The 144179-nt window shown below is 34.2% G+C and overlaps 9 protein-coding genes across 9 annotated transcripts; 4 read left to right on the top strand and 5 right to left on the bottom strand.

The window, feature by feature from the left end:
• Window positions 1-2920: 2920 nt before the first annotated feature.
• Window positions 2921-6753, bottom strand: LOC137924726 (UDP-glycosyltransferase UGT5-like). The gene is made up of 4 exons (XM_068768144.1): window positions 5923-6753; window positions 5614-5836; window positions 4983-5202; window positions 2921-3465 (listed from the first exon to the last, which is right to left on the bottom strand). The coding sequence occupies exons 1-4, from the start codon at window positions 6751-6753 to the stop codon at window positions 3189-3191; spliced, it is 1551 nt and encodes a 516-aa protein (XP_068624245.1). The 3' UTR covers window positions 2921-3188.
• Window positions 6754-9427: 2674 nt separating this feature from the next.
• LOC137924502 (UDP-glycosyltransferase UGT5-like) lies at window positions 9428-12549 on the bottom strand. Its single transcript, XM_068767887.1, has 5 exons — window positions 11719-12549; window positions 11428-11650; window positions 10442-10661; window positions 9933-10119; window positions 9428-9475 (listed from the first exon to the last, which is right to left on the bottom strand). Exons 1-5 carry the CDS (start codon window positions 12547-12549, stop codon window positions 9428-9430), a joined length of 1509 nt encoding a protein of 502 aa, XP_068623988.1.
• Window positions 12550-19158: 6609 nt separating this feature from the next.
• On the top strand, window positions 19159-22013 carry LOC137924501 (vitellin-degrading protease-like). Its single transcript, XM_068767886.1, has 4 exons — window positions 19159-19336; window positions 19852-20001; window positions 20972-21128; window positions 21934-22013. The coding sequence occupies exons 1-4, from the start codon at window positions 19196-19198 to the stop codon at window positions 22011-22013; spliced, it is 528 nt and encodes a 175-aa protein (XP_068623987.1). The 5' UTR covers window positions 19159-19195.
• Window positions 22014-25155: 3142 nt separating this feature from the next.
• LOC137924500 (uncharacterized) lies at window positions 25156-39019 on the top strand. Its single transcript, XM_068767884.1, has 10 exons — window positions 25156-25204; window positions 25581-25752; window positions 26415-26667; window positions 27798-27947; window positions 28696-28871; window positions 29790-29824; window positions 35655-35826; window positions 35903-36155; window positions 37903-38052; window positions 38635-39019. The coding sequence occupies exons 1-10, from the start codon at window positions 25162-25164 to the stop codon at window positions 38842-38844; spliced, it is 1614 nt and encodes a 537-aa protein (XP_068623985.1). The 5' UTR covers window positions 25156-25161; the 3' UTR covers window positions 38845-39019.
• Window positions 39020-67543: 28524 nt separating this feature from the next.
• LOC137924499 (UDP-glycosyltransferase UGT5-like) lies at window positions 67544-80346 on the top strand. The gene is made up of 7 exons (XM_068767883.1): window positions 67544-68467; window positions 68601-68823; window positions 69402-69621; window positions 70543-70747; window positions 73288-73391; window positions 78487-78817; window positions 79609-80346. The coding sequence occupies exons 1-7, from the start codon at window positions 67652-67654 to the stop codon at window positions 80344-80346; spliced, it is 2637 nt and encodes an 878-aa protein (XP_068623984.1). The 5' UTR covers window positions 67544-67651.
• A 597-nt stretch (window positions 80347-80943) lies between these two features.
• Window positions 80944-85939, bottom strand: LOC137924615 (UDP-glycosyltransferase UGT5-like). The gene is made up of 4 exons (XM_068768031.1): window positions 85033-85939; window positions 84248-84470; window positions 82702-82921; window positions 80944-81447 (listed from the first exon to the last, which is right to left on the bottom strand). The coding sequence occupies exons 1-4, from the start codon at window positions 85864-85866 to the stop codon at window positions 81153-81155; spliced, it is 1572 nt and encodes a 523-aa protein (XP_068624132.1). The 5' UTR covers window positions 85867-85939; the 3' UTR covers window positions 80944-81152.
• A 14670-nt stretch (window positions 85940-100609) lies between these two features.
• On the top strand, window positions 100610-102089 carry LOC137924498 (uncharacterized). Its single transcript, XM_068767882.1, has 4 exons — window positions 100610-100918; window positions 101004-101279; window positions 101419-101762; window positions 101870-102089. The coding sequence occupies exons 1-4, from the start codon at window positions 100610-100612 to the stop codon at window positions 102087-102089; spliced, it is 1149 nt and encodes a 382-aa protein (XP_068623983.1).
• A 16430-nt stretch (window positions 102090-118519) lies between these two features.
• On the bottom strand, window positions 118520-122759 carry LOC137924496 (UDP-glucosyltransferase 2-like). The gene is made up of 4 exons (XM_068767881.1): window positions 121862-122759; window positions 120496-120718; window positions 119854-120073; window positions 118520-118808 (listed from the first exon to the last, which is right to left on the bottom strand). Exons 1-4 carry the CDS (start codon window positions 122702-122704, stop codon window positions 118520-118522), a joined length of 1575 nt encoding a protein of 524 aa, XP_068623982.1. The 5' UTR covers window positions 122705-122759.
• Window positions 122760-124247: 1488 nt separating this feature from the next.
• On the bottom strand, window positions 124248-137753 carry LOC137924495 (UDP-glucosyltransferase 2-like). The gene is made up of 5 exons (XM_068767880.1): window positions 136923-137753; window positions 136095-136317; window positions 135785-136004; window positions 134905-135090; window positions 124248-124269 (listed from the first exon to the last, which is right to left on the bottom strand). The coding sequence occupies exons 1-5, from the start codon at window positions 137751-137753 to the stop codon at window positions 124248-124250; spliced, it is 1482 nt and encodes a 493-aa protein (XP_068623981.1).
• Between the last annotated feature and the right edge of the window lie 6426 nt (window positions 137754-144179).

Here is a 144179-nt window from a genome sequence, read left to right as displayed (position 1 = left end):
GTGTTGAGTGATTTGGCGGTGGCAGTTGTGTGACTCGCATTGTTTGCCGCATACACATATACCGCATACATATATCCCGAATACCGGAATCACGACGATTTTTGTCCGGTAATAAAAACCGATATTTATGTAAAAATACCGGTATTTCGTTATTACATTCGTTGATTAAAATTGAATTTATGTGCATTTAAAATCCAATTTAAAATTATATTAATTAATTACAAGAATTTTTTTAAGATAAACAAATAATTTCATTATATTAAAATCTATATCAGGCACATTTATTACACAAACGGAGCCGAGTATGGCACCGTTAAGAAGCGGCGGTGTCGGCACTATAAAGCGATTGTTTATTGGTTGCCTCTACTGCTCAATAAATAAGTCTCGTTTATACAAATACATAAAGTATTTAACACAAAATATATTAAATAGTTTAGATTAGATTGTATCATTTTTTTATTTTATTCATTGATTGTTTTGAAATCAGCTGTAGTGTTTACAAGTAAAAATTGAACGATTGATTGTTTATTTTTTAAGAGCATACTTTAATAAACAAAACGCAAAATATTAATATTATTTCACAAATACTTTCAATTAGTTATATTTTTTGCTTATTTAATTAGATAATGTATTGTTTCTGAAGATGTTAATGCTGTTAGCCCTAAGGCTTTTACAGCTTCATCGGTACTGAGTTCACGGAGCGGAGAGGTCCGTGAACTAGATTTAAAAACTAAAGCTAGTGGGGCGCCTACCAGTTGCACGGGAATGCTCGCACGTTGTTATGGCTCTTCGCGGTAGAGCTTTGACGGGGTGTGCTGCTGGAGTGTGCTTGCGGCTTGGAACGGTACCGTGGACCACAGGCGGGCCGAAGGGCTCACTAAAAACGGGTGTTGTGGCGTGGTAGGTGATGTTTTGTTCTGTTGTGTAGAACGCGACGACCTGTGTGAAGTATTGAAGGTGCAGTTGGTTGCTGATGTTGCTGAGTGGTTTGCGCTTGCAGTGTTGTGAGTGTCTGCAGGGGGTGCGATGGGGTGAGTGTTCTGTGGGAACCCTATGATGGGTGTGAGGAGAACGTCTTTAGAACGTCTCTTGGTCTTTACTGAGGTGCAGGAGGAATAGCGTAGGAGGTACTAGCTATTAGGGGATTGGGATGTGCGGAGGCCGACTCAAAGTAAGTTTTTGCGCAAGCCAGAAAGAACTCTTGGACCGTGGGGAGTTTGAGGTCGCTATGGAGGTCTGCGTTGCGCTGGAACCAATCCGCCCCCGTTGCTATCGGGGTGAAGCGGTTTTGGAACGTCTGTACAGCGTTAATATTGATGAGTGCGACGTGCGCGAATTAAACGCTCGCTTAAGAGAAAACTGGTCTTATGCAAGCCTTGTACAATTGCAGCTTGTACCTAAGTGATAGTTTGCTAGAGGAGAAAATGAGAGGGTAAAGCCTACTGAGGACGTGAGAGGCTTTATTCCTGACTTGACGAATATGTTGGTTGAATGTCAGTTTGGAGTCGGAGGTGACCCCGAGGTATTTGACCGAGTTCTTCCAAGGGATGGGTCGGTAGAAGAGGGTGAGGGTGCCCCGGTCGGCGAGACGCTTCCGCTTGCGTGTCCGGGAATCTGGAGCCGACGCAAGGGAGGCCTCTTAGCGGCACGAAATTTCGCGGCGAAAGAGAGGATAGAAACGCGGTCAGGGAGGCTAAGCCCTCTGTGAAGTCTGCGAGCTGCGGGGGGCTCGGTTGGTTTGGTTTTGGGGCAGCCTTAGATGGGAGCGCTGGAGGCGCTACCGCGGGCTGAGGAAGAGCCGCTGCCTGTGCGGGGTAGAGGGGTTTGGCCCTCGCGGAGGCGGAAAAGGGGGAAAAGGGCGGGGTGGTGGCCTCGGGCCTTTGACGTGGGCGGCCAGATGGCTTTGTATAGCGTGTGCGCCGCGAAGAGGGCCTATCGGCCGTCGCTTGGGCGCTTTAGCGCAACCCCGATAGTTGACGGAGTGGCCTGCCGTTTCGCAGAGGACGTATGCTGGAGGGCCCTCTGTGTCGGGAGTTCTAAAACAATCTTGGGTGCCATGGTCACCCGAGCATTTGACGCACCTAGGATGTACGTAACAGTTGCAGGCAGAGTGTCCTTAAAGTTTGCAGCGATGGCACTGCCCGATTAAGCCCTTCTTGTGACGAGCTTCGAATGAGGTGCCTGAGAGGGCGCAAATCTTCTTAATGTCAAAGGTTTTTTAATTCCAATATTCAATATTGGACAATGTCAAAATCTGCGCTATCAGGTACAACAGGATCGTGTTGAGATTTCACAAGTCGTACTACACTGTACACTGTACTACACTGTAGTATAAATTAACTTGAGATGGAGTTGTCGTGTATTGAAAGGACTTGGGATAATAAAAGTTAATCGTTTAGTAATGAAACATTATCAAATCACATATATTATACAATGTTCATGGTTGCTTAGAATTTAAGCATTGTAAAACAAAATTAAACAAATTATAACAGACATACATTTTGCATTAAAAAAATAACTACACTATAATATAAACGGCATGAGAAATATAACAAAAAACCGGTTCTTAAACACGTTTCTATAGGTAAACATAAATAATTTATCATTTGGAAATGAAACAGCGATCTTTTGGGCTTAGTTTAAGTATTAAAACTAGAACAAAGTGTTATGAGATGTTATATCAAATAAAACATTATTTAAGCCGCAGAACGTCCAATACTAGACAAAGACACATATATTTATAATGGCCCCGGTTTTTTGGTCCCGTTTCTGGGAACTATCGTAACTACTCTGTTACGGGTGGACTTGCTCTTCTTTTATCCATCTCCAAATCTTTCACTAGTTCTTTCTTTCATCTAAATATCACCTCATTCCTGATTAGATTTTCTTAATAAATCCCAGGTATAACACTCTTGTTGAGCTAGTGTAAGTTCGTCAATGGGACGCAAAGTGAAAGATATAAAATTCATGTAGGTTATTTCATAATTTATTCCTAAGTAAAAGCTAAAAGTTGACTGTATTATATTACTATGGTTCGTATAAAACTATTTACAGTTTATTAATTTCAAGTAACATTAATTTATTATATTCGAATAACAAATATTACTTTTATCCATCATAGCGAATGGTATACATGTGTTGATAGAGTTCTTCGGCATTAGATCAGGTACAAGTATAATAACATTTAATTAAGCTAATTTCGTTTTAAAAGTAAATTGCACACTGTTTAAGATCTTTTTCACAGCAATAAAAAGAATAGCAGACGTTAATACTAATACAGTAATCACAGTAAACACGAGTTCTAATTCTAAATATTCCGCCCAGGAGATGCCGGCGCCGGGCGAACGAAGATGTGAGGCTCCGCCGTGACGTAAGACGTACTCCGTCCACCACACAGCGCGATCCAGTGGGCTCTGTGGCTGATCGTGCATCACGTTGCGTAGCTTTATTATATTATCACGATAGCTGTAACAAATGTATAAAATTTGCATTACATTAAACATTGCGTATGACCTGTGGTTTTAGTTTCTCCCTCATTATTTTTTATTTATGAACGTAAGGAGGGGAGGGTTCATCGCTGGTACGAAACATATTGCTGGCCATTACTTTTGTTTTTAATCGTACTCACACGAATACAAATTGGAACGCCGATTTGGATTCTGGGGCCGTCAGTAATGTGATTGGTAAAATACACGCACGGGCGATAGCTCACTACCGCCCCCTATTCATGATACTTGTCGCCTTTAAAAAGGTTCTGTCGACTGCCCGTGTGATAATTCACCTCCTTTTATTAAGAATTCAAAAACCTTATATATAATTATTACCATTTTCTGGTTGAACCATTTCAATAAGCGTTACTGAACCTGCTTCGTTTCAGTAATACTTAATAAAATTTGTAATTGAAAAATAAAAAGTAATGCACAGAAACCTTTTTAGAACAAAAATAATTATAAAACAATAAATCAAGAAATTTTATTCCGTATTCTACCTTTAAGTCATAAACGTACTACACAATGTGTACTATGTGCTAGAAGCTTTATAGTATATATAACTGAAATAATTAGCCAAAAATACTTAACGCACACACTCCATATGCACAAATATTATAGAACACTATATTTCGTTTAGTTTTTTTTAGTCCATTTTTAGATTTTTAATTTCAATTGATACTTCATATTTTAAGTAATTAATTTATAAGTGTTTGATTTTTTTTATATTTGAATTTCTCAGCTTTGAAAAACCCCGGAATATATAATAAAATAGTCCTCTCCTGATATCTCTAAACCCAATCCTAAAAATACATTTAAAAACCAAGTACTGTCTCTAGAGGTTTGTTATCAATAATAAATTATTTACGATCGTGTCTCATAATGTATGTTAACAAAATATTTCTTCAATCATCAACAAAAGCGATATATAGTCCCTCAATTTCGTAATAGGTGGCGCTAGATGTATTTTACATAACGGAATGATTTGTACGCTACCCCGGTTATATGACCATTATTTCATAGATAAAAAGCCTATCAAGAAGTTGGAAGAAAAAACAAGCAGATTAAACTATAATACCACCGGCTATATGTATATATATATACATATCTATATATATATATATAAATATACATGCTTCGTACTTTATCTATCTTCTCACATTTCTTTTGCTTTTAAAAATTATGAGTAATTCTATTTTCATGTCGCAACTAAAGATTTACGATCTGTCTTTTCATGTTCTCCTTACTTCATGTAAGTTATAATGTAACTAATAGTGCAACACAGACTTTAACGTTAAACGTTTCTAACGGAGATGAATGTGTACTAGGAGCTCCATCTTTTCTGAGGTATCAACAATACCACAAAAGAAACATTATGAAACTCTTTTACGGTACTATTAATTTTTTTGGTAAAATTTTATCTTTTGCACCAATAAGACTCACTAAAAAAGTAAATATGTTCATAAAACGACAGATGAGACATTCATATCTTACCTCTTGTTGTTAATTATTGTTTTAATTGCATCTTCAAATATATCCTCGGTCAGATTTTCAATATCAAGTCTAATACCAATTTTAAGATGGACATATTTTTCGACATTATACCACTGATCACCTAACATGGGTATACCAATTAGCGGTACGGCAGCTGTGATAGCTTCATCTGTCGATTGCAGACCTCCTTGAGTAATAAATAATTTAATATTAGGATGTCCTGAAATAATAAAAAGATAATAGTTTAATATTAACAGCCTTTCTATTTTTGCTTCTTTAAAAATATCGTTATCTAATCTTTTTTGCAATTTGAGAAAATGCCTACTGCCGTTGATAAACATAAATCTCCTATAAGTTTAAAATATAGAATAATATATATATATATATATATATATATATATATATAGAATAGAGATCAAGTAATAAAACATAAATCTAATTAATATATTTGAAATATGTAATTGCTAATAATATACCAATATACTAGATATAAAATTATATAATTACAAAAAAAATAACCAAGCAATATTTGTGTAGACATGAGGATGACGCCTTTTGAAATTTTGAAAATTGGTGCATGTTTGTTTACAAACGTATATTATGACTTGTTAATTATGGACTATTTACTTACTTAACAGATCAGACTGCGGCAACCACTTAGAGATTTTTATATTCTTCGATCGTCCGGGCAGTTCATCGTCATCCCATTTCCACAAAACATCATAGGGTAGTTTTGAAAAAACTTTGGTAAATATTAGCAATTTTTCTATAGGAACATTGGACGTCTTAACATTTGTGCCAAGACTAAAGTAAATAACTCCATTTTTAGAAGTATCTAGGTACGATTTGAGATCCTAAAATTATTAATATTATCGTTAAAAATAAATATTATTGAAAAACATTTAAAATAAAATATTCAATATTTATTAATTGAGAGTACCTCGGGAAGTTCTTTTTGTGGCTTTTGATGAACTCCACCCATGTAAATAACACCAGGTGGCACTGGGCGATTGTGATCCCATATAGGATGGAAATTTACAAACAGCATATGTACATTTTTATATAATTCTTTAATGGGTGGAACATCTGCACCAAATATTGTCTTCATATATTCATTTTCATATGATTCTGTTCTTTCTAACATTCTTCGTAATTCAAATTCTTTCTTCAATTCAATTATTTTTTCCCACATTGTCAAATTATATAATTTTTGTTTTACTACATTCGGATATAAAATAGGATGTTCTGGTATTCCCATATGTTCAAAATTATTCAAAGTTGCACCCAAAGAACTAATTTGAATAACTGGTGCTTTAAATATATGTGAAAATCCTAGGGCTGGTCTAGAGCAAGATTCGGTCAGCAATAAATCGAAATAATCGTTTCTATACGAAAGTACATTTTGTACTTCTTTCGTTTTTACTTCCTCTGTGAAAATTGTCGTCATTTCTTTCATAATTATTTCAATTTGTGCTAACGTACCTCTTAACTCTGGGTTTATTTGCTGCAACATTCTATTCCATTTTGAATATGAAAGGTCGTGAACATCGATTTCCGTATAATTCTCGGGAGTTGAACCTTTAGGGAACACTGGGTCGGTTGTGATAACGACGACTTCATGACCCCGTCTTGCTAGCTCCAGGGTTAAAGGTCGAAAGACAACTTGGTGACTTATGGAAGGCGTCGGAAACACACACAAAATCCGCGCCGACTCTACAAATATACTTATAGTACATAATAAAACAAAAACCACTAAATCCGTCGTTACCATTTTATGTCCGTTAAGCTACTGATTGCTTTACGCTTCGCTTTATGTTTTTATAATATCATTGTATGGTGATATGATAAACGAACTTTTTATAACGTTAAGCATTAAAACAAGAAAAGTTTTGTGCCTGTCATCGTGATCGTTATTTTTTTTTTTTGTAAAGTTCTCTAAACTTTTTGTAGTCACATCAGCTAATAATAAAATTTCCATACAGACAAATAATGAAATGTTTCTTGCCAAGTTTAAATAACTGTAAATTTTCGATGAATTTAATATGCTTTTGCAGATTTAAATGCAAAACTTTTGCAAAATTAAAATGCTTATAGAAATCAAAATAGAACTGACATTTATATAATTACGAAAGCAAACATAAAAAAGAGAGTACTTTAACATAACTATTTTCTGTAGTTTACTAGCCTTTTAAAATCACGCGTGAAATGATATTACAAAATATGACGGAACTATGTTCAAAGTTTATTTAACTTTTTAAATAATACTTATCGTATAACACCGTTTTTTATCTTTTCTACAACGTTATAGATAAAGAGGTAAATATCTATGAAACTGAAACATTTAAATCGTGTAATTAATGCGTACTGGCAGAATAACACCAAAAAAATGATCAACTATTTTTTTTTAATCTGTTGCAATATTATATAATTATAAAAAATAATATATTATATAATTCATAACGTTATCTTTTAATATTGTCTCTATGTCGCGTATTGAAAATACCACATACATATTCTTCAATTTTATATGTATATGTTGTTAAAAGTTGCATCGTAATGTTCACGGAATTCTGTAAATAAACTTTAATTAAAAAAAAATATTTAAGAAAAACCTTAATTGTAAGGAAGAATAATTATATTATGTCGACAGTGTGTTAATATGAATATTTTTTATTGTCTTGGACTAATATACTTAGACCTCATTCGCGTCTTCATTGGTAGAGTAGTTAGGTAGAGTGTTATAGATGCTTATCTTAAACGTCTTAACAATAACTTTATAAATGGTTAAGAACCATTTATTAGACCTACGATTGTTTATCTGTTAATTAATTTCTTTTTCTTCCTCTGTTTCTTTATTCTTTTTGAGGCAAGTGCGATCCGAAAAAGTTTGATGTTTTCATTTTGTATCGTATTATATTTATGACATGTATTTTTAATATGTATTATAACTTATTTATAATAAATATATACGTTTTATTTAAATGATTGCCTTGGGTGATATGACATTGTACTCTTTTGTTTATATTAAAGAGTTGGCATCTGATTAAAAGACGTTTGTAACACTTTAACAATTTATTTAACACACGAACAAATTTTTATTAGCGCTTGAGTGCGAGCAAAAAAGACGTGCATTCGTCGTGGAACTCTGGGGCGCAATGTGTTCTGCGACCGAGTGAAAGCGGGCAATAGAACAAAGGCGCAAAAGAAACAAAAGTAACAAAAGGTCTGCGCCCGCGTCACCGGTGCGTGCATGTGCTCGCTGCACTAATTCGGCACACTAAGTTCGCCCGTCGGCTACGCTCGCCCACAAAATCTTACACCTATTAATTATTCAGACATCACATCAGCGTATATATGACTCCCACAATATTAAGACACTATTTAAAGGTATCCTAGCGTGTACGATAAAGAATATAAAAAAATAAATACCTAACCTTTGTTACCCACTTAGATAGAGCGACGTTATATTCTTTTACTCCTATGAATTGAGGAAAGCTCTTGGGTAGTTTAGGTGAACGATCCATACAGTGCCTGGAACCCGAAAAATGGTCATAATCGGGGTTGTACCTCAACACAGTTTTTTTTTTTTTTAATTTTAGTTCCAATTATGAAAACGAAAACTGAACATCAGTTGAACATTATTATCATGATATGGAGCGATAGGCGTCCACTGCAAGACATAGGCCTCCCCAAAGATGATCGGTCTAGCCCGCAATCGCTCATTATACATATTATATAATATAATTGAATAAACAATGCAAGTTTTCATGATCTTGTAGAACTACTAGTAACATGATTAATTATAGTTAATAAAATGATGTTATATAATAATAAAATATAAAATAAATAAATGTATGCCTGTCATAGTTTAAAGCAGCCTTCAAATTTCAACAAAAAACACGATAGGTTATTGCCAGTCAATTCGAAACCTTGACTGTGGAGTTTTTTCGTTCTAAAATATAACACAAAATTACGGATGATTATAGTCAAATAAGTTCCTAAAATAGTTTTTTTATACAATTTCAAATGAGAGGACAATTATGTGAAATAGTAAAGTATTTCATGTACTGTTTCTGGTTATCAAAGATTTATTCGTAAGTTTGTATTACGGATTAATTTCTTGAACAAACATTATTTAAAATTATGACATATCAAATTCATAACTACGAATCTAGGTTATCATTCGATTATATCACTGAACTAATTAACCATCACCATTATCATCATAATTTAAGACAAGACGTCCACTGCTTGATATAGGCCTCCACCATAAATTACTGGAAGGATTGGTTGGAAACGGTCTACAACCAGTGCCTTCCAACAATTATTTATTAATGGTTGATAATTTTGTTAATCTGTTTTTAACTTTTGAATTCCTTTTACTGAATAGCTTTTATCAGCTTCCTGATTTACTTATGGGTAATTTTAATATTAGATGAAATGGTCTAAATTATGTTTAATTCATTCACGATCATTGAACTATTCAACGCTATCTTCTTTTTAATTTAACTTATCAGATACACAAAAAAAACCGCACGTAATAAATAGGTATTATCTTTTAATTGAAGAAATTAGAAGTTCCTTAATTGTTCCGAATGGAATTATGTGGATATGTGAGTAGTTTTTGTATGTTAGTGTGTTGTTATATGTTGAATGAGCACCATGCTCATATCGTAGTAATGTTACTGCCTATATGTACTATATAATATAGTAATAATCAAATTAAATAATATTTAGGCGTTGAAAACACACATTTCATAGTTCACGCTGTTAATAGAAAAGTTTATAATTTTTAAGATTTTTACAACGATATAAAGAGATACGAGGGAATAGGTCAGGTACAAGTATAATAACATTTAATTAAGCTAATTTCGTTTTAAAAATAAATTGCACACTGTTTAAGATCTTTTTCATAGCAATAAAAAAAATAACAGACGTTAATACCAATACAGTAATCACAGTAAACACGAGTTCTAATTCTAAATATTCCGCCCAGGAGATGCTGGCGCTGGGCGAACGAAGATGTGAGGCTCCACCGTGACGTAAGACGTACTCCGTCCACCACACAGCGCGATCCAATGGGCTCTGCGGCTGATCGTGCATCACGTTGCGTAGCTTTATTATATTATCACGATAGCTGTAACAAATTAACAGTAAGCATCAAAAATATAGTCCAATTTAATCAAAACAAAAACAGCCTAATATGCATTTCTTCAATTTCTATCAGCTATCATAAATGAATAAACTATGTTGTTTTTAGAATTTTAATTGAGGGAAAAATATGTGTCGTCTTTCTTTGAAAGACGCGAGATGCAAGTCATTGGCAACTGGTCCTATTGAAAAACTATGGGGTAACCATGGTAGTCCCGCGGTTGTAGTCATTATGATGATGATGTAATATAGTCCTTAAAGTGAATTTAATTTCATGGTTACGGAATCTATATGTGTATTTGTTATACCTCTTGTCATTAAGAACAGTCTTTATGGCGTCTCTAAATGTATCCTCCGAAAGTAATTCAATATCAAGTCTAAGACCAATTTTGAGTTGACGATATTTATCAGCATTATACCATTGGTCAACAAACATTGGTATTCCAATTAACGGTACTCCAGCCGTTATAGCCTCGTCTGTAGACTGTAGACCTCCTTGAGTAATAAATAATTTTATTTTAGGATGTCCTGAAATTAAAAAGACAAATACGTATAAAGCAAGTGAAAAGGGAAATCCCTATTCAACGATGCACGTCTTATGGCTGAAATGATTTTGACAAAAGTAAATCATTAATTTTAAAATTTGAGACAACACGTCAGATAAAATTATATATATATATATAAGATGTCACCCTTGTCACCTTCTCGCGTTATGGTTTACCATAAAGAAATATCCTTTCATCAAGCCACAAGTTGAGAATGACATTTATAAAGTTTTTAATAAAAAAAATACACATAGACTAATAGTCATAATGATTCATGATAAATTTCGAAATTTATCATGAATCATTATGATTATTGAAACTTTGCGTACTTGACAGTTTGTAATGAACTTCGCACGCTTGACAATTGTTTTAAAATACCTGCTTTTGATAGTTCGACATTAAAAACCTTCGATTAGTATTCATCGACCATAAAAATAATTGATTAATTTTACATTACATTAATACGTAAAGTGATCAGTCTGAAATAATTTACATTTTTTTACTTTAGGAATGCGACAGGTCATTAATTTCTACCAACACAAAGTCCTTCGAGCCAGTTACATGCGCCGTCAGTCGTGCATATATATGGACCAGATATCTGTCAAAACAACGTTTAAATAAGAACTCTAGTAATCTTAATTAAAAGCTGAAAATAATCAATATAACTTTAAAATTAAATCAATATCAACTTTGTACTGGTTATTTCAAATATGGATCACTATAAGATCTTTAAAATGTTTATCACTTACTTAACAGATCGGACTGTGGCAGCCACTTTGAAATTTTAATGTTTTCCGAACGTCCGGGCAGTTCATCGTCATCCCATTTTAATAAAATATCGTAGGGAAGTTGTGAAAACACTTTCGTAATTATTTGTAATTTTTCTAAAGGAACATTAGATGTTTTTACATTTGTACCTAAGCTAAAGTAAATGACTCCGTTTCTTGAAGAATCTAGGTATGATTTAAGATCCTAAAAATCACGTTATAAGAATTAAAAATAGAATATATAATAGTGAAATTATTAATAAACGAGGGTACCTTAGGAAGTTCTTTTTCTGGATTTTGATGTAGTCCGCCCAAATAAATAACTCCAGGCGGCACGGGGCGGTTATTGTCCCAAATAGGATGAACGTTTAAAAATAACATTTGTACGTTTTTATAAAGTTGTTTAAGCGACGGAATATCTGGACCAAATATTTCCTTCAAAACTTTATCATCATATGATTCAGTACTTTTTAGAATCATCTGTTGTTTGAACTCTTCCTTCAGTTCTGTTAGTTTTTCCCAGATTGTTAAATTATATACCCTCTTCCTTATTGCACTTGGGTACAATAGAGGATGCGACGATGCTCCCATAGTAGCTTGATTATTCATTCCTGAACCCAATGAACTTATTTGAATGACAGGTACATTAAAAACATTTGATAATCCCAGAGCAGGCCTTGAGCAAGATTCAGCTAGCAATAAATCAAAATAATCTCTATTGTATGATAATATATTCTGTACATGTTTTGTTTTTATTTGGTCCTCTAATATAGAAGTTAATTCGTTGTATAATATTTCTAGTATATCTGCTTTCCCTCTTAATTCTTTGTCTATATTTGCTAGTCTCTTGTTCCATCTTGAATATGATACGTCGTGAACATCAATTTCTGTATAATTTTTCAGAGTATGTCCTTTAGGGTACAGTGGATCAGTTTTTATCACTGTGACTTCATGACCTCGTTTAGTCAGCTCTAATGTCAAAGGGCGAAATAAAACTTGGTGACTAATCGACGGCGTGGGAAAGACACATAAAATTCGCGCTGATTCTATAGACGAAATCACTATACATGTTAAAAAAATCACTGTAGATTTCGTCTCTATCATTTTATGTCCGATAACGTACTGAGCGGGGTACCATTTAATTTCGTGTTTTATAATAATCGTCGACAGTAATTAAAAAAAATACTTACAAACTTAAAGTAATCATCGGAAAATGCTTGATATTGCTTCCAAACGGTCCTATTGGTAATTATTTGCAAAGGCTTATGCTCAACAGTGGTCATCTTTTGTCTGAAATGATGATGATGATGAAATACAAGATAAGACATAAGACGACAAAAAGTACGTAAATATATGTGTATTCTAATCTAAGACAATAATATAAATCATCTATATATATCAGGGATGAACAACCGGCGGCCCTAGAGACAAGTAAATTTTAATTTATTTTTGTATTTTTTTTAAAAAAATGCTAGAATCAAGGCTTTAAAAATAATAAAAGTGTCTAATTAGTTGTAAATCGGTTGATTACGAACACAAATTACGTTTAGAACATGGTTTGAACCTTGAATATATACTTTTTTTTTTCATGGCCCACTGTTTTTGAAACTGCGGCTCTCCGACCAAAAAAGGTTGCTCACCCCTGATCTAACATATATCTTGCACCGACATGGGATCAGCCCATATACGCCCACGGTTAAACATAGGCCTGCCCGAGTGATTGGGGGATATGGCATAACCGCCACGTTTGGCAGGTGGTTTGGCGATCGCAGTATGATACTACACAGAGGAGGCTATTGACCATTTTGGAAACTTGAGTTGAAATCGCAAGTCTCAGTCCTTTACCTCTCGGCTATCATTGCTATCTTACATGCGTTGTTTAAAAAAATCTTCCATTTTTTGCTTAACTCTCTATGCTTCATTTTATAAATTCAGAAGTAGTGAAACTTTACCCACCTTTTTAAAATAGCTTAGCTGATTCCAGCCCCCTTTCAGCTATCTACTAAGTTTAACCCACTTACTTGTTCTTAAAGAACATTTTGTAATGGCGAACTTTATGTCTTTTATGAATTTTCTCCAAGTATTATCCTCTACATTGCTCTCTGGATGACGTTGATCCTTCTGATGAGGCCCATTGTAAGCGAACACGTCTCGATTTCGTATACTACCACTGGCAACACATTATTTAAACACCTCCGTTTTCAAACATTGCGGTATTTTGGACTAGAAGATGTTTCAGAACTTCTCGAATGCTGCCGATTTGGATTCGGCATGTGGTCTCTTTCTGGAATTTAGACTTACCTATCTTGATGGTTTGTATTATGTATATAAATTCGTCCACAATTTCGTACCTAATACCTCCAACAACGTTGCTCGAAGCTTCGCTGTAAGCCAATGTCTTGATTTCTCAAACACAAAGCCTATTCGAAAGAATAAATATTTGTTTCATTTTAAGTCCACTTAATTCACAAATATATAGGCCAATGTATAATCTATTTTATTTATTAGCCATTATCTATTTAATTTATAAGTAACCCTATTAACTGGATACTATTATCTTTTTTATTCAAAATATTTGACTGCGTATATTAAAAATATTCACCTTGCCCTCAATTACATTATCTGTAACAGTGTCGATTTCACAATAGTAGTTTAACGGTTACTTGTGGCTATAAAGTTTAAATACTCGATATATTGTAGCATGATCAATTACTCGTCAAGCTGTGATCGGAAATTTGGAAAGGTAATTGAATTAGACCACTCTATTACAAATTTTCGAGATCATATCAGAAATAAAAATATTATGAAAATAATGTTCTCTGACATAGCTCGCGTAATTTCATGTCAGAATCGAAAGATTCTCGAGTAATGATCACGAAACGATTGACGCGGCGTAGGTGAGCTCCCAATAGGCAGACCGAAGACAGGGTCGCGAACGTCGTTGGATACGAGCAGCGCAACATCGATCATCGATGTTGCGCTGCTCGATCTTTAGCAGCGGTAGCTCGGTCTTTAGCAGTCAGCGATCTTTAGTAGACCTTTGCGTTGCAGTAGGCTTCCATCAGCTTACATGATGATGCGGACAAATGCGTACAAATTATGATATTCCGTTTAGAACTACTCAAGTAAAGCATGAAATTGAACAATACTTTCAAAATATGTATCTTTATAAATATTCACTGTAATTAAAAGAAAATCACGGAATACATTAACCTAAAAGTACGAGAGGTAATTTTTTTTAATTTACGGGGGTTTGTCTCTGCTTGACTTACAAGATTTCAGTATGACATTGATTTATGGGAAAGTCTATACAGCACAAGTGTCATTGGTTTATTATACAAAAATCGAGTTATTAAACTGAATACAATAACTGTTTTATGTCCTCACTAGGACACTTGTATGTTATATTATATAATGTTTCATATACCCTGAAATTGTATCTATAGGCAACTAAGTACGGTGTTACAATAAACACTCATCTAATGTCTCTTAATTATCATGTAACATATGTAAATAGTTCATTTCGAAGTCTTTGTATGTGGTGGATTTTTAATTGATAACAAACTCTATTATTGAATAAAGGACTTGATACTGTGTTGGTTGGGGTCGCTTCTTAGATCGGAAGGCGTTTGGAACCCTTGTTGCATTTTAGCTTTGAGGATGCTATTATATTTATTATATTATTGTAAAACGGCGAAATAATCTAAGGAATAATATAAGTTTATTTAAAATGGTTTACAATATTGTAGATCGTTCACGGAAGCAGAAATGCATTAAAAATATATAATAACATCGATACGCTGTACATTGATCCCAGCCAATGTAAACATTGCGATAAGTTCAACGTTAAAAATAATATTATAATCTCGCAATGATAAATAATAGTAACACTAGAAGTATCCGAATAACAAAACCGTTTACAATCAGTCTCTTCAACTTGTACAGTAAGTTTATTAAAATTAAATATTTCCGCTATTTGACCATAATTTAAATTTCAATGTCAATTGCTAAAAGGTCGTGACTTAGGGATAAACATTCCAAAATTTACAAAACATTACGGATTAAAAAAATTGCCGAATAATGTTTATTTAAAATCTATGTTTGTATACAAACACTTCCGTACACGATTGATTCTAAATTAATGTTAAACTTAAAAAGTTTTTTAAAAGTAGAATCATGATAGAACAAAAAGAGTTTTTATAGTTTTAATAATGGCTTACTAACTACAAGCAGTGAATGACATAAACTCTTAATAAAATAATTACTCGTGTACAATATTTAACAACTTGACCCCGTTTATGTTATCGATATCGTATTATATTAATAACGGAACTAGTTGGATCCATTTCATATTTACTTATTGTAATTCATTGAGATCAATTATATCTATTTACAGTTTGAATTCGGTAATATTAAAATCTTAGAACATCGCGGCCAAGTTCTAGCAATTTGAGGGACACTAAAAATGATGTTTGACTATGCATTATATAAAGTCAAATGATGCAAGTCAAAGTTCAACCCCCTCAAAAACCCTTTACTACGAAAGCTAAACGCAAAATAAGTGAAAGCCAAAACCAAGATGCATTTTTGGGGCCTCTGCGCTTTGTTACTCTATGGCGTACCAGCTCAACGAACTCAAAACTTGGCAGCCTTCCAATCAGGTAATAAAATATGTAACAGCTGGAGCCGAGATTCCCTAGAAAGTTTTAAGTTCTTACTAGTAAGGTTATTGACCTTCTACTAAAAAAGTTTGTCCGAAATAGGTAATTAACTGACTGCTGACAGAATCAGGAATACTTATATTATCAGCTTGCCTTTGAGTGTAGTCTTCTACGTGTAAGAATATCTTAATAACAAAGCGCTGGATATAAGCTACTTCCAACTCGTCCTATAGGAAAATTCATAGTAATGTCTTATGTTTAGCACTGAACATCGTACAGCTGATACTGCAAGGCAACTCAATCATAATTAATTTTGATGAAAGTCTGCATTATATTGGCACTTTTAAGATAACTTTCATCTTTCGTTCGTTTCCTATTCACATATTCAGAGTTCATCTCTTGATGATTGGGATAAATTTAAGCTTATTTCAAAACTCTGAAGGTAGATCTATGTACTTCTCCATTTCTTCGTTTCGACCTAAATTGTTTCATATTTCCTATACAAAGTTACTCAATACTAAGTTAAGCAATTCTATTCAAAGTTTTCGCATCAGTATCTTTTCTGGGCAAGAAGGATTTCAAAAACTATGATTTTAATTTGACTAAGTTAACACTGCGCCTATTACTCGACAAATTTTCGTTTTTCATACTTTTGTTTAATTTAACTATAGTAGTATCTAAACCGCTGTACTGTGCCATAGGTAAGCGCGGCGAGGTGAAGTCGAGCTAGAAAAAAAATGTGCAGTACGGTTGCGAATGTTGACGACGGACGGAGGGAACGGAGCAGCCAACACTGACCCCGTCTCTTTACTTGGCACGAAAGCACGGTAAAGCGGTTTCAGTAACACTATAAATGCTTGTCGATGATGTTGCAGGAGCATCATTACGTCATCGTCAGCGGCGCAACGAAAAGAGGAATTCCATGGAAATAAAATTGTACATTCAGAACGGTATAAATACTACGTTACTACCTCTAGGCCTACCGGCCCTAGGAAGGATCCAATATTGGTGATCCCGACGTGATTTGAATACGCAACCTTCTGATCTGGAATCAAAATGGTCAGAAACACATTCCACAACAGTAAGAAAGCATGGACAGATCATCAACCAGTTCCATGAACTCAATTCCGATAAAGTTATAAAAGCCCCCGGGCGAACAGCAAAAACAACTTCAGAAACTATATACAAGAAGCATGAGCATATGACATAGTATTTTTTAAAACACCCATAAATAAACTTCACATATACATATTAAGAAATAAATAAATATTAGTTGAGTATATGGTAACACAATTTTAACATGAGTTTAAATTTAAATTGTAAAACGCTTAAATGTATAATGTAAACGTTGACCGCTATATCAAAGTTTTTAAAAAGACCTACCACTAACGGTTTGTTAATAATTAAATATCCTTTTATTTGTCTTAAATAAATAAATCACATTTTGATTTACATGGTAAATCTTCGCGTAAACGCCGTTGGTACGTTTTTCCCGTCGACAGATATGTTTGTTTGTCCGATTACTGTGTAAAGGTCAATTAGATTGAATACAAATAAATGAATCTAGTTCAATATTTTTATCTGTCACTGCTACTAAATTGGTGCGAAGGTCGACAGTAAACAGTCCATAACATACTTACCTAGTAATTTGTAGGTAAAATTTTCATTATAAATTATAGTTTACATGAACATACTTCACCAAAACGTTGGAACTTATCATAATGTACAAATTAATTATTTTCACTGCTTTTAGTTTTGCAGGTAAGAAACGAGTATTATTATTAAAAAAAAAGTATTTTTTTTTCACAGATTTGAAAATTTTTTACTAGAACTATACTTAAAAGTAATAAAAATATATTTTTATAGCATCAATACCAATAACCAAAGAAAAAGACGATGTGAGAATCGTAGGCGGTGAAAATATAGATATCACCGAAGCTCCATACCAAGTGTCCATTTTATACGCAGGTAGACACTCTTGCGGGGGTTCTATCATCGCAGACGATCTCATATTGACTGCAGCACACTGCATCACATCGTAAGTAATACTAAACGTGTCAGTATCTAGATCAGAACCAATATTTTTTTTCTATTGCAGTCTTTTTGAGTTAGTCCCACAAACGTATTATATTTATAAAAGAACTCACGGATACAACTTGCAGAAAACATACGATCTTTGCAATTTTTGGAGGGCAGTGAAGTGTGGAGTTCCATTTAAAGAGTTCGTTTCAATTTCTAGATGAGGAAAAAACCACTCAGGCTTGTATTCATGTTCTCAGAGTTGGCACAGTGATTAAAAAGAAATCAAAACAAATATGATTTGAATAGTATGTAATAAAGAGCGCTTGTAATAACATTAATAATAAGAGAAAGGGGAAAATTGTTTGACACTAGAAGTCAAGAGTAGTAGTAAGTAGCTAAAAAAATTAATTAGTAAAGGGGCAATCTTAAATGTTACCTTTTCACGTGGTTCTGTAGATAGAGTTCTGTAGAGGAAAGGACCAACTTTAAATAATTGTTTTAACCCATAAATGAACACTGCACATATTTTTTTTTCGAAAAATAGTCTTATTTTGTAGTTACCTTGTTTTTTATGTCTAAATTAGTATTGACTCCGTTTAGATCAATTACGTTTAGGTCGTGTGATTGCAGGTTTTTCTTATAGTCCGATAACGGAGGTTCTTTTGGTCATAAATTATGACAATTTAATTTTTTTTAGTAATACTATGTTTTTGTCACCTTCATAGTTTTTTGTGACTTGTAGGATTTCCTACTTTGCTTAAAAATATCTATGTACAAATTTCTAGAGACTGTAGCGAGTTTACTGTTGCATTTTTCGTTTTCTCAGTGAGTTTAACTTTAAAACTCGTCCTTCAAAGCTAATTTAACTTTATGCTGTTAAGGCTTTTTACAATTTTTAGAATCACCCTAGTAAGCTTAAAAATAAAAACAAATTTTCTTCTGTCAACAGTTTCAGCTATAATCCGAGTGATTATTTAATTCGAGTAGGCTCTTCGTCGAGTTATACGGGAGGATCACTGTACCGAGTAGAGAAAATAAAAGTTCATCCTAAATATTCGTATTTGACTATGGATTATGACATAGCTCTAATGCAGCTCTCAAGTCGCCTTCAATTTGATGAAAGAATTGCTCCCATCGAATTGTTCAGACAGGGTGAAGAAATTCTGGATGGTGAGCTTACAACGATCACAGGATGGGGAAACATTGAAGTAAGTTTTTTTTTTATATTAATGAAATTTTCATCATATCTCATATGTTAATCTTTTTTGAAATATTAGGTTGGCGAAAAAGATTTTTGTACTATCTAAGTAAATATTTGTAGAATAATGGTTTTGCTACCAATAAGGTAATGTTTATAAATTCTCCCAAATGATTTTAAGAAATAAAATATGGCATAATGACAGTTTACCAAATTCAAAGCACAGACAAACTTTAACCTATATTGCTATATTTTAACCTAAAATAGGTTAAAATCTAGCAATCAATTCAGGATTCTTTACGTAGTACTAAGTTAAATTGTTAGTCTCAAAATTTCTACAGCAAGAGGATTTTGAATACATGTTTAGCCATACATAAATAATCAATTTAAAAAATAACTTTTATTAGTACTTTTATTGCATTTACTGAACTTATAAATATTGTATTAGTTTATTTTGAAAACCAACATTTTTATAATACGCGCGCTTTTTATTCATGGCTAATTTTTTTTTTGTTTTGTATTTAGGAAGGCGGTGATCCTCCAACGACACTGCAGATGGTTCAGCTGCCTATTGTTAATACGAATGTGTGTAAAGAAGCTTACGATAAACAATACTCCATAACGTCAAAAATGCTATGCGCTGGTTTACCGGAGGGAGGAAAAGATTCTTGCCAAGTATGTTTTATTTGTTTTACATTTTCCAAATTTTGAATAATACAGATGAATTGATAAGTATATTTGACTTACGTTTTACACGTCGGGCCTCTTTAGCATGCTTACGGTAGCTCTACGGGCCATAGAGAGATATACACTCAGGAATTCTTTACAAAATCAAGTCGGGTATATATAATTATATATTTTATTTAATTATATATGTTATATAATTATATATGTTATATAATTATACAAAAAATCACTTTTTTATAGTATAACAGCTTACAATAAAATTGTTACCAAAAAAACACGAAGAACGCAAAAAAGTTCACCGTCCTAGTGGTCAAACTCAACGCATTGTTTAGTAGTTCTACCGCCATCTTTTATTGATTTATAGCATTGTGTATTTGTGTATAAACACACATTACAATAATACAATTTTAGAATAGATTTGAGAAACGGTGACTCGTTATTGTTCAAATGATTACAACAGATCCAAAACAGTAATTTTTTGTCACGCTTTGTCACCTCTACCGTTTAGTGGCAGAGACTGCACACTACTTACAGGGTTAATAAATTTTCAGTTTGATTTTTCTTTGAATTATTACTTATTCTAAAAAATACTTGTATCTACGCTTATTCTTTAACATTATTATCTTAGTCTTTCCAAATCTACTCTAATTTCTCATTATTATATTCTTATGTCAACCTATCCTTATTTTTACACGTTTGCGGAAAGCCTTACGGATTTTATGTCTACTTTACTTTATAGTACTAAATCTGTCTTTATGCAATACTATTTATTTATTCCATTATTAATTTATTTCGATTGTGTGTACGTATCATCTATAGCCAAAATAGATAGCATTTGCCACAATGTTATATCTATTTTTGTTGACTACTTTCTTACTCATTTTAAAAAATATATATGCAACAGAATTGGTTCACAAGGTATTAAAACACTTTAATCAAATTAAATTTTTGTCCTAAGGGTGACAGCGGAGGTCCACTAGCTTATCAAGGAAGGCTGGCTGGTATAGTTTCGTGGGGAATTGGTTGTGCTAGAGAAGGATATCCCGGCGTCTACACGAAAATATCAGCGCTCAGAAGATGGATTGATTTTTACAGCTATTATTTAAGAAGTTATAGTAAGAATGTATAATGTATCAGCGGACTATGTATAATTTATTTTACTCAATTATTTTAAAAAATAGATATTAATTATTTAATTTACCAAATCATATTGTTATTGAATAAAATAAAGTCTCTATTTTAAAATTATACTTTTATTTCTTGGTCGTTCCCTTTGATGAGATTAAAATACTTTTGCACATTTCAAAATATTGGATTTAACAACGTAAACGAAATTTGACTATCGACAAAAAACTTGTTACCAGTTTACATGTTTAGTGAAAATATTTGGTAGATAGTTATTTATCAGTAAGCAAAACAAAGGTTAGCTTGCACACAGTATGTCAATATCATCTTTTTAAAATTGTATTTTACCTCACAGTACCTACCAGGGGCGGTAAACTCAAAAGCTTAACTTTAGGTAGCCCGAAAAAAAATAACTTATACAGAAACAATTTTTTATTGAGTATTACAATGTGATAAATATACACAAGTTAAGTTTTGTTTTAGAAATTAAACTGATGTCAAGTTTCTTTTTTTCTATTTTATTTATCATATTTTGGGAGACATCTGACTGGCCAAAAGTTTTATTTTATAGTATGGTATCTATAATATTCATATATATTTAGGTTTCGTTTCTAATTCCCGTCTATTTTATTTTTACTTCGCGTCGGATATGTTGACTGGGTCGCGTTAATGTTCATATCGGGCCGCATGCGGCCTGTGGGACACGGTTCTGACAGCCTGTGCACAGAACAATAACAAACAATTTAACATGTAATAAAGAGAACAAAAGTTGTTGATGTTAATAATATATTTCAGGGGTAGTCAACCTGCGGCTCGCGAGCCATTTGCAGCTCTTTGAAGGAAATTTGTCGCTGTTGGCACATAAATGTACATGAGTTATCTTCTAATTTTTGTGGTTTAAATAAATATTATCGTAAAATTCAAATACCAATCAATATTACTAACCAGTACCTGAAAAAATATTGAGAAGCTGTCACTAATTATTCACCAAAATTTAAAGAATTACCAACAAAAGTGTATTATGAAAGTGCTTTATTTTCGAAATTTAATTTTAAACATATATTTTTTACTATTTTAAATATAAATAGTTTCTTTAAAAATAAATATCTTCGTGTATACCTTTTAACTTCGTATACTTTTAATTGCGGCTCGCGAAAAATTAGAAAATTTTACAAATGGCTCAAACTATCAAAGAGTTTGGCGACCCCTGGTATATTTAGTTGGCGAATAAATATTTTTATATATTATTTATATGGTTAGTACGGAATATTAGTTAATTTTTAATTCTTATTCGAGTTGACTGGATTTATACATCGAATATTGAGTTGTAACCTTTTGAACCCCCTGCCTAGTTTTTTTTATTGTTAAAAAAAAAACAATCATAAAATTAATCGCTTAACACTATCTGTTCAGAATTTATTAAGCTTCGCATTTTACATTAAAATTAACATCGGTGGTTTAATTTTTTTCCTTTTAGTACATATCACATAAGTAGTGTTAAACTCTTTCTATTTATATAATCAAAAGTCAAAATTAATCATAAGAGGATTTACGGCAACAATCAAATGAAATAAAAGCTTCTACCAGACAGGGTTTTAACCACATTTGTATCTTTGAATAAATCAATGAATATTAGACAACACAAATTTATCTATACGTATATTTTACCTAGATTGTTGATTTGAAATTTACGTATCGAGTTTCGAGTTTGTAAGTAGTTTTTACTCATTTTATTATATTAAATTGTAATATCAATGATAAAATCTTTTTTAAAACTGGCAGATAAAACTTGTTCACTGTTACTCTTAAAACTACAATATCTTTTCTCGGTATAACTTGTAATTATGTACGAAACTGTTAATTTATGTAGGCAAATGAAATATTTATGTTATTATAGTTTACATACATGAAACAATATACATTCTGATTAATTTACATAGGAAAATTGATAGCGAAAATTACGCATGTCTTAGATTAAATAGAGCAGAAGTAAAATTCCACACAGTACTATTTCCCCGCATATGTGCGGACTATTTATTTAACACGTTGAACGCCATGTGTCCGACAGCATACTGTCCCCTGGGGCCACACCATTAAATAAATCGAAAATCGTCAAAAAATCGCTAAGGTGTTTTTTTGCAAATATTGTCAGTAAAACCCTTAAAAATAATGGGCGACTTACGGAAACAGCGATTTACCCATTATTTTTCTGCGAGGCCGCGCGGGTCACATGCCTAAAGAAAAACAGTCGAAACACTGTACGTTGGCTCCCTAGAGGCTTCTGAAGTGATCGAAGGCATGCGGACACATGGTGTCCGACGCCGCCTCTTGGACCCAACATGATGGCAGTCACATGGTGTCCGTCGCGGCCCACTGAACTAAACTTGGTTTTTAGTCTGGCGTTCAACGTGTTAAGTGGCTGAGTGAAAAGAATACAATTTAAAGGACTACAAAACTAAGACGTTTGGTGTGAACACAGCAAGACCGAGAGGCCTATGCTTTACATTGAGCCTCAATCTGCTCCCATGAATGGACACTCATACACATATATCTATTTTCATTACTTTCTCATTTCATTTTTTTTGTCATACTATGTTCATATTAAAGAGTCAGAACTATCGCCCTTGCACTACGGCAAGGGATTTAAAATCAATGGTACAGCTCTCAACTAATGTACATGTATGTAATATGAAAAAAAAAACAAAAAATATATTTTTTTTAAAAGTGTTCGGTATGCTGTATTGCATTTTAAATGTAGTTACAGAGGTCAAAACTTAAATCTATTAGTGTGATAATGAAACCAAGATATAACTTTCAAGTTGTTTGTTCCTTAAGAAAAATTGCCTACAAAAATTAAGAGGGTAAGGAGCGTAAAGATAAACATGAATACTTCTTTCTTTAGTCAGACTACTATTCTATAAAATAGGAATACTCTAGCATCAGTTCGGCTATATATACGAAAAAGTTAAAAAAAATGTGTTCCTCGTGCAGAACAATGCGAACTTATCCAAACATACTACCGAGTTAACTACGGCAGGTGTATATTTAATTAGTGATTCTATTTCCGATATTGTACCATTCAACTTTAATTTCTTCCAAAAATAAAAGCTATAGTGTCAAATACGATTAAAAGATGCCGAAAAAATGTGGCGGCGTTCGTAAACGCCATTGAAAAGATTCGCAACGACGAGTGGATCACTGCTTCACACAATGATTGAAAAGCATATAACATTCATTTCTAGGGGACTATTTCCTAAAACAATAAATTATTTGTCGGATACTTAATTAAGTTCTTATTTCAAAAGCTTTCAGTCTCTTTCGTATACATACAGTAAAGTAGATAAAAAAGATTTAAATGGTGAATGTATAGATCATTTGCTGCCAATAAATGCAAGGTATGTCTTATCCAAAGATCAATGTGTCGTTAAATAATGTTTAACGTAATTGTAATATATTAAAAATGAGCACTTCCAAAATTCAGATTATTACGTATTAAAAACATAATGAAATTATATTTTACTATCTTTCCCTGCAAATTGCACTGCCAAAAGTTATTGGCTTGACGAGTACAATAGAAAAAAAACAAATTACTTTATAAAATTTCAGAATGACCACTTTATAAAGGGTTATTGGAGATACAGTATCATGATAGCTTTAAAGCTTTTTCTTTGACAAATTAGTTTCCTTACTTTAAACCTTTTAAAGCGTACACAGCTATATGTCATATGAAACTTACGTTCATATGTGTATGTTTCGGCTGGTGTGTTTGCCCGACGCTATCAGTGTCATGGAAAATTATATCATAACAAAACACACGTGTTAGATTGTTATCAAATGCTCTGTTAAGACTGACGACAAACATTATCTCATAATCTCATATTTATCTGTCATTGTAACTTAATTTGTGTGAAGGTTCAAAATTATCACCGATAATTACATTTGACCTAATATTGTCTGTACCTCTCGAGTATAAATATTGTTTCTACAATGGAGATGTTATCCAGTTCCATAACATAAACCACCATGTACAGCCTCTTTTTTATATTAATAATTTTCGGTGTGGCGAGTGAGTTCCTTTTTTGTATATTTTAATTTTACTTCTTCTATAACCTTATATGTATTATTTCGCATTTCAAGAGTTGTGACTGTTATAATTACAGTCCCAATTGTAATTTGTGGCAATTATAATAAGGGATATAACTAGCGGTAAACGTCTTTCGGCTGAAATGTGATGTCGTTTATATAAATTGCATAATCTAATTGAAATATGGACTACTGAACTACGATGCAGCAAGTGTAGTTTATGATAAATTTCTTTCTTGCGGCAGTCGTATTTCCCACTTGTTGTAATCTACATATATGGGAAATAAAGTTCTTTTCATAAATTTTTATTGAGATTTGTAAAATTAATAAATTGAAAGATTATATTTTTTGTTTGAAAGCATCGCTGCCAACGAATAAACTAACAGAAGATATCAGAATAGTAGGCGGCGAAGATATTGACATAACCCTCGCTCCGTACCAAGTGTCTCTTCAGCGACGCGGACGCCATACCTGCGGCGGTGCTATTATTTCAAACGATCTCATATTGACAGCTGCTCATTGCGTTTCTGGGTAATTATTTTTTGTTACTATAACGCCAGTTAGGCTTAAATTATTTAAATTTAATCGATCTTATATTCATGTAACTTTTGTCGGTAACGTTTGATTGCAAATACGGTTTATCTTAAAGTTCACTTACATTACATATCAAAATCATTTAGAATTCTTTAATGTGTTGATTCGTGCACGTTCATTTTGATAGAAACTAGAATAAATTGAGTTTTCTGACAACAACATCTTTAAATTCAAATTACGTGGGTTCCAAACCCACTCTGAGACTCAGATTCAGATTGGATATTTTTTGATCACGAATATCCTTAATTGACTAGCTATATCAATTCATTGTAAAGATTGAATTTTTACGAATTTATGTTTATTAAAATTTCCAATACATAATAACTAAGAGACTTGGCACAGAAGTGGATTGTATTATATTTACAACACCGTGTTAAATAACCATACGCAATTGTCAACAAATGGAGTAAAATGTGTTAATATTTATTGGTCGATAACATTTGCAGTTTTATCGAATTTTGGTTGCTGAGCATTCCAATGGCTTAGTTTAGACCTCTTTATAGATTCTAAATTTAAATTTCTACATGGAACTTTGGCTTGACTTAATTATATTGTTATATATATAAGTAAAAGATCTAATTAAATTTGTATTATTTTAGTTCATCTGAACGCGAGTTCTCAGTTCGCGTGGGCTCTTCGTCTAGTTACAGTGGTGGTGAAGTGATTCAGGCTGGAGATCTAATATGGCATCGTAATTTCACGTACTCAAAGATGGACAGCGACGTCGCTCTGATTTGGCTGTCTAGACCTTTAGAGTTTAGCGAAAGTATTGCCCCAATTGATATGTTTCAACCGAATGAAGAAATTCCCGACGGTGATATAACTATGGTGACTGGATGGGGAAATCTTCGGGTAATTATTTTTTTTATACAAGTCTTGTGATTAGAAACTTCAAATTACAACAGGCTGTGTTAGTTGGTAGAGACATGCAATCGTAGATAACGGGTTTACTTTCGGAGATATAGTCTCATATATACTTCAGACTTTGTGAATTAATTATATATGATTACCACTGCTCACAAACAAGTTTCCAGAGAATCCTCTGCGTACCATAATACACAGCAATCGGTAAACCGCCCGCCAAGCTTGGCAATTATAATGCAATTCCCTATGCCTATACCCTATGTCCCTATGTCTATGCCTTACAGTGGGCTTCTATGGGCTGAAACGAAGACAAAGACCGCATAAGTTGAATCACCCGGTAAATTCAAAAACATTCGAAATATTTAAAAAAAAAAATTGTTGCTAATACCATTCTTGCAATCGACAAAACATCAATGAAGGATTATTCCTACATTTTATATACATATATATATATAAATATATATATATATATATATATATATATATATATATATATATATATATATTTAAATATCTCTTGAAATTTCTTGGAAATGTTGTCATAAATACCCTGTCAGTAACGCTGTATCAAGTCTACAATGTTGACTCTGTTTAGCTCGCCTCGCGCTTCCCGCACTTCTTTTCGCTGGTGTAATTTAATAAAATCATTCTTGGTAATTTTAACATGAATTGGAAAATACGTATTTTTTGCCATTGTTTTTTTTTTGTTTTTCAAACTTACTATGAATGTGTTTCTGGTTAATTTTTATAAGTTTAATAGCTATAATTTGAAAACATGTATTTTCAATGCATAAAATCCGTTATTGTTTTATAACCTGTTGGCAAATAAAATATTCCTAAAAAATTTCAAGCTCAGATATATACACTCGTGAAAATCTCTTATGTAAATGAATATGAACGAAAACAAAATATACGGCCTTAGATTTACGGTTTGGTTTAACTTATATAGTTTGAGAAAAAATTATAATCTTTAAAGTTCTTTTTTTATTTAGATATTAAATTTAGTCCTATTGTTTTTTTATTAAAAAATCCACTTACTTCTGTAAACTTAATAGCATATATGACACTCGGTTTATATACACTATTGTCCTAGTTAATTAATGCATTGTTCATCACAGGAAAACGGTGGATTCCCATCCACACTGCAAATGGTGTTAGTACCGACGGTGAACTCTGCCGAATGTGATAGAGCGTACTCTCCTTCGTATACCGTCACTTCTACAATGCTCTGTGCTGGTGTACCTCAGGGAGGCAAGGACGCTTGTCAGGTAACTTTTTATTTACATTTAAGGAATTTTGTATTACATGTATATTATAACGAACATAAATTTAACGCGTGCAATGAGTAACGTTTACTCTATTTCATAACGCAAGCTATATTTATTATTGTATTTACACACACAAAATACGATGAAAATAAAAGTGATATAAAACAAAACCTCTTAGCAAAGGTATTCCTTATACCATTTGAATTTTTTTCCAATAGGTTTAACATTGGAAAATTAGATACTTTCATGTAATATATGTAATCTAAGTGTGCAATAAGTTATGTTAAGTATTACCTATCCGCCGTATAATTCGAAAACTGAATGAATGCCCTACGAAACCACCTAGTGGCTGGAATTTTTAGAAAAATTCTTTACTCTTGACACGACAAAAATAATATTCCTTCCAACTATCGGTCCATAATATGTATGTATAGTATATAAATGTTTACATATACCAAATATATATAAAATTAGTATACATACTATGAATTAATCAATGTAATATGTAAAATAAAGTTTATAGTTACAATGCCTTCGAAGGCTTTTTAATAAGACCTAATTACAAGCATTTCGTTTGGAAAATTGTAGCAAAATCTAGAATCGAATGGCGCTTATTGTAAAAATGTTCTTAAAAGACAGAGGCAATTAGCAAAAGTGCTCAAAACTCTATTGTGTATAAAAGAAAGTATTTTCATTTGTAATTACGGTATTTTTTTTTTCAAACGGATTTTAATATTTTCTTTCACAGGGCGATAGTGGCGGTCCATTGGTGCACAACGGCAGGCTTGCAGGAATAGTTTCTTGGGGTCTAGGCTGCGCGCGTCCTAGGTATCCAGGCGTCTATGCTAAAGTCTCAGCATTAAGGAATTGGATCGACCAAGGCAGTGCGACGTTGAGACAAAAGCATTTATTCAGACCAGCAATGTAAAATATTTTGTATTACACTTATGTGATATTGTACTTCGAATTTTATGTTAAATTATTTCAAAATTTATTTTGTTTCACAGTAATTAAAAATTGTATTTAAATTGATTATTTTATTTCTATTTTTTATTCCCATAACTATTGAGAGTTATATTGAATGGTTGCTTATAGGTATAAAACCTTAAAAGGGGTGAATGTACATAAATCATTTGTTTGCAAAAAATTTATACCTATTTCAAATACGCCCGCGGCTATAAAATGATCACGGTGAAAAAGGTTCCATGAATTTATTTTTTCTATGCTTATAACTTCTGGTAGTGCAAAATCTGCAGGGACAGGCAGTGAACAATAATTATTTAAACTTGCTGCATTATTATTACGTTATTTATTAAGAAGTTGAATATAACGTTCATTCTATTTTTACAGCTTTTACACATAAGCAATCACTTTGTATAAATGCATGAAACAGAAAATTTTGCATTTAAAAACGTTCAGCTCAGTTTAAAGTAACTAATCTTAATTTGAAATTGTTTTTTTTTTTTAATTAATTAAGCGACTTTAAATTCAGAACCTAAACATTTCCTACTAACTTGTTTAAGTAATAATTGGTGTAGTTTTCTATTTTTGCTTAATTATTGGAAAAGTTATAATTAATTTTATGATAAAAGTAATTAGTAAAATTGATAGAACAGACAGTATAATAAAAAAGACAGTTAAGTTTCCCGTATAAACGTAAAGCTTTTTATAAGTATTTTTTTGTCATTGACAAATGCACGTTACCATTTACACTATTAATACTGGCACCTAGCATATGACAGCTTTGGAATATATGGAATTATTACGTCATAATCCCGATGTTACTCCATACGACTTTATTTTATACCCAAAATTAAAAAAAATCGTGGAATGTGATTTTAGGATACCAAAGAAGCTGTGGCTGGGTCTAAAATGCCGTGAAAAAGCTCAATGCTTCTCATAATGGATAAATAAACAAAAAATATTAAATCGTTCGTTAGTTGATACTTGTTTAATTTAATTATTTTTTAATACAAGAGTGATATAAGTATTGACTGCAGTAGTAAAATTAATCAGACGTATAACCAGTAGCGTATTGGTAATCACTACATTTTTTTATTCATTAAATAAGGTTTAATACATATTATAAATATAATAAAATTATAAATAAAAACATCTAACTGACTTCAATCAGTTTTAGTTCGATCGCACTTACCTCAGAAAGAAACAGAAGAAGAAAAAGAAATGAATTAAGAGATAGATAATTATAGGTCTAGTAAATGGTTTTTAACCATTTTCTTAAAAATAAGTAGTGAACTAGCACGTCTTATATTCAGCGGTAAATCATTCCACAATCGAACGGCCTGTGTGATTAAAGATTTGGACATAAACGTATAACATAAACGTATAAAAAACATTCTACTTTTTAGCAGATAAACGCTCACTACAAGAAATATGCAAAGATAGCCACGATAACCGGTCCTGTGCTGTCCGTCTCCAGCGACTTCCGCGCCCTCAACTATATCGCCAGTCCACCTATATCATTCACTACATCAAGATTAAAGAAGTGCCCTTATTAAACGGTTTTATTTAGTTCGACCCGTACGGAATTTATTTGTTTATTTATTTGGTTCAAAATTAGAAATTGTAATTTAAGCACCTTCCCGTTGTCAGATTGATCTGAAATTTGGTGCACACACTTAATTTAGATGACAATACAATATAATAAAATCAATAACATTATAAATCTAAGATGACCGCCGATACAAAATGGCGGATTACATATTTTACCTTAACCCCCTCAATATGGGTATCAAATGAAAGGGCTACACTAGTAAAACACGATGATTATGTCAAAATTTAAAATTGAAGATGGAAGCCGTTCCAATATAGCGGACTAGGTACATATTTTTCCACAACCACCACAATATGGGTAACAAAAAACTGTTTAACTTAAAATTTTTGTAAATGTAATTTTTTGTACGTTACTAACAATATATATGCATAGGTCCTGAAATAACTGACGATGATGTGCAATTTAAATTTAATTGAATAGCCAGAATTTTTTATTAATATTGCTAAACGTTTTTAACTAAATATGTGTTTTTATTTAATTTCGATACGTTTGTTAATTATTTTTCTCCTTCATTTCTTTTTTTACGCTAATTACACCTTATTCTAAAGTAGTATGTTCTAATTTAAAAAAAAAGATGTTAAAATAATGCTTGTAAAAATTCTTGTTATAGTGTAAAGGATTTATTAAGTGATGATAAATCTTGGGAACTAATAGCTTCGCCAATTATATTTTATTTTTTATTAATGATATTTTAAAAGTGACTACAAAAAATTTAAGTTTGTTTCAAGCTCTTATCAGATCATGGCGTGCTTAGAAACCACTTACATATCTGTAAGTTGTAATATCAAATGGGCTCTTCTGGAGTTTTAATCAGGACGTACTGACTACTAAATGTAAATAGTATAAATAAGTAAATAAAATCTAGAAATAAATTCTATCTCAAATATCGCAAATTTAAAACGCGTGTTGTAGTTTTTTTTCGTTCACTTATTTAGACATATTTGTTTTTCATTTTTTGCATACATTTGATGCTAGAACACTTTTTAAATAAAATTTTAGTATTCTAACATTTACTTTTTCATCTATATCGCTGCTCAGACTTCGTCGTGTATGTAATTGTAACCTTATTTACATATACGAGTTGACTTTATAGTTGATATTTTAATATAAATTGTTATAGACTGGAAAAAACTGGAGGCATTATTTTTCCGTTTGCACTTACCGAGTTACGTAACTAATTTATATTTATGTTTTATGAAATAAATAAAATTTCAATAAAAAATAAATGATTCATTTTTGTATTCGTAGGTACATAACCCTTTAGTGTTATTTTGTATCTATTATAAATAAATAGTTTATTAAATCAAAGTTATGTTTTAACATAATTTAGATATTCAATTTAAAAAAAATTATGTTAATGAATCTCGGTTACCTATCTTTCGAAGACTCCATGATAATGTAATAAATTTATTTGAATAATTTCTTATTTAATATTAGGTAGTGATTTATATATGACGTTATCTACAGGTCATTAAGATGATTTAACAGAAATAGACGATAAAAAATATAGGAATGAAATTGAAATTACAATAACAGCCAGTTTTAATTTAATTAATAAAGAATGTGTACGCTTATTTTGTAATATAAAAATCAGTCCGCTTGTCCGAGTGGCGATCAAACAAAGTTACAAAAAAAGACATCAAATTCAAAGTCAGGGGAAGTCACCGGATACGGGCAGGGCAACTGAGGAGCATTTTAGCAATCTTTGGGAGTGATATTGCTATGCATTATAATAATCATGTATCTAACATGTTTATGATTCATTATAAGAGCAACCTATCTTATGCAGTAAAATAAATAAAGGATGATCATTTTCGTGTATAATCCCGACTAATATATATGGCATAGGCAAACGGTCTTCTGCAAGGATTCATCCTAAGACCGTTATAATCGACCACCGAACATCGGTCACAATTAGATCTTGCGCGGTTAATTCCCCTTGGGGTGGAAATGTAATCTGCAATGCAGATAATATACCATCTCTAAGTGCACCTAGTTTTGCAGACAACATAAACCCCAGTAAAAAAGGTACTTTAATAAAATTAACGATAAGAATTCAAATGGGGATTTTCGAATTACATTAATAAACCTGTTAACTCACACTTTTATAAGATATAATTTTTAATATTTAAACAACCGATATGGATTGTTTGATAAAATTTTCGTATTGTATAGGTCACGGGCAGGACCTTGATTTTAATATGTGTGATTTATAATTTTTGATAAAATGAAATCATACGAAATTGCTAAAAAAAAACTTCGTTATTATTGTTTTTTGTTTTTTTCTGTATATTGTAATGGTGAAAATTATCATCTCATTATCAGACCTAGAACATCCACTGCTAAACAAAGGCATCCCTCATAGATTTCCAATATAACCGTTTGAATGGGTCCTCCCGACCTCCAGTGTATATCGACAACCTCAAGAAGACATCAATTCACTTTATAGGCGGACTTTCTATGCTACAATTGCCTATCCATGATCTTCACTCTAAAATCTTGAGGCTTCAGCGGCTACCTCTTCTTCACGCTTTGTGGACTGTCCATTATCATATCTTCTTGCCAGTTTAGTGAGCATTACTTCGTCTATAGATCTTGTCCCTGATTTGATCTTGAATAGAAATTCCAAGGGTAGCCTTCACCATGGCTCGCTGAACATCTGTAAGATTGCCAATGAGATCCAGAGAGCGAGATATCATTATTTAATGACATAAGTCATCACTGGTAACACATTTTCATCTTAGGCACTGAGGTATTTTTTATTGTTTTTTTTTTGTTACATAATTATTCTTTTATTAATTGTAAACTCTGTTACCACTGACATGGAAACCCGGTGTCATGAAAAAATAAATGAATCTTTTATTCAACATCTATCAATCTTAAACATATTTTATGTTCCATTTTTAACTTTTTTATTTCTACATTTGTAAAATTGATTTACTATGTCTTGCTTATTTTCATTTGAAAATATATTTATAAATTTAATATACTTCCTATTATTTTATATATTCCTGAATACAATCCAGTTATAGGTTTTTGTTTTTTTTTCTAAAATTTTCTGCTTTGTTTGCACCAGGTATATACGATAAGGAACCCAGGCAGGGTTTATTAATACAAGAGCCTTTTTAGGTCTACTAAAAACTCTTCTAATGCAAATTGTTTGGTTATTTTTTTGATTTATTTTAGAGTAGCCGTAAACCTCTTAAGTTTTCCCATTATTAAATAGAGAGAAAGGGCCGGTTTCTATTTTATCTCAGCGAAAAAAAAAATAACACTACATGATTTTTTTTTTCTTTTTTGCAATATCTTTAATTGAAATAAAAATAAATAATTGAAAATGCCGTTAGTTAAAATACAGTTCTGTGTTTTACAAAAAATACAAAACACAACTTTTAGTCTCAAAAAGACAAGTGCGAAATGTATAAATAATACAAGATAACTTACGACAAAAATGTACTATTCAATTGCCAAAAATTATTTTTAAAGTAAACGTAACATATCGGCCCTATTTTTTAAAAAATTACTCTTTAAAAAGTTGAATCGCTGCTTTGTAAACGCCAGCAAATGAACTTCTGGATTATCGATATTTATTTTTATTATTTATTTACTTATACATAACATCGAGGCAAAAAAAATGAAAAACTGTCAACGTCATTATTTTCCGAGCATTCAAAATGATGGAAATTGATCACTGGGTGGACCGCCGACATAATTAAGGTAATTTGAAGTCGCTGAATGCTGGTAGAGCAAGAGTCGTCGTGGCGATATTTGGAGGTGGCTTTTGCCTTGCATTAAACTTTTAAGACTGATATAATGATGCCAATGATACAATATCATTATAATATTTGTGATATTGCTTGCAATAGTGTTTAGATGAACGCCTCTTCCATCTTTTTTTATGTCGCTCTGTTGCAACCTTCGTCGATACAGTTTTTCCACGCTATGTAGATTATGTCATCTGCCTTACGTCTATTGGTTGTAGTTGGTTTGATAAATACAAGACATAAAATTCACACCATGACATCTTTTTAGTTATAGGAGATTAGATACTGAACACTTCTCATTAATGTATTATACAAAATCAAATTGATTCACATTTGTTAGTAAATATGTACATATCAGTACAATGCACGTATATTTAATACACGAGTTGTAAACAATTACTTGCCCATTGAGAGATAATACCCACTAGAGACAGTACCAGACCTGATAAGTCTTATCAAATATTACTGCATACTTTTTTCTTATCTAACACTTAAGACTAAATAATAATAAACATTATCATTAAATCTTAACATTATCTGTCATTAAGACTGAATTGGTGTGAAGGTTGCTTTTTATCACTGTTGTACAATGATTGTTGACCGAAAGTTTTTTTTGGTCTTTAAGTATAAATGGTTTCATGAGTGGAAACCTAGGTTAGTACGATAAATACTACACCATGGTTAAATTTTTTTTGTTGCTTCCGATTTTTGGTGTAGTTGGTAATGTATTTAACTTGATTTATAATTTTAATATTTTATAAAACTACTGTTCTATGAAATGTTTGCTTATTCATGATGTATTCACATCCTTTTTTTAAAATATATCAGTTGTACTTTAAGGTAATGACTGCATAGATTCTATTCTTCAAATCAGTTCATCATCGATATCATTGTAGCCACTTTTTCCACTGTACGATATAGGTCTCTGCTACAGATTTTCAATAGAACTAGTTAGCGGCCCATATCCAGCGACTTTCGATGATCTTAAAGAGGTCGTCTCCCTTCTTAGAAGATAGATGTCCTATGCTGCGCATGTCGATCCGTCATTTCCACTCACCATAAAGCTTCTGTTCTGTTTTCTATGGGCTTGTCTACTATTACTCACTAATCCATTGGTCTTCCTTTGTCCACGAATCTCCTCAGTCCGAGCATAGCTATCCCCATGGCACGTTTACATACGGTTAACTTTTCAATGCAGCTTGAAGTGCTTACAAGTTACATGACCTTACAATCCAATAAATGTAACAAGAACTTAAGTAAAATTTTTGGAAATTTGTTTAGTTGTGAAAAGCTGAATCTTGAAATTCAACTTATCCATTATCATCTGCAATAATAAATGTTTATCAATATTTTTTTCTTTTATTACAGCATCACTACCGACACCTAAAAGTATAGAAGATGCAAGAATCGTTGGCGGTGAAGACATCGATATAACTGAGGCTCCTTATCAGATTTCTTTACTTAAACACGGTAGACATTCGTGTGGCGGTTCAATTATTGCCAATGACATAATTCTAACAGCTGCACATTGTGTTATCAAGTAAGTTGGAACAATATTTATTGTAATAATTTTAAATATTCCTCGAGGAAATTGTTTCAAAGATAATTTATTTCAGCTCAGATGCAAAGGATTATACAGTACGTGTTGGATCATCATCGAATCTAAATGGCGGCGAAATTTATTCCGTTGATAATTTGCTATGGCATCCGAAGTTTACTTATACAAAAATGGACAGCGATATAGCTTTACTCCATCTAGCAAAACCTTTACAGTTTAACTATTCTGTGGCAGCTATTGAATTGATGGATCGAGATGAAGAAATTCCGGATGGAGATATCACTATGGTGTCCGGATGGGGTAACTTGAGGGTAATTTTAATTATTTAATAATGACAGATGAACGACAGCTTGAAGATGAATGACAACTTGCTCACTAAGAGTAATTTTTTTATTATTTTAAGTATATTCACCAAATGAGAGAGATCTTTTAAATAAGGTAAATTGTTAATGCATTTAGCTTTTATTTTATAATTTATGTCCGTATTTATTATTCAATTATTTTTATTTGTCTGTTGAAAGCAACGGGAGCTTGTGCATTTATTCCTATTTTATTTATTTTTTCCTAGACTGCTTATTATCAATTACTATTTATACATTACTATTATCTGCTCCTATTTATCTTTTCGCTACTTACATATTATTTTTGTTATTGTCTATTCTATTCTTCATATCTAATTTTTTTTGATAATTCTATTATATACAAGTTGTATGTTTTCAATTGTCGCAAAAATTATAGTGTCTATAATAAACTGTCACTAGTTATTTTTCATAACCATACTGTTCATTAATAATGTATTTAGTCATTATTTAGGTCTTGTCAAAATATAAAACACTGCTCTGTACGTGAAGCCAAAACTATAAATTGTGAAATGGTTATTATTTCTATCATATGATGAGACTGAAAATAATTTTAAATCTGTAAAATAATAGTTGGGTTTGTTTCCAGATTTTCCACCCAGAATTAAATATTTATTGCCTTTTTCAAAGCTTAAATTCAGTACTAAGTGTAATTTTTCTTTTTTTCGAATGTGCAATCTAATCCATGAATGTTACTGCTACTGCTCCTGCGGTATAGGCTTAGTATGGGGAGCAACAGAATTCACATGTCACACTTACATTATTATAACTGTACTTCAATTTTATAATGTAATGTGGTATTTAACTACTATATATATATATATATATATATATATATATATAAGCTAATTGGTTGATAATTATCATTATTTCAGCAGTAAAACTTCTAGTGCTGGACGTATGTCTTTTCCATAGATCTTCAACAGGACCGATTCAAAGGATCTACATCTAGCGTTTCCCGATAATCTTTACTAAGTCAATTTTCCGCCTCTTGCGTTTCTACGCTGCTCTTGCCGACCCGAGGCCTTAGCTCCAAAACCTAAGGGCCTCAGAGGTCATATCTTCTGCACGCTATGTGGCCTGCTCATTGCCACCTATATTATATATATACTTAATTTTTTTATATACTTAATTTTACCTGGTAGAGAACTCCTTAATACATTACTCTCCATAGCTCATGTATCCCAGTACACTGATATTTTACCACTGTAAAAATAACCGACGGCGGCTGCAGGACTGACACCAAATAACAGTGATATTATAACAATAATTCGATTTATGAAGTTCTTTTTCTTTCTTCGAGATTTGATGATATTCAATACTTAATATTGAAAGTTAATTAAATGAATGTTTTTGGGGTAAAATGACATGTAACCTGTTTTCCGTAACCATTATCACTTGGTTATGTGTTGGTCGACCAAAATACAGTCGAAAAAATATGTTTGGATGTTACGATTAAGATTATAAATTATTGTACCAAAGATTTTCTTTTACACTTTTTCATCTTAAAATTATATTTTATTAAAATGTAATGTGAATTATGTATATATATATATATATATATATATATATATATATATATATATATATATTGAATATCGGCACAAATATGATATTAATGGTAAATTTAATTTGTCCAATTTCGGTGCATTTGAGTGTAAAGAGTCCTAATCCTTTAATTGTAATTTGCTTTTCAAAGGAAGGAGGAGGGTACCCAACAACTTTGCAAATGGTTTTAGTGCCGATAGTAAGTCATGACGAATGCGCTAAATCATACGCGTCGTTGTACACTATTACATCGACCATGTTATGCGCAGGAGTTCCCGAAGGTGGCAAAGATGCTTGTCAGGTTAGTATATACTGCGATCAATACCAAAATTAATCTTAATTCAACTTTGAATATTTTGTCGTCTTGTTAAGAACATTGGAAGACGCTACAAGCAAGCCGCCGTCTAACTATGAACGTCTTGCAGCTAAAATGATAATGATGAAGATTTTGTAGTGCTTAAAGTATTATAAGCTGTATCTATCTTATTTCTTTTATTCTACTTTTTCTTACTACTCTATGTATACAAGGTAATTGGTAGTAAGTGCATTAATAGCTTAAAAAGGGTGAATAATTAGCTGCGTTTGCTAGTCTGTTGGCTCCACCCACAAAATTCATGGACGACCTTGTTTAGTCATCGGAACACGCTGAATGTTAGCCGCTTCACGAAGGATGCAAGTCTTTTTTGGAAGTCTATCCGTGAGGCCCATTTCCAATAGTGGACGTCTTACGTCTGAAATGATGATGATGATGAATAATCATAGTTAATAATGAATAAGGTTTTTTTTCTAGAGAAATAATAAGTGATAAGAATAAATAACTTACGCCGATCGTTGTCTTTTGTATTTTTTAATCGAGGTCAATCAAAGTTAAATGTGTCTCCAGGGTGACAGCGGAGGACCATTGGTTCACAATGGAAGATTGGCCGGCGTGGTATCTTGGGGTCTCGGCTGCGCTCGACCTAACTATCCCGGTGTGTACGCTAAAGTCGCAGCTCTCAGGAGATGGATAGACCGTGGAATCACACGGTTACGACGAAAACACACGCTGCCGTTTCCATTATCAATTTTAGATCAGTTGTTTGGTTTGTTTTAAAAAATGTCGGCAGTCTTAACTACAACTTGTAATATACTTTTCTTGTACTGTTCTGTGTAATAGCTTTTTATTGTATAAATAAATGAGAGAAAATAAATAAGAAAAAAAGGTTGAATAATTAATATATATAGAACCGTATGAGCTTACAAACTATATATTTTACGAGGAAAATGAAATGACAATAAATTTTAACCAATTAAAAATGCATTGAAATGGTTTTATTTAATTAAATTTTATTCTTGGTAATAAAAAAAAATTGTTTAAAGCATCAATTGATGTCTTAAATTTGTTTCTATATTAGTTTGTGTCCAAAAATAGACAAAATAAACGTTTGTGACGGTAGATGGAGTTAGTGAACAATTTTTTTTCTAAAATAGTATTTTTAAATACTTTTAAATGATAATCAAATTACACTAAATAATAAGGACAACACTAATATAGTAAACAAATGTAGATATAAAAACAATAAATAGCTTGGCGTTTGGACACGTATAGTCTTGTGAGTTATTTGTGCGCTTTCTCTGACGCGTTTGAAACCATCGTATCTATATTTTGAAGGATGCCATTACAGAGGAGTTCAACATGCTTCTAGTTTCTCTCAAATCACCATGATTTATATAAGTGATCACTGTAAATGGTTCTTTGTGGATAATAACATGAATGAATAAATAAATAAACATTTGAATAATCCTTGCTGTAGTGCTTTGGCTTTACGTAGCTAAAGTCACTTTGGCATGAAGCGTCTTAGTTTGTTTGGAATATGTTCAGTTACGATACGACGATATAGAATGTTACATAGTATATTCTTCCTAATTGAGTTAAATCTAAAATTTATTCTTTTCGGTATCGTATACATAAATAATTTTAAATGTATTTTTAATATTTAATTGTGTTAGTTTAATTTTTGACATTGTGATTATTAACATACAAATGTTATGAAGTAATGAGATAAGTAATTGGTTCGCTGTGGGTGCCGCCTCTTACAAGACAATGTCAATCTAGATGCGACTACAACAAGATAAGCTCTGTACAAAATACTTCGCAGCCATTCGAAAACGCAATGGTTGCCAACCTACAATTACATTAGGTAGAAAGGTTGATAAAGTTTCTTCTACTATTTGTCCTAGCGCAAACGCTTTTTGAAGTGATTTTGATACGAGCAAGTCAACCTTCAAGTCTCTCTAGCACCCTTAAGTTGGAATACTTAACGGGTATCGAGTGATAGCCCTAACGAATATCCACTTTCGTCGGACTCTTGATCCAAATCACTTTATGGAGCATGCGGCTAACTGATCAGCGGCTTTTAAATACGATAATAAACTGGAATTCCGAGGCGAGTCCGTGCCCGAACCCCAAGGTAGACCTTGAGCTTTTTTTATCTTGTAAAAGAGATACACAGAAGTTCAGATAAATTAATAAATAAATTGGATCTGTTTAAGAAGGCTGATGATGTGATGCGTTTTCGAATAGCCTAATTCTCTTGGGAATTTATTGGTCATGTATACATTTAAAATTCTCTGTGTTGTTGTCATAAAAGATAGCCGTACTATCTTCCACCGGCCGGGAACGTCAAAGCTCTTCAGGTCATTTACTTCGGACCAACTGTAGTGATTTATCACGAAACGGTACGAACATTATATAAACAACAATGTAAATTTGTCACATGTGAACTATAAAACGCGCAAAGTTCAAGGCAAAATGACAAATGTGCGAGGTCAACAGCAAAGTAACAAATGCTCAATTTTAACAGTTGTCATATTTTCCTAATTTTTTTATGTTTCTGGGAATTTTTAATTTTTTTTCCATGAAAACCTTTTGCAGTATTTTGGGAAACATATTTTTCGATATTTATTTAAGAAAATGTTACTTAGGCATCAAAATTTAAAACCCTATACAAAAAATAGAGACAGACACATGAAAAATGATATTGTTATTTCTTATTCTTATAAAAATAGTAAATATAGATGTTTAAATATATAAATTTGTCATAAAGTTCATCGTTATACGACGATGTATAAAAAGTTTTTAAATAAATAAATATAGGAAATAAATATATACTCGTAGCGCTAAAAGTTAACAAATATTTCAGGAGCTGAGTGTACCAAAATATAATAGAGTTCCACAAGAATTTCAACGGAGTTCCTCGAGAATATGACAACTAAGAAATTCCACCTGTAAAGGAAGTTGAGGGAATTTTTATTAAAAAAATGCATATTTTCCACAGTACGAAAGCTTATAAAGGTATATTAATAATAAACTAAAGAATATATTTTTTAACTTAAATTCACAAAAGATAACGGGGCATAACGAATATAATACTGTCAAAACCTGTATAAAATGACAGTCAGTTTCTCATGGTTGAACCTCTTCAAATAAAATTATTTCATGTTTTGACTTCTGCCGCTGCTACCCATCTTCTTGAAACACTTTTGTGATCAGTGGTTATCCTATATAAGAAATATATATAAGACTGTCTCTGGAATCGAACCCATGATCTATCACGTCTTATTCCGCTACCGCTGGGCTACCACTACTCTACGAACCTATACGGCCTTTTGTTATTACAGCTCTTAGACCACTAGAAACTAGTAGATACGACTTGTAAAAATGAGAAACAAGAATCCCAAATTAAAAAAAAAAGTTAGTAAGAGTAATAGTTGTTATTTAATTAAATCAACACCATGTTTTATCTTGAATAGGAAACGCTGTGAGTAAAAACAATCTGTATAATTTTTCGATATCTGTTCTTTTAGGAACTGAAGGTGGGTTATAATGACGATGACGCCATGACCTCATCTTACTAGTTCCAGTGTTAAAAGTCGAAAAACCAATTGATGACTGTTCGAACGATCGGAAAGTGTACACGTATTAATAAATATACTTTTATTTTTGTCTTTGTTATTATTCTTAATATCTTATATAATATGAATAGTTTAAGATTTACATTAACACATACGTTGTTATTCATAAGAAGAGAATAAAAGGGACTGTTTTATCGACGTTTTTTATTATACTTGATTAAGTCATAAAGAAGTCGAAAAGCATAAAGAACTGAAAAAATTGAAGTTATTTATACAATTTTCAATAAGTCAAATGTAAAAAGGTGTTTGTTTTTCGAGAAAGTACCATCCTGTTTATTATATGGAGGGTAATAACAACATCAAAAATCCATATTCGACCACAGCATCTGAATTCAAATTATCATTCGAATTTGAATTCTAACAAGGAAAAATAAGATTAAGTAATACATATGTAGTATGTACACTTATGTGAGTGACGTATAGGTTTGCAGTTGTCCCAGTGAGAACGGTGTGGTCTGTTCTAGTTGCGATTTGTGCTATTTTTGGTTATCGGGGTTACAAACTCTGGCAAGCTCTGGCAAGAGAACCTGTCTCGATTTCAACGGTTCCAGGAATGTATAATGATTCAAAGTCCTCAGAGAGATTGCTTTATTGTTGGCAACACCTATAAACATCGTATTTCGCTATCTATACATCTGCGCTTATTTACATAAACATTTCGAGGAATAATATCACTTCTGATTTTTTTGGCAATAGAAATTTCTGAAGCAATAATTGTTGGTAAAAGGTAATTTTAAACAAATAGATTTTGTTTAAAATTACCTTTTCACACTTGTTAATTATTACGAGAAACAAGGAATAAACATGGAGTTAAATTTTAATATTTCTATTGTATTTTACTGAACCCTAATAATTTAGCTGGCCATAATACACAGTGGGGCCATGAAGACAACAAATTTATTAACGCTTTATAATATTTGTACAGATATTTTTGTACTAGTAACATTTAAATAAAATGTTACTATGTGTGTTTTATATGTGTAATGTTTATGACCATAGGCAAGCTTACAATTCCACAATGAACTAAGAAAAGGGCTATTTTTTAGATTATTTCTACAAAATCGTATTAAGAATAATGAGATCTGCAGAAGAACGACAATAAGCAACGTAGCGGATTGGCTACGTTGAAGTTGACGTAAGTCGTACGACGTAAGTCGAAGTTAAAGTGGTAGTCTACTTAGTGCGCAGGACAGATGATCTCTCAGGCTTTGGGTTCTGTAGTAAAGACCACGGACTAGCTAACTCATGGTAGTACTATGCTAGATAACCTTGGTAAGCGTGTTGAACAACGCTAACACAAGCCTCTTCCAATTAGTTGTTTAAAAAATCTGTAGTGGATGAACAAGTCGTACAACGAAAGCAGAAATAATGATTTATGATATGTTTTTTTAAGAAATGATAGTCTAGTCTTAAAAAAGATTTTTTCATAACAGGCATTTTAATAATAAGTTGTGATTATTTGAAAATATGATAGAAATAGTTATTAAACAAGTATTATAAGAGGGATCAATAAAGAAATGTCCATGACGTGACCAAATCAGAGATAAATAACTATTTCTTATTCCTATGATAATCAAAAATAGTTCTTTAGAAAATTAGTAATACATAATCGTTTTATGATATTTTTTCGTATGGCCCTCGTTTCTAGGAGCCTATCGTAGTTCCTAAAAATTGTACCTATCTTGGGTACACGAGGACTATATTTACACAATCATTTTTTTATAGATTTTATCATTTGCGTTCTTATCTTTTTTCATTCTGTCATTTATTCATTCATCTTTTATTCTACACATATTCTTCCATACCTTTCATTGTTTCCTAATCCTTTAAATAATGACTTCGCTTTCATCGTCTTCCCACAAGAGTACAGCAGGTTTACATTTTGTTCTGCTTTACATTTGTTTCTAATTTAATTTTTGCTTTCCGACTTTCTTTTTTTTTACATTATACTACACTTTTATTTTTTTTTTGTCTACTTGTTCCTTTTAATACTGTTTCCTATGACCCTACTGAAGTATGTTAGAAAGTTCCCACGACTCTCCTCGTTGTCTTTTTCGTTTCTTTTCCTCGTTGTCTCCTCATAGATGATGTGATGTTCCTTTCTTCGACCCCTTGCTGCTACCAAAACTGGTAATCCATTCTTAGCGAACCAAATACAGAACAGCCTGTGATCAGTTGTGTCACGGCGGTATCGCCTGGTCACATGTAGAGTACATGTGACCTACCTTATGGAGGTACTAAGTGAATCCCCTGGACGCCGTAAACATCTGAACCAGAATCGTGTCTAGCTCTAGCCGGCGAACCACGCGCTAGGCAGAGATGGCGTTCGAGAAAAACATCTTTCTCACCTATGAAACGTCAACCAATGATATAAAATACATCAAAGTTATTAAAATTTTAATTTTACAAATACAATATACTGTTTTAACTGATATTTCGTGGCCAAAGACAATAGATTAGTTTACTTCGTTGCCATCGCAGTAATCTTTATTAACGGCTTGCACTGAAAATTACCTCTGCCACAATTTCATTTCACGTATTATGAGAAAATATTTTTCAAACTCATAATACTTATTGTTTCCGACACTTTACGTTAAAGAGGTTAAAACTTTAACAAATTTAGCCAGTCACCTTATAAGGCTAGAAACTACTACAAGCATTCATTTAAACTTGATGATTACGCATGAACAATAGAAAAACCATTATTTGGCTCACACTTACTAAACAAGACTTGAAGAGAATTAAGTTTGTTTCTCTTCGAGATGGTATAGAGAATAAGGAGATCATCTAATTAGATACGGTAAGAGGAATGTATAACCAGGAAAATTATGGTAATCTTTGAACTAAAACGTACACCAAAACGTCTTCAAGCCTTAATGTGAACCGTAAGGAAATATAACATTAGAGCGAGGATCTCCAACCCGTGATGATTGGAGACAAGACGAGAGGAAAAAAGTTAATTAGAAAGACAAATCCTAAATCATTTATTCTCATAACATATAAAATTGATTACTACAGAGCAACTAAAATGGCTATTAACACACTGGTTGCTAAGACATTTATGATGACCCAGTGCGGTTGAGATCTTTGAGGGCAAGGTTCCCTGTATTGAAAATGAATGATGTTTGGCTTCGAAATGTCGTTTTTGAATAACACGTTTTACTTAGGTAAATATTTGTTTGAGATTTAGCCGGTTTAAACTTAATTTGAATACATGAATTCAGCTTATCATAGTTATTTTAACTTTAAGTTATGCGGAAGGATTGTAATAAAGAGTTATAAATATACGTTCCTAATGCTTTCAATAAATCAAGCGTGAATCTATCAAACCAGTTTAAAGTACAAATTTTAAGCAACGAGTGATAAATTTACCTGGACTTTAATTCGCTGAAGCTAAGGTAAGGTTAGGTTTAGGTAAGCTAAGGTTAACCTATTACGTAATGGCTAATATTATATATTGTTTTTGTTAATATATTTTTTCTTGTTTTCGATCCGCCCTATAAGAAATATTAGAATGCTTATGTTACTTAGCAGCACTTTCGCTTTGGTATTTCGATGTCAAATAGTTTAATAACCTCCACAGACAATTTAAATCAATGATGATATTCAGGCTATTTTAACCACTTATATGTAATAATATAACATAAGTCTGGACATACGTTGGACAAAATAGAAGAACAGAATTTTAGTATCATTATACTGCCACTCTACATATATTTATTTACATGTATATGGGAGAAAAATGGTTATCGGGCAACATTAGAATAGAAGGATGTAAGGACATTGACAGGGATGTCACCTGAACTGTAAAATTTTCGATGTGCGACGAATGTACGAATGTTTTTGTTTAACTAAAGTTCTTGATTTAAATCAAATGCTTTCACCCCTTCATCCCTACATGTATATATATGTATCTATGTGTTCCGCGAAGCAATTAAGAATGTATACCATGCGTATAAATAAACAAGATTTACATGAATTAATGAGACGAACATATTGTAAATTGAAGAGTGTAAAGTCATGCTGCTACGTTCATTTGTGTTCAATGGTACTCCCTACACTTTTGTACGTGGAATTTAGATTAGCAAAGCGTTTATCCGATAATAATGAATACAGCCTGCTCATTCTTTTTTTACAGCCGATAGACACACACCACAAGGCATATACACAAAGATAAACACGATGGCCAGTCATGTGCTACCCGGGTACATCGATTTCTCGCGATCTTAACTATATTGTCGTTCCATGTAATGGGAAACTATCGACGCCGCATCTACTGGCTCATTATATCCAAATATGGCGATTCGATAAGTCAGGCGATCACTTGATGGTAAGGAATACACCCTGCTTATCATAAAGTAATGAACAGATAAGCAATACATCCTTTTCATAATGTAGTTCATAGATAAGCAAAGGGTTCAGATAATGGCAAGCACTTTTATTACAATGTGGTAATTAAATAAGGAAATAATTCTCTAAGCATGCAAGCAAGCAGTTGAGCAGAACATATCAGATATCATCATATATGATATGTTCTGCTCAATATGGTGATAACTATAACAAGAGGTGATAAAAACGTTTCGCTGATAGTGACTTGTACACGAAGAACCAAAGCTTTCAAGGCCGATTAAATATGCTCTCTGTTGTTGACACGTGTAAGAAATATGCATAGCTAGAAACTTTCTGCTATTGACCTTTATTTTATATAGAATTGTGGTTAATAATGAAACAGTTATAATTGTAAAATCCAAATGCGCTTCTTATTCTGTATAATTTACACAAAAAAAAAACATTACCTAAACACAGTATTAGTAACATTTTTGTCTTGTTACATAGCTTGTTACTAGACTGGAAAAGTTGAAAAAAAGAATTCAAAAGGCCAAATTCGCAAACGGTTTAGACATTTTAGGACCTGGATTCACTGATTAGTGCTACAATAAATAAAACATTTAAGACAGTTGTGTTAAAGAGAAAGAAGGGGCCGCGATCACAGATCACAGCTGTGAGAGAAACGAACGAAAAGAAGGAGAGAATATAGCAAAAAAAGGCAAATAGTTAATATATTTAATTTTTTTTTTATTTTAATTTAACATCGAACGTTTAATTTTTAATGAGAAAGCAAGAAAAATCCATCGCCTTTCCATCAAGGTAATTGGTCTGATTCCATCCAAGTCGGTTCTACAGAATGTCCCATTTTCTTGTCGTTGGAACTATCGAGGTCGCCTCCCCATCCGGAGTCGGCTCAATTGTCCGCATCTCAGCTCGCTTGCCATTGTTTTTCCTTCCATTTCACATAATGAATAATGCAAGAGTGAACAAGTAAAGAAAAAAAATATCGTTTATAATATACATTGTTGGATTATTTTACGAAATGAACAATAAACAATTCGTTTATTGCACAATCTTGGAAGTAATATTATTACCGTAACCTTAAATTTTCTCGTCAAGTAATTAATAAGTAATTATTAATCATAATAACTAATAAAAAAGTTGTTATTGAGTAGTGACAAAAAAAGTATTTTCCGAACATAATTCATCGTCAATAAATCCATAATAATATATTGGGAATACAGGAGTGTAGCCTATGCCCACCTATGGACGTATTGCTACTAAAATGAAGATGAATATAATATTGTACAATCTTTCACTCTCGCGCCGTATTTTCACATTTATTCTTCATCCTTCATCCTTCGCCACACTTTCCGCAATTTTACATTATACTTTTATATATTGAATAATTGTTTTTTATTAATTTTTTTAATAAATTTTCTATTGTTTAAATTTATTTTTATACAATACAAGCTTAAGTACGTAGAGTTTAAATCTTTCCTTATTATCACAATTGTTTTCGTCTGTATTTCTTTTATTTGACCTATGTTTTGTTCCATTTTGTTACATCTTCCGCTACTAAAAGTGGAGAAAAATGTGATGGTACCCATCGTTTCCCATGAGAGATGCTATATTGCCGTGGAGCCTTAAGGTTTTAAAGCAGACCCTGAAATCTGAAGGTAACACAACTCTTTTTTAAATAGTCCATTTGGACATATTTAGGGGAGACCTAGATCCAGCAGTGAAGTTAAGATGGTGATCAATTGCCACCTCCTCCGTTTGACCGCTCGTATACCTCAGACGGTGACTGGCACTTTCACGCACGCATATATAATATGTAACATCATCTTATCATTCATATTCTTGCAATTGACAAATTGAAAATAAAAATTATTAATTTTTTGCATACCTTTCAGCATTATAGTTGTCAGTTTAAGAATAAGAAATCACTTGTTTTTTTATAGTAATTATAACCATATAAAATTTTGTATATAAAAAGCTTCTCATACAACCACGATAGATTTTTAATTAGAACTCTTATCTTATTTTAGTAAAGTAGTTACTGTTTTTATTTTATTATTTGTGTATACCAATTTAAGCGTGCTTTGCTTTTGCATAAATGCGTAATACACCGTAATGAACAAAAGATGACGGTACACCGTCAGTTCTGTAGCGCATATAACCCCACTGGCGTAGTGCCAAATACTTCACTACTACGTGAAGTCTAAAATACACAGTAATAGCAGATCAAAATATCACCAAACGCTTAACATGTTGTTATACTAAAATTGATAGCGTAGTCTTTCACAGTTGAATTTAAATCAATACTCCCTATTGTACAGTTCAGAAACCGCATAATAACGAAGAGAAAAGAGTACAACGGGTGGTCTTATCACTCATGCACATTTCTTCTTGACAACCATAGCACCCTGCGACTATGGTTGTCGGTCTACCTAGTTGGCTTACCCACGCCGCGTCTACCAGCACGTGGTCGCCACTCGAGAACCTTTCTGCCTCAATTGCCGTCAGTTGTAGCAAACCATTAGAATCTCTTCGAGCCATGTCGGTGAACTTGGTTCTTCTGAGGATCTCCTTATTTCTGGTTCGATCATGATATGCATCGCAGGACCGTTCATCGTGATGATCTTCAAGGATGGCCTGGCAGTAGGCGTCAATTAGCTATTATAAAAATCATGGTATAGAAATAAAAAAGGAAGCTGTTAGTTAACGTGTATGCAACAGACGATGCATATATTTCGAAGGTAACATATATATTGAAACAGTGGTTTTAAAATGGACATGTAGCTGCCATATTTGAACGTTTACAGTTATAAGTGAAGATTGAGCAATCCAGATTAACAGACAACGAACTTCGAGTACCGCCTAAAGGCGGCTAAGGTTTTGGAGTACATTAGTTTTCACCTGATATATCAGCAAATCCAACAATCAACTTACATAAACCTTCAGATTAGGTGAAGTTCCCGTAATAATACAGTAATCACTTTAATTTACCTGAGTAGATGTACTAAAATTGAAATTGTGCAATAAAACGTTTAAGTCATTCGGACAATTTCCTCAATGCATCTTACTTAATGGCCAATTTGTTTTAACAGGGCGCGATATTAATTGCGCCGCCGAACAAATTTTAAGCCTAACAGGTCGTTAAAACGAATAACTTTACAAACCCGAGCGCTTGTTTAACTTAGCGCTGATACTACAGTTTACGTTTCACGTTGAACTAGATTTGCCATCGGTTATGTGTTCAAATTAAAATACATGCAAGTGAAACGTTCTTTTTTATTTTATTTATGGGAAAAAGAATTATAAGGGAAAAAAGAGCGGTTACTTCTAACTACACTCAGCAAAAATTCACTGACATTTCTATACTATCTAGCTGCAGGGATTTTTTCCATTTTTTTTTGGACATATTGCGTTACCTTGTTGGCATTTATAGATTCGGCGGGCTCGGGTGGACATAGCATTGAAGACGCTGAGCCAGAACATCTATCTTTAAGATTCTTCTAATCACAATTTTTTCAAAAAGCAAACCGACGTAGTTTTGCGGAATAGCAAATGGAAATGGCGGCGGGAAGGACATACAGCGTTGAGATCGAATTGCCCAGGTGAATCGTCAAAGACTTCGGACTCGAGCCGCCTAAAGCCGATCTTTTTGAAAATCTATAAGCGAGCCTCGTTTATGTTTAGGGTAGAAAACCTACGACGTAAATCATGCTGATGATGGTGCTGATCTAGGAAGTACGTTAAGAAGTAGCGCTGAAGGGCAAATATTACAAAGGTTACCTTTGAAGACATAAACGCTCATAAAATCGGAAGCTAGTATAAACTGTTAAGATTTTATAAAAGCCTCTTGGCTTGTCAAGAGTAAACATCAGTTGATTTCTGGAACGGACTTCCAAACAGCATTAAAAGCGTTTGGAAGTCCGTTTCAGAAATAAGGTGAGATATGGTGAAGTCTGGTTGGTGAAAGGGAACGCTAATGCATTGGAAAGAGACCTCTATAAGCCTACTTTAGGGTTCGTCAGACCGTAAGATCCGGCCCGTCTCTACAACTCGATAGATCCAGCACCCGTACGGCGAAACCATGCAATGGTATCTATATTTAGGTTTCTACATATACAAACAGACGTCTTATCAATGGTACATACCGTCAATAGCTTGAAAGGAATTTATTATCCCTGAAATTTAATTGATCTGTGTTAAACTGTAGTCGTGGTTTCTTTATGGCCTCGTATTTGTAACCTTCCTGTTATGGGTGGACAGGAAACGATATTTTCTAAATTATTTATTCACATAATAATTTTTACTTGTTCGCTCTTCTTTCATTCGTGTTAATATCTTTTACTAGTCCTTTTTTTTTCGACAATTCTCTTTCATACCTTTCTATACTTTGTTACCTTTCGTACATCACCTATCATACTTCGCCATTCCTCCTGGACACTTATTTTACAATGTTTAGTGTATTTTTCTGCGCATTAAAAATTTGGTAACGGTACCAATTTCCTACGTTCTAATTTTTTGCTTTATGATGTTTTAATTATATCTATATCTGTTATTATACGTATAAAATCCGTGTCCATTTTTATCACTTTTATCACAGATTTTTTACTTTTTTATCCCCTTCCGGCAGATTTACGTTTGGGCCACTAAAAAAACGATTGATGACTGAGTTTAGTCTTGTATTGCTTTTAAATTAGTTATAATCCTAAACATAGGAAATTGTCACTAAAGTTTTATTTCGGTTCGCGAAATTATTCATTTATATGTGTGTGTGCTGTACATATATATATATATATATATACATATATGTATATATATATATATATATATATATATATACACGCACATCTTAAATAATCTTAAATACATATACACCGTATTAAGATTTATAAGTGGGTTAGTTATTATCAGAAAAAAATAATAATTTCGGCGCTAAATTAACGCTATTGTGACAAAAAGGGGTCAAAGGTCCTTCAGCAGAGGCGCGGGTATGTCATATAGAGATGGACAAGTACCCAGTGTATATAATATAATATAATATATAATGGATAGGATATAGAAACGAAACCTCTCTTTATTACCTCAGTCGTTTCCAAATACGAATGTTTGGAAGATTTAGAGTAGCTCTTCCTTCTTTTCTACTACCTCACTGTGTAGGAACGGACCCCGACAAGCCTTATTAAGAAGTTGCATATACACTCAACGAAAACAAAAACTTCGATAGCGCGATTCACGCCGGTTTTTCTCTTACTACCGCCGCTTTCGAAACAAAAAAATCAAACCGCATCATATCACACCGCGCTTTTTTTTTTCACTACCCGAACATTTAAATAATCGTCTTGGTCGTCTAAAATTGACGGGTTATACAAATGATTGTAACTAAATTTTAATTTAATTCATGAAATTCATAAAACACTTTTTACACATTAATTTTAAAACTAAAATCAGTTATGCTGATAACTGTGAATTGTCGATTTGTAATTTATTCACGCAGAATATTATAAACCTAAAAATAAATGTCATGTATTATTAAAACTAATCTTATTTTGTATTTAAATGTAGGAAGTTGTATACAAGAAGTAAATACTATTCAAAATCTTCCAAGTTATCGGCAACAGTAACACCTGTGTAGTTACTTAATGAACTTGATATGACTTGACATTGATGAGCTGTACATTACAGTACTGGTCTATCATAAACCACGATAGCACTACTGCTGCAGAAGCTTTGCCTCCTTTTTGTTCAGATGGCGTAAATCGTATTTTGTAAAAACAATTCAAACACAACTTGTTTGTCCGTTCATGACTAACTCTCATATATATATACCGTCCAATATACGCACCGGTGTATAGGTCATAACGTTACTTGATTGATAAGCCATTAGGTTCGGAGCAGATGTTTCATAAAGCGAAAGATGTTAATTAAAATTAATGTAATATTTCTACAATGAAAAATGTTTCCCTCAAATGCATCTTTTGACCTGGTAAAATTTTATAAAAATATATATAAATGATGTCCAAGAACATGTTACATTTTTTTTGTAAATGGGTATTTGCTGTCTTCCGATACAACCTTTCTAGAAGCATTTAAGATGGAGCACCGATGAACAAGTTTTATTGTGTTTTTTCTGTTGATGTTGCAGCATTTCCATTTCAATAAAATAAACACTAAAGGTCATTAAATTTTATTTATCTGACTGCTGGACAAGTTTTAGTTACAAATTCTATTTACGTAATAAATTTCGTCTTAAGGTTATATTATTTATAACTAAAAAAAATATATATTTATCAACCATTGTTTGATAACAGAGAGCTCAAAAAGGTATTTTCGATGTCTGAATTAAAATATTTTTATATTTATAGTTTCGATTAATAAACAATGTATCAATTTATAATAGTCAACATAAGCATCAATGTCGAAATAATTCAGGGGAAGTCACGTCTTCTCTAGCAAAATCAAATTCAACAACTCCATTCAATTGCAGCGGTTTACATCCACCCACAAGGTGTACATAAGAGCTCAGTAATGACGTCGAAAGACGCAGAACGCACACCACTTCTGGAGAATGTCAAGCATTGGATGTCCTTCTGTTGAAACGATGAATATGTATATATAAAAATTTAGGAAAATTATCTTGAAATCATTTATCGATTACCGATTGAATATCTTACATTTGCTATATAACGGTATGTCCTCCGCCGACAGCACTGTGGTGACGTGTAAAATGGCAGTCAACGGCCGGCGACACCACAATGGTGATTTCACGATTTTTTATTGAGGGTATGTAATTTGTGGATAAAAGACCATGTACCTACTTCTGAGCCAAACTTTAAAGTTGCTACTAAATCCAGTGCTGGCGACAAACGAATATTTTTTTATAAATCGTGCGGACCGCAGTGTTAAAAACTAACAACTGTCATTTCTTCAAAAGTTATCATTTTTTTTTTTCGGTAATCGTATTATTGACGAGGGCACTTGTGTATACAAAGCTACAGTAGAATACGAAATTAGCCGATTGTCGCTTTCCAAAGGATGTGCAATATTTATCGCCGGGTTCTGTATGTTATAGACATGTATTTTTCTTCTTTAAAGCATGTAAACTAGTGTTTGTTTTTACACGGGTGAAAAAAAAGTATATCGTAAATATTAGATATTTTTTTAATTCACTGTTTGATTTTTGTTGTCATGTAATGTTATTTAGATTACGAACACCATTATCTGTTTTATTTAAATTAGATATTTGCGTATCTGTTATATGACTATTGATTTCTTTTAACACACCAGCATATAATAAAGTGACTCAAAACATTAATATAAATAAATGTCCACTTTAAGACATATAAATTATATATGCGTGAAAATGAATTAAACTAGAAGCTGAAGTCGTTATTAATAAAAAGAACAAAACTTGATAAACTTAATCAAAGATACTATTAAAATTTTATACTAAATAAAAAGAGTTCGGCCATATGCAAAGTCGTGGACTGTATTTGATGAATTCATCATCGTCATATCAGCTGCAAAGCCACGTCCTTGCAATATTATTAGTCAAATATATTTAGCACCCTTTAAATATTTTTAACATCGATCAATATATTGCCCAATTTCTCGAGCTTGGATTAAGCGTAGTCTAATAAATCTAATGCCCTCCCACCAGTCTGCATAGGGCCGAACTCCGATTTAACGTACCAAAGTTGTTGTATATATTGCAAGCGAAAGAAAAACTTTGATAGCGTGATTCACGACGTTTTTTCTCTAGCTACCTCCACTTGTGTGACTGTCAAAATAATACCGCGCGAAATCACATTGCGAGTATTGTTAACCACCCGCACATTGTTTATTATATCATTTATATTCATTTTTATTTGACAACGTAGATATTAAAGCACAGTGTTGGAACAGTGTTGCATCATTTAATTGCGATACGCAAAGGTAACGTTTTACAAAACCGAACTTTGACGAATATTTTTTCTCACTGTTTTCGTACTGTCAAATCGATTTCTGAGTACTATTTATCCTGAATTAGTATTTTGGTATAAGGCGCCTCTCCAAGATCGCCGACAATAAGGTTTTGCTGTGTTTTCTCGAGGAATTAGGTTGGTTTTATTAAGATCGACCACGACGTAAGAGTGCATTGCTGTTTAATATCGAAAACCAGCCCGCTGACACAAGACAAAACTTGGTAGATAAGTGTAAAATGGCTAAATTATTTATGATTCACACTGTACAATTATATATAATATTTACAATTGTTTTCACAGCTTCTGTTCTTTACATTCTCTGATTGTTTTGTTGTTTATTCATGTCATAGTAAAATGGGTTCTATTCGAATAATTGTAAATTTTTATCATCCATACCAAATAATCACATATATGATATAAATATGTGATTATTTGGTATTAGTCAAATTATAACGTATTTAGCATTAAATATTTATTATTTATAAGTCTGCAAGTTTTTATAAAATTTTAAAGGATTTTTTTGTACCTAAGTAATTTAAACTTAGAAAGTAAATCACAACTGATTTAATTTTGAGTCACATTTTATCTGTTTATATTGATCTAGTAATAATTGAATTTGAAAGAAATATGTAAATTAAAAGTCTAACGCTCCGTACAAAAACTAATTGTTTGAAGACGCGCAAAAAACCTAATGAGAGATCACAATTCTGTTTCCTTTTTTCGCAAACGCTTTTTTCATGGCCCTCTCTATAATGTACTTTACATTCCTATCTAGGCGTTGACCGAAATTGGTTAGGATGAAATGGGTGTGATAATTCACCGCCTTCGTGACTGGATTTCTTATGTTTTTTAGTTTGATCTACATCCGGGTATTTCTTCCAATGTTAATATAATTATAGTTTTATATGCACTTACATTATGATATCAAGGATTAAAAATAATTTATTTCATCGTCTTTACTTTCACCTACTACGATCTAAAATGAAGCTAACTTTCTACTGATTTGTTGAAAAGAGAAATCTAGACCTAAATGAAAGTCTAGGGGTCTCACTTTTATCAAGCTAATTGACAGGAAATAATTTATTTAATACGCGATAATAAAAATAAAAATAATTTTCAGAGCTTTTTACTAAATCATCATCATTACATTAGCCGATAGATTTTGGAGGCATATGCCTTGCAGCCTACTGCAAAGATCGCCATCACGAGCGGTTTGCGCAGCATAATTAGGGTCCCTTGAGCCTACTAACTCCGTGGAGTACTCATCAAAGCGGTCTAAAGGCTTGCCCGCCGACTAATCCTGTAAAATAGTAGATTGTAGTGGCCCGAGCCGATGCTGCACCGGAAGTCCTTGGGCTTCGCTACTTTAAAACAGGTCTTAGGCTAAGCGCCCTTTGCGCCCTGCCACCTCAAACCTTCATGCCACTTGAGCCGCAGTGACATCCAGTCAAAAAAATGCGTAATAATTGTCAAAAATTTAAATTATTTTTGATACTATTTCCAACTATCTATACCATTGTAGCCAGAGTTATGAAACAAGTGTGTTCCTTTAAAAATTTTCTTTATATATTATATATTATAGATATATATATCTTTATATATTATACATTATATATTATAGATATATTATAGATTAAAACCAGCCTTGTACTTGCTTTAACATTTCGTCTATCTGTATTCGTTCGAAAAATTTACGAAAAAATCTAAGACTAAAGTGGTGAGGACTATTATGTAAATGGGAGGGAGACTGGTGAATACTATTATGTTAACCGAGAGACATATTGAAATTTTGGATATTATAGAAATAAAAATTATTGAAATACTGTTTTGTCTTAAAAATAAGTCTTCTAAGCCCTTGCTGTAAATAAATAAAACGACCAAATTTATGGTAATAATTCTATTGGCGTCCAGCAGAAGAAAGGCGCGTTTTTACTAGAGATATACAGTTGCGCTTAGCATGGCTTGGTAAAAGCCGCGACATTGAATTGTTACAAGCACATCCCTCGCTATATGTCTACGGACGTTTCTGGTAGAAACGCGGCAATACATGGTCAGAACTATATCGTTCAAGGAAAGATTTTTTCCCTCGGTTATAAATATAAAAAACGTTAAAGTGTTTGAGGAAATTATTTATTTATCTTTTTTTAATATTTGAGTTGGAAAACTTTTTTAACTCTTAGCCAGATGACGAGTTTATTTTTTCACTTTTAGCACTATAATAGCTAATAAAACTATGAGCTAAGTACTACGTGCTATACAAAGTTGGTCAAGGAATAACCAAATACGGTTCCTAAAAAAGTTGAAACTGAAGCACCTTTTTTCCGCAGATATACTCACTGTGAACGGATCGAGACTGAATCGCTGATTCTCTATTAAAGCTTCCAATTGCAGGGACAATACAACCGTTTTGTTTATAATTCGAATACACTCATGGTAAATGCAAAATCGGCGTACTATTTCTTATATATTTTACGATGCTTTTTAATATATATGTTCCCTATGTATTCGCTCATTTATTTATTCATGTTACTTCCCATATAAGATCATTTAATGTAACCACTTATTAAGGTATGAGAAGAATTTTAAAAGATCTCAAATTAATACAAACTACAATAAGGTTGAGTTCCCTTATGATAGCTTGCATGAATTTAAAATTACGAGAGTTTTAAAACCGCCCTTATCTTGAGAAATTCCTCTAACAAACTTAACACTTTAATAGAATATTTTATTATCACTTTAAAAATCCAACAATCTGTAATAGAATTTTTTTTAATTTTTTGTACAATACATGAAAATACGTAGTAATATCAATATACTCTTAAATACTAGCGAACGATATATGCACGTGTGTTAAGATATTTGTACACCAACGTTTATTATAAAAGAATATACCTAATAGAAAATACCTACGAACACCGACCGTAATCCCGGAAGTATTAAACGTCGCTTGTAAATGTTAAAAAAGCTTTCAATCATTGTAAATTGTACGATAATTTCAATGCACAATATAATAATAAATTGATAATATGGAAACAATACCTATGCTATTTTTTTCTAAAACGAAGTATTTTCACATTAAATTCACTTAATTTATTCAAGTTATTTAACTTATTATCACGAAAACAATTAAGCTAATTAGAAAACTGCCACTATAGCTTTTGCGGTTTTCTTATTGGCACCTATTGATATACAGGGGGATTGATTATAGGTGTAAAAGATTAAAGGTCTGAATGAAGAGCTCATTTGTAAGCAGGTCAATAACTTCTAGCAGTATAGCAGAGAAATTCAGAAAATACTTTTTAAATTTAAGAAATAGAATAAGAAATAGAATAATAGAGTAAGAAATAGGAAATTTAGAAAAATTTAATTTAATATGTAATAATCAAAATTTTAAATAGCCTTTTTTTATTATATAGAAATATTATCATTACATTGTTCACAATTTCTGAAACCATTGCTTTCTGGGTGGTGTTTCGTACATTAATTGACAACAAATAAGCTATAGATTCACTCCCTTAATGTTACACGAATATTCAATAACTTTGTATTTAATGAGCAAAATATAACGCTTCTTATTTTTCAATTAAATAGGAAGCCTACCGAATAAATTATTTTTTCACGACTTCCCTCAGAATCTGTTTTTGATCAATGTCTTTATTTTTCCAAGTAAAAGTTTTTAATTCAACGCTTATTTCCATAAGTTTTACAACAAAGAAAACCTCTTCAGAATAAGTAATAAGCTAAACGTACACATTAATGTTTAGATAGCACAAAAGTCTGTATCTGTATTTATAGTTGTTGAAACTATATATGTATTTGTTGGTAACAACCCTAATTTTTGTTTGATATTCCCTTTTTATTTGATAATATCACACAAATCTTTTTATGCACTTTTAAATCGTTAATTATTTATATCATTATGATATGGCCAACGTAGTCAGTTCTTGAGTAAGCTAACACCGACTCGGAATATTGATATAGAACCTCTACGGTTGCTCTATTTAAATTAAATATTACATTATAACATCAACTCTGCCAACTAACCAAGATCCACACACTTTGAATTAAAAGCTATTTAATAATAATTATTAATAATAAAAAAGCTTTATTTCATTTCACACAAATGATTTAAAAAATTGTATGTCAAGTAATTTTAAATAATAGTTGTTTAATTTTTATTAATGTTGTATGGACTCCCTCAGGGTAAAAGCCTCCTCCAAAGCTTTCCATTTTACTCAATTTCTGGCAACTTGGAACCACCCGTGACCTACCGTAGCCACGATCTCTTCAGCCCATCTGGCATTAGGTCTGCCTCTTGCTCTAGTATCTCCTGGTCATGTCCATTTTAAAACCCTTTGTGTCCACCTGTTATCAACGGACCTCGCCACGTGACCTGCCCAGCTCCATTTTCTTTGGAGGGAATAGGTAAGTGCATCTGTTATACACTTTTTTTTTTGCGTATGACTATATTCCTTATTTTTCCTTTAATCTCTCCATTCTTCTCGGAGTGGTTTGTATTTTGTTCGTAATCTTCAGGTCAAATATCCAGGTTTGGCATCCATAGATGGGGCATGGTAAAATCTCAGAGTCCATAACTATCTTCCTAAGTCATTGAATATTGTAACAAAATTTATTAAGTTTAAAACTAAGAAAATATGGTATTAGATATCTCGTGGGGCTTCTATATGCGTACAATCACACCCATGAAGCTCTGTTAACTTTTAGAACGCGGAATTACTAGCTTATTTCTTGTATTTATAATGTGTCTGTCACTTTTTGTATAAGTATTTTAACTTTGGTGTGTAAATAATATGTTATATATGTACTATAAAGTGTATTCATGTGCTAAGTATGACTGTGCCTCAATACTTCAAATATAAAAAGCAAAATCGTTCATTTCGTTGCCATCAGAAGTGTCTTGTGTGTGGTAGTGTAAAAGAACTTTTGGCCTTATGTATAGAGATACAATATAGAAGATATGTGCCTTGTATATGTGTTAACACCGATATTGTATTTAGCTCGTTTAATAATTTTTTCTTTGCATTTGAATCTATAATTGAATGATTTTGTTATTTAAGGAGCAGGACGGTGACAGTTATAACACTGTTAAAAATGGTATTGACGGCAAGGTGCAGTAGAAATATATATATATATATATATTGTATTTTAAAGTAATAAAAAAAGCTGTTAAACCACATTACTTGGGCTGTATATACAACATGCGGTGGTAGCAATATTAAGTCACACAAATTCAAGCGTGTATTACACGGATGAGATTCAAGATGTGATCGCAAGATTTATCGCTATGGCGAAATTGGCAATGACCACACAGATACTGGCGTAAAACCTAAGTATGGCAATAAGGAGTATGGATGAGGCAGTGGTCGCTTCAACCGTCATGTTAGATTCTGGACATTGTTAAGGAGTTGTAAAAAACCAACAAAACAATGATAATAATAATTAAATAATAATAATTTGTTTACACCAATTTAGATTAAAATAGTTTAAGATTTAAGTCAGGAAACTGTTTAAAAGACTAGAGTAATTTGGCTTAGTAAGCATTATGACTTGCAAAAACGTGAGCAAAAAAAAATACGGAAATATTTACAGTAATTGTAAAAACAAAAACACAGAAGCTTGAGGATTATAGATTCAAAAAAATTAAAAAAATAGCTACTTGTTTTACTAATAGTAAAATATAATAAATGATATATAAATATTAATCTGCAAATTTAATCGTTTTGTATTTTTCAAAAAAAACAACAACTTATTTTCTTCTCTATTTTTCGATATTTTTATCAAACAAAACTTGTTTTAAATCATTTCAGAAACGCTATCCTATTACAGATACATAGCTATTTCACGTTTCAATTTATATTGCCATTGGGGTTCTGGTGGAAATAGGCCACGAAAAGATGAAAATGATAATTCAAACGAATCGTGACCTGAGTTACAATGACGAGAATTTAATTGTAGCGAAATCGAGCCTTGATATAAAATGCTCTGTGAAGGTTTTCGGCGATTCCTTACTTAGTTTTAACCAAAAATCCTGAAAAGAAATTTTGAGTTCTTATGTGTTTTTTTCATATTTAAAATAATAAGTTTCTGACGAACGTTGTGGCATAATATATCTGTGTCGGCATATTTCTTCTTCCGTTTATATATTAAATCACAATAATTAAGTATATTAAATGGTTTACATAATAAACTTAATATGAAACGTAATAAAATCGTCTATTGCTGAACATAAATCTCTCACATAGATTTACTAACAATCCGATTGGATGTGGCCTGAATTCAAAGCCTTCCATAGACTATAACAAGTTCTAGGAAAGGTATCATAAACCTGGTATAATAGGTAATCTAGTGCTGAACCTATATACGTTGTATGTTTCTAATATTTTTATGCACAAAAACCAAATTGTGATATACTGTATTATTATTTATAAGAATAAAAACTTTAAATACATGAATGTATAACTCATTTGTAAGTTCAAAATTTAAAATATTTGACCGCTATTTTCAATCAGGATGATTGTAGCCAAATATAACTTAATATCGCCATAATCACTTGATAACCTTGAAATGTGTTATAATAAATAAAGTTAAGTTAAATTTTCTTTCTTATTTCTATTGTAGTAGTATACGGCAAGCCAATAATTTTTTGCCAGTAAAAATTCTACAGGATAGTAAACAATAATAAATTTAATATAAAGTACTCCGCATTTAAATTAATACCCCCACTAGGTGAACAACGACTAAATTAAGGTCGAGGGTTGCTGATACCAGTGACTTGCAGTGGGCGTCCAACGGCTGAGAAGAAAAATAAGAATCCAAATTTTGGAATCCGCTGTTTTAACTTATCATTACATTTTTTATTAATTCTGAAACCAGTAATTTTTATATTTGGCTTACCATACATTAATTGTCAGCTTACAGTATACCTTTAAAACTTAGGCGTAAAAGCTGAAGAGAACTCAAAGTTCAGTATATACATCCGAGCAGTTAAGTATTTTCATAGCAAGTATTAGCACATGATTATGTAAAGACCTCATTATGAATAATTTAAATCCGTGTGTCGAAAATTCTCTGCCGGCGAACGAATGATAAATCACGTAAGAAGCTTTTAGTAATTTCTATCCGATGAAAGCTTGAGCTAGGAACTAAATCAACTCAATCGAGTACTCTCTAAATAATTCTCTGTCCGTTTAACACTTTATTTGGATACTTATAACCTAATATACTTAAAAAAAGCTTTAAATATCACTATGAATAAAAAAGTAAAAAGTGTATAACTTTTTAGAATATTATTTGCAAAAAAAAAAACTAAAAGTAACATTTCAAAATAGTTACAACAGGATAAGTAATATTATTGTTTATAAAGCTATTAGATATATTTGGCTCGCCGGGATTGAAATGTCGCCTGGGTCTAAGATCGCTTAAGCAGGCATTTCATGGAGATACGAGGTGCGAGAGCCCCCACGAAGGTTCCTTAGTACTCCGACTCAAAATCCTCAGAGAGGAACGAACTTGAACTTGGTTGGTTCCTATTACCAGGCTAACATCACTACTACTTCGAAAAAGGTACGCGCTGAGAAAATTAATGGCAGAACTAACTTCAATAACTGTTGTAGGATTATCGTGGTTTATATACTTCTCAATCTTATTTGCCAACGAGGATGGCGTATTTTTGATTGGCTGCAATTTACTTTGTAACCTATCTACCTTATTGTGGTCATGGCCATATAGTCGCTAGATCATTAAAACTGAACGTACAACTTTAGTTGTTTGCCAGTGTTTAACAACCAGGCTATCTCTGCGACCCTAGAATCCACTTGGATAATCAGTTCTTCACTAGACCTTAAAACTATTGAGGAATATTTTATCTTACTGTTATCATCATTTCCCTAGAGATTTCTAATAGAATGTCCTATGGTCCGCCCAGCAGCCGTATGTTTTATGTGCTCCGTGGTATCCTCTCTACCACTACAACTTGTCATTTTGATGGGTTATGACAATTACATTCGTTAGTCTAAAAATCTCCACATTCTTGATTCGAACTCGTAAGGTAATCCCGTACATAGCCCCTTATATTCGGTAATATGTTTTAAATCTGACTGTAAGGATGTAAGAAAATAAAAAGGAAGTTAACTTTTTCCATCAAAACATGATGCGACTGCGGTATTGGACGAACAACCACAGTGTCCTCTCGAGCGAGCGGTGCGGTAGACAAAGCACGTCCTGTGGGAAGGCGGCACGAAACATTTGCGTTCTGCAGCAAATATTACGCGATCAGAATATTGAGAACTTGAACTATCTAGTCTTAACTATTTTGTTAACATTCGGCTATAAATTTATTTAATTTTCTAACAAATTTTGACGAGATCACGCAAATAATAGACGATATTTTTTTTTAAATCAAATACTCGTAAAAACGTCGTATTCGCTTGATGTTTAACTGAATTAACTTGAGTAATAAAAAGACAAAAACAGGTAAAAATATGAAGGTGCAAGGTCACAGCTATACGCCGTATATGCCCCCGCTTCGACATCAAGACATGTGCCTCACATCGAGCCTCGTGGGCCTTGATGAACAAAACGGTCATCACTTTCATACACATGATTCGGCGTCCGCGCCCGGGTACCCCGCGTTTAAGCGAGGGCGGTCCGGAGAGTCTCGTGTCACTCCCGACCACCGAGTAATCCTTGCTAAACTTACATTACACCTCACTTACTACACTATACACCTACACGGGTATAGTCCCTCCACGTGTTTCTTCGTTGTAACTGGGGTACAATCACCCGAGACAATGCGTATAAGGATTATGAATGAAAGAAAGAGAAAAAAGAAAAGGTTAACCTTTAACTATGGACGTCATTTTTTTGTCACACTACCATGGACGCGCGGTCTCTCGGACCGCTATGTTCTGAAGTCCAAATATTACGTAAATTTTAATTTTATTTGTACAGTTTTGTATTTACTGTATTTTAGATATATTGAAATTAAATAATTTCGACTCCTTTAAACAATCTTTCTTTATTTGTAAATAAAATAAAGCATACTAACAATTAAAGGTACTTTTTGGCATACATTTGCTAGAGATCAATTTTAGGACGAAAAACTTGAATGATTTAAACTTTTTAGAAAAAATAACAATCAAAGCTATAAATCTAGGGTATAATCTAATATAAAAAGGAATAAAAGTCTTCTCAAATTAAAATACAAAAATTTTGACATTGGTCCAATTTGTATAAAATTATAAGCAGTCCTTGCACAAGGGTTTGGAACACTGTAAACATATGACTTGTATACAACTTATACAAATGTAATTGGACTTTCTCTTTAGTTTTGGTGGACAAAGACGACATGTTTTTCCCTTTAATGAATCACTCTCCTAGCTGGGGGAGGTTCATCTAGGAGCATATCTGCCCCTAATAAAAATCGCCTCATTGTCATTTTCAATTCGTTTGAAATATTTGGTTTTATTGCTCGTCTTTGCATATGCGGAACGACTAAAGATCGTGCTATTTTTTTTAGGAATATTCCACTTTCTCTTTTTTGGCTCTGGTGCTCATTGTGTAGTACATGAGCATTTATACCACACAAGTCAAGAATGCGATATGAAATGAGCATAGGCCATCTCCTCGTTCAATATTCATTGACATTTTAAATGAAAATAACATAAAACATTCAAATTAAAAAAGTCACCGTTTATATTATTTACGCAGGAAACGTGGACGTGCGGTCTGACAGACCGCGGTTCAAGTATAAAGTAAAATAACTCAGCTAATTTGTGGCCGCCGACACAACTTCTCATCTCAACATACGTTTCAGCGCTAAAACTAAAGCTACTGAGAGCATTAAACGCGGGGAGCAAAGGGAAAGGGGTAAACAAAAAAATTACAAACTGCAAGCGGTCTGTGAGACCGCGCGTCCACAGTTAAAGGTTAAAATGAAAGAGGATGTATCAATAGAAATTATGAAAGATGATATGACAAGAAAAAATCGAAGCAGCAAAACGAGCGAAAATAAAATAATAACATTGGTTAAATACAAATCGTAGCTAAATAGAATCTCTGTCTCAAATACGATAGGGGGAATGAGAAGCCCCCGATAACAGGAGCCATTTAAAAAACGGGTCCTTTCTTCTGAGTGAGTGCGACTGTGAGTGGAGATTCCAATGAAATTTGAATGGTATTCTGTAAGAAATCATGGAAAGCGATAACTTTATATTATTTAATAGCCAGTTGTACTAAGTCCCTATTTCGTTAGGTCTGTTTTGACTTTGAACATTTACTTTAAATGTAAGATAAACTTTTATTAAATAGATTAACAGAAGTTTTAACCAAGATCGTGAAAAAAAAAAATTATGTTTGCATTTATAAGGATCATAATTTTAACGAAACGTGTAGTAAATAGCTTTTCTTTTCATTGTTTTCAAGTTCTTTTAACCTTCATTGATTCAGCTTATACTCAAGAATCATCAAGGTATCATAGACGTTTGAAAGATCTATTCGAAATTCTGAAACCGTATTTCTAACTGAAATCTAATTTGATCTTCTAACGTACTGTACATTTCTAATGAATTGCGAAGAACAATGATAAATGTCACGATTTTTTCTGTTCATTTAATTACAAAGAAGTTTCTTTTCTTTTATTTTTCTTAAAAATTCGTTTATTCTACTATCATTATTCTCAAGTTAAAATTACCTTAAGTTTTAGAAGTCACAATGGTATCTAACGACATTAGAGTCATTTGTACCGAGACAATTGTCCACATTTATTAGATATTTTTGTTTCAATTTTCATGCTATTATAACTAAAAAAGTATGTAATTATATTAATGTAGTGCACAACAATCCTTATTAATAACTTAAAATCTATAGAGAACATATTAAAAACAAACTATCGTTAAAATTACTAAACAATAAAAACAAAGTTATATTAAAACTACATGATTGGAGTTACAATAACGTATATTTTAAATACGTCATATACCTTGTACCTTTATGAACCGTGTAAAAAAATCCTTAGGTTTTTATTAACAAAATGGTGTTATACTAAGAATGATTATAGAACAATTTATATATGTATTATATATATTTATATATATGTACATATATATATATATATATATATATATATATATATATATATATATATATGTGTACATATTTATTCATTTAATTGATACTCAAACTATTGTTTAATAATTGATTTCATTGCATTACTTGGTTACGAAACCCAGCTCAACTGCTATATTCGAATAAATAAATGACTTAGGTCTTTCAGATCTTTTTAATGATCTTTATAAGGTTACAAATAGTGTCTGGTGTAGTGCTTTCGGCTTATTCTGAGCGCGGTGTGCTGTAGCATTTTCTTGTATTTTACATGGTACAGGCAACAACTTTAAAATTGTCAAATCAGCCTACACGCTTTCAGATGCGGTCTTCTTTTTTAAATTAAAAATATAAAAAATATCGAAACATACCATTATTTTCAATATAAAATACCAGAATAAATGAAGTTAAAACAGTTTATAAGAATTGTGATTAACCAATTTAAATCGGAGGTTTAATGCCCATCACTGCCCTTTTTGAGCAGATAAAGGAATTATATTCGAAAGCCAAAAGATATATCATCGACCTCCTTATCTCTAAAAAGACTATATGTCTCTCTCTGTAAGAAACTAATTAAAATATAATTGAATATAGATATTAAAAACACATTACAGTAATAGATGATTGACAATAATTATTAAGTAAATATATGTTTGAAACAACAAATTGTTTTTTAATGAAGTCTTTAGACTGTAAAATGATTACAAGAATTTCTCTTCTTGTTATTAAAAAATGCAATCACTTGCAATTTTATTACTATAATATCATTACGTTACTTATAATTCCATCATTGATTTTTGAATAGTTTGAAACATACATTAATCTAACATATATTTACCTGTTTTTACATTCATGTGGATAGTTTTAAATTATATACGCTATCTATTTTATAACGTAATTTATGATTATCATTATTATTATTATAGTCTCTTTATTTCCGTAATGAAAAGTATTTGAAACAAGTATTTCATATATTATTACGTAATATGTGAATACATTAAATTGATAAAATATTACTCTTTATGATCATAAAATTTGAATTAGAATCATAATAAATAATTTCAATGTAAATAAATATTAAATGATAAATAAATTAAAAAGAGTCAAAATCAAAATTCATTTTTATAAATCATAAATCATTATGGACCCCACAACGGGTAAAGGCTTCCACTATTTTGCTCCCCATCTGTCTGTCTTTTGATTTGGTGTTTTGATCAGCTTTTCTTTTTATTTATCTATCCATTCTTTCTTTAGTCTACCTGTTAATTTTTATTTGTTGATTCTTGCCAGGTAGTTACCCGTGGAGTTCGTTTAACCTTGTCCATGCGTGTAATATGACCCGCCCAATTTCAAAGTTGTTTTTGAGAGTATTCGAAATGGTATATTGTTTTTGTTGTTTTCCTTATTTCTGTATTTCTTTTCCGGCGTTGTCTTTGTTTGTTTAGTAGACTCCTTACCGTCGCTCTCTGGCACACTTGTATTTTATCTTTGGTGTAGTTACCGTGGCTATTTGTGGGACAAGGTAGTAAACATCAGTCCATTTTCATTGGAGTATAAGATCGCATTTGCATTTAAAATATAAATTTCGACAACGCAAGACTCAATATTATACAAGTACGCGTAATTTATGGTAAACTATGAAAAACTTTAAGACTGGATAAAAATTATGTCAATAAGAAATCTATATCTATATAACACAAAGAAGCACGATACACTTTAACATATAAACGCATCAAAAGCTAGTATATTTCCGTATACTAATCGTATGTTGACCGTTAATAATTCGTAAAATGCCCGTATATTTTGTACAGAAATGTGGCTATGCAGTCTTAATCATTATATACCGTAACATGCACGGCACTCCGTTTCTTTACGTGCTTGAGACGTTTCTATTACGGTAATGGTATCACACGTTGCAGTTAATGGTCTAGTGCAGGGGGCGCTAACTTACGGCCCGCGTGCAACATACTGCTCTTTGAAGAATTATAACAAAATTAATGTGATTAATCTTCTATATTCAAATATCATAAACTTATTTTGTACTTATATTTACAATATATGCTTTGATAAAAAATTAAGGTAATTGTTTCATTATAATTTGTATTTTATATTATTTTATTATATTATTAAGTGCGGTTCGCAAAAAAAAATTAAATTTTGAAAAATGGCTTAGACTGCCAAGGATCGTGGCAACTCTTAAACTCAACTTAGCATAAATATAACACATGATAATATAAATAATGTCTTGTTTAATCAAGAACAAACTTAAGAAGCATTATTATATGTAAATCCAAAAGTTCCTACGAAGAATCGTTAGCCATTAAAAACCAATTATAATAAATATAATGGAATAACTCATTAAAAGTAAAAAAATTGTTGTTTAATTGCAGTAGAACTTGTGACTTTGTGGACACATTACGTTGTTACAGATATTAAGATACTTTTAAAACGACGATAATCGTTTAATTTGTTAAAAACGTTACAGTTCAGTTAGAATTGAAGAAAAAAGCAAATATAATGTTGCTATTTTTAATATTTTTATTTAGCATTGGTACAACAAAATGTGCGAGAATACTGGCTGTTTTTCCAACTCCATCTATAAGTCACCAAGTTGTATTTCGTCCATTGACACAGGAACTGGCCAAGCGTGGACATGAAGTTACCATTATCACACCGGACCCCGCATTTCTTAAAGGCCAGACGCCGAAAAATATTAAAGAAATCGATATGCATGACATATCGTATTCAGTTTGGAACGAATTAAAGAAAAAAGCCCGTGACAAGGACCTTTATTTAATGACGCAATACAAAGTACTTGGTCAATTATTTCTTAATGTGTTCAGTGCCCAATTAAAGACAGCGGAGTTTCAGGAAATTTTATCTTTGGACAAGAAGTATTTTGATCTACTTCTCATAGAAGCTTGTGTTACTCCTACATTAGCCTTATCACATGTTTTCGACGCACCTGTTATACAAGTTAGTTCTCTGGGAAGTCTACTGAATGATCGTCATGCTCTAGGAATACCTTTGCATCCGTTCTTATATCCAACGGCTACTCGAAAAAGGTTATATAATCTGTCGATTATGGAAAAACTCGGAGCGCTTTTTGAAATATCTGTAACTGAGTACATCGTTGCTTCCATAAGGAGGAAAGAGAATGAAATGCTACGTGAACATTTTGGTCCAGATTTTCCAACTCTAGAGATTTTAACAAATAATATCGATATGTTATTACTTAATACCAATCACATATGGAGTGGAAATTATCCAGTACCACCGAATGTTGTTTTCATGGGAGGAATACACCAAAATCCAATAAAAGAATTACCTACGGTAAGATTGACTTTGTAAATATTTTTTTTTATATACTGTATATATATTTTTTTACATTATATTTTTTTACTGTATATATATTTTTTATATACTGTATATATCTATATTTTATTTATACCTTTCTATGTAACAGGATTTAAAATCTTGGTTGGATTCATCTAAAAACGGAGTTATTTATGTGAGCTTTGGTTCAAACTGGAACAGCGAAAGATTTTCACAAAAATCTAAACGAGTGTTTACTAATGTCTTCTCCAATTTACCCTACGATGTACTTTTAAAATGGGATAACGAAACTGAATTTAATGAACACAAAAACATCAGAAGTTTCAAATGGTTACCACAAGCGGATGTACTACGTGAGTTTTATTTATTTATTACATCTTACTTTATGTATAATAGATTTAAAAACTGGTTTGCTTTCTCGTATAGTTAAACGTCGAGACTTACAATTTAGCTTAAATGCATATAAATATTACCTACATATAAGATTTACATCGATATGTCTGTATATATAAATAGATGTGAATGAAACATATATTTTTATTTATGTTTCTGAAAAATTACTTCAACCAACTTTTTAAAAAGAACCTTGGGTGTATTTCGTATGGGAGGCACGAAGTTCAAGGATACATATTTTTACTGTGGAATAACGTTAAAAATAATATTTTTAATTTATCTATGCAATGATCATCATCAACCATAACCATCCACTGTTGAACATGCTCCTCCCCCATAGGTTTCCAATAAGAGAGGCTGGAAGCAGCAGCAGCAATTTTCGACTACTTTAACAAGATCATCTGTCTATTTTGAGGATAAACGTCTTACTCCACTTTTCGGCCAATAGTCTCCTCTCCAGAAATTAAGTCTTTGTGATCTGAACACTATGCTTACCCACAATCATTTGAACATACCAATAATTATTTTCAATTTACAGGCCATCCAAAAGTAAAACTATTTATTACACAAGCTGGTTTGCAATCGACAGATGAAGCGATTTCAGCTGGCATTCCTATGATCGGTATACCTTTCGTAGTGGACCAGTCATTCAATGCTGAGAAATATGAACACTTCAATATCGGTATAAAATTGGACATAACGACAATTACGGAAAATAATCTCAGAGAGTCTATAGATACAGTTATTGGTAATGAAAAGTAAGTTATTTAAATTTAAATTATATAATAAATAATAATATATTGCGGCTAGACAAGTATTATTGTATCTGTAAAATAATCAACCTGCTATATGAGGCGAAAACGATAAACTGGATTTTTAACGTAAGAAAACTTCTGTCGCCTTCATACATCATGAATAAGTAAATTTAAGTCCTCTTTCTAAATTTATTCGTCACCTCTAGTAGACATGGAAGGCTTCTATCCAGAGTAATCTCTAATGTAACGGACCGCTTTGTGGCTCCACGTGGTGACCTCGTAATTATTTCTTGTGAAAAAGTTTAGGCTATGCGTGGTCAACGGTCTGCCACCTCGAACCTCATGTAGCTATAATTGATACACTTTACATATGAAGATTGTAATCGTTATCTTAAGACGTGGAATCATCACCGTTATCACCAATTCAGTCGTAGAAAGTTCACTGCTGGAACTGGAACGGGCCTGCATCCATAATCCGACGACCTTAATTATATCGGCGAAGAAGTTTTATGTTTCATCAGTGACATGCAAAGCCTAATTCTTCAATCGACTACCTTCTCATCGTCTCTCACCGTGATTTTTTATTATTGATAATTGGACGTTTTACCTCGTTTGAGTATTAAATTTGTAAACACAACTTGCTTAACAGAAAAAAAAACATAAAATGAACATATATAATCTTTCCGAAAATCAAATTTATCCGATTATTAATTTGTATTAAATATAGTTACTAACGACACTGACTTAAACTTTTAAACTGAACTTTTAAAGCAAAGTTCCATGTCACTTGATTTCAATAATTTAAAGAGTTGTATTAACAATTTAATTTGAAATGTTCTAGTGACGAGATGTAAACATGTCTATATTCAATTTTAATATCTCTTTTAAGTAGCCTGGATTTAATTCAGGGAAAATATTTTGCAGGTACCGCAAGAATATTGCCAAATTACGAATGCTGATAAATGATCAACCGGTGTCGCCTCTGCAGAATGCAGTGTGGTGGACGGAATATGTGATTCGCCACGGAGGGGCCTCGCATTTGCGTTCCCCAGCTGCAAACATATCTTGGCTGGAATACTTCGAGATAGAATTATTAGCAGTTATTATGTCTATACTCTTATCATTAGTCGTAATATTAATTGTGACGTTAAAAGTCTTACTATCATTTATCAAAGGAATGTTCAAAAAGCCTAAAATAAAATCAAATTAAACGTTGTTGATAATGGATGGTATGTAAACGTGTTCAGTACATGAATTACTTTATTTCAGTCAAGTCATTTGCGTGTTGTTTTAATCTTTCAAACTAATTTTGCTATGTAGGCACAGCATTTGTTTATCTAAACATGCTAACTTAGTATCTTTATGTCTTATCGTGGTAGCAAACCGTTTCAGTAAGACTACTTTTTTGTATCTTGTAAAACTTTTTAGTAATTAGGAGGTTCGCAAAGTAATGTCGCTTTCTCATGTAAAACTCACACGACTACATTTTAAATAAGTTTTTATTTATAATCAACAATATATTCGCCTTCGTTATCAACAACCTTTTGTCATCTAGTATACAAATTTTCAATGCTGTAGTGGTACAAATCAATTGGTTTTTCTGTGAAATATGTCGACACAAACGACATTATCTTTTTTGCCTTCCTAATATATACCTTTGATTTTTTGCGTATTGTACAGTATTTTAACTATTTGTAAAAATTGCCTTTGAGTAGAGATTGCGTACCAGCGATCGCCCTGTAAGATTTATTGACAGACGATTGTGTTAATGGCCTCAGATGACATAGGATGCAAACTCCTTCAAACTGTTTTTTTTTTAATCTATAGGGAAGACGTATGTCCAGCAGTATTTTCCAACTGAAACAATAGAAGTTTTATTTTATAGAAACACGAATATATTTAGCAAAGACGTGCTAAAATATTCATTAAAGTCCTAATTAATTACTAAAAATTCCTAACTAAAGTAAATAGCTTACATTTCAAAAAATGTCTCTTGGAATTCTATTTGTATTTTTATTTTATTTTTTATTTGATTCCTTTGGACGAGAAACGTGCCAACCTCTGCTTTACTTTTATCTTTTCGTGTAAAAATATTTAAATTCATCCCAGCTCGCATATATTCTTCAAAGAATATTAAAGTCATGGTTTATATTACCGCAGCAAAGGGGTCAAGGTTTATATGACGTCACATCGTAAAATATATTTATCTTTTGTCTTACTTTTTATCTGTTCAGTCTCACACGGCGTGTTGTCTGAATGACTGTTTGTGTTATCTTTTTATTACTTTTCACATTAAGTATGCTATTATGTGATTCTAATGTTTTAAAACATACAGGGTGATTGATTATGTGTTAAAATTTTATAAAGGTACTTCTATTTCCAATCATCGTGTTCAACGTGATCACTCTGAAATGTTATAATAACATTTTTTTATACTTTTGTTATAGGAACGCGTCAGGTCAATAACATTTCTCCGTTCAAAAACGGCAGGGACAGATAATTAATTTTAAGATGCAGTAGTAACATAAGAAAGCTTTTTCATTTAAGCTATTTATTATCACTGAATTCAATAATTTTTGGGAAGGGTTTCATTTCAGACGATGGACGCCCACTGCAGGCATAGGCCTTTCCAAAAATCGCCAAGATGACCAGTCTTGCGTTGCCAGCATCCAGCGACTTCCTTCTACCTAAGTTATCGTCGGTCCACCTAGTGGGGGGGTGACCCACACCGCGTCTACCGGCTTGTGGGCGCCACTCAAGAACATTTAGGACCCAACAGCCTTTGGTTCCACGAGCAATGTGCCCCGCCCACTGTCACTTCAAGCGAGAAATTCTTCCAGCTAAGGATGTGATATTGATTCTTCTGTGGAGTGCCTCATTTTTGATTCGATCACGCAGCGAAGCACCGAGAATAGCCCTATCTATTGCTCTCTGACGTTCAGCCATTGTATAAGGTCCATCATAAGCGACCAGATCTTGGATCCGGAGCTTACCACCGGCAACACACACTGGTTAAAAACCATCTTTGTAACTTTGAGCCTTTTTATGAGGCCTATCGTAAATACATACATTATGTAGGGTTTACCATAGTATAGTTGATAGCAAATAAGTCATACATTTACATCTTAAATCTTTTACACATATAAGCAGTACTGTATGTATTACTGTACTTTTGTGTTTTTGATATTCTACAAAATTGTATGTATGTGCAAAAATAAATTATGGCATTAAATTGAAAATGCAGCTTTTTCTAAGTTTTACGAGTTTAGTAAAAGTTGTCAAAATTTTTGATAAATGTTTTACATAAATAAACAATAATCTAAATGTTGTTTTATTAATCGGTATATAATATTTTTAATCAATACCTCCACTAACAAAGGTTATAGAAAATACCTTAGGAAAACCGTACCCGCATATTATTACTAAAAATTCGAATGTTTTACGATATCAACCATGTTTACCAAAAACTGTCTCATTGGATTCTCAGTACTGGAGGTCATCTTACTAAAAAAAACAATTGAACGAATTAAACATCACTACGCGTTGATTAGCGCATCAAGTCAGCCAATAGACATCTGTTGCTAGATATGGCCTCTCCTAAAGATCACGATGATGGATCTTGCGCTGCCCGAATCCAGAGAATTTCCTCTATCTCCTCTATTCATTTAGAGCGGGGCTTACCCACGCCGCGTCTACCGACCCACGGCTGGCATACAAGAACCTTTCGATCCAACGACGTTGGGTTGTACTGATCAGTATTATTGTCTATTAGGGTATGTATGTTGATTAATCACCTCGATCGGTGCTTGCTTTAAAGTCCATCTATTTTTCTCAAAGTTTCTTGCCAGAGATGTAATTTGTCAGCTTTCTATAGTTTCACCGTTTAGTTGCCGAGTCCATCGCGTTGTCGGAGTCAGGCTGTGTTCAGTGCTCAGGGTTCATAGCATTTAAGGAGGTTTTATTGCAATGCAATAGCATTCCAATCAATGCTACTTTGAAAGGCCACTTCAGGAGAGATGATGAGGACTGACTTTTGACAGACCTGACTTCTTCAGTATGTTGCAGAAAGATTTCGCTAACATCGCGTTTCTAACTCAGTTTAGTCACAATTAAATAATAATATAACTATCAAATCGATGAATAAACCATTTTTTCTACTTATATGGGTGTCAAAAATGTTAATATTTACCATTACCATGATGCAGTGGTGGCCCAGCGACTGAGACTTTCGATCGTGGGTCGCGGGTTCGATTTAGAGGATACAACCCAGTATAATTCACACTTTGTGCATTAATTATATAGCATTACGAATGCTCACAAACTAGTTTCTAGAGAACGGGCAGCATCGTCTTCTCCCTACCATAATACCACACCGTGGAGACTTAGTCTTGTAGTAGGCATCTGTGTGATGAAAAAACTGCGATGAATACCGTTAAGGTACTAAAATTAATAGTACAAGTTTCACTATGCATTTTAATTACAATAAATTTAAAGTAAATCACACTGAAGTAAAATTGTATCGTATTTTCGTGTTATCAAATATAAAAATTATCTGACGTTTGTAGTTGGTACTGGCTGACCTGTCTTAGAAATCAATTATCATTTCGAACCTTAATGGGTTAATTATTAAATAAAAATTTATAACGAAAACAGAGTATTTATTGTAATACTTTTTGCTTTTGTAATGTTTCAGTAATTTTGATCCTTGTCCAACACTAGTGCAGTGACATTCAAATGGCCATACAAAAAACATGCATTATAAAAATTGGCTCCACAAACATTCAGTGACTGCTCTCTCATTTATTCATCGACCTTTCAAACCATACCTTACAAACCGTACCGGTAATATTAGTTTTTTTTTTTTCTTATCGTGTCCTAATAATAGGAATATTAAAAAGGAATTTAACAATGCTAATAACTTAAAATGCTTTATTATGTTATATAGTTTTATCTTAATAAAGTTATCCAAAAGATTTGAAATGAGTTTTTCTATTTTATTTTACCGCCTGTAAAATTTAATAGCAAATTTACATGTTCGCGCCTTTGCTGTATTGGAAGGAAAGACAATTTTATTAATATAAAAGTCACTCAATAACAATTATTCAAGCACTGTACAGGTAGTTTATTATCAGCAAAAGGATAACATTTAATACAAGACTTCTTTTAATGCGCTTCTTTGTTGACTCATTCCAAATACGGTCATGTTCTGTCCACTGCATATGTTGCAGTGCGCAGTCCTTTATAGTCCTGTGAAATTTAATTTAGACGAAGCTCCTAAGCAAAACTGGGAATAATTATAATATGTATAATTTGACTGATCGATTAAGAACAGCTCAAAAGTTCGTTAATTCTATATGATTTTCTACATATATTATTATATGTATTTAAGAGAATAAAAAGCATTGATAATTAGATAGCTTGCAGAAGAAAATTTGGCCTATTTTATTTAGCCCATGTTTTGCGATTAATAATTAAAAAACAAATAAACACAAATACAATCACTCACATGCAAGAATATGTGCTTGAGTTCCCATTAGTTTCGTCAGACCAAAACGACATAAAAAAATTTCCCACACTTACACCTTAGGAAACTAGGAGTAGCTGAAAACAAATTCTACACGACACTACCGTCCCGGCCAGCAGAAGGTGAGCCGCCTACTTTTGTGTTTGTAATATTATAAACAAAGAATTTTTTTTAATATTAGCGTATTATAAGGAAATAAATTTTATTTCCAGTTCTATGACTGACCAAGCTATAACAGCCTGTTAATACTATAAGCGCAAATATCTAAAATAAAAAACAACAGGGATAAAAATAAACATTTATCCCTTATTTTTATTTATAAATTAAATAAAAAACAATTACAATTACAATCAGTTTTAATCAGATATATTGTGTTTACAAAAATCTTTAGAATCAACGAACCAAGAGTATGATTCTGCACAAAATCAAACCCAAGAATATATAGTTAAGGCAAATAATCTCATTGAAGTAAGCAATTAAAACATTGAAAGATTTGAATAATTGAGAAATAAACATTTTTGAAGCTGTTCGCAACATCTACAGGGCGTTTTACAAAAAGATAAACAAGATTTAGAGACAACTTATACAACCTCTAGTACAATTACAATTACAATAACGGAATTAGTCCCATGACTAAATGTTACTATTTTATTTCAATTAAATAAGTGGCTTTGTCAATACATTACATTGTTACGAATATAAAGAAATCTTGAAAATAAAAAAAATTGCTGGCGTTTGATTGTGAAAAATACTATTTTTTTATATTTTAATTCGACATCGTTAAAGCGAAGAGTGCAAAAACATTGTCGCATTATATAATTTAACCCGCTCTGGACATTGTGTGTGAATATCAATGATAATTTAGCATTGTTAGATAAAAAATTAGTTTGAAAGAGATAAAAAAAACACGCAAATGATTTGACCGAAATAAAATAATTCATGCACTGATCACGTTTATTTACATCCATGTCACAATCAGTATTGCGGCTAACGATAATAATATAGACATGATAGCTGTTAGTAATTATTGCTGCCTATGCAGTATATTGTGACATTTAAATATTCAGCGGGATCGAGGTGCAAAGGCGCAGAAGGCGCCTAGCCCCAGACCTCTATTACAACGCTTTGGTGAACGCTCCATTTCTTCCACCAGGGGACCTCAGCCTAGTCTGTCGCTCGTCGATAATACCAACTCATCACATCACACAAGGGCCCCTGAGAACTTCAGCTTAGTCGATTGCTATTGCCTGGCTAATATCACTACTGCCACTTCGGAAATTTCATCGAAGAAATGTGATATACGGGCAGCAAGGCACCTCCGTCTGCTAATCGCATATATGTTTACATCTTGTCACTAAAATGTTTGAAATTAGATTTTTTTATGCAATGTTTATTAATAGGACGGGTGATTAGTTTTAAAGGTTTAAGTACAATGATGCCAACTGTTCATATGTCGTATGCAATTCGAACAATCGGTAAATCATTGGATCCAAATGACTGGGGACTTTTCTTTAATTTTCTGAACGCAAATCATCTAGTTAGTACTGTTTTGTACATTTACTGCTAATTAATGATCATATGATTCTTTAGGAAGGTTATACGGGCTCAATTGGTTTTTTTCTGTGTATAACTTATTTTTACAAATTTTAATGATTTGATCTTGTTGGCACAATAACGTTCAATTATTAGCAAATGTAAAATTGTGATCATAGGCAATGAGAAGTTAGTCTATTATTGCTATCAACTAACTTGCCTTAATATATTCCCTATATATATTGTTAGAGCTCAAGCCTCGAGTGTTTGTGGGCGAAAAGTATCAGGCTCACCTAGCGCCACTTGTTGAATGTAATATATCATATTAACAGATTTTTGGTCAAAGACTTTTCGATTTCCTCACGATATTATCTTTCACAGTCGTTATCATCAGATTACTGGAGTTCATTGAAGTTTTCTCGGAAAAATTACCCCAAAAATCTCAATACTGTGCATTCAACGTAGACGAGACGAGAAAACATTTCATATGAAATATTCACAATGTAAGCAACGATATTCCTTATACTAGGCGCCGTGTTAGTCTCACTTAAGATAACAAATACAAAAAAAAATTGTAGATTTAAACTGACGCCACGATCCGATTGTCATACAACACTAAACTTTTAACTTTTCGCCTTTGACACTGTATTATCCCACATTGCTTGGTTTACTGGATGTAAAGTCGCAAAAATATATTTAACAGACGTATCTTAAGGTTATAATTAAAACGGAAGTGGGATATAAACTCTTATTTATATACACATAGCACATAAAAATGAAAAAAATATATGTAAAAGTAAATATCACTACCCAATGCAAATATAAAAAAAAATCAATTAATAAGATGGCAAGCACTAACCTGATCTGCAAAGCACTTTAAAAGACATGAAACAAAAATTGAAGACAGCTCTTTAAGAATTAAGTAGAAATTACAAGTGTAATTAATAAAAATTCTCAATTTAAGAAAGAGCTTGTTGATTTAGGTAAAAAATATTTAGAAATTGTAGTAGAAAGTAAAGTATCTCAGTGTCATTGTAGGTTCATTCAACCAATGCTTGTGGAATGAATGAATTATATATCCTTTGTGTTCCAATATACTGAGTGAGTCGTTTTTCTGTACGCAATTATTTTAATATACAGGCAACCCTGGCAGTCCTGACAGATTGGGTTAGAGACTTGTCAACGTACGGTATTAATTACTGTGTGATCATAATAATTAAATTAATCTATTAAGTGATCGTTTCATTCCGGCGCCAATCCTATAAGATTAATTGGGACATTTAAAGATTCAAATGGAATGGATGCTTACACACAGTTATGGGCACTCTTAATAAGCCGTTACTCTGAGTCCTATGAAGAGAAAACAAAGCGCCTGATTGAGAAAAAAGAATTAGGAGACTGTAAACCTTCCGCCTTCCTTCGCCATCTACAATCGCTGGCTAAGGGCGCTGGAGAAACCGTTCCCTGCGCACACACATACACACAAGATGAGTAGACTACCCAACTATGTCAAAGGCGTTCTCCTAACTCAAAGGACGGCTACATTACGGGAACTGCGGATTCTTGCCGATTAACTACAAGATGTCTACAGACCTACGGCTTCTCAAGTACACTTCATCCAGTCCAATCCAGATTCTACACAATTTTTGACTAGAAAAATAAGTAGATGAAATCACCCATGCCGTGGCAAGTTTATCGACAGGCGGACGCTGCAATTGCAATCACTCCCAGTCGCGCAATAGAGCTGCATCTGCGTTTCCATTCTAGACCATGTGAGGGTGGATTGTGCTGGTTTTATGAACGCTTTGCAGAACGAGCCCAAAGATGTGCCACTCCCTGCAGTTGGAAACAGGGAAACAGCAAGGGCAGTCAGTAAAGCCAACTACTGACTGTAAACCAAACAGTCGCCGCCTCTTTGTACTCGACAAAAGCTCAAAGCAGAGATTTCTAATTGATACGGGCTCTGATATTTGCTGTTTTACCCCCAAGTACACCCAAGGTCGTCCGCAGTTGTCAACACTACACTTAAGTGCTGCTAATGGCACCAGCATAAAAACATGGAACCATACATCTAACACTAAGCTCAGGGTTGTGTCGCAACTACCACTGGAACTTTGTGATTTCCTTTCTCACTCATGGACGGTAAACGACTCATGGACAGTACCACTGGACTCGTGTCAAGTAGGGCAGTGTAAAGAACTGATCAAACTAGTGTTAAGGTCAACACTAACTTTAATAGTAATAATATTTGTTGCAGCAGTATTCCAGACGAGTTTACATATATAACACGCCCACCTGGTATTAACCTCAAAATTAAACATGACACGGTGCATTTGATCAACACCGCGGCCGGACATGATCCGGACTGGCACCGCTCGCACATCAAAAAGCCCATGATCGTCGCCACTGCACATGGCACTTAAAAAAGATGCGTCTTGGGGACCCAGCGTCGATTATCGGGCTCTCAATGCTCGCGCCATCCCTGATCGTTATCCGATTTGGCATATAGGGAACTTTAGCCATAACTTAGCTTGGGCCACCGTTTTTAGCACATTAGACATATCAAGGCATATCAGCAAATACCAGTTCCCCCGGATGACATATGTAAAACCGCCATTATCACCCCTTTTGGACTGTTCGAATTCCCATATATGACCTTCGGGTCCGCAATGCGGGACAAACCTTTCAACGGTTCGTGGACGAAGTGGTGCGAGGATTTAATTTTTGTTTCGGCTATGTAGGCGATATACTCGTCCATTCAATGAATGTAGCAGAGCACGAAAAACCCCTCTGCACACTTTTTTAACGGATTCGCGAGTGCAGCATGATCATCAATCAATCATAAATCGTGGCAAGTGCACATTTGGTGCCAAGGAAGTGACCTTCCCCGGATACAGCGCTGAAGGTACACACCCCCTCAACACCGCATCCAGGCTCTGTTAGACTTCCCACCACCTAATACTAATCAAAGCATGCGACGTTTTCTTGGTACGGTGAATTACTGCCGCCGCTTCTTCCCGGCAGCTGCTCAGCATCAGGCACCCCTCATAGATGCAGTGACAGCAATTCAAGGCAAAAGTGCAAAACCATTCACCTGGACTCCTCAGCTGCTGGAACATTTCGAGGCATGTAAAAACAGCTTAACCACCGCCACTACCCTAGCGCAACCCAATCCTAGCGCTCCATTGTGCCTTTTTACTGACGCATCGAGTAGCCACATTGGCGCGTGCCTCCAACAGAAGACAACTAGCAACACTTGGCACCTGCTGGCATTCTACAGCAAGAAACTGACAAACAAACAGAACAGCCTTCCGGCATACTACAGAGAGCTTCTGGCGGTGTACGAAAGCGTTCAGCACTTCCGTCATATCATGAAAGTACAACACACTACAATCTATACCGATCACAAACCTTTACTGTACGCTTTCGTACAGAAACGAGAGAAGCTATCGCCAGTTCAACTGAACCAGCTGATCTTTGTTAGCCAGTTCACCACAGACATTGTGTATAATAAGGGAACAGATAACGTTGTTGCAGATGCACTGTCACCCTGGAAGAGGACTATTTTGCACTCGCACAAACGCAGGAAGTGGATGATGAACTTTGCCGCTTACGTACAGTTACAAAAGACCGCGATTGAGGCAGGTGTCGTCTTAGTAAGGTATCTTTGAACTTTGGCCGTATGTGAGGACGCTGATTTTGAATGATAATCATCAAGATGCCAGTTAAAAGATGACAATATCAGTCTTTGGAGTATGCATATGTCTGCAATATGTATTTTGCCATCAAGCAAAACCGCTAAACATCACCAAGGGTCATGGAATTCCTTTCTGTTATCTTAAATAGTCTGCAGAAATATGTGTCATATTTAATAAATATATATGCGGGCTTATTACTAACTATTTGGAAAATTTTGTTCCCATTCGTAAAAGTGGACAAAGGCAAAACATAGCTACTACCGTTCTATTTCTTTTATATTTAGTCTGGTAATTTTTTTTGAATGCCAGTTCTTTTTTCTATCATTAGGCAAAGTGTTACAACTGAAAAAAATTCTTAACTACTATGTTAATTTTTTCGAATTATTTGATTAAAAATTTGCATATTAAATCTCATATTTAAGTTATATATTTAGTTCTGTACTAACATGTTTTTGTCATTTGTAACGATAACCTACTTAATTAAAATTAGGTTTCTGAATATATATAATCATGTATTATATATGCACCAGGCAATCGTTGCGTAAATGATCTGTTAATGATGGGTGTCAATGTTGTTGTGATCAATTTTAATAATTAATTTCCTTTTTTCTATTCTGTAACGGAAGGACGGGTTGACTAAAACTTCAAATTGGTTTTATCGCCTACGAACTTGCGCGGCTACTGCTTAAAAGTACGCGTATTTACTCCAACGTTTGCTAACTTTTTTCGGTATAAAGGCTTCGTTAATGGAAGCGAATGATTTTTGATAGTGTTAAATATTACAATTTTTTTAATTTTTTAAAGTTGAGAATATGACTGTGAGATATTATGCACTGTACTACAAATCTTATAACCAAAATTGCTAGTATGATTATTAGAACGGAACATAAAAGTAGAACGCTGACTAATTCTATTTCCAAGTATTCGCTCCAGGACATGTTGGCAGCGGGCGCGCGAAGATGCTTGGCCCCTCCGTGTCGCAGCACGTGCTCTATCCACCAGATGCCGCGTTCGAGCGGCGTTTGCGGCTGGTCACTCATCAGGGTTCGCAGCCGAATGATGTTCTCCCGGTACCTGCCAAGCATTGTTAAGTATTTCTTCTGGCATATACCCTATAGCATTTAGGTCTCAAAAGTAAATTTATGTATGAAGTCGATTCATTATCATGTCAGCCGATAGACGTCCGCTTCAATGAATAGTCTGATAATATGAATATAATTTTGAACTCGTAATTAAGTTTTTCGCTAGGCGAGCCCTTGAGAAGGCTATGTTAGGGATTTCAATAAAAAATCAAATCAAGAATGAGAAGATTCATAGATGAATGAAAGTAACCCATATAAATGAAAAGAAATAGCAGTGGACCTTAAGTTTTTGTTTAATGGAATAAGTCGTTACCTTGCAGAAGTCCATCCTAAGTAGGAAAAGGACCAATATTTAGCCACTCCCGCACATGCAGTAGTAGTCGTGCAACAAAGTGCACCGCCCGCAAGCCCGTTACACCGATTAGTGCCAAACACAGAGTCTCTCTTTGACTCTATGTTTGGCACTAATCGGTGTAACATAACTCCAGATGTCCAATGGAAGGGTGAAACACATGTTGAGTGATTTAGCGGTGGCAGTTGTGTGATTCGCATTGTTTGCCGCATACGCATTTATCAGCGGGCTGGCGGGCGGTGCACTTTGTTGCACGACTACTACTGCGTGTGCGGAAGTGACTAAATATTGGTCCTTTCCTTACTTAAGCTTTTGGACTGATGACCTCGTAGTAGGTAACTAGCGCAACATGTTTTGTTCACACAGGGTGGATCTAGTTAATGTTGTTGGAAGACAATGGGAGCCACTTTCCACGGTCGGTCAACGGCTAAGTGGCCTGCCCATTACCACTTTAACTTGCAAATCCACTGGTCGACTGTTGGTTACTTTAGTTTGCCTAGTGCTTTGCGCGACTGTGAACTTGCCAATAAGGCTGGGAGTAAGAAACTACGATTTTGTATTGTTAGTCATCATTGGTAATATACTGATTTATTGGCGACAAGCATTCTCTATGTTTTTGGATTTATATTTCACTGTTCGTGTGCCAGCCGGTGCGATAGACAGTGCAGGAACAAACTTTTAGTGTGATGTCATGAAGCGCCCGCGCCGAACCGTCGCCGTCACCCGTCATCCCCCTTACCACTCCATCCAAAGTCTCCACAACGAACATACGTTACACTGCCTAACGCGCCCGCTATTATTCTCTGTTAATTGTTGACGTGATTTTTTTATCCACGTCCCTTCTCATGTCTCTGACATAAAAACTCATCTATTGAAACCAAGTTAATTTGTTACCTTTCATTTTGTGTCGTTTCAATAATTGCACTTCTTAACTGATCTTCGGAGAGACCCTCTAGTTTAAGCATGACTCCTATTCCGTGATGCACATATTTTTCAACATTATACCACTGATCTCCTAGCATCGGTACACCAATGAGAGGAACCCCAGCTGTGATAGCCTCGTCTGTGGACTGTAGGCCTCCTTGCGTTATGAATACTTTTACGTTTGGATGTTCTGGAATAAACAATTTAATGTGACTACTTCATCATTTCAATAATCTATAGATTAGTGTAGAAATAAACATGTGATCTGATAAAGCTAAATGAAAGAAACTAGGTGACAAGAAATAGAATACAGAGAAATGTCATCGATTCAATCGGTTTCCTTTAAGATGGCCATCAAAAAAAAACTAAAGTACTGTTAAAGTAAAAGACAACAAAGGGGTTTTACGCGAGAAACCACACTATGGTCAGAAACGCCTTACATAGTAGTAAAACTATTAGCTTTGTAACTGTAGTTGAGAAAAAAAATGGTACATCATTATCTTAGTAGTACGACATCCACTGGTGGATATTAGCCTCCCACATTTTCCAAAAAAACCGGTTGGAAACTGCCTGCATCGCCACCATGGTATCTTCTGTTCACCTAGGGGTTGAACGTCTGTTGCGCTTACCAGTCCGTAGTGCCCACTCTTATACCTTTAAGCTCCAGCTGCCATTTAAATTTGCCGACTCGGCTATATCGGTTGTTTTAGGTTATCTACGGATATCGTCATTATTGATTCGACCTGATCGAAAAAATTCGAACATGGGCTATGTTCGAAATTTCTTTCTGGCTTGTTAAGCGATTGCGAGCATGACAATAATGAAGTGAAAGTCCACGCTCAAGTGCTGTTTAAAATTATTTTTACAGATCAATTTAAAAATCATTTGTAATGAACCAATCATATCAATCTTTTGTTAAATAATTAAATTGTTAATAATTTGACACAATTTTGTTGTCTACTGTCCATTTTGTTACGTTGATACTGGCCGGTTCAGAAGATACAAGGTATGAATAGTCAACGTAGAAGGATCAAAGTCACCGATAGAGGAATAAAGGGAACTATGCTTGGAGTTTCGCTTCGAGGTCAAATCATAAATGAGAAGTGCAGAAGAATCAACGTCACTGACGTGACTCTAAAATTGCTCGTGTGAAGTGGGAATAAGCGGGGCACATTGCTCCTGTCACCGATGGCCGTTGGGATCGAAAAGCTTTTCAGTGGCGACCACGAACCGAGAGACCCCCCCCCCCACTAGGAGTACCGACGACATAGTAAAAGTACCGGGAAGTCGCTGGATACCGGTTGCGCAAGATCGGACAACAAGGCATTCTTTGAGTTTTAATGGGGTTTTCGCCTTGCAATGGGCGATTTTAGAAATTATACCTACACTTTTTATATTTTTGGTATAGCAAACACAACCACAATTTCTGATGACGTTATGAATCACGGAAAAACTAGCTGAGTTTGTGATTGCGTTAGATAGATATAATATATATATATATATAATTAAAAATTACTTAGTAAGTCAGCCTGGGGTAGCCATTTGTAAGTCCTGACATTTCCTGATATCCCGGATATAGTTTCGTTAGTCCACTTCCATATTACATTGAAGGGCAACCCAGAAAATACGTTTTTAAAAATTGATATTTTCTCTTCGGACAGTAGAGTTGGATCGACATTTGTTCCAAGACTGAAGTAAATCACACCATTGTTAGAAGCATCCAAATATTCTTGAAGATCCTAAAAAATATATTATGAAATATAATATAACATGACCAATATTTGGTGAATTCAATAATCTTAATCATTAAACTTAAACAAAAATGCTACAGCATAGTTTAAATCGAAGTTATTTTATGAGTGTTCATAATGACCGTAATCTTTGAATATATTTCATGAACTTCGTCATTTAAGTCGATTGACGCCGTCTGCAAATATAGTCATCTCGGATCGGCGCAATGACACCTGACTTGTTGTCAAACCATCTAATGAAAAGTCACTCCACGCTGCTTCTATAGGTGCGAACGAACTCACTATAATAATTAAAAATTATTCAAACAAAAATTTTTAATTAAAGTAAACGTCATCCCTTTATAAAAAAAAATGGTTTAAATTCTAATATGGCAGGTACTAAATTTTGAATTTAATAAAGTGTAAATACTGATATAATTTCACATAAAATACACATTTTGAATTTCATAGATGCATTTTTATCTATTAATAAATATATTTTTTTCTGATAAAATCATAGCAACTGTTAGTTTCACGATATTCATCTAAGATAGTAAAATCAACTACTTACAAGGGGCAATTTTTCCGCAGATTTTTGATGGACACCTCCCAAATATATTACGTTAGGCGGAACTGGATAGCTACCTTCCCAGATAGGATGCATGTTGACAAATAACATATCCACATTTTCCTTTAAGACACTTAAAGGTGGAACACTTTCACCGAGTACTCGTTTCAACATTGAATTATATTTATTTTCACCATTGCTAAATAATAGTTTGATACGAATCTGATTATAACATTCTTGTACTTTTTCCCATAACGTTAAATTATAAAGTCTTTGACGAAAAATATTATGATATAATATCGGATGCGATGGTGCACCAACTACTTCGTAATTAAACGGGGTTGGCCCAAATGAACTAAACAAAATTATAGGTGCTTTGAATCTATGATATAATCCTAATGCTGGTGTTATTAAAGCTTCTAACAGTAATAAATCGAAACTTTGCGTTTTATTATTAATAAGCTCTTGAAAAGCACTAGTTTTTGCTTGTTCTTCAAAAATTTCTGATGTTAAATCAACTGTTAAACTTAATTGACGAAGTAAATCATTTTTCCTTCCATTTACTGCGACAGTAGTAAATTTCCTTCTTATAATATTATATAAAATGTCGTGACAATCAATTTCTATAAGATTTTTAGGAGCATTGTCTTTGGTAAACATAGGATCTGCTGTCACCACCGTTACTTCGTGTCCTCGTTTTAGTAATTCAAGTGTTATTGGGCGAAACACGATTTGATGACTAAATGATGGCGTTGGGTAAAATGCTAAAATTCTTGCTGCTTCAAAGTTTTTAATAGTAACACAAATAATCAATGCACTTAGCTTTGTTAGTAACATTGTGAAAAGTTTTATATTTTAAATTATACTGCACATACTAGTAACACTAACCACATACATTACGTATATCACAAGTGTGTAAAGCAAACAAAATGAAAAATCCATTTTTGTTGTGCAATTTTTAACGTCTTGTAGTAAATTTATCGAATTAGTTATCGCGTTCTAATAAAAATAATAGAGATTATAGGTCAGGGCTTCGCAATATCCACTAACTCGTAAATACTAAAAATAAATTTAAATAAACTGCTTTTTCGTTAATCAATGAAACAGGCCAATACCTTGAAACAATTAACAATCTGTTGTTAATAATTATACAGTTTTATGTACCGTTACCTTTTATTCCTATTGACACGAGTACAACCTTTAAATATAACGTAATTGTAACTGTAACAAAATTAATTTTCACAAATATTACAGACGAGTAAAAAATAAAATACTTGATATCGAATCCAGTGTAACAAATTTACTTTTTGGGTCTAGAAGTTTTATATTATATTGAAGATTTACATTGTTTCGTAGTTTTAACGGAATTACTAAGTGGTGGTAGTTTTTATTTTAGTCAACACGTTTACCATTTATAATAATATCACATACCACAGAAGTTTAGTTTTGGACTAATAAAAACTTTATAAATAATTACAAATATACAAGATGTTGCTTTCTGTATATAACATATTGCCCTATTTGTGGTCAAGAAAATTCTTGAGCTTAATAAAATACAGTAATCAGCAAAAACTTATTTTCTAGGCATAATGTTATGTATGCTGCAGACTTAGATCATCCGGAATAAAAAATAATAATGAGGATATAAAAGTTAAATATTATCACAAAACAGGACTCAACACACTACACTACAGTCAGAAATTGGAAAGAAGAGAAGAAATTTTAACATTTTAAATACGGATGTTTTATTGCCCACGTTTTGGTTAAAAAAACATTCTCCAAAATTTTATTCCTGAGGAGCCCACAAGTGCTCATTAACTAATTAATTTTATAATTACTAAGTGGTGGTAGTTTTTATTTTAGTCAACACTTTTACCATTTATAATAATATCATTAGGAGTATTATAGAACATAGTAATCCTGTATAGAAGGCATTTTATCAAGTGCATTGAAATAAAAAGATACTCGTGTTGCGACTAAGATAGACGCAGATAGATATGCTACCCACTAGATGGACCGAGAAGTAGCGCAAAATCGGTCATCGTGACTATTTTTAAGGCTTGCAGTATGCGTCTATTATCTGATATGATGATGATTGTAATAGAATATAAATAAGAAAAGGACCAATATTTAGCCACTTCCGCATACGCAGTAGTAGTCGTGCAACAAAGTGCACCACCCGCCAGCCCGCTGATAAATGCGTATGCGGCAAACAATGCGAATCACACAACTGCCACCGCCAAATCACTCAACACGTGTTTCACACCTCCACGGGGCACCTTCAGGAGTTATGTTATACCGATTAGTGCCAAACACAGAGTCGTTTTTAGCTGCCACCCGATGTAATTTGGTTAATTTGATGAACAAACGCGCCTGTTCAGCTAGGCATGCTGATCTTAAATATTTAATGGAATCAGGCGTTACGTTTGTTGCACGACTACTACTGCATGTGCGGAAGTGGCTAAATATTGGTCCTTTTCTTACTTAGGATGGACTTTCGCAAAATAACGCAATGATTCTATTAAAGAATATAAACAGTTCATAAAACATTTCCAAACAATTTATATTACTTAGATAACTAATGTTGAAGATAATACATATACATAAACAAAAAGATTCTTTTCTTTTTCAACCGACTCTACCTATGTTGTTGGTCCACCTAATCGGAGGCCTACCCACCCCGCGCCTACCTGCTCGTGGTCGCCTCCCGAGAACCTTTCAGGCCAAACGGCCATCTGTTGCACTAGCGATATGCCCCGTACATTGAAATTTCAAACGAGCAATTATTCAAGCTACGTTGGTGATACTTTTGTGGATTTTCTCATTCTGATTTGATCTCGCAGCGAAAAAAAAATAGAGCAAAAAAAAGACTCGTACCGTACGACGTAACTTACGTCAAAAATTTAGAAATTTAAATAAATTACCACAACATAAAATTGATTCACCCAAACTTGGGTTAATCTTATAATATTATAATTATAATATAATAATATTAAATTATATAAGTATACCGTATTCGAGTAGTCGCGTCTGTAACTACAAAATTCGATTCACTGTGATGCCGAACAAATTTAATTTTACTCGCCTATAGCTTATATATAGTATTCTGTACAATGCTCTACTTAGATAACTCTGTAGGTAAAAGTTTTGATTTTTGTCATGGTTGCGTGGACTTGATGAGAAAATAATCAAATCGAATAAAATTGTAGAAACTCATTGTAGTGTATACTTAATATTTGAATTTCTCTTGAAAAAATAAATAATATTACACTTTTAATGGTTAAAATAAGTTAAGACGTGTTTTTTAACTATTTTTATGGTAAATTTGTTTTGTTAATTGACTTAATTAAGAAAAAAAATACGTACAGTCAAAGTGCGAAAGTAAACTGCTTCCGTCCAACTGAATATCAGAAAATCGACAAAACTAAAGCACTATACTAGAAATATAATTTTCATTCAGTTACTAACTGTCTAAGGGTTAAGTGGTCGAAATAATAATTACACAATAACCCTCAATATCCCAAAAAATAAATTTTAAATAACACATTAATATGATGAAATGATAATGTAGAACGACCACGGTCTTTAATGCGATTAACGTGGAAAAATAGCACATGTAAATCAAGCATGCACCGATTTATAAAAAGAGCAATTATCGACTTCACGGAACCGCGGAAAGTATTTTTTTGGTTTTGTGATCCCATACGGACTCACCCCTCAGAAGTTTAGTTTTGGACTAATTAAAACTTAATAAATAATTACAAACATACAAGAAGTTGCTTTCTATATATAATACATTGCCCTATTTGTGGTCAAGAAAATTCTTGAGCTTAATAAAATACAGTAATCAACAAAAACTTATTCTCTAGGCATAATGTTATGTATGCTGCAGACTTAGATCATCCGGAATAAAGAATAACAGTGAGGATATAAATGTTAAGTATTATCACAAAACAAGACTCAACACACTACACTACAGTCAGAAATTGGAAAGAAGAGAACAAATTTTAACATTTTAAAACACATTTTAAATACAGATGTTTTATCGCCCACTTTTTGGTTAAAAAAAAAAAACATTATCCAAAATTATTTACCTGTAGAGCCCACAAGTGCTCATTAACTAATTAATTTTGTAAAATTACAGAAAATTATTTGCTTACTATAAATCAAAATAATATTAAAATAGGTAAGTTTAATTGATTAAACCAAAGAACGATGCTGTATGCGTATGTTTTATCGTCAGGTGCAAACTTCGGAGCGACCGCGTGCCCAAGTTGTTGCAGACCCACATATTTAACGAGTTCGAAGGTAGCGCACTGCGGAAACCGTCGTAGTATGTAAATGTCGAAACAACTGTGCTTTCAAAAATACTACAGATTCGAAGTGAGCGTACTGATGATCAGAGTACATACTATATATTTCAGCGACCGTATTGTATAATATATCAACAAGTGTAGTATGTAGTTTAGAATATGTGATCCCACTATTACGAAGAAACCACGGTCAATTCCATTGAAGCCTCACATCGTAACAAACTGGCGTGTTAAAACCAAACTAAGACTTTTGGTCATCACGATGTCTTTTTAATTAAGTTACATCTTTGAATGGCTGGACGACACAAGTTACATGGATAAATCACAGGACTCTAAAAGGCTCCTTAAACATATGTCCTTGAAACTAACTGCGTGCGGAACCACAGCTTACTCAACTATTTACAATGTGATACTAGAGAATTTTACAAGTTAGAAACAAATTGAAAAGTAGATACGTATCCGAAAATGACGATGGGTTTGTCATGTGCTGCGGACATCGGGTAAATCTATCGAAATACCACAACCACCTGAATATGTCACACATAACCATGCTAAATGAGAAAAATCTTCAAGTGCGATGTACCTAACGAGAGACTACAGGATTTAAATATTATCAACTTTTATTTTTTAAACGGTTTTATTTAGTTCGACTCGTACGGAATTTATTTGGATCAAAATTAGAAATCGAAATTTAAGCACCTTCTCGTTGTCAGATTGATCTGAAATTTGGTACACACATTTAATTTAGATGATAATACAATATAATAAAATCAATAACATTATAAATCTAAGATGGCCGCCGATACAAAATAGCGGATTACGTATTTTTCCTTAACCCCCTCAATATGGGTATCAAATGAAAGGGCTACACTAGTAAAACACGATGATTATGTCAAAATTTGAAATTCGAGATGGACGCCGTTCCAATATGGCGGACTAGGTACATATTTTTCCACAACCACCACAATATGGGTATCAAAAACCGTTTAACTTAAAAGTTTTTTCAATGTATTTATATCGAATCAAGCTACTTTCGTTGTACATTTATTTTCTGTTTACTGTTAAAAATAATCAATTAAAGGTTGTAAACTCAAAGTATATATAGTTCACGATATGCTGTCTTAACGACTTCGGCAAAATTCTTCTCATCTTGAAGAATCATCTGAATTTCATTAACACGGTCAAGAGGAAATATCATATTAAATTAGATTGACAGATTACTACAGCACTAAAGATCTCATATATAATTTGTAACAGCACCATTATTCACTGTAAATTTAGACGTATAGGGATAGAATTTTGTACACTACTTACATTTTTTGGTTATAACCAAATAATGCTAAAGATTTATTATAAAAGAAACCGCACTTCAGTGTAAGCTCTTCGAAATATAACATCATATTCGCTAGCTACAGTTACAGATGACTATTTACGCAGTTGACTATACATGATATATGACTATACATAGTCAACTGCATAAATAGTCATTAAAAGGTATCATTCGGACGTTCTATACCCAGCTATTTGTTTGATGCTTTAGTATTAAATGCAAATAATTTTAATTTATGATTTTCCAATAATTAATTTTCTTTCCAAGAAATTAGGATATTCGTGACTTTATAAATAAGAACGGACATCAAAAAGTTAAAAGCTTGGATATCTGTTTAAGTGAATATGTACCAAAAATTTATTACGAAAGCGAAGTTTTAGTTTAAAAATTCATTAGCAGATAGTTGCCAAATGACGTAAAACGTCTAAGATATTGAACGGCCTTGCAATAGCTAAGGGGACAAATTTCTAAACAGCCACATCTATGATTTAAAGTTTAGGACAACATTACGTTTTTTTAGCTTCGATCTTTTACCCTAGATCCCTAGCGATCATCTATCATTAATTTATTATTACTTCTAAGGTAGTACAGATTTTAGTCGTCTTAAAATAAATCTCTAAGAATTCTTCGTTTGTATACCTCCGTGCAGGCATTGCAATCAGGTTGACATTTTGCAGTTGCTGTTTACTTTGAAAAGTCGCAAAAGTTTCCTTGCACATTCAGATTTCAGTGTTGACTTAAATGCATTTAATCAAACAACACATATAAATTCTACGAAAAACATTACACTGATTCCCGAGTTAAACTAGAATATATCTAGTTATGAATATAATAAGCAGTGGAGAATAATTTGAATCTGTTTTTTTTTAATTTTGTTTTCAATACTAGTAGAAACAGACTAAACAAATTTAATCTCCACAATACGTAATTACTTAAGTGATAAGTAAGTAATGACATTCCATTAAGAAACCAAGGGTAATCCTAATTGCGGCATTGAGGAAATGACGTCACGAAAAACATTACACTATTAACTGTAAAATACATAGCAACGGTGGCAAAAGTTGTTCCTCCCCACCCCTATCGGCTCTCACCTTTTGGGGATGGGGTGCCCCGACATGGCAGATATATTATAGTGCCGGTAGCTAGTATGCTACATCATTAACTAAGCTCTTAGATTAAATATTTTAGAAACAAATCAAATCTTTATAAACATATATTAGATCGACGCATAAAAAGATCAGTTGGAAATCATAGGAATAGTTATATAGTCAGTGTCGACCTACCGACCATTGTATATTATTTTTATTAACCATTGTCATGTCAACCGAATGAGTCATATCAAAAAATCAAAGTAAATAAATAGTAAGAAAATGGTAGAAAACACGAAGAACGGAAGAAGTAGACTAATAAAGATTGTGAATAACGGTAGAGAAGAATGATAATAAAACATGAACAGAAAAAAAATGAAAAAGTCTCTCTCCTTAATTTGATAGGAGGTACGGGAGGCCCCAAAAATAGGGTCACAAAAAAACATTGTCATGTTATTATATATCTTTGAGGCCATTTTGCATACGAACCAGATTCGAGCTTATCGACACAAAAATACCGACCACATCATAAGTTCATTTCGCCCGTTCAAGCCTCGGCGCGAACGACAACTGAATCAGTTTTAAAACGCGCCGCCCTCTTGTCCCTGTACGACATAGTGCCACACTCGCCGGCGACTCAAACAGTTCTTCATTTAAATCTGATATCGATTCAGCTAAAAGATCAACAACCGAATGGATATCGATTAGTTAATACAACACGTCAGGCGTCGCGTCTGACGTGGTTTTTATTAATTTTTTTAGCTTGAGAATTTCGGATCTCAGAGTTCAAAGAAGCTGTAAAAGCCAGAAAATCTAAGAGCGTGTAGTACCACAATATAGTTTAGGTGATTGTTTCTATTGAGTGATGGTGTCGAAGGAATCCGTCGTTCGCGTTAACCGAGGTTGAAAAGATTAAACATCAAAGTGCGCAAGATACCAGCGCGGCACTTCTTGAAAAGAGAAGTGGAGATTGCTTTCCCCGAGACGGAGCTGCGGCTATTTATCACTGGAGTGGGCTGCATCTTTGTGTTCCCTGGGCCCTGTCATACAGGTAGTGGAATATAATGGAGTATATCATTTTGCTAGGTGTAAGACTGTAGCAATAATAAAAAAGATGGAAAATATAATTTTCTTACCTGTGTACTGGCATTAGATTAGATCATAATTTTACAATATTTTTTGATGCATTTTATTCATCATTTATCGTGTTAAACATATCAAAGTAAAGTAAAAATTTTTTCCCCATTAAATTCATATTTATGATATGTTATATACTCATTTATATAACTTAAACTTTTTTATTGAACTTTGATTTTAAAGTATACCATTTGTCGCTTGAAGAAAATTAACAGCAACAACTGACTGACCCAAAGTTTTTACTGCCGTAAGGATTATCTTTACATATAAAACAGAGTCGTGTTAGTTACACCATTTATAACTCAAGAACGGCAAAAACAATTTTTGTGGTTTTAGATTTGTCTTCGTCCGTAACATAAATATAATATAAATATATAAACACAAATAAATAACATAATATAAATAAATAAACCATATTCTTTGATCCCTGTTTAGTAATGTTTTTATTTTTATTTGTTTTTTCATTGTTTGACTATAAATCATTATACGTTCTCAGTGAGATAGTTATAAGGTAACAACTGTAACTAATTTTATATTTCTGAGCTTCTAAGTTTGTACTTTCTTACTGCCTTTTGTTACTATCTCCAATAAAGTAAATAAATAAACTATAAAAATAAGATAGTAATTATAAATATATGATATATAAATAAATATATATTATGTAAATAAAAATATTACAATTAAAAACGTAAATCTATTCGTTAATTCGTTATAAATCGTATAAGTTCAACTAACACTGTCTGTGGTTTGTTATGAAAATACGTGAATAATAACATGAAAATAATAATAATATGAAAATTAAAAATGATCATTCTACGAGTGTTATTAAAGTAAACCTATTTTGTTTTGAATTTTAAATCCTATATCTGTTTATTCATTTACTATCAGGTGGAATGAAGTTCGTAGAGTCAACAACTTTTGATTAAATAAATAAGTAATTAATATATGATTGTAATTAATTATAAATTAGTAGTTCTGGAGGTGGCTGTTGCGGAACTACCTTTCGCTGGTACCACCTCTTGGCGTGAGGACCGAACCACATTTTCCACTAGTATTGTCCTTTCACTATGATCGGCGCTAGTCGGGCTTGTGAGCGGGTTTGCGAGTTTCCTCAGGAGTGTGCGAGAGCTCTGCTTCACCGCGGTGCGTAATACGTGCAAGGTTGAATTAGAAATACACAAATAGCCTTAAAGCTATTAGCTATAAGCTAACCGCTGCCTTCGGGCGGACTGTACGAAAGCAGTCTGTCTCTTAATCTCTCCCTCTCCCTAGTAATTGTTGCCCAAAGTTATCTCCTTGGCATTGGTCATTTACCACCAATTTGGCACAATGTGTTTTCGCTAATTGAGTAAGCGGACTTTTTTCTGTAAGATGAAGGTATATTTTGACGGTACGTTGAAGTTACATTTGTTGTGACGTATTTTGGAAAATGTAGATATCGCTTTAATTCGATTTTATCTAAATAATTATAATAAAAAATTAAGGTTTAAAATAATTAAATTGTCAATGTAATAAAATTTTGACAATGGACGCGGAAACAAGCTGTTTACACCTCATTTTATTGGCGAATAAAATAAAAGCCTGTTGTAATCTACCTATAACATACAAATAATATTTGCATTATATTAATTAGAGAGAGTATTTCATAATTAACTTTTTGAAATAATTGCCGCCGCTTTTCATCTCATCTCTTCAATTGGAACCAACATTCGAATTTGAATTCGAATATAATAAAACCAAACATGTATATATATATATATATGTATATATATATATGTATATATATATATATATATATATATATATGTATATATATATATATGTATATATATATATATATATATATGTATATATATATATATACATATACACACATATGATGTTTAATACAAGTTTACTATATCATTGCAATGTTAACAAATTAAATTGGTTACTGCTTATTATATACTTATTACTATATACCTATATATATATATATTACTTTAGGAGGCTGTATTATATGCATAAACTCACGTGAACCACCTTGTTTGATTTATAGAGCAAACTGGGCCAACATAAATCACAAACGATATCTAAAGCTTTATTGACATAAATTGTCAAATTTATCCATTTCTGAAGTTGCAGTCCCATCCGTTCTACCTTAAACGTTGAGTGTTACTCCGTATCTCAACTACCGGAAATAAACAATAAAAATCTATTTCAGCGCAACACTATTGCCACACGCACATCACTAGAAAGTAATTGACAGATGTCACTTACGCTGATCTTTCCACATTGTGATTACGCAGCCATTTTAAAATAAAACATCAATATGTTAAAAAAAATTGAAAACTAAAGTGTACATTATTGCAATTCAAACTTATTATTATAATAACATATGTACGGTGGGGACTCTGATCGGTGAAGGAATCCAATGCATTGAAATTGACTGACACGCGAGTCGTCAGCACCGAGCACCGTAGCTGGCCTCTCTCCCTACAACGCGATTGACCACCAAAATACCAGCGTTGCGAATCGATAAAATGATAACAGGTTAATGGCAACAATATTATTAACAGAATACACTCATACTATCGCCTATTAGTGTTACAACATTTTTATAATTTTACTAGCTGATCCCGCAAACGTTGTTTTGCAAAAAAAATTAAAGTTTTTATTTAACAAATAAAAATAAGGGTTAATCGTAGAGGGGTGAAAATTTAGGGTTGTATGTATTTTGGTATGCTGTATCATAATAAAATAAAAACCAAAATATTTGTTTAAAAACTAAAATAAAAAATTAGGGGTGGAACACCCTCATCACTTAGGAGTATGGAAAATAGATAGTAGCCGATTCTCATACCTACTGAATACGCACATAAAATTTGGTAAAAATCGATCGAGCCGTTTCAGAGGAGTTCAAGTTAGAACACCGTGACACGAGAATTTTATATATAAGATAATGAAACTAGCCGGTCCCTCTAACTTTGTTTTGCTATGAATGTTATTTCTAAGAAACGTTAAAAAACAAATAAAAAAAGGATTGATCGTAGAGGGATGAAAATTTAGGGTTGTATGTATTTTTGTATGCTGTATCATAAAAAAATAAAAACCAAAAATTTTGTCTAAAAAATAAAAAAAGGGTGGACTACCTTTAGAGGTATGAAAAATAGATGTCCGATTCTCCACCCTGGCCGATATGCACGCTAAGATTCACGAAAATCGGTCGAGCTGTTTCGGAGGAGTTCAATTACACACAACGTGACACGAGAATATTATATATTAGATGTAAAATATACCTTAGATTAAATCAAATCTCAGTTTATCTTTATACAATAACACCACTAATAATTTATTTTATTTATATCCAGAAGAAACAACGTATCCTCCTATTTCTTCTCCAGAATTTCTTTCTGCTTCTTCTCCACCACTATTATACCACGCCAAGCAAAGTGGCGCCAAAAATAAGATAGATTAAAAAAGTTGACGATCAATAAGAGTTCTGGTAAAAATTTCAAAGTTTAATAAATGAATTATATCTTTTCTATATTACATTCATACTATAGTGGCATTGATGAAAATACCTTTAAGATTACCTATGGTAACATTGTAATTTTTCAGTTGTTATAAAACTATACATTTATTTTTTTACGTAAACAATAAAGAGTATTAAATTCAATTAAAAACTGAATTTTAAACGTTAGTAATTGATGCTTAAGCCTGGATGTAAAAATTTATCTAACAAAAACTATTACAAAACCTGCTTTATGTTCCTCGCAGTGGGCTGAAATGGGTACTGTTTTTATCTTTTACTTTTACTTCCTTAAAAATTGCGGTTAAAAGAGCGGCATTACCCTTTTAATCATCGCTTTTTCTTAACTATCAGATATAACGAAGTAAGATCAAGAAAGATAAATGAAAGGGATCTTTTAGTAATTACCAACGTACCAAGAAACTTCTCGTATTATCGCTTACATGAAACATTTCAATTTTAACATTTGTTAACGTAATTTTTATTGACAATAGATAAATACAGCAAAAAATTTATGACTAAATTCGTTTCCTTTTATCGAAGTAGGAAATGAATTTTCCCCCGAAAAATTGACATGACTATTTGACCTAAAGTCGCAGATGTACGGGTTCCATAAAAGGATTGACATTTTCACGATTGACGTTTGGGAAAGACGCGATTTGAATTTTGATGAAAGTTCTATTTTGGATTTTTTTTTTTGGTCAAAGCCAGAGAGATAAAGCGGTGGCTCAGAACTATCATCATCAGCAGTTATATTCCATTTATAATTTCTATATATTTATTTCTCACCTGATTCTACTAAGTTTGGGGTAATGTTTGGGAACAAGGAACCATTTTCCTTCCGTTCTTGGTCAGCGCATCTTTTATTATTACCTCACAGAAAAGGAGAAGAGATCCCGCCGTAGTCTGTTGTTGATGAGATTTTTGATAGACTTGATAGTACATTGTGATGCTTAGTACCGGCGCCGGCCCTGTTTCGGACAATCTTATAAGACTGCTCATCTCACTGTATTTCAGCTGAAACCGACGTAATGTCCAGAGGTCTGATAGGGGGTTTTGAAAATAAAATCCGCACAGCGTCACAATAAATATATTTATTTCAAAAAAAGAACACTCAGGCGAAAATCTTAACTTAGACTGATTGGAGACTGCACTATGACTAAGCTATATTGCTGTTACAATACTGCCTTTACAAAAGGGTGCAGGAATATTTACAGTCGCTTAAACATAATTATATAAATATCGTTAGTGTAAACAATCCATTGGTGTTTGTTCTGGAAAACAATCATTTCCAATGTATTATTTTAACTTGGATAACAATGAGTACTTATATCTATTTAACGGTATATAGACATCAATTAGGTACAAAAATCTGAGAACATTACATCGATGCGGGTACGCGGAGTATTGTGCATATTCGGTAATTAGTTTTTAAGTGGTTTGGACTGAAAGGACTGACAGCTATGAGATAGGCTATTAAGTTTGGCCATCCGAATAACCAGTTGTACTAGTCATCAGGCGTCGCCTCCCTTAGCAAGCGCTTAATATGCGAAAAAGGCATTCCGCAATAGAACACTTTAGTTAGGCTTCAGTCTCTTTTGCCAGCTTGTCAGTTCTCTCAAGCCAAATCCCAAGTCCATATGAGCCTTGAAACACTTAAATTTTATGGTTTTGTTAAGTGTACTTAACAGAGGTTTACGCTAAGTAACTTCTGCCCCCTGTTCTCTGAATCTCCAAATGCTACAAGGGTAGAAATGTAAGCCATGTAAAAAAAAAACATGTCTGTTACTTTTATTCGTCTGTGACAATGAGTTTATATGTTCTATCTACTATACATAATGTTTAATAGAATTGAAGTTATTTGTTTCATTAATGTTTTATACTATATTTTTGGTAACAATATGTACGTTATAACATTTTGTGTATATATATATATATATATATATATATATACATATATATATATATATATTATTTATTTAGATCGCCCACAAAATTTACAATGTTAAATGGAAATCATATAAAATGCAGGACAAATATAAAATAACAAAAATCACAGACAGCGCAATAAAAAAGATTCTTATTCGAATTCTTAAAAAAATACCATCAATTATTTAAAAATTAGTAGATAAATACTGTTCCACAATCAATCATTTCTTGATCATTTATTAAGAATTCTTATTAATCAGGATGAATATCAAAACTATTTATTTTCATGGCCAATTCGTTATATACAATAATAACATTTATTTTCTTTTTTTCACGTTTGTTTATACCTTATGGCAATTTCATTTGATAAATCTTTATGACAAATTGATACGTTAGCAATTGAAACATGAATAATCAAAGTACACAGTGATCCGTGAAATAATAATAACGTGGAGTATGTAAACCGTGAAAAAGATATCGCTGCCATTACGCACGTTTAGAGTAACGTCGGTAGAGAATACGGCGTAATAATTATAAATAGCATAGCTAATAAGTCTTGCTATTTTCTTAGGGAAATATCTGCTATTTTATTTTGCTCATATTCTTTAGCACTTTAGGCAAGATAGCTTTGTTTCAGGCCCGGCGTAAGTTTACCATTTCTTACACCGATAGAAGGTAAATTATAAACGTACATAAAAAAGATAGATACAAACTTACGTACCTTCTATGGCGACAACACTTTTGAGTTAAATAATAGTTGCGTGTTCGAATTTAAAATCGATCGCTGTTTTAAATTCTAACGTCCTATGATATAGTCGCTGTCAATGCGTTTGGGTCGAAAATATATAGTCTTTGTTAAATTATAAATACAGATACCTTAGCGATTACTCTAATATTAACGCAATCTTTCTTCCTTCGATAATTAGATTATTTTTTTCAAATTTGGGTTGTATTATCTATTGCCAGAGTTATATGACATTTAGGCCTGTGTAGGAATATACTCTAGACAATATAGCTTGACAACGACTTGTAATTGAAACTCCGGTATGTTACAATAGAGTATAGTATTATCATAGTATTTATTGGCATTGAAAACGTTGAACGTGGAAGATTTTTAGAAAGCTTGTGCCGATGGTAACAACACTTCAAAGAGTTCCGGTGCAGCTTTCATTAATATTTATAACAGCTAACCAAAGGACAGTAAGTATCTGATTAAATACGCCGCTAGGCAGTTGAAAGTTTTAATATTGCGCTGGAAAAAATTGAATACATTGTAATATTGACAGTGACAGAACTACGTGTTGCAACCGTATTGTTTTTAAAAGATTGAAATGGGAACGAGAATCCAGCAGGATCTTAAAGCATTATCTTACATAGGAAGGAAAGCCTTACAAGCGATGATAATAACAAATATCACTTCCATTTTACTTACTTACGATTTCTTTTGTGAAAAACATTTTTATCTGCCATTTGATGAAATATAAAGGTTCAAATAAAACGCCTAATTGCCACCATAATTAGTCTGCTCTGGCACTATGGCCGCAAAATATGCGGCTGTGTCTACCGAGGAGAAAGAGAGCACGGAAACGGTCAGCGGGACCGACAGTGAGGAGGAGGGACTCTTCAACCCCTCCGTGCAGCCATCGCGCACTAGGTCGAAGAAAGGGCTCCCGAGTCAGGAGCAGTTGGCTCGCGAATTGCGAGCGTGTGTTGATCCCCGGCAATACGCAGAGGCCAACCTCCTGTATATCGAGAAAGGTGACGGAACGGTCCAGCAACCTCAAGGGCACCTACGTGCGTGGCCTGAGGCTTGCTGCGCGGAACGTCAAGTCAGCATGGGAGGAGATATCGCGCAGGACGGCAGGCGGCTCCACCGTCGAGAAGTTGGAGCAGGAGAATGCGGAATTGCGTTCTCAGCATTTTGAATTGCGTTCCAGCCTTTCCGCAAAAGTGAAAAGCCTTGCGGTGGAACTCTCCGACAGGGCAATAAGGCCGCCGTTGTCTGCCAGTAGGACTGGACCGCGTCCGACTCAGTCGTCCTTATCTCCCGAGCCGCTCGCGCCGCCGCAGCCTCCGCAAGTACTGCCGGTAACGCAGCCCCCGCGATCGCGGCAATCTTGGCGTCCCAGGAGGAAGACTGCGCCTCCTCCTGTAGCGGAGCTGCCTCCAGTGACGGCACCGCCTCCTTAAGTGTCGGCAGCCACGACCCAGAGTACCTGGGCTAAGGTCGCCCGAAAACCCAGGACGGCGCCACGGCCCCTGCCTCGTCCGGATGCTAAACCGCCTGCGGCACCCAGGAGCAATAGCGAGCGCCAAGGCACGGTCCTGGTTCGAGCTCCTCCAGGAACTCGACAGGGATCCGGGGGGGCGTCCATACCGCTGCTGCTGGGAAAACTCCGGCCCTGGTCTGGGTACTCAGTCTGACGTCTTTGGGGGGCAAAGTGGCGGTGCTATTCACGAGCTGTCTCCGCCGAGCCACGTTCCCCACGCCTTAGAAGAAGGCACGATTGGTCCTCTCGAGGAAAGAAGGAAGGGCCGCAGAATCTCCCTCTGCGTACCGTCCCATATGCCTGCTGGACGAGTGCGGCAAGCTGTTCAAAAGGATACTTGCCGCCCGTATCGGCGGGCATTTGTCTCGCGTCGGTCCCGATATCGCCAAATCCTAGTTTGACTTCCGTCGGGAGCGTTCGACCGTCGACGCGATCATGCGCGTCCGGTCCTTGTCGGAGCAGGCCGTGTCTCGGGGTGGTGTAGCATTGGCGATAAGCCTCGACATCATCAACGCTTTCAACTCACTACCCTGGGGTGCGATAAGGGAAGGACTGATCCAGCACGAGGACCCTCCCTGTCTGCGAGGCGTCATCGGCGACTACTTGCGAGACAGGTACATCGTGTACATGGACCAAGACGGAAGGAGGAACCGGAGGGAGATCAAGAGCGGGGTGCCGCAGGGGTCGGTCTTAGGACCACTCTAGTGGAACCTCGCGTACGATGCGGTTCTGCGAGTCAGTCTCCCCGCTGGCGTGAGCGTCGTGTTACGCCGATGACAGGCTGGTGGTTGCCAGCGGGGACAACTTATAGAGGACCAGGGAGCTCGCCGAGCTTGAGAAGGAAGTCGTACTCGCTAAAATACGCGGGTTGGGATTGGAAATAGTGCCAAACAAGACCCAGGAGCTATGGTGCCACCGGTTGCCTCGGACGAGGGAACCTCCCGACTCACACGTTCGCGTCAGTGGGCACGATGTCACGGTGGGGCGGAACATAAAGTATCTCGGCCTCACTCTGGGCAGTCACTGGGGCTTCGAAGAGCACTTCGATCGCCTCGTCCCCCGGATTGAAACGATAGCGGGAGCCATGCACAGACTGCTGCCTAATCTCGAGGGACCCACGGAAGAAGGCCGCCGCCTCTATGCAAGGGTCCTGCGGTTTGTAGCCTTGTACGGGGCGCCCGTGTGAGCAAGAAGGCTGGCGATTCGACGCTGTAGAACTCAGATCTACAGCGTCTAGAGGAGGATGGCCATACGGATCGTAGGCGGATATCGTTCGAGGCAGCGACAGTCTTGGCGCGCTTTCCGCCCCTAGACGTTCTGGCGGAGATGGATGCGAGGGTCTACGACCGAGTCCGCACCCACCGCTGGGACGGCGGTTGCGAGCCGGACCGAGTACTCGAGGCGGTCGGACGACAGGAACGGCGCGGGGTGCTCGCGACGTGGCGTGCTAAGCTCTCGAATGAGCGCTATGCGCGCAGATGAGTCGATGGAGCGATCCTGCCCATCTTCGAGGCCTGGATGAAGCGACGAGACTGAAGGCTCACCTACAGGCTTACGCAGGTGATCACCGGGCACGGTTGCTTCGGTGATTACCTGTGTAGGATTGGACGCAAAGCGACGGCGAACTGCTTCCACTGCGGTGGTGCCGCCCAGGATTCCGCCTCGCACACGCTCGTGGACTGCCCGGCGTGGCAGTCGGAGCGGCGGATCTTGACGGACGGAATCGCAAAGGACCTTTCCTTGCTAGCAGTCGTGTCGGCGATGCTGCGCGGGTCATCGGCGTTGAGGGCCGTGGCCTCTTTCTGTGAGACCGTCATGGTCCAAAAGGAGGCGAAGGTCATGGACAAAGACTTAATTTCGCTCGGAGATGACGCCGTCAGCGCAGGGATGCGCCCCGAGTTTAGCAACCAGAAAAGAGCGAACGTTGCAAAAAATTCAGTGAAAAAGTGTGTAACGGGAACTGTGGCAACGTGCGCCATAAAAAGGCCTATCAAGTGACATATAAAGCATAATTTTAAGGCCAGGATTGGAGGAGCTGCAGCCGAAGAAAGGGAATTCCAGTTGAAAAAACCTTTGGAATCCAATTGGAACCCTTCTTCGTAAACTATCGCGAGCATCCGGAGCCCAAACGGTTCCGAGGACAGCGGAGGTTGCAGCTGGGAGCCGGGAGTGCTCGGGGACTTATTATTAGTAAGGTAGCCGCCGAGTATTACTTTCAAAATTATAAAAAACAAGTGGTGGGTAGACAGCTAAAGTTGTCGCGGACCCGGCGCACACTTGCAGGGTGCCATTTTTTAGGGCCCATTAAAGCGCTGACAACATAAAAATAGGAAAAATCCTGGCCTCCACAAAGGTTAAATTCCAATAAAAATTACGTAACAAAAATTATTTGGCGAATTAGTAAAAAATAAACATACTCAGCGGCTGCCACTGAGATTGTGGTCCTTTTGACCCATCTCATAGCTTTTAAGAATTAGAAGAAGTACTATAAAATTACAAGACTGACAAAAAATTTTATAAAAAGAAAAATGAGAGGGCGGATCAGTTGGTCAAGGACGCGGCCCTGAAGAGTAAATGCAAACCTGTATATGAGGAATGCCCCATCTCATTCGTCACGCGGCAGCTTAGACTGAAAACGCTTGACGAATGGAATAGGAGGTATGTGGAAGGAGAGACGGCTTCGGTAACGAGGATATTTTTCCCGAATGCCACGCAGTCCTATCGCGTGCTCCGCAAAGTCGGGGTGGACGCGGTCTTGGCCCAGCTCTTCACGGGGCACGGGGGGTTATTTGAGTACCTTCACAGGTTCAAGCTCAAGGAGGACCCCTCATGCTACTGTGAACCGGGCGTGGACCAGACCGTGGCCCACCTTGTGGCCTATTGTCCCGCACATGCAAGGATGCGCAGTGCCCTGGAAACGTCGATTAAATTGAAAATAGACACGGAAAGCATCGCCTTAATGATGGGCGACGACAACCTTCGCCCATCATTTCTATCGTTTGCTCGCAGGGTGATAAGCAATGCAATAAAAAATAATAAAACCAAATAGGAAAACTTGAACCAAAATGCACATATAAAACACATGTATAAGAAAAAAGTCTAATCTAAACAAATCTGTATCAAAAGATAATGATAGAAATGTAAGAATAAAATAAAGATTAGAAATAAAATTGTACCTAGCCACCTAAGAGTAAAAAAGATGAGGAAAGGAAGGCGATGAAAGCAAGAAGGAATGAAAGAATAAAAAAAATAGCAAGATATTGTGAAGGATAAAAGGAAAGAATAAAAGAAATTGAGAAGAATGAAAGTGAGTGTAGAATAAAGATAAAACCATGAAAAAATTATTTGTAAATAAAGTCCCTGTCCCAAACAAAACAGGGGTACGAGAGGCTCCCAATAGCAAGGGCCATATAATGAACCATCGTCATACCACCATACCGCGTGGCGAGCTGATATGCGAAGCGCCGAAGAGAGGCTAAGCGCTCGTCGAGCGCATTGGTCGAGGAGGTCCGTATATCGGCGCTATTGGCGAGATGCAGCACTACCCAAGGATGAGCATGGTACAGAGTGTCGCCCGAGACAACAAAGAGGTTGCTAAGCCGGCCATTGTGCTATTGGACGACATCATCAACATCACTCAATGTCTCCACCTCACGTCTGGCAACGTTGCGGTGTCTAGGCTGAGAACTGGGGCTTAGGAGATAGAGTTGGTGTCCGTCTACGTTGAGCCAAATACGCCCGTCGGACCATACCTCGACCGGATCAGCAAAGCTGTGGCGAGCTTGGGGACCGCCACGACCGCCGCGGCGAGGTCAGCGAACCGGGCGGCGTTGCCGTCCGCACCGCGCGAGCGACGCGCCGCGTGTAATAATTAATATTACAAGGAGTCGAGCGACGCGCTGCGCGTGGTAATTAATATTACAGCGAGTTGGATCTTTGTTATAAACAGCAACGGCAAACAGCAATAGTAATATAGTGGCCCTATTGCCTTAGGTTAAGAGAGCCATATTGCACTAGAATTAAGTTGACTATTTTATTTTAATTAAAAATTGACTGATATTACATTTTACATTTTACACTTATATTTAAATAATTGACCAAGTATATAATACTTGAGTATAATTAAGTTTACGATTTAGACAAATATATTACATTTTACAATTATATAAAATAATTGACCAAGTATATAATACTTGAATAATATTTAAATTAACGATTTAGACAAAAATACACTTTTTATTTACTGACAAAATTTTATAAATTTATACATACTTTTTTATATTATATAACACTATATATAAAGAGATAACTTTTACGTTTCAGACGAATACCCCTATAATGTACCGGACCCCCACAAAGGCCGCCGACGCGGGCGAGGTGGGCCAGGCAGGCGCCAGCCAGGCGTGCAGGGTGAGCACCTCGCCCATTAGAAGCGTCAGGCGGAGTGTGGGGGAATGGGAGGGACAAGTAAAGAAGCCCAGGACCTCTCCCTGTAGCGTCGTGCCGGCCGTAAAGGTAAAGACGCGTGCGGTGCCGAAAGCAGTGGAACCGACACCTGCTCCCGCGGTGGCCGGGCAATCCCCGAAAGGGGATAAACCGGCTTCCGCGGACCGGATAAAGGAGTCGCGAGCGTGCCTGACAAAGGCGAAATTACACCTAGGTAGCTCGCGCAACCTAAAAACAGAAATAAAGGAGCAGGTACTGAACGCGATTAATCGGCTCTACGAGATTTATAAGGAGGCGGAACTCGCATGTAGGGGACGAACCCGGGACCCAATAGGGGGTCCAGTAGAAGAACCGGCGAGTGCGGCGAACCGGGTGGAAGTAGAAGTGAAGAATCCACCCGCAAACCCCCCGCCGGTGAGTCATTGCGAGCTCCTTAATAAACTGGACAGCCACGCGAGACTCCTTGAGGCCAACACCAAAGAATTGGAGGGCTTGAGGGAGTCTCTCGCGGCTGTAAAAGTACAAGAAAAGGGGAAGCCTCCCGGCACGTACGCGAGCGTGGCGGCCGGCCCGGCAAAAAGGCCGCCACCGGGGTGCGAACCTAAGCACTCGGTGGCGGTCTCGTCGGGGACCGACACGGGCGAGCAGGTCCTGGGCAAGATAAGGAAAGCTCTTAACGCCACCCAGACCGGCATAAGGGTCGACCGGATCCGCAGAGTGCGGGACGGTCGTGTCATTCTGGGCTGCGGCACAGAGGCCGAGCTGGAGAGGGTGCGCGAGGGGCTGACGAAGGCAGGAAAGGACCTGAGCCTCGCGGAGGTGAAAAACAAGGATCCACTGGTGATCCTCAGAGACGTAATGGCGTATAATACAAATGAAGAGATAGTGAAGGCCATTAAGACACAAAACAAACACCTTCTGGTCGACGTCTCTGAGGAGGATTAGAGGGCAGAGGTGAGGTTCAGGAGGAGGGCGCGAAATGTGCAGACGGTGCACGTGGTCATGCGCGTGTCGCCTGCACTCTGGGGACGGCTGACGGCTGCGGGCTACATGCACGTGGACCTCCAGCGAGTGCGGGTGCATGATCACTCCCCGCTAGTCCAGTGCACTCGGTGCCTAGGTTACGGCCACACCAAACGGCATTGCACAGAGAGCGAAGACCGGTGCAGCCATTGTGGTGGCCGGCACCTACGCGCCGAGTGTCCGGATCGGCAAGCCGGGAAACCTCCCGCCTGCCGGAACTGCCGACTAGCTAAGGCAGACCGGTGGGACCACGGCGCATTCGACGAAGACTGTCCTGTTCGGAGAAAGTGGGACACCATAGCACGGGCGTCCGTAGCGTATTGCTAAGGGCACCCAGGTGACTCACCGCACTCTCCGCGCAGGGCACCACCAGTACCGCGTGGCGCAGCTTAACCTGCAAAGGTCCGAGCTCGCTACTGCCGAGCTGATATGCGAAGCGCCGAAGAGAGGCTGGGCGTTCGCATTGGTCCAGGAGCCGTATATCGGCGCTATTGGCGAGATGAGGCACTACCCAGGGACAAGGGTGGTACAATGTGTCGCGCGAGGCAACGGGGAGGTTGTCAAGGCAGCCATTGTGCTATTCGACGACACCATCGATATCACTCAATGTCCCCAACTCACGTCTCACGTCTAGCAACGTTGCTGTGGCCAGGCTGAGGACTGGGGCTTGGGAGATAGGGGTGGTGTCCGTCTACCTGGAGCCTAATACGCCCGTCGGACCATACCTGGACCGGATCGGCTCGGCCGTGGAGGGCTTGGGGACTGCCAACGTGGTACTCGGTGGCGACGTCAATGCGCATAACACCTGGTGGGGTAGCCGGTCCACGGACCGAAGGGGGGAGGAGGTCGCAGCCGCCCTCGACCAACTGGGGGTGCACGTGTTGAACCAGGGGTCTGAGCCGACGTTTGATACGTATCGGGGTGGTAAGCACTACTCCAGTCGCGTCGACATTACTGCTTGCTCGACCACCCTGCTCGACCGAGCGGTGGGCTGGAGCCTCGTGAACGACATATCCTCGTCGGACCACAGGGCAATTGTGTTCAATCTGAAGTTTGAGAGGTCCCAAAGCACGGACGTCAAGCGGACCACACGGCAGTACACAACCCGTAGGGCAGACTGGGGCGAGTTCCATCGAACTGTCTCTCGGCTGCTATCGGATCGCTGTCTGACGCCTACCGAGGTGAGTCAGATCACCGAAAAGGGGGCGTTGGACAGCACGGTCGGTCGGTATGTGGAAACCGTGAGGGACGCTTGCGAGTTGGTCCTGCCGAAGGTCTCCAAGCGGAAGAGGACAGAATTGCCATGGTGGTCCAAACAGCTCTCTCTCCTCAAGGCGGATGTCTTGACGAAGAAGAGAAGGATCAGGGCCGCGAGGCCGGCTCGTAAGGAGCTGGTCTGGCGCGAGTACTGCGACGCGAAGGAGGCATACCGCCTTGAGGCGAGGCGCGCTCAGACCCATAGCTGGAAGGGTTTCTGTGAGAGGCAGGATCGCGAGACCATGTGGGACGGGATCCACCGTGTGATGCGTCGCATGGAGGTGAGGCGAGAGGACGTCCCCCTCGTCCAGTCAGGTAAAGTGCTGGACGCAGCGGGATCAGCCAGGCTGCTGGCGGAGGTTTTCTTCCCGGAGGACGACCCCGGGAAGGACAATGCGGACCACAGAACTGTAAGAGCTAAAGCCGATGAAGTCAACTCGGGGGACCATGATGGAACATGCGATCCCCCGTTTACGATGGAGGAGCTCCGATGGTCCGTATCGACCTTCAACGCCAAGAAGGCACCTGGCTCTGACGGATTCACCGCGGACATCTGACGTGCGGCCGTCGCCGTGGACCCCCCGTGGGAAATGGAAGGAGGCAGTGGTCGTAGCGTTGCGGAAGCCGGACAAGGAGGACTACACGCACCCGAAATCCTACAGGCCCATCGGACTTCTGCCGATTCTCGGCAAGGTCCTTGAGAAAATAATGGTCCGTAGGATCCGGTGGTACACTGCACCGTATATCAGCAGCCACCAATACGGCTTCATGCCGCAGAGGTGTACCGAAGACTCCCTGTATGTCCTGATCCAGCATCTGCGAACCCGGCTGAAGGAGAAGTAGATCGCAGTGCTGGTATCATTGGACATAGAGGGAGCCTTCGATAACGCCTGGTGGCCTGCTATACGGTGCAGACTGGCAGAGACTCGCTGCCCCGCGAATCTGCGGCGTCTTGCTGGTAGCTAGTACGGTACGCGGGGGCAGAGTGGGCCAGAGAGACCACCAAGGGGTGCGTGCAGGGATCCGTAGGCGGCCCAACCTTCTGGACCCTCCTCATTAACCCTCTCCTAGAGGAGGTGGCAAAGACCGGGACACACTGCCAGGCGTTCGCAGATGACATCGTGCTGGTCTTCTCGGGGCAGAAGGACCAGGACATCTCGAGTCGGGCCAACGCCGTTCTCGCCCATGTTCATAAATGGGGAGTCAGAAACAAGCTGAGGTTTGCACCACACAAAACAAAGGTGATGGTGCTAACCAACAAGCTGAAGTACGACTACCGAGTCTGCCGTGCGCTCCCGAATAGTACACACGCTCCCACGTGCCCGAGATCGTTACGCAAAGTTAGAAAAAATCATAAAAGTGGTAAAAAGTGCAGAAAAATTTAAGTGCAATATACCAAAAAAAGCGCGCTTCCACAAGGAATCTAACAGTATTTTCAAAATTAAAATCCGTTAACAATTCGATTTTGTGTTCGATTGTGAACCGGGTGTGGATCAGACCGTGATCCACCTTGTGGCCCGGTGTCCCGCATTCGGGGGACTCCGGCACGATTTCGAGTGCTGGTCTGGCGTTCAAATCAGGGAAGACTCGATAGCCTCCCTGATTGGCGGGAAAGCAACCAGCAATAGTTTCCTCGATTACTGCAAGAAAGTTATAAAACAAGCAATAGATAGAAACAAAAACTAGGTAATAAACAAAAACAAAAGATATGTAATAATAAATAATATTAACTGTATAAATATGAAGATAAAATGTAAAGATATGTAATAATAAATAATGTTAACTGTATAAATATAAAGATAAAGAAAAAGACAAATGTGATAAAATGTACCTAGAAATTAAGAAAATGCAAAAATATAAGAGGATGAAAGAATGGAAAACACAGTGTAGTGATCTCACTATCACTAGTCACTTTGTTATTTAAATTGTTTCTTATCAAAATTGTTGTTTGCCAAAATTTATATTTACATTTATTATTGAACAAAAGATTTTATTTACAAATGTAAATAATTATTAGTTCAAGTTGTACAAATGTCTAGGTTACACAAGATATTTTAAATAAATATTTGCAATATCTTGTGTAACCTAGACATTTGTACAACTTGAACTAATAAATAGATAAATATTATAAAATATGAAAAACATTGTAAACTTACCTAAATTCATTTCAACTATATTTACTTGTAATTGTTTATGTGTATTTAATAAATAAATATTCGAGGTTCAAACTGACAAATCGACTTTGTACGCAACATTTATTTTAGTAGTTTAGCTGCGACATTTGCTTGCCGGCCGGCTATGTAGGTCACGGCCCGCCGTCGCCCGCGCAGCCCCTGCTCACTCCGTGCGGCGGCTGCGCCGGCGCGGGATCCAGTCTCGGTACTATTTTGACGCGGAGCGCATGTCAGTTTGCCCCTCAACTTTCTCGCATAAATACGTTGTTTCGTTTGGTTTTAGTATAAGTTTTCCCATTCTGCTAAAATCTATCTCTGCTTGCCTCGCATCTTCTATTCTTCTAAAAAGCTTTGCTACGTATCTATCTGGCTTGCTTTAAGAGTAAAAGCGAAAGATAGAAGAAATGTAGAATGACTGATAGAAAGGACCGAAAGATTATGTGAAGGATAAAAGAAAGAGAATGACAATAAAAAATTTATGCGAATAAATAATATGCTAAAAAAAGTCCCTATCCCACAAACAAATAGGGGTACGAGAGGCCCCCAATAGCGGGGGTCATTAAAAAAAAAAAAAAGTACGACTACCCATTACTGAACATGGGGGTGGGCCGCTTGGCCGGACTGGGGAAGTCCGGATACTAGGCCTCACAGTTGACGATAGGCTCACGTTCAACAGTCATGTGAAGAACGTGAGTAAGAAGGCACAGGGCCTTTTTCGTCAGCTGTGCAGGGCTGCAAAGGTATCTTGGGGTCTGAACTCGGAGGTGATCAGAACGATGTATCTGGCGGTGCTGGAGCCGACAATTTTGTATGCAGCGAGTGCATGGGCGCCGGCGGCTAGGAAGCTGCTGGTCCGCAAGCAGTTGGACGCGGTCCAGCGGGGCTTCCCACAGAAGATCGTGAGGACCTACAGGACCGCGTCCCTGCACTCGGCCCTTATACTTGCCGGTTGCTTCCTCTGGACCTGCGGGTCCAAGAAGCAGCCCGCTTATTTGAGATAAAAAAGGGTCATTCCCGGCAGGTGGTAGGGGACCGAGACCTGGAGGTACCGGTCAGCTACCTGAGACTACCACACCCGTCTGGTCAAGTTGGTGTGGAGTTCTCCTGTCTGGGGGAAAGTGCGGAGGAAGTCCGACTTGCCACCGTGGCTGCCGATCTGGTAATTTATACCGACGGCAGGCGCATAGAGGATAAGGTGGGTGCGGCGTTCTGCGTCATGCGGGGCGCCGCAGAGTTGCATACTAAGAAACTCAAGTTGGGCAACTTCTGCACTGTATACCAGGCAGAGCTGCTGGCTCTAGCGGAAGCATCAGAGTACGCGGGTCTGCACAGTCATGCGCCATAATGAGCGACTCGTAAGTAAGCGAGCGAAATAAAATTATAAAGCTAATGTGAAATAAATGTAAAATAAAAAGAATGTATATAAACAGAAATAAAATAAATAAAATGCTAATGTGTAACGAGAGAGGAATGGAAGGTCATAGATCGAAAGATAATGAAAGAAGAAATGTCGAATGAATACCGAATCGAAGATCATAAGATGCATAAATGAAGAGAAAGAAAATAAAAAAGGTTGTGAAAAATTAAATAATGTTAAATAGTCCCTGTCCCACACAATATAGAGGGTACGAGAGGCTCCCAATAGCGGGAGACAAAAAAAAATCGCCTGAAACATCGTTTGGGGCTGTTAAACCGTGGACTAGAGGGGAGCTGAGGTTGCATCCGCATTGAATGAGCTGGAGCTGCACCTGCTTAATCAGGGGTCTGATCCGACATTCGACACCTATCGGGGTGGAATACATTACTCCAGTCGCGTCAACATTACTGCTTGCGCTCTGCTCTTTCGAGTGAAGGGTTGGAGCCTCACGGACAAAGTATCTTTGGCCGACTACAGGGCAATTATGTTCAGTCTGAAACTTGTGAGGTCCCAAGGCACGGACGTCAGGCAAACTACACGGAAGTACACTACCGTAAGGCAAACTGGGTCGAGTTCTATCTAACGGTCGCTCAGCTGCTATCGGATCGCTGTCAGACGCCTACCAAGCTGAATTAGATCACCGATAAGGGGGCGTAGGATAACATGGTAGGTCGGTATGTGAAAACTGTAGATGATGCCTGCGAGTTGGTCCTGTTGGTCTTCAAGCTTAGGAGAATTATTAAAATTAGAATTGCCCTGGTGGACGGAACAGCTTTCTCGCTTCAAGACTGAAGTCTTGAGGAAAAGGGGACGAGATAAAATAAATGTAACTTTTTTTGGAAAAAATGATCAAAAATAAAAGTATTTAATCTGTATTTATAATTCTGAACTACATCAGTAAATTTATAGTAATGACTATTATTTTTGTTATAAAAATGGACGTTCACGGACCCTTACGCTCTATGAACTCATGTCAGGTGAAGCTGTAAAAGCCGTAGAGGTGCTACCTCGGTGATACGGCTTTTACAGCTTCATTAACATCTTCGAAACAGTACAGTAATGGCACGCATTGATTCAAGTCTGCGCAGTGTCAAAAGTAGCTTTAATTATACGCACCTACACAAACGAGATTCTGCCATATTTATACAAATAAAGGATATATAGAAGACAAAACTTATCATTTATTTAGAAGATTAACCTACTCTTTTATCAGAAATGGAGTAATGAAGATTTCTACCAATTAAATTTTCTTTTCGTGATTCATCGAATACGACAGAATTTATCACAACGGCAGAGTGAGCGAAGAAACAGAAATTACTTTAAAATGAAATGGTAATGCACAACCTGCCATCGACATCGGCTGGGCGTATGGTCTCGTGAGTTGTGGCCAGTGCACCATATCCCCGATGCAATTCTTAACGCCAATAAAATATTAATAATTATAAGAAACTTGCAATGACCTAAGTAATTAGATATTATGATTTTCCTGAATTTGTTTAGAATATCTACACATAATTATGTAAACATGTTTAATATAAAAGTCGTCTGATCAAGATCGCTCCTAGCAATAAGACCGCCTCTGTATTGTTTTTTTTTTTTGTAGGTACATAAATTCTAATTTCGTATTGTAAGATTGGCCGAAATTTATATACTGTGCGACAATAATTGTAATTCATAAGTGCCTACACAAACGATTTTATTTTTATTCAGAACGAAGCTGTTTGATTTGTACAAATACAAGGTATCTAAAACGCTACCTTTGTTTTTATATTTAAAGTACCCACTCTTTTAATGATATTTACCTACTCTATCTTATTATAAGTTTACCTTAGTATTCATATATTTTAAGTTTTATTTTTAAAACATGCACTCGCTTACTCGTCTACATGTACCCGATAAATGTTGATGAAGTTTCTCATGGTCCAATTCACCTGATTAGAGAACCCGCGTAAGCGATTTCAGAGCTCTGCAGCCTCCGTCTGGTAAGGCTTCTTTTGATGTAACGGCTGAAGGCGGAGTTCCAAGGGTCCCAAGCTGTGTTATGTAAACGAGGTTTGGGCTAGGCGCCTTTCGTGCTCTGCGCCTTCAAGCCTGCGGATTCTGTAAATGCCAATAAGGTGATAGTATAAATCTATACCGAATTTAAATAGATAATAATTCAAACGCAACAATTATTCCATCGTTATCATGGCAGTGGGTAGACGCCCGATGTAAGGCATAAGCATTCACCGAAGATCGCTCAATTACCAGCCTTGTGCTGTCTGCATCTATCGACTTTTTACATCTATTAAATGATCACATTGCTATTTTTCTAGAAATGAAAATAATTGATTTAATTAATGTGATAACAGAAGCGAGATGCTATTTGTTTAACAAGTTATATATCGGTTGTGTAAACCGTTCACAACTTTTCAAATGAACCTATTGTAACACTATCATCATTTCGACCCATGGACTTCCACTGCTGGACATGGCATCCCCCACAGATTTGCAATAAGATATGTTGAAAACTGCCTGCATCCGGCGTCTTAAAACGACTTCGCCACCAAGTCTTTTATTCAACATGTGGGTAGATGTCCTGTGTTTCGCTTGCCTGTGATATAATTACCTCTTATACATAAATTACATACCTGATTAGGTGATAACTTTGATTACATTGGTGTTTTGAAGAACTTCACCATGTACTTCATCCTTTATCCATGTACACAAATTTCCAAATAATCTTCGAACATCTATTATTTTTTTTCTTTGCTATTGACAGGTATTCTTCCATCGAACCCAGGTTTTGTTTTTCATTTCATCGTAGACCTATTCCGACAGCATAAATATCTTATTTTTACCATCTAAAGGTCACTTTTATAATAATGTTCTAAAATAATTGTTGGAGTGATTTAATAATATACACTTAATTTTTATTGAGTTTATACGCAAAATTATATTTATTGTTATTAAATCACTATATATATGTTTATTCTAATTGTGAAATGGTCGTATTGTGAAATGCCAGTTTTTTGGTTTTATTAACAATAAATTTCAGATGCACTACACATGTACAAAATTTGAAAAATGAAACTCATTTTATAATGTATTTACTGAAATCATAACACTACCACAACACCACTTTATATAACGATTTAAAAAACGTAAAAGAAACACGTTATTGACCCTTGCTTTCGAACGGAAATAGTACTGGAATGATCTACGAACGCGCTGTCATTATCACTCAGGCAGAGAGTTTTTTAATTACCTACATTTGCAAATAAATAATTGATTGTATAAGTCGGGTATAATGGTTGTAGATTTTAACTACCGACGGAGAGGTAAACATGGTCATTTACGAGGAAGAGTAAACAAGTTTTATTATGTCATAACTTGAATGTTTTCAATTCGCAAACACGGATGGTAAAAAGTTGATATAAAAAAGAGGTGACACGATTTTTGGAATACGGTTCCATATTTATTTATTCATTCTGTTATCGACTTGGATCATTCACCGTGACCACTTGCGGTACTTTTCAAGAAAAATTCCAGAAGAGCATAATTCGTTAAAAACTATCTAACTAAACTAAACTAGATCGAAATCTTACGTAATTCTGTCAGAGTCTGTCCGAGCTCACAAGGAACTCGGACAGACTCTGACTATCGTTAGTATTATATTAGGAGGACCGGAAAGTAATGTCGTTTTTGTCGACATATTTTACAGAATAACAGATTGATTTTTACGGCTCCGGTAAAAGGTTGTTGATAACGGAGGTGAATATTTTGTTGATTAAAAATAAATACTTTACTTTCAACATTACTTTCCGGTCCCCCTAACAGTAAATCGTCCTCAAGTTTTATTATCACTTTAATAGTCTTTCATACTTTATAAGGATTTTTTAAAAACAGAACACTCCATAACTGACCATTGTCGTCAATACTTTTTTGTGTTGATTTACAATTGCTCGTTCGAATTCAAATTTAAGTTCAGTCGCTAGCTGTTAGATAGTCGCTGCCATTGTGATGGGGTGAATCACGATTCTAAATAGTCTCTGTTACCACATAAATCACAAATGGCTTTCATTTTCCTCGCCAACGAAAATAACTCTCACTGTCACCCAAAAAACGCGAATGCACGATAATTTACACATTGTACTACATTGTACTAGTGCGTGTTATAGTTCCTTAGTTTCTCGTAACAATACCCCTAGGAATAACTGTTAAATTCCAACAAGACGCGTTGAATAGGTGACAAGTCCCAAAAGCGAAAGACATCTTGTCTATTTACACGTTGATTGTTAATAGATGTAAAAGCTTTAAAGACGTGAATTTATAGCTCATTTGCAGTTAATTAATGCATAATAATCAGCAGAATTATTAATAATAAATAACGTAACGATAATACAGTAAGAAAAACATTTTCAAAATTCCAATTACTACTTATTAAAATTAATTATTGTTTACTGTATGTATTTTCATACTTTGTACTGCCTGAATTGTCCTGACGTATTTAATAGAAAAAAGAGAAAAACATAGCAGAGTGGACACTTTATACAGGATATTTTTTATTAAGTCCAAAGAAAAAAAGACGAAGGGTATAATAAGGTTATCTTTATTACTAGCGTTGTATGCGTAAAGGTGTTCAATCAATACACAGTTCGCCTTCAAAGCAAATGAAAGTTTCTGGTTTTCAGCATATTTTGAACGGTCTAAAAAACTTTCTGACTCCAAAAACTAAAGCAATGCTTGTGCAATCACTCATTCTTCCTATAAATAACTATGGTGATGTATGCTAGTTTGATCCAAATGCAGATCTTCTAAAGAAACTCTACCGTCTTCTGAATAACTGCATTCGATTTAATTTCAATATCCCCAAATTCGACCAATTATGAATTGGATGCCTATCCGACAGCGCCGTGCTTTGTGTACACTAACTACACTTTTCTCTATACTCTATTCTCTAACTTCACCTGCCTACTAAACATCTTAATTCCAGTTCGTAGCCAATACCCACGAAAAAACACTTCGCTCCTCGAGCAATCGTCTACTTAAATGTCCCTCCCAAAGATACCGACTTTACTCACTCCTCCTTCGTAATACAAGCTATTCTTCTCTAAAACGCGTTCCCCTTCTATATTAGAACGCTCTGAAATCGTTGCCCATTTAAAGCGAATGTTCGAAAGCTGTTGTTTAACAAGCTGACGTAATCATCACGATAATTAGATGTTATTTTATATTGTATTTATGTATATATATTAAGTTACATTTATATATATCATTATTGTAAGTAGAAGCCATTGGCATATTTATTTAAAGTGTTTTTATGTGATTATTTTTCCTCTCCATTTTATTTTACTTACTTACTTTTTACTTTTATGATATTAATTTGTTATAACTACCTTTTTTAACATATCTCAGCACCGCCTAACGATTAATTAATAGAGAATGCCTTCGGCATTAAGTTCGTTGTTATATAAAACATATAAAATGTTTTTTAAATTAAAAATAAGTAAATAATTTACGTACACAATAATTCAAAAATTGAAAACATAACATAAGTTAGGAAATGTGCGGGATAGATATTATTACACAACTGATATGTAACAATTTAATTTCATATCACACCGATCTTTTGGCTAAATTATAAAAATAAGTTGTCGCAATATCTTGCGCAATAATAACGTGATGATAAAAATTATTATCAATGTTAATATTTACAGTCATTATATTTCAATTCGATTATTTAGCTATACAGTGTGATTGAATATAGGTGACAATTTTCCAAGAGTAAATATATAGGACATTTTTCTTTTCCGTTGTAGGCTTCCCCCAAAGATCGCCACGATGACCGGTCTTGAGTTGACCGCATCCAGCGACTTATAGCGACCTGATCTATGTCCTCGGTCTACCTAGTAGGGAGCATACCTACGCCGCGTCCACCTTATCGTGGTCAACGACAATCGAATCGGTTTTAAAACGCGCCGCCTCGTGTCCGACCACCCTCAGCTCCAATATCTATTCAGTTAAAATATTTTCGGAGGAAACGATCACACATTTCTTCGAAAACAGAGTAGATGCCAATTAGTCAATACAATACGTCAGGTGACGCATCTGACGTAGATTTTTTTTTGGTTTATTAGCTCACGAATTTTAGCTGTAAAAACCAAAAACGGATAACAGCGTTCAGCACCAATCGAATAGCCTAGTACCGTCTTGTGGTCGCCACTCGAGATCGTTTCGGCCCCAACGGCCATCGGTTTTTTTATGGCCCCCGCTATTGGGGGCCTCTCCTACCCCTAACTAGTTTAGGATAGGGACTTTTATTTTTCTTATAATTTATTATTTTTCACATATTTTATTTTCGCGCTATTCTTCCATTCGACTTAAGATCTTTTATTCTTTTCCTTACAAAAATTAAATGTAGAAAACATTTCACCTGTCTTACCTTTTCATTCCACTTTTCATTTTTTTCGATGACTTATATCCATCTTATACAGAATGTAATTTAAGCACATGTTACAATTATGTCTTTTGTTTATATTTTTAATTCTCATTTATTTTTATTATTTGATTCAATTTTTTTCATAGCCTGAGGAACTCAGGTCGCATCTCATATTTCTCAATTAATGAGGCTATTGAGTCCTCGCTGATATATGTGCCTGACCGGTATTCGGAGTCGACTCGGAGTCCTCCAAATCGACTCCGAATACGGTCTGATCCACGACCGGTTCACAGAAGCACAAGGGGTCCTCCTTGAGCTTAAACCGGTGAAGGTACTCGGAGAACCCCCCGTGCCCCGTAACCGAACCGTAAACCGTAAAACCGTATCCACGGTGACCACGTCTATACTGCGGAGCACGCTATTAGTCAACAAAATCTTTAAAACTTTTACACCTTTTTCCAATCATCCCGTATTAAGAGATAACAATACAATGTTTAATGGAAATGCGGTAGGCCAACAACTTCTGGCGATACAAAATCTGCAAGGACAGATAGTAACCAATTATAAATTTTTATAAATGGTAATTCAAATTTTTAAATCATATTATCTTAACGTTATATATTATTATTTAAATCGTTAAATATTGGATGGGATATACAATGGATTGGTTCCAAGCAAATTACTATATATTCAACCCTGTACAGCTTATATACCAATAACTGATCACCCGGTATAGTGTATTCCATTTATAATATTTATGATATGTATAAACCAACCGTATAACGTAGCGAATAATATATATATATATATATATATATATAATTAATAATATATATTTATATAATTAAATAAATATTATTATATAATTAAATATATATTTCTCATGTAAAATCAATATATATATATATATATATATATATATATATATATAATTAATAATATATATTTATATAATTAAATATATATTTCTTATGTAAAATCAAATGCGCTAGAGTAAAGTTATCAGAGTTTACATTAAGCTGCAAAAATGTTTAGAATAAGTTGCAAAATCAATTATAAGCAAACCCCAAACGTAAACAGTACAAACACCAAATAAAAATAAGGTAAAAAAGAGACACTACGAATTCATGGGGGAACGTTATCACATTATTTAATCAAAACAAAGTTATTAAAACTACATTGTTTTTAATTTACCTTTCCGTAAAAAGATTTTCCATATGTAAGACAATATAAATCTTTTTAAGATAATTATTAATGCAATTTTAATAAAGACGATTAAAACTAAGATACCGATCAATTCGATTTCGTAATATTGCGCCCAGGATATGTTCGCGGCGGGTGATCGCAAATGTTTTGCACCGCCATGTCGAAGCACGTATTCTATCCACCATATGGCGCGTTCAAGAGGCGTCTGTGGCTGGTCTAACATCAGTGACCTTAGACGTACGATGTTTTTTCGGTATCTATAAAAGAATAAAACACGTAATTTTAACTTTAGTGGTAAAAGAACTCCAAGCTTAAAAATTTCACTATCATGGCGCTGTCTTAAGGTTTCGAATTAACTTATGGTTAAGTATATGGCTTATTTAACATCAACTTAATCCTAACTCTTTTGATGATGTAACTAATGAATGCGATTTATGATTCTTATTCTCTCTCTTTTCACCGAATTGACGCCCACTGCAAGGCATAAGCCAACCCCAAAGATCGACCACACAACCCAGCGACCCCACGAACTTAACTATGCCGTCAGTTCACCTAGTGGAAGGCCTTCTTTCGCTGAGTCTACCGGCTTCTTCTGGTCACCACTCCAGAATGTTGCAGCCCCAACTTAAAGACTTATGATTAAATTCTCTTATTTAAAATTGATACAACACAAAGGCACAAACACTTCGAATAAACATAGGTTCATTGCATATGTAGTAATAGAATTTTTAACTTGAATGTAAAATTTTTGTTGTTAATGATGAAATACGCTGACGGCTATAGGTCAGCGTCTTTCTCCTATATATACAGTTTATAACTAATATAGCTGACAAAGACATACTAGAATTACCTATCCTGTAATTTTAAATAAATCAATGTAAATTGTAATCAAGAATTGGAGAGTTATACTTTCTTGAAACAAATAATAATATATTGAGCAACATCATAACACTAAAGAAATGGAAATTTCATTATGTCTTAGTTTGTGATCCTATTTTTGTGCAACCACTAAAAAGCACAAGCAAAGGTTTTATTCATCATCATTATTATATCAGCATTAGTAAGTCTACTGCGGGACATAGATTTCCTTCATACATTTCCAATAGGACTTGTTGGAAGCGGTCTACATCCACCGTTCTCCGATGTCCTTAAAAAGGTCATCCGTGGTATGACGTCATATGCTTGCTGATCCATGGACTCCACTTTAGAACTTTAAAGTCCGAGAAGACATCTGTTCTGCGCGCTGGGCTATGTTTCTATTTGCCACTGCGCAAACACGAAAACATTATACAAGTTATTTACCTGTCGTTCTCCGCCACATCCATAATTGCATTCTTTAACATATCCTCAGTTAGATCCTCCAAGTATAGCCTGACCCCTATTCCATGATAAACGTATTTCTCCACATTATACCACTGATCTCCCAAAATTGGTACACCAACTAGTGGGACCCCAGCAGTAATAGCTTCATCTGTTGATTGCAATCCTCCCTGCGTTATAAACAACTTGATGTTTGGGTGTCCTGTTAAAATATAAGATGATAAATATATAATTTGTTTGCTGAAAATGAATGTGTGGTACACCCTTTCTAAAAATAAATAGTAACATAAATTACAAAAAACATATAGATATTAAATTAAGAAAAAGCTTTTCAAAATTAGAATTACTACATATTAAAATTAAGTACGCTTTACTATATGTCCCTACAGACTTTGAATAGCTAGAAGTTATTGGCCTGTGATATTCGAATAAAACTTAATTAATGTAAAATATTTCAGAGTGAACAACATACAGGTTGATTGTAAATAGGTGTTAAAGCTAAGGCTTTTTGGTGAGGAAATGAGTTATTTATTCACCTCTTCAAAACTTGTATACCTATTTTCAATCATCCTCTATCAGACATGACATCATATTTGTTTTTAACTCTTTAATTATTAAACTTACTAAGAAGGTCAGCTTGTGGTAACCACTTCGATGTTTTAACATTTTTGAGCTTCTGCGACAGATCGTCTCTATCTGTCTTCCATATAATATTGTAAGGCAATTCAGCAAATACCTTTTCAAAGATTGCCATTTTATCTTGGTTTAATGAAGACGAGTTTACATTGGTTCCAAAACTAATATATATAACGCCGTTATTTGAAGCATCTAAATAATGTTGGAGATCCTGAAATATGCATCAAATTGTAAATTTTAAAGATTTTAGTTGATTAAAATGTGTGGGAACTTGGTTTGGTAATTTATTTACGTAGTTGATATTTTGATACATACATCAAAAATTATTAAATTTCATTTAAAAGAACAGATGTTTCACATCATAATTCCGACCTGACGGTAGCTTACTTCTAGTAACATTAAAATAATAGACAAATGGAAGTGCCTGTAAACCTACTTGGACTTAAGTACACAAACTCTAGCCTTTAATACAATTAGAATTGTATTCCTTATTTTATATACATAGAATTTATTATATTTCAAGACACGGCAAGTCATAGTCCTCCCCCAAAGATATCTATGGGGGGATATACCATTATCACTACACATAGCAGACGGGTTGGCGATGGATGTCTTTTGCGACACTGTCGTATTATAGTACGCAAAGGACACTGTTGCCCATCCCCTGGAATTTTTTTTAGGCAATGACAATTTGACATAGTTAAAGAACAAAGTGAGATATATATATATTAGACAGTATAAATGAACCCGCGATTTACGATCGCAAGTCTCAAACCTCTACTGCTGGACAACCACTACTAAACTCAAAGGAGTCATCTAAAATTTTCATCTTTATATTTTGACGGAGCGATTAGTTATGGATGTAAAAGCGTTAAAGGGTGAATCAAAAGCTCATTTGCTGTAAATTAATCTATGGTGCACCATATATTAAAGCTAATGTAATAAAGACTTATAAATATAGATAAAGAAAGTTATAAATAATTCCAGTAAGAAAAGTTTCAAAATCCGGATTACTACATTTAAAATTGCTAAAAGAAATTAGCCTGTCGCATGTAAATTGAAAAAATAAATTAATGTGACATATTCAGTGTGATCACTTTATAAAGAGTGATTGAAAATAAATGCAGTCTTTCAAGTTTTTACACCTATTTCCAATCACCGTAATTTTAGCTGCGGATTACCAAATTTTCTGACAAAAGGTTTCTTAAAAACGTTATTATTTAAATGAAAAAAAAACTAAAGGTTTATTTCATATGGTTATAATATGTTCGTGGTTGTTTTTAATAAGATATAAGTCCGTATCTTACACTAGGACTTCGATTAGCAAATTATAATAAATAAAATATTAAAATACCTGCGGCAAGCTCTTCGGTGGTTTTTGATGTAACCCTCCCAAGTGTATCACGTTAGGTGGTACCGGAAAATTTCCTTCCCAAATCGGATGGACATTTAAAAACAGCAGATCAATGTTGTTCCTTAAAACAGATAGAGGTGGAGTGTCCGCTCCAAATAGTCTTTTTATAAATTCGTTTATTTCACCCTCACTCGATATATACATCAGATTTATTCGAAATTGATGATACACTTCGATCATTTTTTCCCATACTGTCAGATTATATAGTCTTTGGCTGTACATGTTATGATACAACAAGGGATGCGTCGGTGCTCCGACCATTTCATAATTCCCAATGAACGCTCCAAAAGAACTTACTACAATGGTCGGCGCTTTGAATACATGGGATACGGCTAGCAATGGAGCGAATAGTGCTTCTATCATTAACAAATCGAAGCTCTTAGATTCATTTTTAAGAAGTAAATCTTTAAATTCTCGTATGTTAACTACAGATTCTGTTGTGGCCATAATGAAGTTTTTTACAATAATCGCCTGGCCTATTAAATCTGATTTATTACCCGTAATAGAAGAACTGTCTATATTTTTTGACTCTTGTATGATTCTATACAATTCATCACTAACATCGATTTCTGTAAGATTGGCGGGGGCATTACCTTTTGAAAACATGGGATTTGGAGTCACAACTGTCACTTGATGTCCATTTTTAAGTAATTCTAATGTGATTGGTCTAAAAACTATTTGGTGGCTGTAGGAGGCACATGGGTATAACGCTAAAATCCTTGCAGCTTCAATTTGAAAAATTGTTCCAATTATAATAAATACACTTAACACTACGTAAGTCATTTTATAAATTTATTTATCAATACGGAGGTCGTGTTACACAATGGTTTCTGTTGAACCGTTCAAAGTGGAATGACTTACCGGTTTTAAATATTTTATATTTATTCACAATCTAAATGGATGTATCATTATCGTTCAAGTGGATGCCGCCGTAATTATTGAATGATTAGTTCAAAATGCAATCTTAATGCGTACAAGTTTGGTTTATTTTTGATCGACTACAGAATCTATAGTAAACATTTTGAGTGAATCACATTCTGTGTACACGAGTCTCCCACGTAGTCTGGTATACTGACACAAATTCCATAGTTGCAGTTTAAGAGGTAATAACATTTTAAAACTACATTTAAAAACAGACCTACTATATAACGTATAATAATAATATGATAAATATATAAGTAATAATAAAAATAATAGTAAGGAAGATTTTCGTAAATAGTAAGTACGAACTTATAATAAAATCTCTTTGTCTGTAATATTTGTAGCCGGCTCTTTTTTAAAACATTAAAAAGACATACAATTGTGGCGAGTTTGATTTCGAGATAAATTTCAATTGTTATTCTTTCTGTCAAAATGAGTGAATTAAATAAACAATTCCAAAAATTTTTCAAATTTTATTTAAAAAAAAATAATACTTTACACAAAAGAAACTTTATTTTTGTTTTGTGTTAATGACACAGTGACAGACTAAACAATATTACATACTGTCAACATGTCTTTGCATTTTTAATCGATAACTCAAACATCAAATTGTTTTTGTTTGACAAAATATTATTAAACTGAGAAATGAGGTGATTAGTTAGATAATGTTCAAGTATTTGAAGGAAGCATGGCATATCCAAAAGAAAGCTCTTTTGTTTTTAATTTTTATATTTCTTTTTTTTTATATATTTAGACATGGCAACATAACAAGTGTCATGGCCGGTAATTTTAAAAAGTCATGGCGTTTTGGTCCGTTACAAGTAGATTATAATATTGCGCAATATTATTTATCCACGGTAATGTTATTACACGGTTTGCGAGCTGTGTTATTTTTATTTTTCGCTTGATGTCTCACCTTTGTTGACGTATTAATGCGTCGTACCTCTGTTTGTTAATAATTATTGAAAATGTGAAACGTTTAAGAATTTCGTTGTATTGGTTAAAAAAATTATGTAATTCGTGAAGACGTAATAGAAATTAATAAATGCATAAAATATGTATTTAAGGAATATTTGTAACGATGTTTATTTTACAAAAAAGATCTGCATTATTACGTACGGCTAGTCTAGCTATTTATACCTTAAAATCTAAAGATCCCTTGAGAGATGTTTTTAAAGATTGATATACTAACGGTTCCGTCGCAACACATTTTAATAGCATATCATTTATACGCTTTTATTAAAAATCTTTTATGAAACACACGAGATCGATAAACACATCACAAATACAAAAGATAAAAATAAACTCGTAACCTCTAAATTCATGTTCAAAAAGTTAATAAATCCTTCAAGGGTATATAGTATAGTGTAGGCACATAAATAAAGTTCCACTAGATATTTTAAGCCTAACGTTTGTTAGCTTTAAATCTGGAATTTAAATATTAAACAAATCTAATTAGCATTTAAGAGTTTTTGGTTGATCAAAATTTTTGGAAATTGGTTTGTTGACTCGTTTGCACATATTTTTTTCTTATTTAAATGAGCAATTGTTGAATTTCTGGCCGGATCTTCTGAGCGAATCAGATTTCTGACCTGGTGTTAGCTTAATGCTTGTACTATTTAAATAACCGATAATTCAAAAGCGCGTTTAAATGCCTATTTTAATAAGTATATTTCCAATTTTGAATTTTTTATGAGCCTGTTTTGCTGATTATATGTATTTGTTACGAAACAAACGAGTAAAGCATTCAAATGTTTGCAATAACATATACAAAGACTTAAAATTTTATGTTTCGTAATAATATAGTAAGTTTAATTTTTTTCTGTGTACTAATATAAATTAAAACTTTTGTTACGCAATACACAACCATGACACTGAACATTAAATAAAAGGTCAACGTCATATTCAAGGTCGCGGGAAGTCAACGAACGAGGATAAGGTAAAACTGGTCATTGTGGCGATCTGTAGGGAGCCTTCCAGTACGCTTCTATAAGCCAATATAACAATGATGATGTTGTACCTCTGAACGCATTAAATAAAAGTCAAGAAGAAGGAAAAGGAGGACTAACATAAAAATACATAGGCGTTAAAGAGAAGAAAAACCCATATTGCTTTCGCTACAACGGGGACATTTAATAATTAAGTATGAAAAATAGTCCTTATTTGCTACATTACAAAATATAACTATTCAAAAGAGCTCTGATAAGAATAAAAAGTTTTGCAAATAAGACAAAATTAATCCCTAAGACAATAATTCATGAAATTCAAATGATCCAAAAAGACAACACAATGATATTTTTGACATCTAGTCACCGCGAATCTTTCTATTCGTCTTTTGTAAAGTGGTGATTTTTCCATATTAAACTGTATAATAACGAAAGTTGATTTGAAACGAATTTTGATTTGACCAATCGTTATAATTGATTCTAATTTGCGACCGTCAACTTTAATTGTATTGTATATGGTTGATCACATTTACATTTTTTAATTATAATATATTATAGTTATTATTTTCCTAAACATGTTGTTGAGCGTCATTACCCTGTACGCTGAGTGGCATTACCCAAAGCCAAGCAATGTTGCTTAAAAATGTTTTTGTAATCTTTTCCTACTACCAATAGGACTAATATATGTGCTTTTGTTGTGAAATAGTCGACTATAAAATATTTATATATTTTGTTATTTTTATAAATTTTTATCTATTTATTGTATTTTTAAAAATATTTATTACATATTTATTTAATTATTTAATAAATATTTTTAAAAATACATCAATTTTCACTTACGTGAACGTCAAACTACCTACCAACCCTATATATATTTTAAAATTAATAAGAAAATATTACTTAGAAAAGCGCTTGAAACGGAACGTGTTGTCACTGCATGTCAGTGATGACAGATTCATCAAAACAAATACTAGGGAAGTATCGTAAGAATTACTCACGAAATCTGTTAAAAATAAGTATCTTATGACAATAATAGTCCTTTCGATAGTATTACTAATAATTTCCAATGAGAGTTTTTGGACTATTAGTAATGTAAGTTACTACTCAAAGCGCCTAGAGTGATTTAAAACCAGGTGCGTTGACCAACTGTGGTCGTCTAACGTTTCCAGGATATACGATACATTTATTAACGCAGGGTAAAACATAAGGAGCCTGAAACGCGTCAGGGAGTAGATAAAAATGACCACCATTAATGATAACCCAACACTGGCAGGAGAGATAACCATATAATGCAGGATACAAAAAATAACCACAAACAGGCCATAAGAAATAGTTGATTAATTAGAGTGTAGATCTAACTGAGATATAATATTTTGAAAATAAAGAATGAAAAAGGATACTACAAAAATAATACAGTAACACATTGAAATATATAACATAAAAAGTGCTATTACTTTAAAAGTATCCTTATTAACACCGTTCATGTTTCTTCTATTCATTTATTGTTAAAATTGTTTGAATTAAGCCACATCCTGTTATATAGGCAATTGATTATAGGTGTGGAAGTTTTAGAAAGGTCAATTTATTGCACATTTGTCAGAAAAAAAATTACACCTTTTATCAGCGGTATAAAGTGATAACTCTGAAATATGTTACATCAATGTGTTTCTTCTAATGGTATAAGACTTCTGGAAATACAGTCTGCATGGACAGGGAGAGTTAATAATAATTAGTTTTATTACATAGTTTACGAGTTTTGCCAATGCTTATATTACCATGTTATAATTACATTAATTGTTTTCATGACATTGATTTTTTTTAATATGGTATACCATATTAAATGGCACCTTATGAAAAGAAATCACTAATAGCTTTTACACCTAACATCACAAACAATCTTCTTGTAACAAACTTTCTGATGAAAATAATCTCATTATTGCAAGAATTACCGTTGCGGTCAATAAATCGCTGACTATATTTAATTAATTACTATTGGGCAGTCACATAGCACATAGCTAAAATAGTCGCAAAATAAAATTTTGAGGCAAAAGACAGTTTTGAGGTAATATATACAAACATTCTGTTGTATAATTTAATACTTTATGATGCTCATCTTTTTGGCCACCAGATCATCAACTTGGAATATGGGTATGCCCCATTGTTTTTCAATAATACACATATGTAAACAAATGAACTTCACAGGATAATGCTTGATATCATACAGCACTATTTTTATATGAGAATGCAGTAGCCTTTTATTTAAGTTCTGATGTATTATAGTAAGAAACTGAAACAGAGTACTTTTTAATTTGACTTTAGAACTGCACTTGTACATGTGTAGTAGCAATTGGAGGGATCAAAAACTGTTTTAATATGGTCACTGTTTTGGTGATACTGTTTCCAATTGGTAATACTTTGATGCACAACCATTTGAGTTGAGTTTATTTTATTTTGTAAAAATTCAGGCTTAGTTTCTGTTTTTTCTAGTTTACTAATGAACAAGACTATTTGCTGCTGCCAGTCCTAGCTTGAATTAAATTTTTTGCTTAGAACAAAAGGGTGATTTATAATTGGCATGAATATCTTGATAAGGCTAGTCTTTGGAATTTGAAGTAAACAATGTATTTTTTAAATCCTTCTCTAATTTTTTTATTTCCTATCTAATTAAAGAAAAAGTTCTTATTACATTACACAATGGATTAATCTTATTAATATAAAGTTAAGTCTATGACCTATTTAGATGATAAATGCCACAGACCTGAACAAAAAAAAAACAAAAATAAGGCCCCAGCGAGACTATATACTTAAAAAAAGTATTTTAATTTTTTTACTAAACATTGAAATAGCTTGTGGCTAACACCTCATTTCCAAGGTGCGCATATTTTATTAAATGAATTACAGTGTAGTAACTCTTAGCATCTTTAAATATAGTTTTAGTTTCTAAACATCTGGGGTCCTATAATAGTGTATTCAATGCCCATAGAGATTTACCAACTCGATCGAGTCTTAGTCTTAGGTCATTAAACTTGGACTTGCTTGTGATATTTATAAATACATATTAAACAGTAGTATACTATACTTCCAAAAGAAATTAGTAATGTTTTTATTGACATACAATATTTTTTCAATCATTGAGGGCAACAGTCGAATTATGATTACACCAATACTTCAATTTGCGTCGTGGTTACGTTCCAAAAAACACAACGCAAATTGAAACGCCGCAAAGTAAATTAAGATTTTCTATAGCAAACCATGTAAAGATCGAAGATAGGTTCCAAGGTCACCAAAATACTACTTTTAAAAAGAAAATTGAACAAAGTAAACATTTAAAAAACAAAAATAAACTAATTCTGCCAATAAATAAATTGGAATAATATTTACCTTTTTTGTAATCAGAAACAACACGAAAAAATTTATATTAATTTATTATTCTCTCTTAAAAAAAAAGCACAACACACTACATCACAACACACTACGTAATTGAAACTGTACTCTAAAATTAGCAAAACAAAGTGAAAATAAAATTATTAAAATTGCGTTGATTTTTAGTTAGAAAGGAAATCCCCGAGTTTTGATAGCATGGCGCAATTAAAAACAAAAGTGTTGCCTTTTTAGAAAAAAAAAGAAAATTTCAAAAGAAAATTAAAGACTCGAGCCCAAAATATCGCAACCTCGAAAATCTAACAACACACAGTGAAAAATAATACTAATTAATCAGCGACTGAGCTTTTGCCTTTTTGTGAATATTGTAAATGTCAGAGCTAAGTACTTACAGTAAAATTACACTATTGTGAGATCGTTGGTGTTGTTGATAACATAAACAACACATTAAATATACTTTATCTATTCATAATAATGTAAAAGATAATTGCAATATATAGCACATACTTATTTTTTTAAACAAAAAGTTTAAGTTCGTTAAGTTTGATGTCATTTCCACATATAGTAACTTTCTTATAACCACCCACTTTTTCGTCATTGTGAGTATGTCATTATAAACAACACTGGCCAATTGCTTTTCTATTAGCGCAGACAATAAATAATTGTTTTGAGAACATTTTGGAGTAAACAAATGTTTTTTAAATTAAATCATTTCGACATCAGAAATGGAAATATTAAAGAATTATTTTAAAAAAGAGATAATTGCAGATTGTCCGATTGATGCTTTTCATGTTGATCGTGTATTTTAGCAATTTTTTTGGGCAAAATTTAGATAAAAATATATGTTGACATAGGTTGAAAATACCAATTTCATTGTTGCAAAATTACTCACATTTTTGTTTTTGGTTTGCAATAGTTTTTTTTCTTATTTAAATTTAGTTTGTGGTTTTATCCATTTTTGGACATGTCAACCCCATTGCGAAGTTCATAAATATTCCCTGTTACATTATTCAAAAATTATTATGGAAGCAAGACGCCAATCGACAAAATAGTTAAGCCGCTTTCGACTTAGGTTTTGACAAAATATTGAAGATGGTGCGGTGTCAACATAGTACGGACTATATTTTAATTGCCACAGTAAGCCTATGTTAGTTCGATTCTTGTCATATTCCATTGTCATACGATGTATATTCTCATTCACACCTCTGAAACTCTGATAAGGATAGTCTGAATTATCTATCGAATAAGAAAATTTGTTTGATAGTATGTGCCCAGATTTCAACCTTGAAATATGTTTTACTTAATTTTTATCGTCCTTAACATCGGCAATCCAAGGTATACGAAGAAGTTCTGTTTTTAATGTCTTCTATCAAACAACACAAAATTTCTTGCTGGAATTATAATTTCACATTCGAATTTGAATTTCAACGTTTTATTTTAATTTCTCTTTTATTATTATTTTGGAAGATTTAAGAACGCTTTATATTGTTGGCCACTACTGCCACAATTTTTTTATATAATTTTTACATGTTAGAATTTAAATTCTACCGTGGATTTGAATTCGGTCGTCGTCAGTAATACTACCGTGATTTTTGTGTTTGTATTGATTTTTGAAGAGCAAACATGCACGTGTGGTAATTGGCAGTCACCCGCTAAAGGCGCTTACGTATATATTTAAACGTTACTGTTGTTTTGTAATTTTTTTGTGGACTATAATAATTACACATTTAGCAAATTTAATGAAATCTCAAGGATTTTTTGAAGAAACCATTACGGTCTAATTATTCGAGCTACGTTGGTCGAAGATTGCTTGTCTGAAGTCTCAGTGGGTCGGGCACGTCGCTCGCGCAACCAACAGCCGTTAGGGCTGGAAGGTTTTCGAGTGGCGACCACGACATAGTTAAGCTTAAAGTAAGAGAAGTTGCTGGAGACGGGCAGCGCAGGACCGGTCATCAGGGCTATCTTTGAGTGAGGCCTAAGCCGTGGAGTGGGCGTCAATCGGTTTTTTTCATAAGTCTTTATTTTATTCTTAGCAGCGTATCAATCTTTTCACTCTATATTTCTCGAGGCATGACAAATAAGATACGTTTATGAAGTTATAAGTAAACGAAACTTAAAAATTATTTTATCTTTAATCCACATGTATGCTTATAGCATTACTTTAAAAAAAATACGAAAAAAAAACAAAAATTGAAATAAGACACGTTTCAATTTTTTATTTAATATATGGCTTTTGCTGTGTTGTAAGCATTACTTCTTGCTTATGACAGTTCGTGATATAGGATCTTATCAACCCTCCTCCTGTGCAAATCTGTTCAGATAAAATCAGAGCTGTTATCGCTCTGGTTTTATACTAAATCTTCAATTGATAATATTTTTAAGTATTCTCATGGAGTTATTAGTAAGTTATGGAACTTAAATTAAAATTTTTGTTCACCATGTGCACCATGTATCTAATGAATGCAATATTTATACTTCTACTGTTTACATACTATGGTTGTACTTTTTGTGCCAATTATACTTTTTTGTTTATTATTATGAAACTATATGTATACTACCGTGTACAAATAAAGAATATTATAATATATCTATATTATATCAATAAAAATATATAATAAGTGGAATGATTTATCTAAATTAAAATAATAAATGAAAACAGAAAAATCGTTATTAAAAATTATTTGGAATTTCAATTTCAAATTTTCATAACATGTTTCAAAAATTTACATATTGTGTTTCGTTAATAATTTCCTGGTGTATTTTATTCCTAAAACCTATCATTTAAGTTTCTTTAGTAAACATTTTTTTAATATAAACATTATGCATGTTTCAGAGAGGGGACATAAAAAGACTACATTTAAGCCAGTATACCCTATACGGGAGAACTACTCAACCTTTTATAATTACAAATGCCAATATACATCTTAATTTGCATTAGGAGAAATTGGTTTTAGTACTAAAATAAGATTCACGTGTTTGATTTCTTTATTTAGCTCTTAAGGTATCTATTATCGTATGTTCAGGTCATACTATATACACGTAGAACACTAAAATTAACTCGTCACATAACATTAATTTCACATTAAGTTGAAAGAGCAATTTGTCTTTAGTCAATTAGCACAATATCATTGTCTAATTAATGTTATGTTGTATGGCGTTTGAATGATCATTATGTCACGCAACGATCAGTACAATACGCGGTACCGACAAGATTGGTTTGACAAGTGCTTTGTTAATACTAATACGTTTAAGCAACTAATATTGAGATTAATTAGTAGAAAACAAACTTTAATTGTGAACGAGAAGATGCTACGCAAATCTTACAAATTTCGTACCACTTTGTCACAAGTTTACTCATGAAGGTTATGGAACTTTATCCTTCACGAGTATTCTGCGATTAGTGGCTGTCTTCTTCGCTGCATTTCCATAGATAATACAGCTTGCCCATTATAATCCGATGAAAATCTTGTTTCTTATTTTATAAAAGCAAAACGGACATAATACTCTTAATATATCCTCCAAATGTTTAGTCGAACTTAACCTTGTTAGTTACATTTGAAAGAAACGGTAGACAGAAGCGAAAACCAGTAAGGAATATAATGAAGAGTTTTGTGATTTTTATTAAAAATACAATAACGCATTCACGCATACAAACACGAATTCTCTGCATATCACGTGCAAATATGTCATAATTGTTTTTGTAAAAATGTACTAAATAAAATTAGTCTGTTATTTTTTTATTCTTTACATTGCGTGGCAGAGAGCCCTCTGCCTGGTTGAAATAAAAACACACTAACGCATTCGCACATACAGACGCGAAATTTCTGCATGTCAATAAATGACGTAATTATTTTAGTAAAATCATATTTAAATGAGTTTGACTCGACTGAATGAATTCGACTTTGTTATTTTTATTATTCTTATAGAATTCTATGGATTCAACTTGAGGGTCCATCGCTGTATAGGGAAACAAGAAAAGGCTTGTGGTACGTAGATAGTTGAAGGAGGCCACTTAGTAATGGACCATGTTCCTTATGAAGCTTGTTACAGAATTTTTCCTGATATTCTTTTAACAGGTCTAAATTCTTCAGCAGTTTTTAGAGATATTTCTGTCATGTCACACGCCACATATATACTAATTTATTCCTAGTTGTTTCGTTGACTTAGTCATAGAATATAATTTCAGAAGAACCAAAAATAATATGAATAGAATTTAGAAATTAAACTGTTACATCTTAGATCTTTGCGAAAAAGACCTACGAGTCTAGTGCAAAAATCAAAGTTAACTAAAACCTGTAACACGATAAACAAATAAATAAATAAATAATAACAGTAATTATTTACATCTTAGGCTCGAGTCATCCAGTAGACATCAGGCATTGGGTGGATGTCACTTATGCATTGGACTTGTAACATATGACATAACATAAGTTTTGTTCTCGATCGTTTATCGTTATGTTAGGTATCAAGCCTGTAAACTTAAACTACAGGTCGACATGATTGAGAAAACTGTGATTTAGTTCTAGAAAGTGATTTATATATAAAAATGAATCCCTCGTCATATCGTCATAACTTCAGAACAAAATTAGCGACTCCATTCAACTTTTTTTATTAAATTCCTAATACTTTGTAAAAGTCTTTGTAAAAAAATTTGCTTAGAATTATAAATAATTCAGGAAATGTACAGCGAATATGTCAGTTTAATATGAAGTTCGCGCGTTTGCCAATTGGCTTTGAACATCGTGCGTTCAGCTGATCACGCGTTACAAATTTATATTGTTACGTATTTTACTTATTTTACAAGCTGCATGGCCAGTATTTATCAATCACAAAATTAATCAATTTATTTCAAACTAACTTTCCCCCGTTCTCTACGCGTTGCTGGCATTGATTTTTGAGGATGTCATTATATTATTACATAACAAGAATTTTTGTAAAATAAAAGGAGTCTAAGTTACTTATCACGTCACCTGCCTGCCAATATTAGTCTAGTCATTAGCCGGAACAAACAAACGGACAGACGGACTAAAATTTTACAGACACTCCAATTTTGTTTATGTCTATTTATAATCAACTAACAATGCGATCGATCAGAAATATGTTAATGAATTTATTCTATTAAAATGGGAGAGATCGATAACTTTAAACAGTTCTAAGTTTTTCAGGACGGCTGAAATAAAAAGAGTTGCTTCTTTAAGCGTTTATAAAAAAAAATTCAATTGCCTCACGTCTTAAGTGGGTTATCGAATTAGGTTGCTGATTATATCTAGCTATTTGTTCATACATATATCTAATGACGATGTTTGCTTTGGATAAAACTATGATTTTATTATTCGTTTTTTTATTGTAGTCAGATAAAACATATAAAAGATATCATAAAGTCATATGTAGTAGTGCGTCTATTAATGAAAATAAAATATGTTCAAAATTAATACACTTATATATAATACTTTTTTTTCAGCAAGTTTTTCAACCGCCAAAGTTGACAACATACTTTTGACTTACTAACAAAATTTCCAGAATAGTGATATATTTAGAAATAGTCATAAGACCTACAATCTTTTTGGAATGTGTCGTTTCCAAACATTTTCCTTCTTTTTCTTGTACTTTTCAGCCGGTGGACGCCCACTACAAGGCATAGAATTCCCCAAATATCGTCACAATGACTGGCCATATGCTGCCCGCATCTAGCCGCTTACCGAAATTTTAATTATATCTGTCTGAAATGCATTTCTTACTCACAAATTTCCCTTACATATAACTTTGAAACCAACAACAGGACCGCCTGAAAGTGGACTGCAAATCAAGTTGTAACAATGATTTTTTAGAGAAAGGTATTAATGAATAAACAAATCACAAAAAAAGTTTATTTTAGATTTAGGTTTTTATTCAGATTTTGTACTGTACATAACATTTTACCGATTATTTATAATATAAAGTTTAATTCAAAAATACAGTTCAATCTACAACTAGTAAAACATTCATGTATAACAGTGCATTATTAAAACATCTGTTAAAATATGTCTTAACAGATCTTTTAATCAAAATATCTAATATATAAAATTCACGTGTCACGGTGTGCGTGATTGAACTCCTCCGAAACGGCTCGACCGATTTTCGTGAATCTTAGCGTGCATATCGGCCAGGGTGGAGAAATGGACAACATCTATTTTTCATTCCCCTAAAAGTTAAGGGTGGTCCACCCCTAATTTTATTTATTTTTTAGACAAAATTTTTATGATACAGAGCACACAAAAATACATGCAACTCTAAATTTTCATCTCTCTGCGATCAACCCTTATTTTTAATTGTTAATTAAAAACTTTGGTTTTTTAGCAAAACTACGTTTGCGCGATTAGCTAGTCTTACTGTAAAATTCAAAAACACTATTTTGTAAATTACGTCTATAAAATATTTTATTGTTTAATTGTAACTCATGACAGCGCGATCAACTATGTTCTTCACGAAGACGTACTCAATGAATAGTTATATGCCACTGTATTAAAATGCTGTATTTTTCTGAGTTATTAGTATAAATTGAGTCATGCATTTTTTCATATTTCAGAAGTCTTTATAAAGAGAATAGAAATTTTAAATCACGAATAATTGATAAAACATATAGTAACTTACATTGTTTTTAATTTCTGCAATCTTATAATACTGCCGTATGTTAATATACGCTGAACAACAAATCTAATAATTAAAAATGTCAGCGAGGCTATTGTGATAAAACACAAAAGTATAACACTAACTACTTCGACTTCCAAGTATTCGGTCCAGGATATGTTGGCAGCAGGCGCGCGCAGATGCTTGGCGCCTCCATGCCGCAGCACATACTCTATCCACCAGATGGCGCGCTCGAGCGGCTTCTGCGGCTGGTCTTGCATCAGGGATCGAAGCCGTGCGATATTCTCCCGGTAACTGCCGAGGATTTATTAGTATTATTTTTCTTAATTCTCTTCTTCAGCCAGATAGACGCCCCATGACCCTTCTTTTAACATGATCCAGTCATAAAGCATCCATATCAAACAGCATGTCAACTGCTATAAATAGAGGCAAACTTAAGCATGGGAACATGGCGTCCGACATTAGTGCAACAATTAGGTTGTTTTTCGTTGTATTAAATGTTGGTGATGATATAATTGCTCAGTGCAATCCAGAAGTATTCTGTCAATCCGTTGAGTAACTTATACCAGAATAAAGACTGATAGACGAATTGGGTAATGGACCTCATTGAATGACTCTTTCAAAGCTCGTAGAAGAAAAGATCAGGAGTGACTTTAAGAAAGGTGAATACAGCGGCAAAAGTGCAAAGGATTTATATCAGGAGTGCGTGGAATCCAATTTGAGTAATTATTCCAGTTTGCCAGGGTAAGTTAATGTACATGTTCATTTAAATTATCTCGGCACAGTTTTATTGGATGATTTGGGTGTGCGTATTCCGTTCTAATAAAACTTTCTCCCTTAGTTAAAGTCAGAATTTTTACAACACAAAGATCTAAAAATTTTTATACAAACACAGTTATTTTCAAAAATATAGAGAATAAGTGATGCAAGAACTCCCTTTGTTTACTTAAACATGTTTGCATGATAATTTGAAATATTAATAACTGACCTTGTATTTTCCGTTATTTCAAGAATAGCATTCCTCAATTTATCTTCGGTGAGACTCTCTAACCTAAGCATGACTCCTATTCCGTGATGCACATATTTTTCAACATTATACCACTGATCTCCTAGCATCGGTATACCAATGAGAGGAACCCCAGCTGTGATAGCCTCGTCTGTAGACTGTAGGCCTCCTTGTGTTATGAAGACTTTTACGTTCGGATGTCCTGGAAGTAAATGTCGTAATTAATTCTTTGTTATTACTTCTACTTAGGTTATATTGTTATATTCTATAGATTATTAAAATTATCGATTACTTAATATATCAGCCTGGGGTAGCCATTTGTAAGTCTTTACATTTTCCGAGATTCCAGTAATGGTATCGTTACTCCACTTCCATATTACATTGAATGGCAATTCGGAAAACACTTTTTTAAAAATGGATAATTTTTCGTTAGGTATCAGAGCGGGATCGACGTTAGTTCCAAAACTGAAGTAAATCATTCCTTTGTCAGATGCATCCAAATATTTCTGAAGATCCTGAAATATTTATTAAAAAAATTGATAATATCCTTTAGAGTGTTATTAAATTGCGTCGGCTATACTAGTAATATTGATATAAAAAGTTTCCTAAATTAATCTTAGTCATCATTATTTGTAATGAAAAATGTGCGAAATCGAAGTTTTGGTCTCGTTATCTTTACAAAAAGAATTATCAGAAATGGAATTACTGTGGACTAAATCTTCTAAAAATATTGTTATTCTAAAAAGTATAAGAGTTTACAGCAATAATTTTGGGTTTAGTAAATCTAGTGTTTGAATAATAATCTAAAATTACGTAATAACATTTCCAAGTAAAATGAAAAATTATTGTAATAATTAACATTTGTATGAACTAAAAGATTACATGATGAGAATTCATTTTAGAAATGATCTACTATCCCTAAAGTGGCAATCATCAGACAAGAAAAAAGTCCGTCCGTTCCTGTATTACCTTCAAGAGATTAAAGGTAAAGAATGGTATCTCGACTGGTCGCAGTAAGGCAAAGCCAACTAGGATAATTTTCTTCGAGTTCTATGTCCCTGATGACGGACTACGGGAATTGATTTATTATCATCATCTGAAATGATTCGAATTAACTTACTTCTGGTAATTTCTCTGCCGGTTTTTGGTGGAGACCTCCCATATGTATTACACTGGGCGGTACCGGATAATTGCCTTCCCAGATGGGATTCGTATTAATAAACAACATTTCCACATTTTTCTTTAACTCGCTCAGTGGCGGTATAGTTTCACCGAATACTCTTTTTAACATTTGGTTATAATTATTCTCCGCAGCGTTGAATAACATTCTAATAGAAACTTGAACATAAATTTCATATAATTTTTCAAACAACGTTAAATTGTAAAGTCTTTGACGAAAAATATTATGGTAAAGAATCGGATGTGATGGTGTCCCCACTATTTCGTAATTGTCCGGGGTTGCCCCAAACGAGCTTATTAAAATCGCGGGTGCTTTGAACCTGTGGGTTAGTCCTATTGCTGGAGGTATAAAAGCTTCTAATAGTAACAAATCAAAGTTTTGCGTTTTATTGTGAATAAGCTCTTGAAAATCCTCTGTGCTCATTTGACTTTCAAATACTTCTGATATCAGTTCAACTGTTAATTTTAATTGATAAAATAAATCATTTAGCTTTCCATGAGTTGCTAATTTAACGAACTTCTCTATTTTATTATAAGAAAAGTCGTGGACGTCAATTTCTTTAAGATTCTCAGGAGCATTGGTTTTCGTAAACATTGGATCTGTTGTCAACACTGTTACTTCGTGGCCATTTTTTATTAATTCAAGTGTTATTGGTCGGAACACAATTTGGTGGCTAATTGACGGAGCCGGGTAAACAGCTAAAATTCTTGCTGCGTTTAGATTTTTAATTGTGGCACATATGAACACTGCACTTAGTTTAATAATAAGCATTATAAAACTCTATTTAATTACTTTAGATAAAACGCACTAGTAGAACCAAATGTTACGCACACGAAGAGTTTATAGAGCTAGAAAAATGAAATCTAATTCTTTATATTTGATTGGGCGATTATTAATATCTTGTAGTAAATTTATCAGACACAACTAAGCCTTTGTTATCACGTTCTATATTACTAAAAAAATTATCACTTCGTGTCATAATAATTAATAATAGATTTAAAATGTAATTAAAACAATTTATACACTATCGACTTGGATGAAGTTCACGACTGGTTTAATAATAACACACATCACTTGTTTATACCTTGAATAAAATCTAAAGCAGAATTATTTTTTTTCTAACACCAATATAGCATATATGGAGTCATCTTTCAAGTATTTGCTTATCTGAGGGACTTGTGATCAACTTTATATAGAAAAATAAAGTTCGTACCACATACAAAAAATATACTTTCAAATCGACCAAATTGGAAAGTTCTATTAAAATAAAAAAGGAAAAAATATTAAAAACTTGTACCCAAAATTTTATTATACAATAATATTATTAAAAATAAATAGGAATATTGTACGATGGCATGACGTACAAAGTAATGGAATCAAACGAAACCCAAAAAAGAGGTTTGTGGCACTTATCATAATTAGATTAGAAATACAAACAGGGCTTTTATATTTCAAAATTGCAAACGCCGAGCGACTTTATATGTAATGCCCCTGTGTAGGATTCTAAGGGAAGAAGTTTGTGGTGACATAATTGCTGTTCCAAAATACATCAGTCCCACACAGACATTCTGACATTTCTCGTTCATACCTCATTCACACACACATTGAAACTTTACTTCACCTTTTCTCTGTTAGGACGACATTAGCTTACATTCTGTATTTTATACATAATAATAATACTCTATGTTTGGCACTAACCGATGTAACATAACTCTTGAAGATGCCCCGTGGAGGGGTTACACACGTGTTGAGTGATTTAACGGTGGTAGTTGTGTAATTCGCATTGTTCGCCGCATGCGCATTTATCAGCGGACTGGCGGGCGGTGTACTTTGTTGCACGACTACCGCTGCATATGTCCTTTTCTTACTTATATATTATTAACAAGATAATCCTTCTGTCTGACAACTAGTCAATAGTAGTATCGTGACTTATTTCATTAAACATTGGAGTCTGAATAAATGGGAGTATTTATCCATATCACTTCCCACGAATTGTTTCATCTGTTATTTCGAAAAAATTATTGTAAATTAGCAGCAAGGTCCGCGTACCATATTCACTTGTCTTCGCTTTTTCCGTAGAAGATCTATGCTTGACTCTGACTATCCAATACCACGAATGTGCAAATTAGCGAACAAATGTAGTAGTAGTACTGCCTTATTAGCTGGTTATGTAAACGGCTTCCGGTGCAATTTTTTATATTGTCTACCTGGTTGAATTCCTTTCTAATTATTTATCTATCTATAGAAATTAATAAAACTAAAGTATCTGTTTGCAATATTAAAATAACCGCTTTTACTACATGCGTATAAACGTGCATAGCAAAATTATAATTTTTAATATTTGTTTGTCTGTCTGTTTCGGCTAATATCGGAAATGGTTGCATTGATTTTGACGGGACTTATACTGGCAGGTAGCTGAAGTAATAATGAGCAAATAAGATTATTTTATTTAAAAAAAAAAATAATATAATGATATTCCACGCGGACAAAGTCGCGGACATAGCTAGTTTATAATTAGATCCACGCGTTCGTGCTGTCCAGTTCTTATCTTAATTTTATTTAGTGTTTCTACTATCACATTTTGTATTTGCATATAACTGGTTTTACAACTATGTAATATATAATGTAAATTAATATATAAGCTGTTTATTATAGTAAAATGTGACAACTGTTAGCAGATCTAATTTAATAACAATTCAAATGTAATGAAATCTAATACTTCTATGTATTGCATATATAATTAAACAAATTAGATTTGGAATTAATAATAAATCTCCAGTTGAATATATCGTCACGGTTTCTTTTAATGTGTTGTACAAGCGCTTCACACAAATATTAAACTACACAAATATTGACATAGTCATGGCGTCCGAAGGTAATGACTTTAATAGGTTATATATGAAACTTGTGAAAGGTGTCACAAAGGAAAGTCCTGACTTAGTTAGTGGTGGACTCTTCTCAGTTAAACTATTGTAACTTTCGTATCCATATATGTATCTTAAGATACAAGATGACTTTACAGAGGGGCTTAATTTTATTATAGTATCCATCAAATTAAGTTCTAGCATTTTTCTTATGACATAGATAAATCTTCTTCAACCAAAGTAAATTAATTTATTCAATTTATTCATTTTATGTTACACGAATGTAACTAATTAATTGTTAAGTTTTTTAAAATAATTATTTTACTAAATACTATTGTTGGCTTGTGGCTTTGTTCGCATTTTTTAAATCTTATTTGTAAACCATTTATTTTAAATTATATTACAGTAATAAAAAATAATCTCCAGTTAACAGCTCCTGTAAATTAGAATTAGATGAATTATATATATTAAATTCTATTTCAAAATTTTAAAAATGAACAATAAAAAAATAATACTTGAAATCAGTATTTGATGTTTTATCATTTGTTTATCCTTGTGACCGATAGTTGGATCAGTCATTTTCGTAATACGGTTGTGTGATTACTCAATGATTAGCACGTGGTTAAACTGGAACACAACGGTTATGTATTGGATGATGATCGATGATGAACTGAAAACTAATTTCTGAGACTTTTTTCATTGTTTTCAACACTGGCACGAGCAAACTATTTTAATATTATTACTTAAAAAGGTTAAAAATACAGGGTGATTATTAGTTATATCTTTAAAGGAGTGAATGTAAACCTCATTTCTTAACGAAAAGCTTTAAAGTTTTACACCTATTTCTAAGCATCCTGTATAAAATAATAACTCTAAAACTGTTTTGAATTGCTAAAATCTAATAACTTCTGGCAGAACAAAGCCTGCGGGGTCAGACAGAAAACAACAATTAATTTTAATATGTAGCAATCAGAATTTTGAAACGATTTTACACACTATTATCATTACCTGATTTATTATCTATGAAAACATTGATTTTTCGATGGAGTTTAGTGTACATTAATACTAAAGTTATATTGATAGCAAACTATGTATACTATACATAATATTAACATTCAAATAGTTGTTAGCAATAATATTACAGAAGCTGGAATTTCTCAAAAGATGTTTTGCATTTGTGAAAGGAATTTTCGTTTGCATCCTTGGGGACGACAAACCGCATATCAGGCTCGGGTTTAGCCCCTTAACACGACGTCTCTCAGCTATTATTGATACATATAAACTTTCAAGTTACGGCTACCCCGAGGGTACGAATTTCCTAAACTCAATTCTCGATATTTCATCACGTAGATATATAGCTATTGTGTTTTATGAATTAAATAAAAATTATTGTATACATGACACTAAGGTTAAATAACTTAAATTTAACTTATTAAAAAAAATGTGGCAGCGGGCGCTAAGGTTCTGGAGTAAAGACAATAGGTCTTCATCGGTTAAAAACAACGGCTTTCAAAGTCGACAAAAGACGCAACACGCAAGCCACTTCCTATTAAAAAGTTAGGAGAAAGCCTATGTCTAGCAGGGTACATTATAAAGCTGAAACAATGATAATAATTTTTATTACATGTTTGTCGTTAACCATTCAAAAATGTACGTGGCAGAAATATTCATAGAGAAATTAGTCTTTTCAAATTATAAGTTTCAATAGATTACATAAGCCCATATTCTATAGAAGTAAAAATTTTCACTCAACAATACCTCCCCCAGGTCCGTTGCGGGCTTCGTGCGATGAACTAACTCCTGTAATGGCGGAAAAGTAGTAAAACTTCGAGGATAATGAGCTGCGTTGATAGTTTTGCGAAACAAATTAAATTTAGAGGCTAAATAAAGGTCTGCGTTATATTTTAGGAAGCTGGGGAGTACTTATTCGTACGTAGAGTAATTGGTGTCTCTTGTTATAAGAAAGTGGGTCGTTTTGCAGGAGAATTCGGCGCTGGAGGATCAACAAAACAATAATTAAAAAACATCAAATTCGAAAATTAAAAAGTTTACCTTCTATAATATTGATCCTTGTTAGTGGTCATCTCTTCTGCTATGTTTCTAATTGCCACTGTAAATTATGCTTATCTCGAATTACCTATAAAAACAATGGCAAGCCACCTTCCTCGGTATTTTTACATCCTAATGTAAGCTTAAAAAGGTTATTCAATATTTCAAATAAAATTATATTTCTATATATGTCGATGGTTTATTTACTATTTATAATAGGACGTTAATATTGTCAACACTGAATATTTGCAGTTGATATTTAAGTGACAGTAAATTGTATTTAAAATAGTTATATATATTTCCTGTATCGGAAAACCTTAAACCAGTGTTTTCCAATGTACCCCACATTCAAGCTCTAAAGGGTGCAAATTAATTATTAACAGGGGGCAATACAAAAAAGAACTCGACACTAGCTTAATACTACCTGCGAAAGAATTTTCGAAAGGCTTAGGTGAGGCATAGCACAAAAAAGGTTGGGCGACATTGTCTTTAATGAAGACATTTGAAAATTATATCGTGATCTTAAAGAAATTAAATTAAAAATATCATTTGATATTTACTAATTGAAGTATATAATTGAGTTACAGTACAGTAGTAATATGTATTGTACAGTTGTATGCTTTTATTATTGTGTGGTCTCTCTTTAGTGCACTAATTATCGGCTAGATGGTGCTGTACCGTTTGGACACATTTTTCACAGCGCGGTGTTATTATTACTGACATTGTTGATATGGAGTGAGGTGTTGATTAAAGAGATTCAGCAAAAATGTCTTCGGATAAAAGGATCACACCTTTATCTGAAAACCAAGTAGATAACAATTAGTCAATACAATACGTCATGTTAGCGGATTTCGGATCCGCGAGTCCTGTGTCCGAAGAAGCTGTAAAAACTAGAACGGCTAAGAGCGTCTAGCACCAATTGAATATAGCTAGTCAAAAATAAATCTTCTGTCGAACTTTGGTGTCGATTTTGGTGTTTCTTTGTATACATACAGTTTCTTACGAAATCCGCAGGACGTACAAATTCATAATTTGAACATATACTTAGGTAATGCTCCGATAAAGCCGGTAAAAAGGATGCTTTTTTCAGGTACATAGTAATTATTCCAAAATCAAACTTTGGATAGAAGTAATTAATCCTAGCTTCCTAATCCACATCCACAAGGTCTGCGTGCGCGTTGGAAATCACCCCTTTTTTCAAATGGCTATTATAATGAGGCACAACAAAGATAAGTTTCATCAGAAAATTTGATTTTTTAACATCGTTAATTATTTTTCGTAGGGATTCACGCACATCACGTGGCTGCGAAATTACTTTAAGGTTTTTTTCAGATTTGTTTTATGTAGTAGACTTATCTACATATAAAATGACTCGCTGGAGCCTTAAGGTTCTGGAATTTAATAAGTTGGACCGACACCTTGGTAAGATCATAAGAAGAGATGCAGGTTGCTTCCAACCGGCCGTTTTAAAAATCTATTGAAAAGGTTTGAATTGATGAAGTCTATATTAAAAGCCATGCAAACATAGATAAACGACAAAGGACTAATTATAGGTTGTTACCCTATAAGTTTATCCTTTACGAACTCAAGGACAAAAAAACTATTGTCTTAGAACGAGATACGTTACGAAATGAATGTACGGATTTGACAATAAAAAAAATCGCAGTCATTGTGATTGAAATCCAATTAGAAGCATTCGGAATTGTTTGTCTCTGCCTTATTCGCTGGAGTATCCGTCCGTGCGTGCAACTCAATTATCGATGTGTTCCACTTTTGCTTTTGTCGTGTATTTACGTGTAGTGAGACTGTTTCATGTTTATGTATATAATTAACTTTTTACTGCATCAAAAAAAAATGATACAAAACCTTTATAGTACGTAAAAAAACCATCACGTTTTAAACTATGATTTTTTTTTAAAAAATCAACGTCGAGATGTTTTTAGTCATTACAAGTAGAAGACCTGTCTTGTAAATGGTTTCCTTATTACGAAAGGTCGATGCTTTATTATTGCTGCTCTTCTGCTTTCTTTAGGGCTGTAGTAATAAATATAAAATTTATTGACTTGATTAGATTAAGGAGTTTATTTCTTTCTATAATTAGTAGTTTGTGTATGTTAACTGGTTGTTTGCAGGTGGTATTTTGAAGAACCTAGTCCCGAACTCAAATGTTAATTGTGTAATATTCCTTTCATATATAATATTCCCTAGAAGAAACATTTCTATGACGTTCATTTCAATGAATATTCTTTGCGACGATTTAGTACACGGATTTAATTAGACAGAT

Source organism: Battus philenor, unplaced genomic scaffold (genome assembly GCF_028537555.1).
Source record: "Battus philenor isolate CCGP_79_NKW_IND1 unplaced genomic scaffold, ilBatPhil1.0.hap1 SCAF_24, whole genome shotgun sequence".
Taxonomy (NCBI): domain Eukaryota; kingdom Metazoa; phylum Arthropoda; class Insecta; order Lepidoptera; family Papilionidae; genus Battus; species Battus philenor.
The sequence above is the reverse complement of the archived record's forward strand: the minus strand, read 5'-3'. Positions and strand labels throughout refer to the sequence as shown.

Coding starts and splice junctions, on each gene's coding strand:
- LOC137924726 (XM_068768144.1), bottom strand. CDS start 6,753: ATGGTAACGACGGATTTAGTGGTTTTTGTTTTATTATGTACTATAAGT. Junction 5,837..5,922: donor CACAAAAAGAACTTCCCGAG/GTACTCTCAATT, acceptor TAATAATTTTAG/GATCTCAAATCGTACCTAGA. Junction 5,203..5,613: donor GCCGCAGTCTGATCTGTTAA/GTAAGTAAATAG, acceptor TTATTATTTCAG/GACATCCTAATATTAAATTA.
- LOC137924502 (XM_068767887.1), bottom strand. CDS start 12,549: ATGATAGAGACGAAATCTACAGTGATTTTTTTAACATGTATAGTGATT. Junction 10,120..10,441: donor ACTGTTCTTAATGACAAGAG/GTATAACAAATA, acceptor AATTTGTTACAG/CTATCGTGATAATATAATAA. Junction 9,476..9,932: donor TCGTGTTTACTGTGATTACT/GTATTGGTATTA, acceptor ATTAAAAAGAAG/ATAGCGTTGAATAGTTCAAT.
- LOC137924501 (XM_068767886.1), top strand. CDS start 19,196: ATGGATTATGACATAGCTCTAATGCAGCTCTCAAGTCGCCTTCAATTT. Junction 19,337..19,851: donor CAGGATGGGGAAACATTGAA/GTAAGTTTTTTT, acceptor TTTTGTATTTAG/GAAGGCGGTGATCCTCCAAC. Junction 21,129..21,933: donor CTATTATTTAAGAAGTTATA/GTAAGAATGTAT, acceptor AATATATTTCAG/GGGTAGTCAACCTGCGGCTC.
- LOC137924500 (XM_068767884.1), top strand. CDS start 25,162: ATGTACAGCCTCTTTTTTATATTAATAATTTTCGGTGTGGCGA. Junction 25,753..26,414: donor GCTGCTCATTGCGTTTCTGG/GTAATTATTTTT, acceptor GTATTATTTTAG/TTCATCTGAACGCGAGTTCT. Junction 26,668..27,797: donor CTGGATGGGGAAATCTTCGG/GTAATTATTTTT, acceptor TGTTCATCACAG/GAAAACGGTGGATTCCCATC.
- LOC137924499 (XM_068767883.1), top strand. CDS start 67,652: ATGTTGCTATTTTTAATATTTTTATTTAGCATTGGTACAACAAAATGT. Junction 70,748..73,287: donor CTATACTCTTATCATTAGTC/GTAATATTAATT, acceptor CTATTCATTTAG/AGCGGGGCTTACCCACGCCG. Junction 78,818..79,608: donor TCCTTTCTCACTCATGGACG/GTAAACGACTCA, acceptor CACCGCATCCAG/GCTCTGTTAGACTTCCCACC.
- LOC137924615 (XM_068768031.1), bottom strand. CDS start 85,866: ATGTTACTAACAAAGCTAAGTGCATTGATTATTTGTGTTACTATTAAA. Junction 82,922..84,247: donor ACCCCAGGCTGACTTACTAA/GTAATTTTTAAT, acceptor TGTTTATTCCAG/AACATCCAAACGTAAAAGTA. Junction 81,448..82,701: donor GAAACGACACAAAATGAAAG/GTAACAAATTAA, acceptor AATGCTTGGCAG/GTACCGGGAGAACATCATTC.
- LOC137924498 (XM_068767882.1), top strand. CDS start 100,610: ATGCTAAACCGCCTGCGGCACCCAGGAGCAATAGCGAGCGCCAAGGCA. Junction 100,919..101,003: donor CCCATATGCCTGCTGGACGA/GTGCGGCAAGCT, acceptor GCCAAATCCTAG/TTTGACTTCCGTCGGGAGCG. Junction 101,763..101,869: donor CTCTATGCAAGGGTCCTGCG/GTTTGTAGCCTT, acceptor TACGGATCGTAG/GCGGATATCGTTCGAGGCAG.
- LOC137924496 (XM_068767881.1), bottom strand. CDS start 122,704: ATGACTTACGTAGTGTTAAGTGTATTTATTATAATTGGAACAATTTTT. Junction 120,719..121,861: donor CACCGAAGAGCTTGCCGCAG/GTATTTTAATAT, acceptor TGCATATTTCAG/GATCTCCAACATTATTTAGA. Junction 120,074..120,495: donor ACCACAAGCTGACCTTCTTA/GTAAGTTTAATA, acceptor ATATTTTAACAG/GACACCCAAACATCAAGTTG.
- LOC137924495 (XM_068767880.1), bottom strand. CDS start 137,753: ATGCTTATTATTAAACTAAGTGCAGTGTTCATATGTGCCACAATTAAA. Junction 135,091..135,784: donor GAAATAACGGAAAATACAAG/GTCAGTTATTAA, acceptor AATCCTCGGCAG/TTACCGGGAGAATATCGCAC. Junction 124,270..134,904: donor GTAGTTAGTGTTATACTTTT/GTGTTTTATCAC, acceptor TTTAAATTCCAG/ATTTAAAGCTAACAAACGTT.